This window comes from Gymnogyps californianus, chromosome 14 (genome assembly GCF_018139145.2).
Source record: "Gymnogyps californianus isolate 813 chromosome 14, ASM1813914v2, whole genome shotgun sequence".
NCBI lineage: Eukaryota > Metazoa > Chordata > Aves > Accipitriformes > Cathartidae > Gymnogyps > Gymnogyps californianus.
Genome location: NC_059484.1, coordinates 18,388,794 through 18,530,481, shown reverse-complemented (window position 1 = coordinate 18,530,481; position 141,688 = coordinate 18,388,794). Strand labels below are relative to the sequence as shown.

At 49.1% G+C, this 141,688-nt stretch overlaps 2 protein-coding genes across 7 annotated transcripts in view; both read left to right on the top strand.

Annotated features, from left to right (window-relative positions):
* UBE2B (ubiquitin conjugating enzyme E2 B) overlaps nt 1-7,879 on the top strand; it is a 12,897-nt gene extending 5,018 nt beyond the window's left edge. For 2 of the 4 annotated variants that reach the window (XM_050905205.1, XM_050905206.1), the window contains exons 2-6: nt 2,503-2,583; nt 3,326-3,351; nt 4,413-4,502; nt 5,944-6,032; nt 6,853-7,879. In XM_050905205.1, the coding sequence (XP_050761162.1) occupies nt 2,503-2,583; nt 3,326-3,351; nt 4,413-4,502; nt 5,944-6,032; nt 6,853-6,981 (415 nt within the window). In that variant the 3' untranslated portion in view covers nt 6,982-7,879. Of the gene's footprint in view, nt 1-2,071; nt 2,090-2,502; nt 2,584-3,325; nt 3,352-4,412; nt 4,503-5,943; nt 6,033-6,852 lie in introns of those variants that run through there. The other 2 variants (XM_050905207.1, XM_050905208.1) reach the window with 2 other exon arrangements.
* A 52,648-nt stretch (nt 7,880-60,527) lies between these two features.
* JADE2 (jade family PHD finger 2) lies at nt 60,528-141,382 on the top strand. 3 transcript variants are annotated; one of them, XM_050905053.1, is made up of 12 exons: nt 60,528-60,654; nt 67,408-67,465; nt 70,474-70,559; nt 83,157-83,314; nt 104,388-104,557; nt 116,002-116,213; nt 119,822-119,989; nt 120,525-120,641; nt 126,811-127,272; nt 132,632-132,749; nt 137,508-137,636; nt 140,180-141,382. In XM_050905053.1, the coding sequence occupies exons 2-12, from the start codon at nt 67,408-67,410 to the stop codon at nt 141,034-141,036; spliced, it is 2,535 nt and encodes an 844-aa protein (XP_050761010.1). In that variant the 5' UTR covers nt 60,528-60,654; the 3' UTR covers nt 141,037-141,382. The 3 variants fall into 3 exon arrangements, with proteins under 3 accessions (XP_050761010.1, XP_050761011.1, XP_050761012.1); XM_050905054.1 differs by lacking the exon at nt 137,508-137,636; XM_050905055.1 differs by lacking the exons at nt 60,528-60,654; nt 67,408-67,465; nt 70,474-70,559; nt 83,157-83,314; nt 104,388-104,557 and adding an exon at nt 104,798-105,343.
* Nucleotides 141,383-141,688: the final 306 nt, after the last annotated feature.

The following is a 141,688-nucleotide window of genomic DNA, read 5'->3' as shown; positions in this document are numbered from 1 at the left end:
CTAGAATAATTTATTTCCAGTCTGACATGTAAACACACTTAGAGAGTGTGGAAAAAGGTGGGGGGGTTCTTTTGTAAGCTTTACAATATGTCGTGTGATTTTTCTGGACTGGAGTCACTCATAAGTTGTTGGAGGTGAGTCAGCTTTGATAGTGTCTCCTTTTTTAGCGTAGCTATGTTATATCAGTACCTGAAAATACATGAGTAAACAGTTGACGCGTATTGTAGTTGCTTTACGTGACTGCATGTAAAGCTACGGTGGTAAAAGCCTGATTTGTGAATCTACAAAAAGTTGGATGTGTTTGACATGTGGAGCCAACCTCTTCTGTTGTATTTGGGTGTTGGTGTTTGCTAAGCGGGTGTTGCTTGATTCCTGTTCAAATCAAAACAGGGTATTCAGTCTTTTTTATTGTGTTCAGTTACACAGATGACATGAACCAGTGATTTTTTTTCAGGCTGAGGAACTAAGTAATTTTTCAGGATTGCAATCAGACATGGTCTTTATGATTTTATAATCTTAGAAGGACTGGCTTATAGTTTTGAAATTTAAGGTGGAGAGAAGACTTCAAAGCTTTGGAAAAGTATAACCAAATAAACACAAAGTAAATCACATTTATTTATCAAATATATGACAACTTTATTACCCCAAAACTTATGCAACTTTTTCGAGTCAGTTTTTTTTACTCTCCTCTTTCCTACCATAAGTTATATATTTGTTTAGCCTTATGTTACTTGTACCTCATACTGAAAAAGCAGACCGTGTGCTGTGAACTCTGATTCACTTTGTTAAATATAAACTCCTTTTGCATTCTGTGATTGTCAAGAGCAGTGAAGAGAGAACAGTTCAACAGATTTTGTGTCTCATCTGATTTGTTTGACTAAACCAACAGAAAAATAAGTTAAATTTTTTTTTTCTGTTAGAAAAGGGGCTACAAATACTGCATTTTTCCCTAGCTGTTAAAGATTTCCAGGCCCTGTTCAGATCAGTCTAATTTTCCCTCTGCCACAACCTTTCTGTGGTTAGACCCTTTGACAGCAGGGTGCACATGAGCTTTCAAATTGATCTAAAAACCAAAGCCACCCTTCAGATGCATTTGTCAGGCTGAATGCTTAGGCATTATTGTTGGCGTGCAGCCTGGCTGTCACACAGGAAGAAGTCCTGTTCCTGCTCTCCCTGACCAAAATAGCAGGTGGTTTATGCTGTTGATACTAAGCTGTCTGAACTGCATGTGCTCGGAGAGCAAGGATGTAAACACAGAGTTGAGAGGGGATCTGAGCTGCAAACGGAGCGAGCCCTGCTTCTGGGCTGTCTCTGTAGGGCAACGCCATTGCTCAGCATCCATATGCACATGCAGTTTTACCACAGACTTAGGCAGTGCAAGTGCAGGAGAATTTACTGCCTGTATACCAGTGTCAGCTCTGAATAAATCTGCATTTACACACCGACATTTAGTTAGAAATTGTCCCTTGGTCTGCAGGGCTTTTGGTGGCGACTTGTTCATAAGTGTACTGTGATGTGGTCAAACCTCATGTTAATGCTAAAGAATGGCTTTTGAAGCAAGGGCAGTCACTGCATTTTATTTATTCTTGTATAACTCAAGAGGGTGAATAGGCGGGGTGGGTAGGAGCTGTCGCTGAAGGGTTAGATCGGGCAAGTTGTTCATCAGGTGATTGGGGCTTGCTGGTTTACATTGTTCAGGGTCTTAGGTGATCTTTAAGCAGAAACATTGGTATACAGAAGGATGGGCAGAAGGAGAGTATCTGGATCCTATTCTTTGGTTGCGATATATGTTTCTGTCTGGTCCAAGTTTATGTGGCTTTCAGTAAGTAATGTGTTTTTCCCTAGTCCAAGGATTAAGGAACTAAAAAGAATTTAAAATGCTTCCATGATTACTTTAGTGATAAACACATTGGCTGAACTGGTAAGAGGGAGCAGTACACAGGTTTTCCGCTTGCTCCCTTTTGAGGCAATCAGCTTGCCAGTCAAAATAGGCTTATACCAAATTTAGCCACATCGTGCACATGGATCTGGGAATGCAGGAAAAGCTCCACTGACAGTCCCTTGCACTTAGTCGGAGCAAGTGTGCTGTGTAAGTGTCACTGGCTGCTTTTCAGCTCCTGTTTGTGACTGCAATTTGTTCTCTTCTTCATTGTGGCAGCCAGCAGCAATTGCTCTTTCATAGTTCACTATGTAGTACTGTAAATCCCAGCTGTACATGGTGCTTTAAATTATCCTTAGAGTTAATGCTTTGCTCCCTGCACGCTTAATCTAACCTGTTGGGCTGTTGTAGTGTGTTGGTGTAATACATGAGAAAATCTTGATGTGTGTCACCTTGCAGGTTTGTCTTTTGGAGTATTGATAATCTGCATGTAATGCTTTGTGTATTCTCTGATTTGGAATGAGAAAATATTTACAAAATCTGGATATGACTGTTAAGTTATACTTGCAGGTGGAAGTATTTCATTTATATAAGGCTTGTCATTCTATATTTGTAATTCTTAGATTGCAAGAAGACCCTCCTGTGGGTGTCAGTGGTGCACCATCTGAGAATAATATAATGCAATGGAATGCAGTTATATTTGGGTAAGAGTTTTTGATCACTGTAAAATTCTATATCAAAGGGCTAAATATAACAAAACCTGGGTTTTGTTTTTACAATGATTCTCTTCTTTTATGTACATAAAGTCAGGAAACTTAGAAAAATGACCCAGTGTGCTGTTGCGGTAAAAAATCTGTTTTCAGGGGTAATACAGAATGTGTAGGAAAGAAAAATTTAAAATTTGTTCATCTTTTTTGTTGCATAAAGCTTGCATATGGCTTAATAAATAGGTTAGACTGTGTAGGAGTTGGGTTATGAAAAAGCAGGCTTCCTCTTTAAAGTACATAAGAGCTGCATGTTCTCGGCCATTAAATCCAGATGTATTAGCAGTGATTGGATTGATTCGCAGTAGAACGAGGTACCGGTTCTGTCTAGGGAGTTACACTACATATCCTACAGAACAGGAACTGGCTTAGTATCCTTTCATTAAACTGAAGTATGCTTGCTAGTAATTTGCTCATTAATTCCAATCTAGTCACGTAATGGCATATGTATTGTTTGGGATGATGATAAAGTAGGTATCTCGACTAGCAGATTGACTGTGGGAAAGTGTCTTAGATACGACCAAGCTCTCGGAGGTTGCCTTTGGATACTTCTCTAAATACTTAAATTATTGCCTCTACCTATATCTTGGGGAGGATGAGGAAGAAGATACAAACTTATTGTGCTTGTTTAGAAGTAGGTAATGATCCTTTTTAACTGGAGTTTATTTTTAAAACCTTTCAGGCCAGAAGGGACACCTTTCGAAGATGGTAAGCCGCTAACTTTTATATCCTTTGTCATTCTTATAAATATTGCCAGTATTAACATTGTTCTGCTTTGAAAAAATAAAAGATGTTATCTGTATGTAATTTGGAACAAACTAAGCAAGCAAGTGAAGGAGTAAGGTCTTGTTGGCTATTAAAATACATACTTTGATGTAAGCAGTGTCTTGTCATAGTGGTTGATGGTTAGTTAGAAAGCTATGAAGCAATGCTTGTATCAAGACTTGTTTATACGTATACACTAGAGCTTGTAGTGGGGGAAGTTGGTCTAATGCTGCCAGATGTGTTTTCACATCTCCATAGCTAAGCTCAACAAGACAGTGTGCTTTTCTGGTTTCATCTTTGTGGCATGTTTGATTCATCTCTGTTCTCCTAATGAAGAACAGGTGAAAAACCTTGAATTGTTCTGAATATAGAACTCAATGAGGGGGAGGGAATACCGAATTTGTACATAAACATGAAAGTTGGTGTGTAATGAACCTCCCTTAGGCATATGAGGAATAATGAGTTTAATAATTATAGTATTATTGCAGTAATCGGCAGCAGATGGGTTTTCCTCTGTGTTGGGTTGGAGGAGTTACAGTAAATTATTCACTGATCCGTAAGAAAGGTTTTCAGTGCATCAGTCATGAGCTCCAAAGACTGAGATTGCTGATTACGAAATTCTAGTGTTTCTGTGCTGGCACCACAGTGCCTTCTTAATGAAATGCCTTAAAGTCACCGAAGTCCGTGGAACCGGCATGTTGGGTCACAGAAAAAGGAGAGGGCAGTGGGATAATTGATGTTGGATCTAGCTGCCTTTGCCGTGTATACAGTGAGTCTCCAGGCTTCTACCTAGCTGCTGCTCCTGGGTTTATCACCATCACTAAGTAGTAGTTCCATTATCACTTGAAATATATGAAAAGAAACCAGACTCAGTGTTGTTTGTTTATATAATGATGAGAAGAAATACTGATCATGGAGCACATAAATTAACTTATTTTGTATATGTTCCTGGAGGTGTTCTTTTGTTGTTAGTTATCTGATTGTATTTATGTTTGTTTGGACAGGTACTTTTAAACTAGTAATAGAATTTTCCGAAGAATATCCAAATAAGCCTCCAACTGTTAGGTTTTTATCAAAAATGTTCCATCCAAATGGTGAGTAAATCATTTTTATTTAGCCATAATACCCATTAAATATTATGATGTGGTCATGTATTCTGAGAAGCTCCAGAATGCTTAACAGCTCTCCATCTCTCTTCATTGCCACCTCCTAAGTAGATGTCTAGGACGGCAACTGCTTGATGAAAAATTAAGAATTATGGTGCTATTAAGAAGCAGCTATCTGTCTCTTTCTACTCAATATATAGCCTCGGTAGCAAAGCCTGTGAGCATTTTCAGCAGCAGCTGCACTTAGGTTGGCTTAAAGAGGCAATTCTGGTTGCAGATTCCTGCCCCCTTCCATTTAACAGCAATCGTGTATGTGCAGCCACATCGTGCAGTAGGGAACTGATCGAGCCAAATGTTATTTATTTCTGTCAGGCGAGATTTCGGCCAAGTCCATGCCTTCGCTGGGTTCACTGTACCAACCAGTACTAGCACAAAGAAGAAGGTGAGAATGCACAGTCGTAGGGGAGTGCAGAGGAGGAGGCTGACCCCAACTCGGTGATGAGGGCAGCCTTATGAGAAAGAGTGCCATGCTTCCTGCTCCAGCAGTTGATAGGTTTTATCCAGTTATTCTTGCATGCCCCGTGCCTTTTGCTTTTGCTTTTCCAAGCCCCTCTGTAGCAAAGGGGGTATAGATTCAATTTGAGGGTTGAAACATAAGCCTATTCCAGCATTTCTTGTAGCTTGAGCCCTCCGTGAACAGAGGCTGACCTTGGCTTCAGTTCTGTGACTTCTTAGACAGTGCCGTCTCACCATTCATCTGTCACGTAACATGCAGGCCAGTATGCCTCTGACAGGGTTTTTGTAATTTGTTGGGTTTTATTGGCATGAACAAGCTAGAAGACTAGGGTGTAGGAGTTTGAGTGGCGAATCTGCTTCATACAGGCTCTCGTATTAAGACTACTGATAGGTATCCAGACAGAAGTAGGATTTCACGCACACGTTTCAGTATTTTCTATTGTCTGCCTTAGTGTCTCTCATAGTGAGTGTAGAGTATGTGAAAACGGGGCAAGAACTCTCTCTGCCTAGTGCTTGAGTCCATTCAGACTGTGAGGTCCTCGGCTGGTGCGGTGGATTCCACTCCTGCAGTAAATGTCTCGCTGCTCTCTGGGAGGCCTCACCTGTGTGTGTCTGGGCCAGTCACACAAGAGGAGCAAGAAACCAAGTCTACTAGTTCCTGTGCTAATGCCATAATCTTCAGACCTTCCTTCTTTTCCTCTTAAGTCGTCTGTTACTTCCAGTAAAATATCTCCTTCAAAATACAAGATGTCAAACTACAGAAAATTGAGACATAGCTGCTGTCCTCTTTCCTAAAGCATTAATTGAAACACAGACTGAATTGGAACAGTAACTCTGCCTTGAACAGTATGTAATGAACAAACTATAAAATAAAACCAATGGTTTCTAAATGGTATCTATGTTGTATTTACAGTTTATGCAGATGGTAGCATATGTTTAGATATTCTTCAGAATCGCTGGAGTCCAACTTATGATGTTTCATCTATTTTAACTTCAATTCAGGTAACTTTACGTCTATTTTAGCAAATAATTATGTTGCTGTTAGTCTCTATTCCAGAATACACAGCTCAGTGACGTGGCTAACAGGTATCTATATCAAGGGGGACTTCAAATACTTGTGAGCTAAGCAGTAGCTTTTTAGATCAAATAAAGGCTAAGTGGTGACCTATGTAATTACTAATTTTGAGCTACAAAACTGCCGTTAGATGTTTTTTACAGGAAAACAGTTACTGCTTTGGATTCCTTTTTAACTGTTTTTAGTCAAGACAGGACATCAGATGTAGAAATTTGCCTAGTGTTTTAAACACTAACCTTTATCGTGAAGCCTTGCCCTATGAAGTCCTCAAGGAGACAATACTGCTGAAACCTACTTTACTCGGAATAAGTAAAAATGGCCTGGCATGGCGAAAACGTACATTTGCTTTACTCCCGTGTGATTGTTTTTATTTTTCTACAGTGAAGTTTTGTAGGAGGCATCTTAGGCCCCTCTTTAGTCCTGAATGACAATAGTAGTGTAATTACTGAATAAGCAATTAGCATCAATTAGCAATACTGCTAGCTGGCATAAATGACCATGTATCTGTTAGGTTTGTGAACCTAGAAGTGTATGCAGTGCTAATGCTTACGCAATGTATAATATGAGGTTCAGTAGTGTAATTATGGGTGCCTAACCGTGAGTTTAACTGGTTTTTTTTTTTCCAATTGGGCTCTTCTGAGTCATGTCTGCCTCCTGAAACACATTTGATTTGAAAGTTGTAAGTTGATTTTTCCCTGATTTAAAATGTGTTGGTTTGTCTCACGTTTTGTTTTCCCCTTTCTACAGTCTCTGCTTGATGAACCTAATCCAAACAGTCCAGCAAACAGTCAGGCGGCACAACTCTATCAGGAGAACAAACGTGAATATGAGAAAAGAGTTTCAGCTATTGTCGAACAAAGTTGGAATGATTCGTAACAGCTGCTTTGTTACTCTCCATCCTCACAATCATTATGTACAATTAAACACTCAATAGCAAGGCTACCAGAAATTTCAAGTGCCACAGTTCTAAGAATTTGCATAAAAACTCATTCGCAAGCAAAATTAAGCCCTCCAGTTTAGGAAACTTAAAAGCTTGTGTATCTTGATTAACGTACTTTTTATTGCATGGTATGAACTAAGTTATTGCTACATAAATTTGTAATATATCCTGTTTGTATTTTTTTTCCAAGTGTATAATGTTGGTGTGGAGTTTTCATGACAGAATATACACATTTTGTAAATCTGTACTTTTTCAAATATTGAATGCCTTATTTTTGAATTCTTTAGATTTTTAAATTGGAGAAAAAGCACTTAACAAAGTTTTTATATATAAATATTTCATGTAAAACTGTTAAATACATAACCTTAGCGCAAGACGTTCTGCTCTCACTCTGTATCTCTTTCAAAGGGCTCATCTTTAGTCCATTTTTCCTTTTGGTACATGCTGATTATACCATGCACTTTAGAAACAGAAAAGTTAATCCGTGATGTAACTGTCTTCACTGGACGTCTCTGCTTCTGCGCCAGAGCTTAACTTGATTCTGTGTGTCCTCAGTTGTATGAGGAAGAGAAGTATTGGTAGCTGCCAACTTACAAACGGGGAAACAGATGTAACTATTTTGCTAGAAGTCCCACTTTAAACCAGTGGCAGAGTTGCAAACAGGACCTGGATGACCAGGCTTGATGATAATGTATTCTAATAACTTCTATTTTTCAGGGAGATTGTATTTTACCAAGTTGTAAAATGTTGTCATCTAAATCTGTCCTATATTCACATACTGATACTGTAATACAGTTTTGAATATCTTCTAATAATTAAAGAGGTGTCCCATTAGTTTCCCTTGGGGGTAGGGAAGAAATTAATCACCAACAGAAGAAAACATGCCTGCAGATTTAATGGAGTTACTCTTTAAAACTTGGCTGTGTACCACAGGTCAGGTCTTGTGTCTGTATCACAGAGGTTCCATGTATTCTTAAGTTGCCAGTTTTAAAGAAGTTTCGTTTTGTTTTTGTAAATGTTGATGTGGCAATTTCTTACTGTATTCTGTAAACCAGGCTGGATGACTACAGTAAAGAATTAGGCTTTTTTTTTTTTTTCCTCCCAGCAGCAAAATTGTAATCCCTTTGTCATAATTCCAGCCAGCATTACGTATGTATTAAAACCCCCAGATCCCATACCAAAATATAGCTCAGTGTTGCCTGAAAAGCAGTGGAAGTTTATTTCAGCTAGGAGAGAAAATGTTGTTTATTTGCAGTAGTCATTACTAAAAGTTAGTCTCTGTTAATGCAGTGAAACAGGAATATCAATTTACACCTCACAGCTGCTCGTAAAGTTGTTCTGTAATTTATAGGAGCAGCACTATTAAGTTTAGAAACTGCAAGAAGAATACTAGTCAAACTGTTCTGTGTTAGTAGCTTGTGGAGCAAAACTATTCTACCTTAGATAAGCATTGTTAGAAAACTGTAGTTAGCGTGCAAAGGCTTAGAAACATTCATGCCAAGTCATACTAAACTACAATGTTGGTAAGTCAGTTTGCTTTCCTTGAGTCAGTGAACTTGTGTTTAAAAATTCTTCAATCTGCACCTAATTATTAACAGAAACCCCAAAGGATCCAATTTGCCTTTTGACTATGGTGGAATTACAGTAACACTAGCAAAGCGGCGTTACGTAGCGTAAAGCAGCATCAGTGCAAAGATTTTGTTCGCAAGTATGGAAAAGCTCCCTGTTTCTGAGAATTCGTCTAAACTTTCAAGATTTTTTTTTTTAATTTTGCCTTCTGTTTCAGTATTTATTTTTGTTCCTTTGACATGTGCGTGAGATGAGATTTGCCATTCATTAGAGTCCATATTGATTTGATTATTCCTGAACAGCCAGTTTAGCCTAGTTATAGATTGATGAAGCTCAGCAAATGTGTTTGTGTATCTGGGATGGAGGCAGTGTATGTCTGAGAAACACAATTGGAGCAGAAGGAGGTTTAATTAGCGATCAGCGCTGCAAACTCAGAGTGCCTGTGCCTGGACAGGGACCCACAATATATAGGCACGCGTGTGTGTTCAAAGGCATGAGTGTTCTCTGTTGTAGGCAGGATTTGGAGCCTACAGCGAGTAGTTAAAAGTCCGGGTGGAAAATGTCCTGCTGTCCCACAGACAAAGGTAATTATTGTATTCCTGGTGTATGGTGGGGAGGGACGTTCCCTTGTTTGACCGGATTTCGCGTGTTAATGCTGTGTGATGACTGCAGAATCTGGATGTGAAGGTCAGGATGGTGAGAATCCAGGGTTTTGCTGATCACCTGCGGGGAGGTGCTGGAATAGAGGAGCCAGCGTTTCTCGAGGTGGGAGCCCTGGAGCACACAGGAGAGTGCACAGCGTCCCACCCGAGAGCTGCGAGGGGGGAAAAAAGGATTGGCGCCTTCTGCGAGCCCTCCCAAAGTAGACATGAAAAATAATCAGAGAGTATAGGTTAAAATCCGTTAAAACTTGATAAGAGAAACAATTTGATTACCAGGCAAAATGAGCCCATTGGTTACGGTGCAAAGGAGCATAATTTACCGCTAAGCCTAACGCAACGTGCCATCGCTTTGCTTTTCCCGCTGATGCTCGGGAAGGCCATCTCGCCAACCGGGACTCGGATTCCTCCCGAAGCCTTTGCACGCCTGTGTGAAAGCATCACCAGCTGCTTTATTTTTACTGATTGCCCAGGCCGGTGTGATTATCCCCATGCTCCCTGCCTCTGGCTGCCCTCCTTTCCCGTCAGGTCTCCTAAGGTGGAGACGTGCCTGCAGTGGGGCCGGTCCTGCCCGTCTGGGAGCTGCCCTGGAGCTGCCCGCGCAGCTCGCTGATGTACCTATCCCCTTCTCTGTCCATAATTATTAACTCTTCCGCGGTGGATTTAGAATTCCAGCACGGAGCTGTGATTTAGTGACGGGCGCCCCGTGCCGTCTGCAGGCCGCGGGGCTCCCCGGCGACGGGCCTTTCGCCCCCGCCGCGCCGGATCCGCGTTCAGGGCGGGAAAGGGCCCCTTCCCCTCGGGCGGCCGCGCTGCCCCAGCCCCGCTCTACCCCCGCTTCTCCCGGGCTGGCGAGCACCCGGCCCGTCCGTCCCGCCGCCGGAGCCTGGCTCCAGAGAGACCGGAAGGCCTCCGCCTGCCTCGCCGCTCTGCCCCCACGCCTCGTCTGCCCTGGAGGAGCGGGGGCGTAGCCGCGCAGGCGCGCCCGGGCTGAGGGGAGCTGTGGGCCGCGCCCGAAGCCTCGGCGCTCCCCTCGGGGCCGCGGCCCCGCCGGGAGCCGGTACTGCGGGGGCGGGAAGGCCGCGGGGCTGTGCGGCCCTTCGTGCCTTACCTGCGGGGCGGCCGTGCCCCCGCCCCGGGCCTGCCCGGCGGAGCGGGCCTATCAGTCGGGCCCGGTCCGTTCCGGGAGCGGTGGGAAGGCGTCAAACGGCTGCGGGCGCAGAGCGGTGCGAGGCCGAGGTGCAGAGGCGGTGTGGGGAAGCCCCAGGAAGTCCCCGGGGAGGTGGTGTCAGACGAGCTGCGGTAACCGATCCCCGGTCCCGCCCGCGGCTGTTGGCAGCCCGGTGGCACAGCTGGGCTGCCCCGGAGAAACCGCCTGTGAAGGCGTCACTTTTAGAAATGGGTCGGGGACAGCACGGGCTGGGTTTTACCGGCGCTCCTGTTGGTTTGGCAACCGGGCGTTGCGAGTTAGGGGTGATCCAGCCGTCTTTCGGGAGAGAGGGAGAACGCCCGAAACGCACACAGTAAAAGTGGGCGTCCTAAGAACTTCGTATTGCCGAAACAACGGGTAAGGAGTGTGGATAATGGGCAGCATGGAAGCAGATACTGCCATTTCCCTCTTATGCTACGAAGAATAGGAGTCCGATGAAATTTAAAGACAGAAAAGCTCAAGTATACCGACTCACAAGAGCACAGTGTGGTCACGATAAACTTTGTGGTACAGTTAGTTTCTTAAATAATGCACTGGGATGCTTGATTTTTTTATTAATTAATTAGGAAATGTAATACACTAAGCTTGCTAGGACAGTGGGATTAATTAAGGAAGTACTGATGGGTACATAGATCTTGGTTTTACAGCTTCTCACAGGGGCTTTGGTTCATTGATATTAAACAGCTCATAATTACTTTTTCCATGGGATTCCATATAAAGATCTAAAATCACTTTGGAGACATTTTAAAATTATACATCCCAGTGCTTTTGTGCTATATGTGCACGTCGTTCACCTGATTTTACAGATGGACAGACGGAGGCATCCAGATCTGCAGTGGTTTTGTGTAGGTCAAGAGGAAGCCGGTGGCAGGGCTGGAGGCGTGAGCCATTCATGGTGATTCCCCAGTCTGAGTTTCGAGTACGAGAACACCTTCGCCTTCAGGTTTATCGTACTAACGTTATTCGTAAGAAGCATCAAACACTGCACTGCTGGTGCTACTTGCTTCAGATCTTGGTTCCCTGAAGATGTCTCATCCAAATACCATCCCAAGCCAAAACTACGAGACTCAGATCTTCACAAATGTGATTAACTTCACTAGTGTGAGCCGTCCCATTGGGATTCTTCACCGGCGTACAGATAAATGTGTGTAATTGCAGAATCGAGGCCTTGGGCTGTGAGAAGCGAAGAAATCACAGCTTGAGGTGGTATATCTGTCGCTTCTTTGTGGGAGGTTTTGTATTAATAGTCAATTAATTCAATGTGTCAAACAAATAAAGCTTTAAATATGTAGAGATTAGGAGGTCCCTAACAAAAAATTTACAGGAAAAAAGGAAGATTGCCTGATCACTACAGTGGCATTCAGTTATTCAAAATAAAATAGGTAGGATAACGTAAACAGATAAATACTTTGTGTTTAGCATGTCAAGATTCCATGAGAACAGCTGTTGATGTATATAAAAATGCAGAGGAGAGGAAGAGCCTTCTCATCTGGCCAGACTTCCCTACCTCGTGTTTTTATTTGAGCATTTTACTGTTTGTGGAAGCTGTCCCAGGCAAATACTATGCCTTATTTGTTTAGAGCTGTTTTTTGGAAGAGGAAAGATGTAATCAGCAGACAATCTGCTGTAATGTGTGAGTTGGCAAGGCAGCGTTCTCCACCTCTCCTTTTGATGGGGCTCCACAGCGCAGGAAAGAATGGGAGCCTGGTTGGACTGCAAGCGGGAAACGAGTGACCAGAGACTCCAGATGAGCGGGCAGGCATTTGTTTGTGAGCAGCCCCAGTGCCAGCGCTCTCTTTAATTTGTTATTTAAGGCACTGGATAAAACAATTATCTGGCCTTCTCTCCCTGATTTCATTAATCTTTCTAACGGAAGAGCTTCAACAGAGTACAGAATACATGTGTCCCCCCTGTAGCATTGGAGTATTCTCCTGGAAAGGAAGAGCTGTGGGTTCAAAATTCCTCAGGCAAGGAATAAACTCAGGCCCCTGACTGCTGTGTAAGTGTAGAAAAATAGGATAGTGCCTCCTCCTCCTGTGTTTTGAACACACTGGCTTTGGTCCGTATAGACCAGAGAAGTGCAGGATTTAAGGCACTCTCCTATATGGTATACGTTCCGCTGGCCAGCTCCAGGCAGCTGCCTGCTGCCCGTGCCAGCGATGGCTTACGGATCCTTCTCAGGGCACCTGACTTCTTTAGAAGGTTTAAACTCAGATGTTTCACTAGTCACTGTTATAAACCCTTGCTTGGATCCCAGCCCTTGGGCCATACGAACAGCATGTAGCCGGAGTGGTGAGTGATTTAGGTGGCATTCTTCTTTCATGAAAGCTTTTGGGATAAAAACAGTCCAAAACTAGGTGACCAAAGAAGAGTTGTGTATTATTGTACGTGCGTGGACAGTTTTGTTGAACATGAGTCTTCTTCACAGTTAATCTCTAGAAATCTCTTCATATTAAAAGAACAATGGTGTAAGAGGCAAAGAAAAAAGGAGCTAAATCTAAAAAAAATTAAATATGTAGAATCAAAGAATAGAACCCGTTAAAAACCCTATGCTGCTCTGCTTTTGCTGTGCATTCAAAGGATAGAAGTTGTCATTTTAGAAAAGAATATACCTTGGATTATGTGTGTCTATATACGGAGGAGAGGAGAGGGCTTTTTGAGTTGATTATTATAGAAACTTGAAGTAATTAGGTAGTAGTATTGAAAATAAATGGAGTTTGGAGTTTGGGGTTTTTTTTTCTTACCATTGTTACTGCACCTTGAGTTCATCTCATATCCCAGCTACCACGAGCAGAGAACAAAAAATACACAGAACTTTTTAGACTCTCTTGATAATGACTGTAATTAGCATCACAAGCTATGGAAATTGCAATATTCCCTAAAGGTTTCTTGTCATTCTCCCATGTTTCTGCACTGAAAATAAAGATTTTTAAGACAGGGTATCTTCTGTATTTGGTACTGTCCCACTAATGGTAATGTTCCAGCCTCCATGGCTGCGTGAATCCATTCTTAATGCTTGTGTCGGAGTCGTATTTCTGTGTGAAAGCTGTATCCTGCCAGAAAGTAAATGCGCTACTCTTAAACAGTGTATGTTGTTCAGCATCCAAAATGAAGCCTTCTTCTTTATGATGTGGTCAAAGCACGTAGCGTGGGATTTTCTGAGCTAGTGAAAATGTTAGTAAAAGAAAGTGCATTTTAAAATCCCAGTATGTCAATGTTTTAATCAGGAATTCAGTGATGTCATAAAATAAATTAATTTTGCCCTTAAACATGTGCCAGGGCTGGGTCAAAATACAGTATAAAGGCAGTATTATGGTATGATGGCGCTGAGTGATTTATTAGAGACCTCGCTGTAGAGGCTGTTAGCGTTGAAGGTGGGTAGACTTTGCCTACCCAAGCCTCCACCTGTAGCACGGGGTAATCAGTCCTCAACCCGTGTCACTGAAAAGATCTTGTGTTTCTTTCCTTGTTTTTCAATTTGGGTGATTAACTGCCGTGTCTGATTCATTTCTAAGCTGAATAATTTTGACAGCTGCCAATTTGGTACACATACCATAGGCTGAGCTGGGGAGCCGCGAAGCTGGAAAGGATACTGCAGCCCGAGCAGAGGCTCTACCTGGCACGGCAACGCCTCCGCACCCCTGCGGCTCCGGCACAAAGGGGAACCTAAATACATATTCATCGGGGAACTAGTTGGTCAAAGTAAGGTCATCCCCAGCATCTGAGACCCATGTTCATTTTTATCCTGGATAAACCTTTGCTTACAAATCAGTGAACACGTCCACGTTCTTTTCAAAGCTGAGTTGAACTTGGAACTGCTCGGTCTCGGTGTCAGATTATTAATAACAGTGTTCATTATCATCACCATTTATTTATTATTTATATTTCTGTTCATTTTGAAGTTTATTTGGGGGTGAAGAAAGATTATGGGTTCAGGGTTTTGTCCAGAATTCTGCCACACAAGTACAATGTCCAGTAAATGTAAATATTGTTATTTTTATTACTTCATGTTATTGCTGTCGTGGTGGGAATAGAAGGATTTAGGTCTGAAATACGGTACTTCACGCAGACTGAGAGGCAATTTGTCTTCAATGACTGACCAAAACCAGGAAGAAGGCAGACATGCCATCTCTTTTGAATTAATTACGAACCACACAGCTCTTGCTATTATCTGTTTACACATTATTGGCCTTGTGATGTGCTGGTGAGAGATTTCCTTTCACCGTCTGGTCCAAACGTACGTTAAGTCCAATTTCATTAAAAAGGCTGCTCGCTTTCCTTGTTGAAAGGGTCATTGTGCTAGTTATTACAGTGTTTTCTTTGTGCTCGCTTTCCCCAAATTCCAGTAACTATTTTGTAGAAAAGTTTGAAAGTGAACTTTTGATGCCTGTGAAAGCTGCTTCATTGACTTTATTGACTCCAGAGCCTGAAGTTCTTTATCCGCAGAGATCTTTAAAAGGACACTAAAAAGTTTCAGCCAAAGCTTATAGAATTTGGTACTTATAGTTAAGTATTATAGACCCAATGCTGTTCCCATGGAGACTTAAAGGAATTTTTCCATTGAATTAAGTGGTAGCAAAGCATACCCTTTATTAAGTGGGAAAAGGAGTAGACTGGAGAACTCAATTTGTTGTTCCCAGTTTTGTTTGTGTGCTTGCTCTTCTGTATAAGGAAATAAACCGGGAGAAATTAGATCTTGTGATTCAGCTGCTTCAAGCTTGCTGTGTTTGTAGATAAGGGGGGGGGGGGGTGGTTACAGTGTGATAACCCACGAGGCAAAGGCAGAGCTCTCCTTGTTTCACTCGTTGCTGGTGTCTTTCCCTGGAAACCAGGATGTGAGGAGAGTGTTTCAGTCTCCCACGTCTCCTGCTTGGGGGAGGTCAGTGGTGGTGCAACTGGGTACTGTTAGCAGGTAGTGTTAGTGCCTCCCTATCGCGGGTTGTGTGCCAGCTATTCTTGAGGGCACTCTTTAATGTAAATTTGTTAAAACACTAACTTGGTAGCAGTGAAATTCCAATGATTTACTGATACACAAAGAAATCCCAAGTATACTTGCATTTAGAAAGAGTTTTTCCATTCTGGAAGTTTGGGATATTGCTCAAGGGGTTGTTGGAAGCCCCTGGTGAGCCCTGCTCCAGCCACGGCTTTGAGTGGGGGCTCTGCCTGGGCTCTGCGATAGGCCTGTGGCCGGATCCTGCAGCTCTTGTATATGAAGATCCTTAGTAATTTACAGAAAAAGAGAAAATCGAGGCCTCAGATTGTACAATATGGTGCTGAAAATTGCTTTTGGTTGAAGCTGTGTCATGAAATCCTTGGCTACTGAAGTCAACAGATTTATGATTGATTTAAATGGAGTGAGGATTTTGTCTATAATGAAGTCCTTTCATTTTGGCTCACTGAGATTTCTCTTGTTCTTTCTTAGTGCCTTATGACACATTCACTCCATCCTTGCCTCAAACAAAGAGAAATTATACTATCATGGTCTCCCTTCAAATATTTTCTATTTGAGGGCCTACTGAAAAGACTCCAGAGGCAAATTCTTGGTTTAGAAGTTGCTATTTATGTCTAGACACATCTGAATGTCGTTATGCTTTGAATGTTCTGGATTGCTTGCCATTTTCTTTGTAAAGATGTATGAGTCTAGAGAGGGACTGCATTATTTTAAGTTAATTTGAACTAAGCTTTAACCAGCTCAGGGTCCTACTTGTTGCAACTGACTCCCTTGATAAAAATACATAACAAAATAAGCAACAGCACAAGTAAAATCCTTATTTTTTGGTGTTTCAAAGCAGAGTGGAAACAAGATCTCAATGTATGACATTGGATTCTGTTGGCATATTAGTATTTGAATTATTATAGTGTCTCAGACTCCTGCTCATGGCCAGGAGCCTACATGCTACGGGCTCTACACAAGCAAAACCAGTGCGTTGTCTTTATTCCAGAGGGCTTTCAGCCCAAGTGTAAGGCAGGTGATGACGGGGAACACAGTCAGGCGCGGAAGGAAAGAAAATAACAAAATGGTAATTGCTGCCAAGAAAGCTAGTGGTCTCACTATTGCTAATCAACTATCAAACATTGTAATAAATAAATAGATAAGTTTGGCAATTTATACATTTCGTAAAAAAATATAATTACAGAGTTATGCACACCTGAAGTAAGAAGCCAGATTATCCTCAGCGTGTGCATTGCAGCTCCAAAACCAGGTTATGCAATATGGTTTTCAGAGACCAAATGATCTCCACCTCTACTTTTCTGCAGTTCTGTATTTCTAAAAGGATTCTTCAAAGTATTCTGAAGTACTACAAGTTAAATTGTTGCTTGTTTTTGTTCTTTCCCGCAAACCGTATTTGCTTACCAAGCAGGTAAGAATTATGGAGGGTCAACACGAAAAGCAGCCTAGCTCTCACGCCAGCTCTCTAGCTCTGCTGACACACATCCACTTAAAGAAGGATGCACTCACAACTCTTGTAATTACACTTTCCTTGCTCTTTTGTAGGTGTTAATGTCACAGCATTCCTGTATGGGTTAAATGAACAAATAAAGAGTTTTCTAGTATTTTTATTTTATGAGAAACAGATCCTCTGGGTCAATCACGAGACTTCTTGTTTTTGAATTCGATACGGGCAGGGCAGGACTCATGGCAGCATTAGTTGGTGAAATGCTGGGCACGTACGGGTACAAATCTTCAGATCTGCCCTGGATCTCAAGGGTGGGACTGCACAGACATTGAGCGTATGGTATATGCCAACTAGCTAGGGCATCAAGACTAGCTGTGAACGCTCAGCTTGAATGGAAAGTTTGGGCAGCATCTTCGGGGACATTTCATCCCTAAACTTGGCAAAATAGAGGTCAGGTGTTTGCAGGAGAAAAGCGAGACTCTTTGGTTTTACATCACTTTAAAGAATACAACATGTCATTAAATCTCTGTATATCAGTTTATCCAACTTAATTGTCTTACTGCTGACTGCATGCTGGTTTGCATTCATTTTTAAAGGACGAAGAAAATATTTCAAACGAATGATCAAAAGAATATTTTACTCTTTTCACATTCAGAGAATGGAGTCTATGAAATATTTCTTCAGGAAATGAAATATTAGGGCCTGACAGATATCTCTAGCGTCACTGAGTAAGAAGGTTATCTGGAGATTTCTAGTGCAAACAATCCAGTCCTTTGATGAATTAATGAGTAATACCATTATAGGAGTTTGAAAGCTAGATTAGATTGGTGTTGAAGTTACAGTCATTTCAGCAATTATAATAAAGTCTGAAAATTAACAGTCTATTACAATGAGAAACCTCTTTCTTCATCAGTGTGTTTCTTAAGCAAAGAATAACAGAGCATTTTGCTTTACGGTGTAAATAATAATATTTTTGTTGAGCAGGGGGCTGGATGTAATGGAAAGAGATTGACGCCCGGTAACTTAGATTGTAGGGCATTTTGCAAGAGGATCAGTGAAATGCTGCAGTCCTACATGGTCATAGCTTTATGTTTGTCGCTGGTTTTGTGTATGACATTTGTCTGGGATTTTGACACTTTATTTTCACTCAACGTTGTCAAGACGATGCAGACCCTCTCTGTTAACTTAAGTGGTTCGGAGCTCTGAGACCTGAAATTGTAATTACGTTGCTTCAAATGTCAGGTTCTTCAACAGCATATCACTTCTGGTGATAGAAGCCTAAGCAGCTTAGGTGATAGAAACCTAAGTAGCTTAATAGCTTCACAATGCCATATAATGTATGGGGAATCTCCCTGCACGGGGAATCTGATAGGGGAGATCTGAGTCACGGTGACAGCTTCAACAAACAGGCAGGCGGTGAAGTAAGGGAGTGTGCGATGAGCTCAGAGGAGGTGGCTTGATGATTTGCTATTTATAGATGCACGAAGAGGCTCAGAGACAGGAACTCCAGGCAGGGCCACTCTTTGGTTCACTGTGAAAACGATTCCTCGTCAGAGCTGCAAGCGAAACACAGTTTGTAGCTGGCATGGTCTCAGAGTGCCGCGATTGTATGAACACGTGGATATGCCACAGAAGCGGCTTTTGATGAGAGCCTGAAATGTAGCACATTTTAGCAATACAGACACTGCTGAATTTTATCTTTCTGTTCCTTGGTGTGTTTCGTTTTTACAGAGAAAGAATGAAATGATGCTGTGTACCCTTTACACCAAGAGCAGTCTCCTCTCATTATTATAGGGTATAATTCAGGAATTAATCTGGTCCAGTTTATTTACTGGAAGATTCTCTCTCTTGTCAGCCAATTCTGGAAACTAAAGTTATAGGATTTAAATATGGCAACCTTCTCTTCATGAGAGACACTGATGATTACAAAATCCGGTTGCGTCTACCTCATCACCATCAGCTTGAATTAAAAACACAGAGATTGTGTTTGTTTCAGTTATTTGGTAAAAGGGTGTCATGTTTTAGCCATTTCCTAAAAAAAAAAGGGGGACTCCAGAGCTCAGACTGCCAGTTAGAAACCTCACAATCATTACTTGGAGACCTCCATAAAATGAGTCCACGGGCTGTAGCTGAAAGATGGCTGTACGATAAACCTGCCTACAGCAGCTGGCGCGAAACCGGCCCTCTGGATGGAAATCTTAATATAGGGCTCAGCGATGAAATTAACAGTTGAAAATGTACCAGTGCGTGCATCCGAGCAGCTCTCTGTCCCAGGCGATGTGGGGCTGCGGTGGTCGGTGGTGGGAGGATGCTGCTGGGACGGTGCTGGCTCTTTCCAGGAGACTCATCCCGTGCAGTTTGGCTGCAGCTGTACCAGAATAGGGAATAGTGCCATCGCCTCTGCTTCCCACTGTTAGCTGGTCCCTGGCATGGTTTCAGCTGGCGTCAGCACTTTCCCAGACCAGTCCTGTCCTAGACAGGGCTTAAGAGTTAGTTTGAGCCTTTTTCAATATGTGGTTTGGACATGCCACTCTGCTCCGGAGAGGGGAAGGCTTTAATAGTGATAGCCCCAGTGCCAGGGAAGGGTCCAGCCTGTTCAGTTCAGTCGCAGAGACGTACCCTTTTTTCTTGCTAAAAGAAAAATATCCAATTAAGAGAAGCTATAAAACAACAGACTTTATAATCCTACAAGTAGGCTGAAAGTTTTGTCATAACACATTTTCTCAGTAAGGTATTTTCTGCCTTTCTGCTGCAAGAAGAAACACGTATCTCTCCCTAAGTGACTGAATGTAGCTCTGCTACTGCTCCGGCTTAGACCCATGTGTCCATCAAAGTCAAGGATCAATGTCATGCTTGTTTCATAGATGCTGAATTGAGTGCTTAGGGCCCAGCTCTGAGAGTCTGCATTCTCTTAAATCCTGACGAGCTCAATGAGTGCGGAAGGAGCTCATCACCTCGGAGGATCAGGCAGATATTGAAGCCAGTGAAGCCTCGCTGAAGTCCACGTCACGTGCTTAGAAAGGTCAGTCACATATTTACAAAAGCCCATCAGAGTTGAATTGCGCCCTGATTGAGATTATACTGGAAGCAAGACATGTGATTGTGCTGATGTTTACATTATTGCCCGAGAAGGTAAAAATCAGGCATTTATTTTTGATGGTTTTGCAGAGTGCAGAGCTAGCAGCCTGATTTGTATTCAGCTGCTGCATATTGAGGCTGCTGCATATTGAGGCTGGGCATCGCTCTTGTAAATGGTAGATAGGAGGAATTGCTATAGCAGAGAAATATTTCCTCTGTTTTAGGATAGATTTTAACCGTAGCCCTCCGACTCCTGATAACCGAAGCAAGAGTTATGTGTCTGGCGTTCTCTGCCCCACACTCCCGGTTATTTATTCCGTGATGTGCAGGAAGGAAGGAGACGTGCGCAATCTCCATTCTTGTTACCAGGAATTGTGCACCTAATTCTCTGTGCATTGTACTGAAAATGAACTAGTAAGATGTGTTCTGCATCAGCAAAAAGGCTCCCTTATTCAGCTGGAATGAGAACATGCACGCTATAACTTGGGAGTAAAGAAAATCGCTGTAAACGATTTCTTTAAACAGAGTCTGTTGCGTTTTTCCTTAAATTTTTGCTGAGAGTGAAGATTCTGCAGGGTTTTTTTCTCCTTTTTCCTACCCAATTGCTAACCTTTCAGTTGCATCCATTTCTGCTGCTTCTAGCACTTTTCATTCTGATGGCAGTTTTTCATCTCTTCACTAGCTTATGGCTAAAACAGTCCTTGTAACAGGAATTGCAGTTACTCTCCAGAATAATTATTTCCATTTGTTCCCACTCCGGTCCTAGGGGAAAGGGCTTCCTCATGTCTCGCCTTGATGGATCCGTCCTCCCAATTCCTCTACTTCGTGCAAATGTCTTCTCTGCAGGTGTCAACGCCAGGTGACAGCACCTTTCTGAGATGTATTTTCAAGTCATTCTTAGCTAATACATTGCCTGAACATATTAGGACTTATTTTTAGGGCTGAAATTTTCCTGGTTGGCTACTCAATTAATAAAAATGCATCAGCGTACGCATGCATAATTATGGTAATGCTTATAATTTTGTGACTTACTCTGTCTGAAAACTTTGCAGAACGCTTCACAGAAGTGCCGTGAAGTACTGGTAATCACAGCGCAGAGACTCAAAACAAGCGCAGGGAACGGAGCGGGTTCTTCTCACGCTGTTCCTCAACAAGTCACTAAAATAACCAGGAAAACACATTCAAATTGGGATCTCCTCACCCACCGTTCTTTGTGTTAGCCACTACCTAGATCCTAGAGGTTTTTTCTGTAGCAAAAGATACAATACGAAATCACAACTCGGAGTTTTTTACTGAAGCAAAGTCATTTGTATGCTGTGTGATTTTATAAAAGCATAGACCTTCTGCTTTTTACAGTACTTTGAGCTTTAAAAATGACTTTTATCTATGAATCTGAAGGATTCTGAATCTGATAGATGTTAATGAACGAAAAAATCGCTGAAATTAGAGAAGGAGTAGCTAGTTATCTGCTCCATCCATGCGACAGCTGAACACCATCCTGTACATTCTTTTTTCCTACCAATGCTACGTCCCGTCAGAAGTCAAGGTGAGGTGTATAAGGTGAAGGTAAAACCATTGCGGTTTTTGTAAAGGTTTTGTTAGGGCACAGCATGAGCACGTTCACACTAACTGTGCAGCCGTACACCAGGGAGAGGACCAACGTTTTGAGCACAAGATGAGGTGCTGCAGGGACGGCAGAGAATTACTCTGCAGCCGGAGACGGAGCTCCCCGTGCTGGCGTCTCGCTGTGCTGTCCTCACCGACACATTGCAGAGATCATCGACAGGAGAAAGCTGCCTCGCTACAACTAATCTCTAAATTTAAATCAATACAAGTAATATAATTTTTTCCTGGTTTGGTTGGGAACGCATTTGACTAACCCATAATAAACTACTTTATATGGAAATAAGTGTCCGCATGGTCCTCGCTCCAGTCGAACTGTGTTGGTTTATGGATTCGTGTTAAGTTCTGCAGCAATACAACTTTCTTCTGAGGCAAAGCCCTCAGAGAGTCATCAGCTTCCTATGGCATCAAGGCGTGGAAATATAAAGTGAAGGTTTAGGACATTTCAACTGTATCCAAGTTATGAATTCTGCCTGAATTCATGAAGCTGTTGTATTATTTAGTGCCTCGCCGTATAAAGACTCAGAGGTTTGTTTCAAAATTTATGTTGCCTGCTTCAGGCCTGAGCTTAAAGAGTTGTGAGAGGAGCAACCCAGTGTCATTTATTGTAATAATCTGCTGGAAGGAGGCGAGGATGCTGACCTGGGCGAAAGGCAGAGGAAATCTGGTCTCTGCGAGTGACTGACGGCAGCAGAAAAACCCCAGCAGAAAGGAGTAAAGGCAAATGTGTATTTAAGTGCTGCGAAGAGGGGACGTATCTGGCGATGGGAGGAGTGGTACAAACACGTTGCGGGCGGGAATCGTAAAGCAACCTGTGACCGGGGAGCCCAGAAGGCGTACGACAAAATTAAAGCAGAAACCGAGTGATGGTATGGGTTCTGAAGGGCTTGGAATTGCCTGGAGATATTTAATACGCCACTTAGATCTGTGTGTACGCTCCGCCTGTGGGTGAGTAAACGCCTTGTGATCCTTTCAGCCATTCCTCCGAGAGCCCTGTGCATAGCGCGCTGGTTCAGGCATTATTCCTCAAGGGTTAAACTATAAACTGAAGTACCCTCAAGTGCAGAGCTGAAGTGAGGGTGGTTTTGAGTATCCAGCAGTCTTACAGCAGCTGGAATGCAGAGTCTCATTCCCGAGCCGTAATGCCAGAGCCCGTGCACAGAAGCCGTGGTTGGTGTCTGCAGAGACCCGTTCACAGCAGCACTTGGTTTTATGTAGGTCGTAAGCCCTCCAGTATTGATTGGAGGGGTTTCGAGGGTACTAACCTGCGTAAAAGGAAAAGTGGTCTTTAAATACTAAATAAAAAAGGCACTTAGAGTGTCACCACTACGAGGATTTTCTGCTTGCTGGGAGCAGCGTCTCAGCACTCATGGACTGTAGAGCTGCTTGAGGAATGAACCTCGATGTGCAGTTCTTGTGTTTCTTCCTGTGCATGAGCATACACAAATAAAATACTGACCCCAGCTCAGAGCTTCTGAATTCTACCAAAATTCCTTTGCCTGGTATTTCGCGCTGGCCAGGCATTGCTGGTAATAGGCACGGGGACCAGAGCAGATACGAGAAGTAACCTTGTGAAGCCAGGAGGAGAACGTCCCAAGAGCAGATGCCTCCTTTGCTGATTTCCAACTGAGGAACATTGTATGAGACTTAGCAACTGTCAGCGGGGAGCGGGTGCAATGCGTGCCTCCTTGCACGCTGCCTGTGTGCTCCGCGAGAGCCGACCAGGAGATGCCCCAGCGCGAGCTGAAGTCCCATCAGTGAGTTCATCAGACCACGCAGGCGTCTCGAGTGGGAGATCTTCCTGGGATGCAGGAGCCGGGACACTGACCTCTCCGCATCCTTCAGGAGCCAGGGCCATGCCACAGCCTCGGAGCTTGCCCTGTCTAACACAGACTCCTTGCATGAAGGCAGGTGACTGTGGCTCCACGATTCCCAGGCGATTTTGTGACTAACTTCTTGCCTGTGCATGATGAAGGACGAGCTGCCGCCGCCTTCTCCCTGGGGATTAGTCCCAGACAGGGCTTTTTGTGAATATTATGAAGGCACTTTATCAGCAGCATTGGGTCTCCCATGAAACAGCAAAGTGACTTTGAGTAAAACCATGGATGGGAGACAAAAAGACAGCTCTTCCATACAGCTCTGCCTGCGTCTCCTACAGGCATGAATTAAACAGCAAGTCAACCTTGTCTTCCTCGTGCAGGGGCCAGGGAAGCAAAGCGCAGCTGTGATGATGCTTTATGTCAGGCCCGTCACACATCAATAAGATACCAATACAGAGGTACCTATAAAAGCTGCCTTTCAGGTTATATTCAGTGAAAGAATGGTTTTCCTTTACCCTCCGGGGTTTACAGTGGGGATTTACACACCTAGGCTGGAGAATGGCTGGTTGTGTGATCCTGTTCACCAATGCATCCATGCACATTGACCGGTTTTCTTTATTTTTGGCTGCCTTGCGGGTTTTTTTGTCTTCGGTCTGGTGACTCTGTCCTGTAAAGGAAGTATGTTGAGGGAGGTACCTATATTGTTGCAGTCTTTTCATCATGTTTACTTTCCCTTGTACAGGATATTTAACCGCTACTGCTGGAATGATTCTACAGTTGCTGTTCATTACTAATTATAAAACATCCAATACAAATAAAGTACTCTCTTCTTTGCAACCCTGGGGATACATTTTAGACTATTAGATTTATTTTATTTTTTCAAAACCAGTGTAAAGCTAAACTTTCTGTGTTGCCCCTGGGTTTTCATGCTGCAGACTTGGTCAGTCAAGCGTGCAAAAATCTGGTGAAATAAACCCTAGAGACCAGGTTTGAAATGTGCCTTTCACTGACCAGAATTCTCTTCTGCTCAAAGTAGTTGTCCAAACTCAGCACACAAGGCTTAATAATAATTAATTATTCTAAGCCAGATAATGAAAAAAGTGGTATGGACAGACTCCATGTAAGCACACCATTTAAAAGCATTAAATTTATTTTCTTGTGGTGCAAACCATCAGTAATCGAATTTCCATTACCCAGTGATGGGTGTGAACAGACAAGAAAAATACTGAGTCAACAGAATACCAATTAGAGATCTGCAGGTATCCTGCTTTAAATATGGCAAAGTAAGGAGATATTTTCCCAAGAGGCTGATCTTCTAGTGAGTAAGCATGACTCTAAGTAAGTCCTTTACCTTTTTTTTTTCCCTCTTGAGAAACACCCTCTACTTCTGGGTGTGCCAGGAGGTACACCAAAGGAAAGGGATCTGTTCACAGCCTGTAGCAAGTATTTGGCAGGGACAAAAGCAGTGAAACAAACCTTTCTCAAGTGTCCTCTGAAGAGAGGAGGAGAAGTGGTTTGCTTTGTAAATTAGTCTAGTCAGTCTTGCTCTGGAATTGCTCTAGAAAACACGGAGAAGCTTAAAAGTAGGATGAGACTGTCTACCAGACCTGATTCTTCGTGCTGGATTTATTTCTTCTGGTTTGGAGACACTGCTCAGCTTTGGGTGGTTGTTGGTGCCGGGTGATGGATGCTATGAGAAGCTATGGAGCCGTAACCATTCCTTGGGAAAACATGCAGCAGCAGCAGCAGCCGTCCTAGCTGCTGGGGAGGAGGCAGGTTTAGGTTTGGTCCCGAAGACGAGGCAATCGGGAGGGAGGGGTACTTCTTCTGCCTTCATTACAATCTTCATGCCTTTCACAACCGTGTAACTTTTCTGGTTTTTGCCTCGAAACTGTATGTCTTAGCTACATCACACATGAGTTGTGAGATTTAATTAATATTAATAAAGCCCATTACGTAAAATTAGCCATAGACAGGAGATTCTTTAAAAGGTGAAATCATAATAGTCATGATCAGAGTGTCTGTGTTGCTTGGAAACTGAGAGCTGTCCTGGTCTGCTCCTCAATATTTGCCTTTCATTACAGTTATTTCCCCGCTACTTGTGGAAAAGGAGTTTTAAAAGAGAGAAATGAATCCATTGACAGTGATGACTACAAAGAAAAGTCTTTTTCTGAGCTTTATTTTTTTGCAGTTGGGTCTTGGGTCTGGCAGGTGAAGGCCACGCGGGGATCCGTTAGGAATGGTGCCCCGCAAGAGCCAGAAGCAACAGCCAGCAGCACAGGCGGGTGTAGAGCACGGTGCTTGTTTGTTTGCTTGATTGTTTTGGGAGCATCTTTTGGGCGATCCTCATTACTCATTTCTCCAGTCTGTCTTCAGAAATTTTGGGATTGGTTCCCAATCAGACGATGTATCTGCCAACCCGTCCATTTCCCAGCGTAGACTTTGGCCGTTAATCTGCGAACACGTGCTTCAGCCATTTCAACAGCTAAGATACGCCACTAGCTCTTAGGTATAGCCTTCAAATAAAGCAACGGCATACTCTTGAAAAACCTGCAGCAAAAGTACACAAGCTTAAAAATAACTACATGAGTGGCGTATTCTGCTAATCAGCAGTTCCGATTGTCTCGGCATTTCTGCGCACAAATCAGTTGTATTTAGGAGGCTAAAGCAGGTAGTCACCACTGGAGCCTGATTACATATTTTTAAAGTGCTGCCTGATTAGATTAAACTTGGTGCTGTTTATGGCTGATTTGGAGTAAATGGGAAAAATCAGAGATGGGATCCAGACACGTAAGCTGATCCCGATTTTGAGAATGAAAAATTCAGGGCTCAAACCCAGACCTAGATCCAAGTTTTATACCGAGGCCTCTGTCTTCAGAGTGGACTGATTCAAAATCCTGCAAGGAAAGGCTTTGGGTTGTTCCCCTGTAGGAAACTTGTATTTGCTTAGAAATAACTGACTTAATTCTTAAGGACTCTTGAAGGCTTGCATCCTCGGTACTGAGTTCACTTTAAACGAAGATAAAGTGCTAAAACACTGAGTGGTTTACTTACACATAGAAATATGCATCAGAAGATATTTCATCAGTTCCTATAGTTTGCAATCCAACATCTTTGCAGGTTAGCACATGTATTCTGTTTCAGGCTTTTGATTAATTACAGAGTACCAAAACCATACATATTTATAGCTTACAGAATTAGATAAATTCTCCAGATGTGGCTTCCTTTTAGTTAAATCAAGATGAATGGAGATCAAAGCCTTTGATCTTTAGCCTGACTGAAACCTGCTGCTGACATAAGCCTCTAGAAAATGACGCAGCGAGGGGAACTGGCCACTCTCAACTTTGATGCAGAAGCATCTCAAACAAAACCTATGGGAAGAAACTTTGTGGAGGATATATCTATACACACCATTGAGTCTCTACCTCTGAAAGTAGAAGGCAGTTTTCAATGAACCTTTTACTCTTAAACAACATATTTAAATAGATTTATTTTATGTTCCAGCTCAGAAATTATTTAAGACTTTTCAGTGCATGCATATCCTCTGCAATACACAGAACTGGCAGAAAATGTCATCGTGAGCTAGTTTATAGCCTCAATTAAGGCTATTTCCATTGCTCCAGATGTGTAAAGCAGACTTATAGCCGAGTTCCTGGTATAGTGAACTCCCTGATGCCTCCTAGGATCAGCACTGCCAGCTCAATCATATCTTCTTCAAGACCCTTGGAAAAAATGAGGAATAGCCAGGGAGCTGCAAATTCAGACTCAATGCTGGCAACATGAATGCTTTACACAAGTCTTAGCCAGTTAGGCAGATAGCACAGTCTGGAAACTCTTGTTCCACAAAACACAAAATTTTGTTCCACAAAATCTTGTACCACAGGCTTATTCTAGCAGCCACAGCTGCAAAGCAATGCAAAAAGTGCTGCGTGGCCACGTCTGCCTATCTCTGTAGCTTCGTGAGCCCCACAGCATGGCCATAAACCCGCACGGCTCTTTGGGTGATATTGCCAAGAGAGTTCCCACTCCCATGGCCAAGACTGTTTCATGAGCTGTTGTCTATAAATGAAGCTGATATACTAGGGAAAAAAAAAAAACCACCACCCCCCTACAAAACCAAACCCAAACAAACAACAACAAAAAAAAACCCAAATAATTTTAGATTCAGACTTGCCAACATCAGAAGGAAAAAAAATTAATCAAGGACACTACAGTATAGATGACCCACAGCGACCTGGAGAAGGGCTAAAAAATGAGGGAGAAAAGGGTTATTAATAATGAAGTGAAGTAACAAGGAGAATGGGCGGCTCACCCATCAAATACAGCGGACTCTGAGTCTGCTACAGAGTCAGGAAGGTCAGATGGTTGATGCCTTTTGGCAGTGACAGAGGAATCATCCAAAGACCAAAGCAACGGTCAGAGGAGGTTGAGGCTGTTGAAGGATGCCACCAACTCTTCTAAGAGCCTCCTCCAAGACTTTAGACAATTTTGGGGTATGGAAGAGGAGCAAAAGAATTAGAGGGGAGGCTCTTGGACATCTTATCCCCTCAGGAGCTGGAAATATGAAGGTAGAAGACAGCCTGGTGGCACTGCCAATGAGACAATAGCATTCATGGTCCTTGGAAAGGGAAATTGGCCTTCAAAATGCCTGATCTCAGTAAACTCAGAGAACTGACAGATTTTCATTGGAGAGAAAAGGCAGAAATGCACTACCCCAGTGCAGAGAGAGTATAGGAAATGCAATTGATTTACTAAATCATAAATTCTTTATTGACATCAGAGGAAAGAACTATAATTTGTAAGATTATTGAAGATGATCGTAAAAGAAGAGCTCAAATACGTGAGGGAAAAGTCAAAATGGAAAAGGTAGAAAACCAAATGCAGCTAGCAAGAGACATCAGGGATAACAAGAAATAATTCTTAAACCCATTAATAACGGGAGGAAGAGCAAATGAAAGATTTGTCCATTACTTTGTAGAGAGGAAAAGCTTCTGATCAATGAAAATAAGAAGAATTAATGCCTTTTTTCACCAGTTTTCAGTAAAAAGTAAACGGTGAATAAGCATTTACCACAATTAATACTAACAAAAAGAAATATTTCAGCATAGATTAGGGGAAAACCAGGTTAAAGAATACTTAGATAAGTTAGAGGTTTTTAAATTGGCTGGGGCTGACTTAATCCTGCAGTACTTGAAGAACTGGCTTTAGTAATCTCAGAACTATTAATGGTATCTCTGAATTCATGGACGGGCTGGGGTGATACCAGAAGACTGATGTATTGCTTATCTGTAAAAGGTGGGAGAGGTGAGAGGAAAAAGAGCAGGAGAATTGCACAACAGTCAGCTCACCCTCAAAATCCAGAAAAATGCTGGAGCAAGTAATCACGTACCTGGAAAATAAAAAGAAGATGAGCAACAGCCAATACAGATTTGTCAAGAACAAATCGTGTCAAAGTACTCTAATTTCATTTGAAAGAGTAACAGGCCATGTGGATAGAAGAAAAACAGTAGATGTCAAATATATTGACTTCAGTAAGGCTTTTGACACTGATGATATTTTGCTTTTTGTCCCTTGTAGAATCTCCCTTTCTGTCATAATTTCTTTTAAAAATAATCTAGAGGAAAATGAAAATCTAATATTAACCAATTTAAAAGATCCTTTTAAGCTTAATGATCCAATATAATGTATAAAACAGAGGATAAACATTAGAATTTGTGAAGGATGCCAGGGCAAGCTTCTTCATACCTCTCAAGAACTAATATGGGGGCTTACATCCCCTCTTAGATGACGGGGACTTACATCCCCTCTGAGGTGACGAGGTGTTTGTGTCTTTACCATCAGTGAACAGGAGGAAGGGTGTGAGGAATAAGATGTCTTCCCATTGCAGACTCACTAGGGAAGAGCAATGTTAAGGTCTCATTTTTCCCGTCCAACTCAGCCTTGTAGAAATACTGACCCGAACACCTACAATCAGAGCACCCTCCCCGAAGGTTTCTGCTGCTCCTTGCCTCTGCGTCGCCGTGGTCTCGTCGGCAGCTGGTTGGTGCTGAGTCAGCACATTTCCCTGCCAGGACAGCCTTGCCTCATAACCTCTTCCCTGCCTGGTCCTGCCGCCTGGATGATAAGACCTTGTTGCAGGCAGCTGCTCGTGCTCCTTCCTTTCCCCTGACGGACTCGCTGGGCTCAGTCCTGCGAGCAGGGCTGAATCAGACGCTTTGCATTTAATAAACTTTCCTGGAGAGCACAGCAGAACCGTTCCTGCGGAACAGAGGAGGCGGCCGCCCTCAGCGATCACCACCTTCGTGTTTAACCATTCATCTGTCTGGGAGAAAGGAGATAACGGAAAGAAATGAAGACATTATGTTACATATGTCATAATATTTCACCGTTGTATGGTAATTTTCATCCCAGTGTGGTCAGAAAGGACAGCATCACCGAGATGCCGTACCTTCTGCTGCGGAGGGCGGCTGGTTTGCGACGTGCTACAAAGCAGACGGAGAAATTCTTTGGCCAAAGGAAAGACATCCCAGGAGGCTTTCATTTTTAGGTGCTCTCAAAGAGTTCCCAGGTGGAGGTCATCTCACCTGAGATGGAGATGGTGATGGAGAGCCCGGTGTGGGCATGTCCAGAGGACAGTTCATGCCCTCTTAAGCTAGGTGTCTCCGATGGGTGGGCTGGGCTGGGCTCTCTTCTTCTCCAGCGGCTGTTGGCCAACAAGCGCCTGGAGAGGTGACGATGAGGAAGATGAATCCCCAAAGTGAATATCTGGGAATTCAGGTTATCTCTACTGGTGAGACGATCGCTGAGGATTTAAGGTAGCTGGCTTGGCTGAAGATAAGGCGTGTGTCAGAAGAGGCGGCTGGCCCAGTCATTCTTTCCTGGCTCAGCTTCGGTCAGGATGTTAAAAATGAGTTAATTTCTTCGCAAGGCTGGTGATGGAATGTTAATTGATGGGGATAATGCATTCAAGTTAAAAACCTGCATATGGAGCCACATTCATATCTTCGCTCTGTAAGACGCTGCGAGCAATTATCCAAATTTTGGCAATTTGGGTACTGAATTTTAAACATAGTCAGTTTGTAATATAGAGCCCTTTTTTTTAAAGGGTCGGGTTTATTTGTCTCAGTTATGAAACATTATTCTGTCACCAAAATAATGTAGACTAGAGGATGATCTATTACCAAAGTATGCCATTACCTATACTTGCACCTTCTACTTCTTCAAATATTTACAGTACAGCATTTCTTATGTCTAATTTCGTTGTTGAATGTCCTGGAGTGGTAGTTTCAGTGTGACACACGATTGAGACATTCACCGTAACTCCGTGAGGCTGGTAGAGCTGATGGGGATTAACGGGCAGATCTCCACTGCGCTCGTTGGAAAGGCAGTGAAAAGAATTAAAGCAAAATGCAAAATGCAGCAGAAGACTGCAACTTAGAGATCATTTTTGTTTGCCTCTGTTGCTCCTGAAGCAGCCAAAGGTGTAATATTTTGGACAAAATACCTTATGTAATGTATTACCTTTGTATTTGGGTATGATGTGAGTGCAGTTGTACTTATGAGAACGAAGATGTTGGACTGTTGGATTACGTCCCTTTACACTTCCCAGAAAACTGTGAAAAGTCTCACTCCTGCTTCATTACCTATGCACGTCAGCAGTGTTCTAACACTCATCATGGACATTTCTTTCCTTAACACCAAACTTGTGGTCATGCTTAATTAAAGCAATCACTTTTTATTCTGCTTTATGATGATTTGATATGAAAATTCTCTACAGTTAGTAGAGAGGTAGTTTCTGGTCAAAATATGAACATTATTTTACAGTGCAGAAAGATTCTTGGCTTTTATTCTAGATAGAATGAAAGCTACAAAATTTGCTCTCCCTCTGCCTCTTTGAGAAGTTGCTTGGTGCTGATAGTTTTATTCTAGTGAGGCATCAATGTTTGGTTTGTGATAAGCAACATCCCCCTTCAAACCTTCTTTTTCACTTTTCCTTAAGTTACATTACCACTTCATTGCCACCTTAGGTAAGGGTACACAGCCATCTTTTTTTCTTTTTTTTTCTTTTTTTTGGAAGTCTGTAGTTCTTGACTGCTCTGTTACAAACCTACCTTATCGAGACTACTGGACATACGGAATGGAACGTGAGTGGGACTGTGGAGAATGGACGATCATCTTGTTTTTGAAATAGGCTTGATGCGATAGCATAGGGGAGCAAAGATGGGCATGGTAGAAAAAATGAGAGGTAAGCAGAGAGAGATATGACCAATACACAGCTTTTAAGTCAAAATACGGCCCTCTCGAGTTGTGCAGAGTGACTAATGGGCACTTGTACCAGACACAATGCGTGCTCTGAGACCTCTAACCTGCCTGGGCTTCTCAGCTGAACGAAAGCCAAGAGCAAGATCAGTTTGTTGTCTTCTGTAGAGTTCAGGTATTAACCTCAGTCTGCCGTTCAGCCAGCAGTGTGTCTCTCAGTGGGGCGAATTTTGCCCTTCAGCCCTTATGTGATGTCCGTGAAGCTGCTGTCATGCCGGACCCAGCAACCTTTTGCAATTTTATCTCCCTATATATTCTTACGGCATCACCCTCCGTCTCACTCCACCCGTCTATCTTCAGACCTCCTGGCCTGCAGCTCTGGAGCACACAGCTCGTCATCATTAGCTTTATCTATAATGAAAAAAGTTTACAGTCTCAGAAAGCTCCAAACCCATATGGTTCAACATCTGATTTGTTTCAAGTCACTTAAGTCCCAAGCTGAAAAACCCTCCCTTCCACATATGCTTAGGAGTTGGGGTGTGGATTTCTCCAGAAAAAGAGTCTTCTGTCTGCCTTTGAAGGAAGCGGCTTTGCCTTTGATGTAGCCATAAGTGAGGAGGTGGCCTCCTCTCACGGCGTGTTTTCTTCACAGATACCTTAACTGTTGGGCATTATTTACAGTTCATATAGAAAACTAGAAGCAGAGTCTTACAATACATTGCTAATCCTGACCAGGCTGGATTTAGTATAATTTGAAGCACGGTATAGATACAGGTATAGGTACTGTGCTATAGACTTTACCATTAAGAGGAGCGAGTCTTTTCACTGCAGTAGGCTCCAGTGTCCGGCGAGGGCACTAACAGGCATTGCTGACCCCCAGCAGCCTCCCCTGGGGACTCACCCACACCCGCTGCCCAGGAGCCCATTTAAGCTCAACCCGGGACCCTCAGTCCCTCCCTGAGCTGTGTCAGAGAGGTGCTGGTCTCCAGCTCAGCCACAGCCATGCCTGTGCTGGCCACGGACCCACTCAATCAGACTCAGATCCGTGGACTTTCTGCCTTGGTAACAGCCCTGACGTTGTGATGGACCTGCCTGGGAGTTGCCGGGTGGTATCTGACCTGGCTTACCCTCACTGGATCTGACCTTGACCTGTGGGCTGATTCTGTGGCTTGTTCTCAGACCTGCCTTGTCCCCATGAACTTGCCTGATGATGTGGGCTCTTGGTTGAACCTGGCCGTGATCTGTGGGTCTGCTCTGCTCACCTTGCTCAGGTACTGAGGGCTTTGCTGGGTGTGTTACTAGGCTGGGCTCCTGCCTCCCTGTCCCTGTAAAACCAAAAATCCCTTTTAAACCTTAAATCTGTTTGTTTTAAATTAAGTTAGGTAAGATGACTCATGGCAGGGATTGAAGAATTCACTAAAATGGGACTCTTTCCCAGGACTGGGAGTTTGTGCTGGGGATATGGTGTTGTCCAGGGCTGCTTTCTATCTGATAAATGAAATACCTACTTTTGAGGGGTAGATAGATTCGGTTTACTAATGCAGTGTGGTGTGTGACATGCAGCTTTTTTGGGTGTGGGAGGGCAGTGGGCTGTTCAGGTGGGATGTGGGGTGTTCAGATGAGCCCACGGACTCCAGCTGACGCAGGGCCACCGTGTGACCCAGAACTCTGTACTCCTGAGGCAATTACGAGTTCTCTAAAAAAAAGGATTACCATCATAAGTGATATGAATGGTTAAAAACATAGGTGCTGTACGTCCAGGTTATCAATGTGGAAGATACTGTCTGACCCACTGGCACCCAAATCAAGACTGAAACCCAGGGATGTTGGTGTTACTAGGAGGTGAGATGGAGTTAGTAATGTCTGCAAAGCAGTCTTTTAATGTCTGATATTTTCTTAAAGAAGGCTATTAGTCAGTCTGTATTCAGATCTGCCACTGCAGCTCTGGAAGGCCTGTAAAGAGCACAGGAAGGGGTAGATGCCTGTACGGCACGCATCCAGCATGCCCTGCCTTGGCCCATTCCCCTGCTCTGAAAAGAAGTAATGGCGAAGCGCTTCTCAGCGCGGGCAGCGCTGTCCGTATGGAGAGCACTGAACCACCTCTCTGCATGCACGGGTGAGGAGGAGGAGACATCTTGGTGAGAAATGTGCAGAGACTTCCCGGACACGCATGTGTTCCCGGGACGGGGATGTCCTCCCGCAGCAGCAGCTGTGCCTGCGGTGGGAGTTAGCATCCGAGGGAGACAGAAATGAGGAGGACCCACAGGACATGTAAACTTGTGCTGGAAATGACATGGTTTTATTCTGGTGTGTAATTGAAGTGATGAATCCAAATAACAGAGGGTTTATCACAAATTGGAAATTTGAAGCTAAATTTCAATAGCCACTGCCATCCACTGCTTGCTGTTATATTTTCAACCATTTCTGCTGCTTTGCTCCCTTAACAAGTAGAGGAGCCCACCGCAAGCACCCGCAGCGCTGCACCGTCGTCTCGTGGTTAGACAGCCGTGCGCTGCTCCCCATCTCCCCGCATCGGGTGCAAATCCAGTATTTTACCTGGGGTTAATCACTAGCTGTAAGTAACGCTTTCTGCGTCGTAACATTGGCACTGAGCTTTGACTGTCAGAGGGGAGGAAACACCCCCCCCCTCTTTTCTGGTTATTAAATTGCCTATCTGAAGTTGAAGAGTGTGTTGCAGCTGAAATGCTGATAAAAGCACTAAATGTGGAGCTGCTAATACAAAGCTATAGCAGCAATTTAGCTTGCTATCACGCAGTAAATAAGAGTTACCTGCTATTCTTTGATCAACCTTTTTTCTGTTATGAACTGCATGTGTTGACAAATTATGTCACCCAAAAGAAATTCAAGTCTTTGATGAAATAAGAGGAAACATGCATGTGCTGGAAGTTTAAAAATGCACTTAAATAGACTGCTGTAGGATTTTTTTTTTATAGCTGGAGCCTTACTCAAGGTGCATGAGAAAGGGCTGGGTTGGCAGTGGGGCAATTTGGGGCCAGTGTCCTGCTGCTGGCCAGGAGCGGCTGCGGTGCCCTCAAAGCCCCCCTGAGCCCCATGCAGGCTTTGAGAAATGCTTTAACCAGAAAACCGGAGCTGTAGCCAGATGTGGATAATTCTGCTTTGGGTTTGTAACAATAAGCTGGCACAGTTTCTGTAAATGGGTAGAAATGGATGTTTCTTTAGAGGAGAGGCACCTTGAAGAGAGTGCAGTACCGCATCGTGATAAGTGACTGGTTAGGGGTGAGGTTTGGATCCATGGCTTCAAGATGAGAACTGGGTGAAACTTTCATAATAAAATGCTAACAGTGGTGCTTGAAGTGTTAGGTGGAGCTTAGACATGAGTCTCAGTCAAATTCCAGGTTTCTGAACTGTTTCCCAAATGTTAGACAGAACCAAACCCAATAGGTTTCTACATCTGCTTCTTGAAAAACATGACAGCAGTGCCAAGTGAAATGAGATACCACAAACAAGGGTGAAGTGTAAAGTTGGAAAACGCAAATTTGGACCTGAACTTCCCCAGAGGCTGGAGGCTTTTTGATCCAAACTCTTCATTTGCTCCATTGCAGAGTGTGAGGCTGTCCCTTGCATCCTCCCTGCTCTCAGTTCTTCCCAAGTGCAGGACGGAGTAAAGCTGGGACTCTTACTGAGGTCATTTTTTAGTTCTGATGTAACTAAATATCTCTGCAGTCAAGGTTTCTAAAAGCTGGTTCTTTCCTAACTATAGGCATGTGATTGAGATTGGCTTTTGTCAAGTATGTAAGGTCTCAAACTGTACCACGCTGTGGTCCAGCTGGCTCCCTTACCGTGTCTCCAGCAGCGGCCAGCTCCAGACACGGTGGAAGAGGATGCAAGAGATGCAGCGGCAGGCACATGCACAAAAGTCTCTTCCCATGCACAAAAATCTGTTCCCCTTGATTTCCCCGCCCCCCAAAGATGTTATTCTGATACTTAGGAACTGGCTTACATCTTGATCTTTGCCCAGGCTGTGGCTCTGGATATACTTACCCACGTAGGACTCGGGTCTCTCCTTGACTGTCACTGATTTATGAGTATTCATGACCTCTTCTAGCAAATCTAACAGCACATTTTATCAGTTTTGAGTTTGCCACTTCACCTTAACGATCACTAATTGACCATTAATTAAACAATATTACAGTTAAATTATCCTTTATATAGTAATATACTCAAATTAATAAGAATTAAGCCCAGAGGAATGACATAGAAATCTTTAACGTATCTTTCCAGTGGCTCCAGCACACAATGCCTCCGAAAAATGCAGCATAGGTGTGACGACACAACCAAAGTTACTGTGCACAAGATGGGTCTGTACTGCCTGAATGTCCCTTCTCCTGGTGTCGTGATCTGGGACAAACAGAAGGTGGAACAGGGCAGGGTATGTTCCCAGAAGGGCCGAGGCCACGGCCAAATAAGAGGGTTGGAGTATGTGCCAGAGTGGATGTTGCTGTGAATATCAGATGTAAAATATTACAGGTGGGGAACCTCAGTGTGTCACTTGACTGGAAAGGCTGAGGCACTTATAAAAATCCTACTAGGATGTCTTCAATGTCCAAGTACCTTTTTTTAAAAAAAAAAAAGCAACTTTCTAAATAGTTAATATAAATTAATTTTTTTTGAGTAAGTACAGACTATGTAGTCAACACTAGTATTTATTTCTCTTGCCTGTAAATAACTGAAATACAGAAGACCAATCAAATCATTTTAAAATTTAACTAAAGGGGGACACTCAAGGTTAAATGCCCCATTTGGTAACATGTAAAAACATGGTCACAACAAACCTGTGAGCCTCACTTACAGAGGCTGTTGCTGGAGCATGTAGCTTAATCAGATTCTAATGCATTAGAGACCAGAAATTTTCCTGGTCATGTATATGTGAATATATTACTGAGGATAACTAAATTCATCATCTTTTCACTGGAGGTTGAACGCTGACAATTGTAATTTAGAGGTGTCCCTGGGTTTTAGGTGCATTATGGTATATACTCTTTTTCTTTGAGGCACCTTCACCAGTCTAAAGCAGCTCTGCCCACTGGTCTGAGTTCTCATTCCCTTCTACTGAACATTTCCCATGTGAATGGGAGCTGGGCAGCAGCAGCTCCATCGGGATTGTGCTTCAAATTGACCTTGTCCAGCACATTTTAACCATGGCTGCTCTCTTTCAGTATATTCATTTCTCCAGCCCCACTGACAGGCACACGCAGAAGTCCGTGCTGGACCGTCAGGCAGACTCCGCAATTAACGGGTAGATACTTACAATTCATCTTAATCTCACACATATGGCTCAATAAATACACTTGATCGCAGCTTTGATAAAGCTGCTACAGCTCCAGAGGGCTCATGAAATCTGTGTGTTCAGTCAATTTTTAACCTGCAGAAGCACCCAGCGAAAGGTGTAGATCCATTTGTTGAGAAAAGAGCTGAATTGGAGAAATGAAACGTCTCACCAGGAACAAATATTGTTTGACAAGGTCGGGGGTAGCAAAGTACTTTTCATGGTATTTTTCTGCCTGAGGCACCTCCCTTTTGCTGCCAACTTAATATACAGGACAGATGATGGTAATAGCAGTGAGATGGGATTATTGACAGCTTTCCTCACTTCTTTCTTTCTTGCCTCTCATCACAGCCACCAGCACAGCATGGGGAAAAAAAAACCCTACATGAAGGTCCTTTGCTGCCCTTTTGCTAAATTAACCTACACAGGGATGGTGATTGCCCTGGAGGAGAAAGGGGATTAGCCCTTCAAAATCCTTTTGATCCTTAGAGATCTGCAGGAGTCTTGAGACTCCTCCAGAGAAATTTTTCACTTGTGGTAAGTGGAGAGGTGTCCGTGGGCTCCTTCCAGAGGTCTGGGAAGAGTAACTAAGGAAAGCAAACCTACTGCAGCCCCTTAGGGGAAATATTAGGGGTTCACAGAGCTGGAGAGGCTGAAGACCACTCCTTCAGGAGCGGAGGTACAACCAGGTGGAGCTCTGCTGCTGTCTGAATCTGCTTTTTCCTGCTTTGCTGGCTTAGGGCTGTGCTGCAGAGACTTGCCAGCTGTGGCTGCCCACAGAAACAGACTCTTTAACCTAAAGGGAGGTTCATGATTCCAGACAAGCTTTGCTGCACCACCTGTGCAGGGGCAGGTCTTTCGCCTCCCCTCTCCCTAAGATTCATGCATTTGTTTTGTCTACATCTGCAGGATCTTGCAGGAGAGTCTCTGGAAATCCAAGGAATAGGAGGTCACAGCTATGCAGGAGTTGAGCACCTTCTTGCTGTAGAAAGAGGGCTAGAGGTGGCGTGGGAAGCCTGGGACAGGTTTCTTCTAAAGCCTTTTTGTACCACTTGGGTGATGTGAAGGGGACTTGACATAGCCTGACTTCAGGAGAAAGCCAAGAGTGGTAAAATGGTCTGCGGTCTCTCCAAACCTGGCCTAATTTGAATTTGAAAGTGAGCTCAAAAGCCCTGCTGCTTACTTGTGAAACTATAACCTTCTCCCTGTGAAAGTTAAGTTCAACCCGTCACCAGCTTGAAGACTCTTAGATCCCCATCTCTGTAAAGAACAAATGCTGCCTTCCCACTGTATCAACGTGCCCTGGTCTGCAGGGGAACATCAGTGGGTATGGATGAAGGTCTGGGAGGATTTTTCTTCAGCTTCCTGTAGTTATCTCAAGCCTTCATCTCAAAAATGCAAAGGCTTTTATAGACTTTGTATTCTATTAGTGTAACACCGAATGCCCTCGTTCTTCAAGTATTTATAGCAACTTCTGCAGCTCCCATAATAACTCTTAGTGGCTCAGCACCTTGCAACATGATGTCTTGTTATCCCCATTTCACAGATGTGGAAATAGGGCACACAGAAACTAAGTGATTTCTGCAGGATTTCCTATAACCCACTGCAGTGCCTTGACTATAACGCCACCTTCATATAAGTTTATAGCTCAGGTAGTGTATTGTGGACTTCTGCTATTCTCTTTGCTTAAGATGATATATTATTAGGAGACATAAATATTGATTCAAGAATAGTGCCCTGATTTTCAGCAGTTCTGACGATCCTCAGATGTCTCTGGACTCAATGCAGACCCCCAGGACCTCTGAAAATTAGACTGGTTTTTAGGTGCTTAAATAATGGTGGTGTACTTACTGGCAGAGCAGGGGATTAACAGGAGGTGGAGGGCTTGATCAATTCTTACAGCTACACTTGGTCTCCATCAGCAGCTGAGCTGCAGAAGAGCCAGGCTCCTCTGAACCCAGGGCAGAATTGGGGTGCAGGGCTCCCCAGGGAGCTGCGTGGGCACACACGGGATCGTGCGGCGGAGCAGCGAGGCTCTTCCCGCTGGCTCGATGAGGCTGCGGGATCTGCCAGCTACCAAATGCAGTGCTCTCCTTCTGTGCCTCAGTTTCCCCATCCACAAATCATGCATGGTAATAGTTAACCACCACACCAAAGTGGCACAAAGCTGGATTATTTTCCAGTAAAATCATTGCTTGCACCCTGGACTAGATACGCACCTGAATGCTACCGTGCTGTTGCTGGATACAATCCTGATTCAAATGGGCATTACGCAAAACCTGAGGCTGTGTGATGAAAATGGTTCCTTCTGGGTGCAAATGGTCCCAGGCGCCACAGAGCTCGGTATTATCATCAGAATCACTAAGTCTTGTTTTCAAATTTAACCCTTTTTATCCTGGCTTGCTGTTAAGGTGGCCTTGTCTAAGATACGATCCTCTTGCTGACCTCCCCAGTAACACCAGTTCAAGTTTCAGGCCTTTGACTACATGACAGGAGCGTGATGTGCTATTTGCTGTAGGGGCTGGACTATTTGGATGCTTGATTACCATGATGTTGTCTTGCAAGGTAATACGGTGGTGACACGTTATGCTGCGATGTGTGGATTAAGTTCTTTATTATTATTCCCTAGTGATGGAACAGCTTTGGGATGCGTGGCGTATGCAAGCAGTAAAGGATGACAGTTGGGCAAAGGACTGGTGTTGATACGGGAATCCTTCCCTAAGCTGCCAAAGCTGATGGATATACTGCTGCTGTGGGATGTGTTTACACATCCAGAGAGATTGCCCTTCCTTCGCTTCTGCGCAGCAGGCCATTGCAAAGCTTGGGCATGGCTGAAGCGCGTCTGCTTTTTCATGCCGTCAGGAACAACTTTGTTTGGCTAATGTGAACGGCGCTGGGCTGAGCTGGATCGGCAAGCAGTGTGTTTGGCCCTGGTCCCCATCCTCCCTGAAAAACATCCAGAGCTGATCCTCCGGCTTTGTTGAGAAGGAGAGCTTGCCTTGTCCTGAACCATGCTGCGCTTGAGATTGGGTTGGAAACTCCAGGAAAATGGCTTCTCCTGATAAAACTAAAGCAATGGCAATATGGAGATGGCATTTCGTAAGGTTTTCATTAATTTTGCTCTGGGAATGTCTATTACTTCCAGCCACGGTGTCTGCTACTGCTCGGTACTGAATATACGTGTAACAAACTGTTCCTGCCCCAAAAGAGCCGGCAGCGCAAAGCTGTGCCTGCTTTGGAGACATTTGCTTCAGCACATGTACATCAAAGGTCTGCAAAGCCTTCGGTGTTGATGTGTTACACAGATGTAGTCTTGGAAAATGGGTAGGTACGAAAACAGAATGTTTTAAGAAGGATCACATTTAGTGCAGTACAATAGTCCTTTATAGCCAGGGCCTTAATGTGCTGCAGTTCATGACGGTAATTAGTTGGATTAAGTTGTACCAATATAAACAAAGTAATAATGAGACAGTTACAGTAAATGGAATAAGCAGGGCTCATCCTGTGCCAGCTGCAGAGGCACTGTCAGGCATTTCAGATGCATTGTGCAGAAGCCTTGGATGTTTATGGTACTGGGGAGGACGTCCGCACCCGTATGCTGCTGGTTCGTAGCCACCCCGGAACATCTAGCTGCTGTGGTGGCCTCGGCCGCTAAATAGAGCGGGATGGGGAGCAGGAGCACTGCTGATGTCTTGGCAGGCAAACTGGTACCAAACCCCAAATAGGCAATGGCAAATATTTTAACGTGAGAGGCAAAGGGCTCGGAGGAAAAGGTGAAGCAGCAAGGCTAGAAGTAGAAAATAGGATCAGATTACAGCTTTGCTGTGTTTTAATTGCATTGTTTAATTCCAGTTTCTAATGCTCTAAGACTAGAGATCAAATAAAGTGCTAAAATTATTTGAAACCAAGCTACAAGTCTCAACATCAGAATGCCTATTACACTTATCTGTGACCTTCTTAACATTAAAACCACCATATTATTATTATTTTACATCTTCAGATTATTATTAGGCTTCTGAACTCTGCTGCAGCTTGATTTATAGAAACTGCTTAGTCACTGGCACTAGTGCTGCGCTGGGAGTGGGAGAGATGCTCGCTGGTGTTTCAGCAGAGGCTCTTGCCAAGAAGCAGCCGCTGCCCTTGACAGATCATTGAAAGCTGGTGCGTGTTTCTCTCTCATGTCTAACTTCTGGAACTGTTGCAAACCGACCCAGCCTCCTTCCCCATGAAGAGCTAGGGGTGAAAAAATTCGAGGCTCAATTAACGCATCCCCTCCAATCGGTCGGGGCAGATTTATTTTGCGCTTTGCATGAAAAGCAATCTTCTGGTTTGCCATGCACTTTGCTGGGAGCACTGCCCTAGATTTTGGGGAGGTTGTGCTCCTGTGAAGTTGGGATTCAGGCTTCAGAAGCAGCAGTTTGAAGGGGCAGAAGTAGTCAGCAACGTGGGAAGGAGCTGCTGTGCAGCCAGGTCGGGATGGGAGGCAGGTAGGGGCCCGGCACGATCCAGGCACTGGAGCACTGAAGAGCACTTTCAAAATTAAATACAGGGGGAGGGTGCCTGCTGCTTAATCACATTAATAATCGTGATGGTTTCTGTGACTCCACTCAGAGGAGCAAATGCTCTGAGCAGAAGTTGCAGGACAGGCCCTTACAAGAAGGGTATTTTTTCCTGGGTTGTACATGCACCAGGGCATAGTAAATGCTAATAATTTACAACTGTCTGAACAAACCAATTACAAACCTGTTTCTTTTGGTTATTTGCTGAGTAATGACTATGCTAAGCTCTTTATAAAGCATATATGAAATCACAAACCTCAGCCCTGTGCCACGTATGCCCTGAGTGGGTAGGGAGTGATGCCTTGTCCACCACTTCTTCAGTCAAACTGCATTATTCCCAGTGCTGCTGCTGCAGGGCTTGTGCTCCCGGCAGCCCTGCAGGTCTGCATAGCAGCAGTCCAGAGCCCTTCGAAGCCTGCAACAGAAAAAGCTTTAAAAAGGTATTGAACGCTTCCATCCCAATTTCTTTTGTAGACAGGTTTAAGAATCGGCTAATGAAGTGTGCCTGTTTGCAACGTGCTGGTATCCTGGAGATTTAAATGGGATAGTTCAAAGAACACACATCGGTTAAGTAGCTTAGTCTTTAATTTTATTCACACTGGAGTAAGCCCTTGTCAGATATTTTCAGGGAGCTAACAGGAGAAAAACAATGGCTCTATTTGGCAGAGTCCAGAGGATGAAAAGTATCAAAGGTATAAAGTCCTAAACTGCTGAAAATAGTTGAAAATAACGGATTAGTTCTTCTCTCCTGACTCAATGCCTTTATTCTTTTTGACACTATTTTTTTATTGCCTTCGCTCCTATAACGCGTCGTGGTGACGCAGTGTGAAAGGTCTGTAATAATGTTTCATTGCTGTGAAGTCACCAGATAACCACTATTCATCCTCTGCTCTAATACTCTTATGAATGTTTAGAATATAGCCAGAAATGGGCTGGCATCGATAGAATAGGGTAAAATACGAGATGGAAAGAGTATTAAAAAGCATGTACTGAGGAATCATACACCCAGAAAACAATGTTTTATATATCTGTTGGAAAGCAGAAGTGGCATGTGATAATCTGGTGATGTACAGAGCTATTTCATGGGATAGCTGGTGCCAGAGCAGCGCACTTCTACTCTTCTCCTCTTCAAATAATTGCACTTGCTCACAGATACAATGCTTGAGTCAGTATTTTCAGGAACTTTGCAACTTACTTAGCCTTTTCGGTCTTTCAAATAGCCAGGCTCGGTCCATGTGGTCCTGTAAGAGTGCAGGGCTGTGAGCATGCTGCAGGAGCAGACCTGAGCTGGGATAAGGCTCTGGAGATGGGACCCACCACCGGGTTCAGCTTAGGTTTTGGTGTTAGAGTGGGTTGGAGGAGGGAGGTGCCACCTCCCTTAAAGCCTCTGTGCCAGTTCTGAGTTTGCCAGCTCATTCAGATGCCCGAGTGCTGCCCTCCAGAGCAGAGAGCCCATGCCCAGAGACTTGACTTGGTTTCCTCCCTTAGCAGAGACATTTGAGGACCATATTCAAGGCTTGGCCTAATAATAAACCTATTGACTTAGGGCATTTGAGGGCATAAATACAATAAATTTGCGTTTTACTGAGCATAGTGTTGGCCAAGTCCCTTTTGCTAAAAGGACATCTCTTCTGAAGCAACCAGGGCCCTAAATGCAGCAAAACAGAGAATGTATTAAAAAAAAAAAGAGTGCTGGCTTGACAATATCGCACAGTCCTGTCCCAGTCTGTATCCAGTTCTCAACTATTCTCTGCCTTCAGTCCAATAGTAAAGTCATATTTATTTACTTGGCTCTGCTGTGTTAATGAAAAAGCCACTTAACAAAACAAATAGAAGGAAGGACATTTGCAACCAATTATGGTATTGCTGATCAGTCAAATTGCGCTGGAAATTACATGTTGAAGTTCAGCCCAGGCAGCTGATCAATTACCTGGTAGCTTGGCACCGGTGCACGCTATCAACTTAATAAATCAATGTAATTTCAGTTGCTATGCCAGAATATATGTGTATTCAATATGACATCAATATTATATAATGATGGTTAAAACTAATTGGCCAAACGCCGCGCTCTCTTATCTGCTGCGCAACCCCACTGGAGCCCGATGGTGCTCCAGGAGGCAGGGTGGAATTTGGCTAGCTATTCTTTAAATATACCCCTGGGCATCATTTAAAATCATGTTTTTAAAGCCTTTCTTTTTTGCAACCACAAGGGAAGTTAGCACTCCAGCGTATAATTCAGGGTTGACCAAATTGCCAGCTAGCTATCTCCTTCTAGGGGAAGGCTTGCTGTGCACGCTGGCTCCTGGCGAGGGTTGTAGAAAATGGGCGCTTTCTCTTTGGTGGCAGATGCACATCTTGGCTGGTTTATGCACAGCTTCCTCTTCTTAATTAGCTCTGACATTTTAGCTATCATAATATGGGTTTGGTTTAGAAGTGAAGGCTGAAAGCACTGGTTTTTGCTGAAAACAAAGTTTGCTTTAAGTATAGGGAAACCGGGACAGTTCTAACTGTCTGAAAGCTTTGTGATGGGCTGGAGCACAGAAATACAGCAGCTTCTGGAAGTGTCGGTGGTCACTTGCTCCCACACCCAGTATCACCAGTTTCAGTGCTCTGTGCTCTCTTACTTTACTCTTGTCCAATTAGTCTGATCTCTCTTCGCCCTCCTGTTCTGTGCCAGTGACAATTGCAGTTCACTGGTGGTTCCCAGCTCTCCCGTACCTCTCCTCCAGGGAATGCACTGTTATCAGCACGTGTTTATATTTTGGGAGCACGTACAGGGAATTGAGCCACGGCTGTGCTAGGTGCTTTGCAAAAGCAGGGGAAAAAAAAGGTTATCCCTGCCCTGAGGGTCTTACGTTCTGCAGGCACTAATAACCAGGGGATACAGCATACAAAAATATATATATATCTATAAGGCAAGGACCCTTCTTTGGTAGTGTAATTTGGTTTGGTTAATGCTTAGCTGAGAGCAGAGGTAGGGAGCAAGGAAAGAAAATCTTAGTTCATCAGTTGCCCAGCCATAGCCAAGGTTGCGTTCGGTAGGTTTTTTGGCAGAAGTGAGTCGTAAGGATAGTTTGGAAGGAGGAGAAAGGAGTGGCTGTTCAGATTTTATCGGGAAGGTTTTCCCAGGCTTAAAAGAAAGCTGGGCAGAAAGCGAGTCTGCGCTTAGGGAAGAAGCTGACAGACGGATTATGGAGGCTGGTGAGGCAAAGGTTACGGGCTAGCCGTATGGTAGGTAGGTTATTGGTTCAGCGAGGTAAGAGGAGATGTGGAAAGGTAATAGGAATAAAGAGGAGAAGGCACGAAGCTTGTAAATTATGTAAACGAAGGACCAGTACGATTGTGGCGTGAACTGATGTGGTCTTGAAGACAGTTGCTAAAACTGAAGATTGCAATAACTGATATAAGAGGAGGGAAGCTTGGAGAGAATTTAAAAAAAAAAAAAAAGGTTTTAGAGATGGTAAAAAGAAAAAGAGCAAGCTTGAGACATGCTTCCAAAGAACTCCAGTCTGTGCATGTGGTGGACGAGACTGTGGGCCTAAGTGCGTGGGAGGATGGGGGTATCAGCTGGGTGAGAAGGAAAGGGGGAAAAGAGGGAGGGTGGCAGCAACCCACCTACACCTGGCTTAGCGGGAGGGGTGGAAAGCAGAGATCTGAGCTGTTCTGGAGAGCTGTTGCAGTCTTTCCGAGTTATTTGAGTATTTTTCCAATTTATTTTTTGATTAATGGATCTTTATTTTTCTGTCATTGCTGATTCTGGTAACATACCCAGCATCACAAAATGCAGGTGACTGCGGGTGGTATCCTGGCTATTCGGTCAGCCTGATTCTTCATCATCTGACACCAGCTTCATGCAAACAAAGTTTCTTTTGCTATTTCCAGAAGTTTATAGCACAAAAATACTCTGAGAAAATTTTGTCTTCTGGTGGTTTATCCTTTCTAACTCTGGCCATCACTCAAATAAAAAATGGCAGTGGTCTGTGGAAAAGGAAAAATAATTAAAAAATAGATGCTTACTTATATTTTTCCAAACCACCAGACCAGTTTACCCATTCCTGAGAAAAGACGCAATCAAGTAATGTTTCCCTTAATGTCAGAATGCAGAATAATGCCTAGATGAGTCTTTCAAAGAAGATACTTTTATATTTGTCCCATCAAATGCAGAAGATAATCAGCTATTTCTTTCTCCTACCCCTAATATTTACATCTAGAAATGGTAAGTAGATTTGTTTTCCTTCCTTAATTTGCTTGGTTGGAAAAACATTTCTTTTTATATTGATTTTTTTGGTTTGTTCATGATGGAGTATAAAAGCAGGATGTAGAACAGTTGGATATGGGTGAGGGATTTACATCAGTTAGACTTGGAGAGCATCGTATCCCAGTATGGCATGATGGAAAGAAGGTGTGAAATCCTGGATCCAGAGACATCAGTAGCAGTACTTCCTTTAGTTTTCATTTCCTTTATTAGATATGAATAATAGAATAATTCATACTCTTTCAAGAGCAAACACTGATTTCTCCAAAATAAGTGACTTCTTTGTGATCCTTTTCCAATTGGAAGCCATCTTACTCTAGTTCTCAACCCCACCAGCAACAATTGCATTTCTACCTGGAGAAACCACCGTCACAACTTTGGCTCTGAGTTTGCTTGGGTTTCCACGAAGAGTTCCCGAACTGCGGACGGGGTGGGATAGCGAGGAGCAGTGCTGCTAGTGTCACTCTGCTGGGGAGGATCTCGGCGAGGTGACATTCCGGATCATGTCTGGGCTCGCGTGGCCCAGCTGATGCCTGCTGGGGAGGGAGCAGGTCTGTGTGCTTGAAGCATCTCGTCCTGACAGCTCTCTCCAAGGCAGCTGTGCAGCAGGAGCTCTCCCAAGGCTTTGCAGAAGTCTCCGTGTACGTACGCCTTTGTGCTGGGACAGCCCTTATTTCCACTCAACCGATGGCTGGAGGTGGAGTGATGACGATGAAGGTGAAGTGATGCAGCCTCAGACTCTGGTACCCACCGAAACACGCAGCTCCTGATGCTATAATGTGGCAAGTCAACGCACAGATCTGCAGGAAGACTATCTGCTGAGAAATACGGCCCCGAACGAGCCCTACGGCTGGTCTTTACTTTGGACTCGGATGACACACAAGGATGGGCATCTCCAGCAGCCCTCAATTCAGACTCTTCACCCTGCTATCCCAGTGATGGTAACGCATTTGCATAAGCAGCAACTGGGTGAGTAATACCTGCCTCTGCAGACATCAAATGCTGCAAGTATTTTGTGGTAAACCTGTTGCTGCTCTGGGCAGGGAGGATGCACTTTACTCCGAAAGCAAAGGATGAAAGCCTTTGTGGCAACGGCTGTGCTTTGAAAGCGACTGAGCCCAATCGTCTGCACAAGCAACTGTTTTATTATCAGAATAACTGATCTCCCAAAGCAGTTAACGCCACTGCCTGCACGAAACAGTGCCAGCGCACACTGCAGCCTTGCAGCCTTTTCCTAGTGCTGCCGAGTATCTCAGTCTTACTCCAGCAATATATTGCTGTTAATTGCAATAAAATAGTGGATTTAAGGGATTCGCCCGTTTAGGTTGCTTGTTCATGTGGGCTCAGGGTGGTACACAGCGAAAATAACCATCATTAGATGGCTAGCCTCTATCTACGTGACCCGAAATGGCTGTATTTGCCCAATTCCTAAGCTATAGGTGTGCAGCGATGCAGACCTGTGGTTGTCATCACAGAACTGAGTCTAACAATAAACTAGATTTGCACCTTGCGTATCTGTTTGTAGATAAGATCATTACTTCAGAGCCAGGCAGTGGATATAGCTGATGGACAGACTGTGAACCTGGGTGCTGGGTTATTCATGACTTTGGCCTTGGCCGCTTACATCGCTGGAGCAAAATTTTGTGTGCTTCTGTTTTCTTACATGGAGATAAGGATACTGGTCCCTGGATTAAAAGCCTTATTAAGGAGCCACATTATGACTATAATTTTTATTTTACAGGCTGAACAGTGTGCAGAAGCTGGCAGTGCTGCTGCTGAGCTTCCTCAAGGAGCATGTGCATTTGCAAAAGGGAAGAAGAAACCATACAGGAGGATTTTCTCATATATAAGCTGAGGAAACAGATTATCTGTGAAACAGCCAACAGTTTTTATTTACTGTGAAAATCTGAATCTTGCTCTCAATTTCCCATCAAGATAAAATGCAGGCATTTGGTTAAAATGGTAACTTAATGCTCCAGAGGTTTAATTACCGCCACTCTATAATCAGAAACAACACAGAGTGCAGTCTGCAGCTCCCAACTTCAACAAGAAATGCAGCTCCCCACAAAGCAGTCAATAAAAGGAAGATATATAGCATGTGCTCAGATTTTGTGGTCCTTCCCATAGCTGAATTTGCAAATCTGCTATTGCTAATAGTTTTCTTTCAAACCTCAGGTTCTCCCTTAGCTATTACCAAACTCCATAGCTCCTTATTACTACATTTTAACGTTCTCTGTGTATAATATCGATATACATGGTACTGAATTAAGGGAGTTCACAGTGCTGGAAACTAAATTTCCAATTTTTTTCGTGTATCAACAGAAAGCGCTGGTCTGAACTAGTCTCAATAGTGGCGATTGCTGAAAGTTTGTAAGGGCCTTGGCTGGAAAAAGTGTCAAAAAGGCAGATACATTTTCTGGACTGTGGCTGATGTGATCTCTGGCATGGGCCTCCGCTCTGTGGGACAAATGATCGATGCTCCTCTGTTCCTGGTGCTTTTCTTCTTTAAAGACTTCAGGACTTGCAGATCAGACGTGGGGCCAGCCTCGGTCTTACTTGGTACTGTTTTCCCTCTGCACGTTAAGATTTATTTTCTCCAGTGCATTTTTCCAGTGCATTTTCTGAATGAGGTCGTCTGGCTGTGCCAACTGTTGTCGATCCCTGTGAAAATTGCACATGCTCTATATTTTACCCATTACTTTGCAAGTTGGGTTTTTAGTGAGCGAAGCCTCTACCCGTATTGCAGCCATGCTCCTGCCTGGTGCTAAGGCAGCTATATCCGAGCAAAGGTGGTCAGCACAGGTACTGCTAGCAATGAATGCAGCTGCAGTCCTCTGCCTTCTGCCGGGGGTTGAGCCCTGGCTTTACATCACGGGATGCTCCCGAGCCGGAGCTGTTTCTGCAGGAGCTGCAGTAGCAACTACAGAAGTCGCTCTCAACAAAAACTTTGCTACAGCTTCTGCTCTCTCTAAGCAAGGGTTAATTTTTTCTCATCATCACCAGCCCCCTATAAAAAGCGGCACATTTTGTATCCTGCCCCTACTGACTTGTGGAAATAAGAGATACCCTATTAACAGTCTTTGTACAAATAAAGCATTGGCCTGGTTAGTGCCAGCACTTTCCATCCAGCACTAGTATTTGTTTTTCCGTGCTCTTAATCTTATAAATTGAATCGAGTCTGATAAAAGTGACTTCCTGACTATTGCATAACAGTTTGTGTCTGTCAGGATGGAAGACAAACAAACCTGACCTTGAACTCGGAAAGTTTCCTCGCGGCAGGTAGGAGCTTCCAAAAGTCTGTGCTGATCCGGAAAATGCAGGAGGGGGCTCCTGGTCTCCTTGCTGCCCTGCGACAGCAGGGAGGCTTCCCTGGCAGCCACCCTCTCCCCAAAAAAAGCTTTGGAAAATGCTTTGGATCCTCCTCTGGGGACCAGAGAATCCCCTGGAAAGAGCTGCAGCAGGAAGACAGCAGCATGTTCTTGCTCCAAAAAGGAGGCAGAGGAGAAATCCTGTCCATATCTGGTATAGTTTAGCCTCCAGGGATTAATTAAAGGCTCTTTCAGTTTTTCTTTCAAACCTCACAACATTCATCTCTGCCTCACCGAATAGGGAAAAGGGAGAGGCGTTTTCTCTGGTGAATCACCAGCCTGTTTCAATTTTCAGTTTTACATTGCAGTAATATTTTTTTCCTAAGGGAATACCACAGGAAGGACAAACTTTGGCTTCTCACCATCAGAGCATTACATCATTAATACGAGCTAAAAATCTGAGTGGCGGGCGAACCAAATACTCCCTAAACTTAGCAGCCCCTCCTTTCCTTGGTGCTTCTGTCCCCTCTTCCCTGCCTATGGGTGAGGCAGCTGAAGGTGCTGGCAGAGCCAGTGCGGGACGGGGGACCAGGGGACCGGGAGCCTGTGATGCTACAGGAGCAGGGAGGTGCCCTGCATCCCCTGAGCTGCTGGCAGTGCCAGGACTGGAGCCCTGTGGAGACTAATGGAGCTCTGGGGCAGCAAAATCCTTTCTTCCATGACTCAGGCTTGTGGTGGTGGATGTAATGGCGAGGAAGGAGCCACCCGGCTCTCGGGGCTCCGTGTGAAACACGTGGGGTCTTTCACGCAGGTTTCCCAGTGCCAGAAAAGCACAGGACGTGGGAGACACTGGGTTTTGGGCAGCATCCTGAAGAAGCACCGTAGCTCCTGGCTCAGCCTGCCCCGAGTGCGTGTGTGGTGCCCTGTCCGTTGGGCCCGGCAGACCCTCCAGCTGTGCTCTGGCTGCAGCGTTTGTTTTCTGACCCCATTACCTATTCCAGTTTGGATTTCAGCTGCTTAGGCTTGATTATTTTAAACCCCCTCTATCTGATTATCAGCAGCCCAGCCAGGCCAGATATGAAGCTTCCTGGGGGATCCCCAGCAGCACTGCAGAAGGATAATTTGCCTCTCATGCTCCTGGAGGGGGCTGGTCAGCAGAGATGGCGGGGAGAGTTATGGGGACAGTACAAGACTGGGGGGAGGCAGCTCCCCCTGCACCCCCTGTGCTGCAGCCTCACAAATCTGAGAAACTTTGCTGCGGGATTGATTACCTTGCTGCCGCGGGCGTGCAGGGAGATGCGTGCTGGCAGGCACCCACCACCCCCAGGAGGTGCTGGTGACGGGCACCACGGCACACGGTAACCTGCATCGGCACGGGAGGATGCTTCTGGAAGCAGAGCAGAGCGTGGCCGCCGGTGCCGAGCAGTGCAGCGACACGCTGGTGCGGCAGGGTCCAGCAGATTGGTACCGAAGCCGGACAGCCCTGTGCAACCTTCCCAGAGCTGCCTTGCTCTTGCTTTTCGGTTTTCTATTGTTATCCTAAAGCTGTCCTCCTCCTCCTCCTCCTCCCCCCAGCAGGATGAAGAAGCCTCCAGCTGGCCTAGGAGGCTTATCAGCTCTGTCTGGCTGGGTGTTAACAGTCTATTTGCATAAGTACCTGTCCCCATCATATGCTGCTTGCCTTTGTGACTCACTGTATTTGTTTATTTTTCCTCCAGCAGCCAGGCTTGCGGCGTGCTGCTCCCCGAGGTATGCCAGGGCAGATGCCACCACCCCCGGGCACTGCGCGATGCCGTGCATGCTTGGGCCCGGGGTGCGCACCCTCCCTGGCTCACCCGCTCCTTCTGCCCTGCGGGACCGGCTTGGAAATTAAATGCCTAACTCACTGGGTCCTGTTTTGTCCTAGCTGTCAAGATAAAATTAAACTGAACCCCCCCTTTCACACCTCGGCAGCTGTCCCTGGCTGGGGAGAGCAAGGCTTCCCCTGGGACCGCAGTCCCAGCTCATATTGCAGGGAAGGGTGATGCATCTGGGTCCATGGCTGTGTGATGGGTAACTGCCTCCTCCCTGCTGTTAGGTGGGCATGAGTTGAGATCCTTAAAGCCCTTTCTGAACTCAGGTCTCAGCTCCAAAGACAGAGGCAGTGTAGCCTGCCAGACCGACTCTTCTGGATTTGCTATGCTAAAGCAAGCATCGCTACAGCTCTGCTCCAAGTGTTGGTCATGACCGTGGAGTCACCTCCTCAGGTAGGAGCCAAGCGGTCTTGTTTCTGCTCATTACCTCTGAAAGGTTTTTCCATCCATAATAAGAAAGTCATTAACGTTAAACTTCTGCTGCCAGGTACGATTGATTTGAAGATTATAACCACTATAAAGGGGGTATGCGTTGCATATACAATGTGTTAAAGTCCTGGCATGCAGGAATTGTTGCTTCGATGGTTGTCTGTCATCTGTGGAGCTCACCAGAAAACGGCTCAGATGGTTGCGGGGCTGCTCAGCAGTCTGGCAGTACTAGTTAAGAGTGGCCTGTTTGCAAAGGGCAAAGGTAAATTCAAATCAATAGCTGGTACGTCCTCTGTGGAGGGGCTGTAATCCTGTCCTAGGAGACGACAGACTCAATGATTTAACAAGCCTTCATGCTCTCGTTGCTGTGCTATTTTACAGACATGGTGCACAGCCTCGAGGTCCTCCGTGCTCGCAGGAGGACAATGCTCACTGTGGGATCCCCTCTGCAAGGAGCTACCAGTACTGAAGTATTTTCTTCTGAATGTGGCCCAGAAACCTGTCCTGCTGGTGTGTTATACTTCGCCTCCATGGCCGATGAGCCAGTGAATCAGCTGTCCATCCATCCATTCATCCATCCAGCCACTTCTTGTATGTAAAAGTTATTTTAGACACATATTTCCGGCATTCATCATATCATTCATCATATAAAGTGCTTTTGACAACGTATCAGTTGAGCCGTGCCAGGCGTGCGTTGCTCCTCTGACCGGGAGAGTGGATGGAGGATGTTGGGTGAGAAAAACGAGGGATTCAGCTCAGCTCAGCACATCCAGTCTCAGTTTTGACTGTTGCCCAGGGTGTGATGTTATGGGGCAGAATGAAGCGTGCCCTGCAATGGAGAGAGACAAGTGAGCGTGGAAAGGCGGATAACCAGCAATTTGATATGAATATGGTCACTGAAGAGGATCGGTGGACTGGGTTGTCCAAAGAAAAATGCAGTGGGTAGCAGAGGGAGAAAATAGAGGGAGGAAGAAGCAGACAATACACCACATGAGCCATCCAAGAAGTGGCTAAAAGAGGAGCAGAACCACAAAAGGATAAATTCATGAAGCTAGGAGAGGGCTGCAGGAATCCTATTCCTTCTTTTAGAAGAACAGTGCTCAAGCTTTCAGCTAAGGCAGATTCAGTGGCTGCTCTTGGAGGCATTTGAGGGTGGTAAACCCACTCTGGCTTCCACCGTTAACCAGAAAAGTGTCTGATTTGTGACCAAAATTCAGATGCCCTCATTTTGCCACCCCGGCCCTGACGACTGCGTGCCCATGGGCTGTAGGGTGGTCATTCTGGCTTTATAGACACAAAGAAATAAATGTTGTGGCTGCAGCTTTCTTGAATTTACAGGCAGACTTTGCTCCTAACTACACAGCCTAAAAATGATTTGAAAATTACAAATCCTGTAAAATGTGGATTATCTGGCTATGTCAAACCCAGAATAATTGAAATTGAATTAGCAGGACTGCTCCAGAGGTGTTTGGTGCAGTGGGTGCTCCTTGTCTGCTCCTCCGGTGTCACGATGAGCCTCGCACCTCCAGCAATCGTGCTTCAGCGGCAACGGAGAGGCAGTTCACGTGGTGGGTCCTGGTCATGTCAGAGCCGTGTTTTCCAGTCCTGGCAATGCCAGCAAATGGACCTGTGGTGCAAAAAGCACGTAAGATGGGACCCAGCTGCCTACGTGGCAAGCAGCGTGCTCAGCAAAGCACTCTGTCGATCTCCATGAATGGCAGCATGAGCCTCATTTTAGTCCCGTTCTAACAGGAGACAAAAAGACTAGATCAAGGTCTTCAAAGGAGCAGAAGGTGGAGATCTTGGATCCAAAATCTTATTTACCGTCCCTCTCCCATAGCCCTTTGTACATTATGCTAATAAATAGTGCTGCACATGCACAACTTGACCCAAACCTTGAAGAAATCAATAGGAACTGCCAGGTGCTCCATCCTCTGAAAATCAGATCTTGCATTTACGTGACTAAACGTGGCTTTCAGAGCCAGCTTTCAGGCACCCTTTTCAAAGGCTGGTATTGTGGCATATTGTAGCGGGTCCTGGCTATATTCAGACCTGATGAATTTTCTTGAAATAAATATTGTGTGAAGTTGTAAATCTCAAGAAATCCCTCACTTTCCATCTTTCTCTCTTTTCCTCAAATGCATTAGCAGCTGATATGTCCGTCTGGCTACTCTTAGGTCTTTCTGAACCGTCGTCGCCAGTCCCACGTCCCACGTGCCTCCCTCTCTGCTCGCTGCATCCAGGCTAAGTTTGCTGCTTGGGAATATTGCTCAGGCGATGGAGAATCCGTGTCAGCCCCCCTATGGTTAAAACCAAACCCGTAAGCAAACCTTCATCATTTTATTTATGACTTTTGGAAGAGATAATGGTTTTCCACTTTGAAAAGAAAGCTCTCTACTTCAACATTTATTTTCTATAAATGCCTTGGCATTTATATTGCAACAGGAGACTATTCAGTGACATTATCTGATAAATATCATGTTATACAGCTGCAATTTACAATGCATATATTTTTAACAGTGCTTCTAAGCTAAATTAAATGCTTCTAAAATATGGTACTTACGGAAAACAAATGTCTGTTCTAGCAATTTTGTTTTTCAGGGTACACTATTTTTTTTAAACCAGATACCGTCTTTATCCTGTCAGGCAGTAAAATATGCACTTGCACTTTCATAAACGCTCCCCTTGGGAACTTAGTCAATGAAATGGAAATGTCTTTTTCACACCCTCCAACTCCAGAGAAATACAGGGAAATAGCCAACTTGGTTATAAACTGAATGTCTAGAGGGAATCCATATAAAACATGGATTAATGCAGTCTTGATGCATGTATTGTTTAGCATATGTACCGTTCACTCAAATGGCGCATTGAATTGTGACTCAGATCTTTAATGTCTCTCTTTTTTCTTTCTTTTTTTTTTTTTTAATTGGGAGAGTAATTGCATGTTCTGTGGTGGGATCTGCAGGTAGGAAGACACCCGCTGGCACCTGGCTGTGAACCTTCCTCCCAAGCCAGGGCAGCTGCGGGAGGAGGAAAACTCTGTTGGCCAGCTCAGGGGAGTAAAACACAACTGCTTTTACACCTAGGTGGATCCCATCCGGGTTGCGGGATGGGAATGCACAGGATAAGGGTTTGCAATGGCATGTACTGCCTTTGGGATAGCCTTTCATGAGGGACAGAAGAGGGACTTGGGCAGTTGGACTAGATGATCCTTGTCGGTCCCTTCCAACTGAACTATTCTAAGTCTTCTAAATCTACTACTGTTTTCATTGTCCATCACCCAGAACTACAGACTTTGCCCATAGCAGTCAAATGTCTTCACGTGAAACTTCGAGCGGTCCGAGGAGCCGTGTTATCCCATCGCTGCATCTAACGTGGAAAGTTTGAAATGCCAAAAATTATGGAGCAAAGGAATGGAAGCGGGGAAGCGTGTTGCAGGGGAGTCTGCTGTGATGCCCAAGGATCCATCCAAAGCAGGAGGAGCTACAGCAGGTCTCCTGTCGCAGGAGCGGCACAGAAGCTGCTCAGCCGACCACTGATGGTCCTTATTTCCTCAAATCTACTCTCAAGGGCCCTTTGAAAGCCCCAGTTCTTCCAGTCTGGGGACTGCATGAAATGTGTCATGTATGAGATGCGCTTTGCAATAGAAGTGAACTTACAGCAAACAGAGAAACCAACAAAAAAAGGATTCTTGAAATTTGGCAGAAAAGATTCAGTGCACAAAACCCACAAGAACATGAGCATCTTTGCACAAAACCACTTACGGATGCCTTCCTTAAAGGTAAACCCTTCAGACAGAGAGAGGCTGCCATTTCTTCGAAAGTTATTAAAGCAGCTGTTGCTAGAATGTAGAGAATTTTTGAGCTATCCGTCAAGGGATGGACATTTCTAATGCTATATCTGTATTTTTTTGTTTACAGTTTATTATGATACCAAATTTCTAGCTACTGAAGGTAATTGAGACTGCAAACAAAATCACACTATCCGCTGATCTGCCAGATCAAATTTTCTTCTCCTGTAAGTATAGTATTTTTCCTTAGCTTCAGAGAGGAAAAGAATTATGCAGAATGAATGAGAAAGAAAAGAGATTAGTTTATATAATGACCATAGCAGCCATCTCTCCCTTGATCTTTCTGTAGTAGTTCATTCTCGAAGATGGGAATGATTATTATTGTAATTTAGAACAGAGCTTGTTCTTTTTCCTTCTACTGCATCTGCTTCCTACTCTCAAAATTAACACATATTTTAAGAAAAACCAAATATCCCGATTATAGCTGGGATATTGGATGACCCTACCTGGGATACGGATGCAGCAGGATTTTCATCATCTTTGTGTTCCTCTCCTGGAATAGCTGTGTACTGCTCTGCTCCTTGTTAGAAATTAAAGTAGCCATGAGGCTATTTTGATGACTTCTGGCTACCAGAGGCCTCAGAAGAGGGTATCTAAGGCAGTAAATTAGCAGCCACATGTCTCCTGCGCTGTTTTCAAGTCGTGTGGTGCTTCTGAGGGTCTCCACGAGCTCTCTGTCATCAGAACATCTCCCTGCCCTGTGGTGGTCCTCCAGTGCCCAGCATCAGGGCTGGGTGGGTATCGCAGCAGGAACAGGCTGAGGGAGCTGAGCTTTCCTCGTGGTTTCTCCCTAGCTAACGTCAGTAAATAGATTGTTTCTAAAGGTCTTCAAAATGACATTGGATTTTCATTATATTTGGGGACTACTCGCACTCCCTTGGACCTGTCCTGTCCGTGTGTCTGGTGCTAACCTACTACAGTAATCAAACTGGATGCCAACAAGGCAACTGGGTTTTCCTCTTCCTCTCCCGTGAGATCTGTCCGCACCGAGATTTTCACTGGTCTCAAGTCTTGTTGAGAAGTTTTATTAAACCAAAGCGTTGGGAGATGAACTATTTTATACGCTTGTTCTCCTGAAGCTGCTTTAACAGTTTTGTAATCATAGCTCTAGGGTGAGCCATTCACCCCTAAAATCAACATATTCACACCTAGTCATGCCAGCACCCCGCTCCCCCAGAGCGTGGTAGCAGCCCTGAGGCACGGGCAGTGGAAGCAATAGCTCTGCAGCACTTGGGGGGATTCATGTTTAGTGCCGGGATTTAACCCTGCAGAACTCATACAAAACTCATAAAGACTCCGTCCTTCACTTAAAAACATCTGTTAATTCTACTTACGTGCTTATCATCGAAAGGTTGGCTACATTTTTCTTTCAGGTTTGCAAAAATAAGCACTGGTGAATGAAGATGAAAGGAAAATGTTGCTGGTTTCTTCCCTGGAGATCGTATTTCTTACTTGTTGCATAACTGCTTATTTTAGAATCAATCAGCTGAGCCTTTGTTGTGTAGACAATTCTGTCCTTTTAGAGGATTTGTGCAGTATTATTTCTTCCAAAATGCTTTTTTTGTTTTTATGATCAGATTTATTTCTTCTCTCAGCAAATGCCAACTGACAACACCCTGTCAGAGCTCTTCATAAGTGTTACATAAATGTCATACTATGTAAACTGAGTATTGTATATATCGTATACATGACCTTTCTGCAGAACCATCCATCAGGTGTTATCTCTGTGTGGTTTATACGTATGTGTTACATATATGCAGCTGTATACAAGTTTTGTTTAAGTGTGCATATATGGTAGCCAAAAATCTGTTAAGCGTGCGATCGCTACTGCCCAGGAAAATACTCAAAATGCAGAAATGTCCAAATTCTTGTTGTCAGTGCAACTTCATCTATGCCCTTTGGTTGAAGCAGAACAAGATTTTAATGGCATGGTCAGATACAATTTTTCTCCTGCGTCGCTATGGCGGGCAGTGCATGAGATGGTCAGCGAGGGGCTCAGCAATGCTGGCTTGTTCCTATTGTTCAGCACACGATCCTAGGCCTTAGCTCAGCGCATTATTCACATGTCTGACCACTTTTGGATTTCGCAGCAACAGAAAATACAGCTCCAACATTTCTGTGTGCAGTTTGCAAAGCAGAACGAGGTGCTCATCTTCTGGACAGCAAAAATGCATTGAGGGTGCGTCGAGGGATGCTGCGGACCTGCTGTGCGCAACCCATCTGCGCTGAGGAACTGATCTGCGTACCTGGATTTTGACATGCTGTGACCTCCTTTAGAGGTGTTGGCCAGAAATCCTGGAGAAATGGCCAGAAGGGTCGTAAGGCTGTAGTGTGCTGTACAGGACCGGAGCGGGGACGTTGGCAGGTTCCTCTGAAGACAGAATTATTAATTTCCTCATGGCTTTTTCTACGGTACTTTCCACTACACTGCATCAGTGCTTCAGCACCTTCATTAATCCTCCCCAAACACCCGTTATGAAGACGGGTCAGGGTGACACATGGATGGATTAAGGTCAGTTTTGACTAATTCAGGGTACTCCATCTGAGAAGCGTAATGTCTGCTTTTTCAGAGCATTTAACATGATACAGCACTTCATACGTGCAAGCACAGCACCCACGGCTTCCAGCTGTACTAAGATGGATGTCAGCAATTCAGGCTAAAGGTTTCAAGCTACACACCCGCAATGTGGGCAATGCAACCATCAGCACCCAAAAGTTTGGTTTAATGACTTTGTTAGCGTTACAAAGCCTGTGGCAAGGGCAAGGAGAGAATCCTCTTCTTTGGGGGAGTTTTATCCTGTCCTCACTGTTGGACTGTGTCCACGTCTTGCAGCCCTTGCTTTGTTCCATGGGCAGTTTTTGGTTCGGCAGATAAGATGAGGATCTGGCCAAAATTTATTTCCTTTTTGACTTACAGAGAAGGTCCGTGGCATGCAGGTGTCATATGGAAAACAGATTGTGACAATGTAATTAAGAACTGCATTAGAATATGCGTGCACAAGAAAGTCTCCGTAAATTTGGTACAGAATGCCTCACTTTGGACGTTTCCGACGTTCTGACCAGCTAACACAGTGACCTTCAAAATATCCCTTAACGCAGCCTGTGCGCATAGGTGGGGTGGGATCCATAGGTGAAGTCCTGGCAGCGAATGCCGCTGGGTGCCGGAGCAGCGGGGCCAGCGCCCGCTGAGGTACCTGGGGCTGGCGGGGACCCACAGAAGGGGGCTGTGCTCATGCGTCCCACTGCTCTTGTACTACCAGGAAAGGCTTTTTTAACTCGGGGCTGAAGTTTCCCGTTCCCTGGGGGGCCGCTGAGCGGGCTCTGAGCACTGGGGCAGCAGGTGCCCTAAGAGCAGCATCTTGAGGGACTTCAGCAGCCAGAATCAGGTATGGTTTTGCTGTGTGTCGTGTGCTGCTCTTCTTCAAAGCCCAATAACATGACTAATTTGGGTGGGCTTATTTAAAAGACCCTAAAAGGCTGCCGCATGCCAAATTTCAAGACCCTGCTTCCAGAGTTACAGTCCTAAAAACAAACCAAAAAACCTCAACAAGCCCAACAATGACCAAAGCGATGCTCCTCTCCTCCTCTGCTTTCATCCTTGGAAGAGCCAAAGGACTTGGAGCGTTCAGAAAACATCCAGCACAGGCTGCCAAGGCAGAAAGTTGCAGCCTAATTCATTCAAGTTTGGCAAATTATAAGGAGCCAGAATAGGCATGTACAGTGGGGAGCATCTGACTACCTTAGCTGTGGTGGCTCTAGCTGTGGTCCCAATGGTTTTTAACAACCGGTAACTCACAGTTTTAGAGCTGACCAGCTTGACGAATTTAAGAGACGATGGCAGATTGTGACTGAAGGACCATCTTTAACCTGAATTTTAATCTTCTGCAGCAATGGTTTAAAACAGCGCAAGACAACTTCTGCAATTTGTTTTACTGTAGGGCCTCCGGAGTTTGGAAAGGTGTGTGTTGCATAGGCTGCTCCATCCAATTATTATTATTTTAATTTAAGAAAGCGTTTTTATCTCGACAGCCACGCTGTTGCTGTTTTTAATCCTGGGGAAACAGCTGGCCATAGGCAGCCCTGAGCCGCCCAGAGCCCAAACCATCCATCTGGGGAGCACACGGCGGGGTCACCCCGGGGGCGGGCGGGAGCCGCTCCGCTCCTCTCCGCGGAAACTCTGCGAAGTTTGGGGGGGGATAATATCTCCCCCCCCCCCCCCCCCCCCCCGGGGGCTTTGCTCCTGCAGCCGCATCTCCAGCCCAGCCCGCTACTCGCCCCTCCGCGGAGCGCTGCGCGCCTGCAGAGCGGCCGCGTGCTGCCGGCGCGGCCCGCGCAGCCCTGCCCGCGGAGCAGCGCGGAGGCACCGCGGCCCTCCCCGCCAATTCCCACGCCGGCGGCCCGCCTCGCGGCCGCGGAAGTTTGCTACGCGGGGAGGGGGGGGGGGGGGAAAGCGGCTCCGTACCGCGGCCCCCGCCCGCTCCGCGATGGGCAAGAACCGTGTTTTTGACGCAGGAGAAATGGCAAATTTTAAGTACGTCATTAATATGGCGCCAAAAGGTTGTTTTTTTTTTTTTAAAGTATAAGCTTTTTTTTTTTTTTTTTTTTTTTTTTTTAAGGTTGCAGAAGCGGCCCCGTGTACGCCTGTGCACAGCGCGGCGAGGGGGAGCGGGGCCGGGGGGTGGGGGGGGTGGGAGAGGAGGGAAAGAGTGTGAGAGTGTGTGTGTGTGTGTGAGTGTGTGTGTGAGTGTGTGTGTGTGCGTGTGCAGGGCCAGCGGGAGCCGGCGGGACGCCTGCGGGGCGAGCGGGCTCCGGGCGTGCGGCGCTGGGGCTCCGGGCAGCGCCATGGGGCCCCGGCGGCCGGCGGGGGGGTGAGGAACGGGGCGGGCGGCGGCACGGCCCGGGATGGGACCCGCGCTGCCCGTACCTGGCCCTGCCGCTGCGCCTGGGGAGGGAAGAAGGCGCAGGAGGGAAAGAAATTGAAGATTTGGGGCGGCCGTGGAGGGGGGGGGGGGGTGGTGGTGGTGGTGGTGGTGGTGGTGGTGGTGGAAGCGCCGCCACCATTATCCGTCCCCGCTCCGAAAGTCGCTTCCCCGCCTCCCTGCCGGAGCCCGAGCGGCGGCGGGGCGGGCGGCGGGGCGAGGAGAGCCTGAGGAAGTGCGGGGTAAAAAAGAAAGAGAAACAGGCGGGCAGGGCTCGCCCGGCCGCCGCGGAGCGGCCATCTCGGCTGGGAGCGGGGCCGCATCCATGGAGTTACCGGGCGGGCGCTCCTGAGGAGGGCCCGGCCGGCGCGGCCCCGGCAATGACACCGGATTGAGCCGGCGAGGGGGCTCTCCCGGCCGGGGACTGCGGGAGCATCCCCCGCCCCCCGCCTCCTCCCCGCCCGTAACCCGAGAGACAGCCTCAACTCTTGGAGGACACTCTCCTGGCAAAGGTAAAGGCTCGGCGGGGCTGGCGTCGGGAATGGGCTTATTTTGCAGCGGATGGTTATTTTGCAGCTCCCCCTGCTTTGCTTGTATTTATTTATTTTTTTTTAAATTTATTTATTTCGCCCCCCCCCCCCCTTTCCCTCCCCCCTCGGCTGCGAGGCGGGGGATGTGCAGCATTTCCAGGGGTGGATTGCGCATGTTGGTCACTCTTGTTTTAAAGTGTACGAGGGAGGCAGCGGGAATGTAAACAAGAACTTTTAAAGGCTCGGCTCGCAGCTTCGCCTTTTTATTTTCCAAATTAATGACTGCGGCAGAGGCTGCCGCGCGCCCTGCCCGCCTGGGGGAGGGGGCGCGCACCGCGGCTCCTCGGGGCGATGTGCGGCACCGGGGGGCGGGGAGGGGGGGGGGGGGACGGGACACACGGGGGGACACGGGACTCCGCGGGTTCCGGGGCTCCGCGGCCGGGCAGCGGTGCCGCGGGGCCGGCTTTTGGGGCCGGGGAGCGGAGGGCCCGCGGGCGCGGAGCCCTGCGCGGGGCCGGGATGGCGGTGCCCGGGGGCGTGGCGGCTGCCGGCTCCCGCCTGCCCTCCTTCCCTCCCTCCCTCCCTCCCCATCGCTCCCGGCCGCCGCCGCCTCGGGGCTTTCCCCGCCGCCTATCCCCCGCCGCACCACGCCGCTGGGGTCCCAGGGCTGCCGGGCCCGGGAGGCGGCCGACCCCCCCCCCCCTCCCTGCATCGCCCGGGCCCGAAAACATCCCCCGTCCCCCTGCGCTGTGGCCTTGCCGGGGGTCCCGCGGGGCTCCCACCCACCCACCCACCCAAGCCGGCCACCTGCCCCCCACCCCGGGCTCCCTCCCTCCCTCCCTCCGGGGGAAGGCAGCGGTGCCCCGCACCGCCCCCGCCGCCGCTCCTGCCCCTTCCCCACCTGCCGAGCGGGGCAGCCGCTTTGCTTGTAGGATGCGGGGCTTGCAGCGGGGCTGGGAGCGCCTTACCTGCCGCCCTGACCCTGCCGTCCCCCCCCCGGGCTGCTCCGCTCCTGGGGATGGAGGCAAGGACCTGGAAGTTGGGAAGAGGTGCGAAGGCAGGGGGGCTGCTGAACTGTCAGCCTCGGGTGCAGTCAGGGGAAAAAAAAAAATATATGTATCTCCATACCTGTACATCCTGAGCGCTTTTTGAGTGGGAAGGGATGGATGGCATTCACAGGGAAAATTCCCAGCTCCTTCTCTCAGCACCCACAGTGAAAATTGTTTACTTACGGGTTTGAGCCTAGACCCTCCTACCGCTGGGACATTTCTGAGAGGGGATTTTGCTTGGGAAAAAATGAGTGATCTCAGCCTTTCTCCCAGGGGTAAGGAGCCCGGCTCTTAGGAATGGTGTTTGACCTTTAAGCATTTATTGGCTACTGAGGTTAAAATAAGCTTGAGATAGAAGTAAAAATAGCTTGCAGAAAGGTTAAATCAAAGGTTAAATTTGTTTTTCCTAGGAAGATTGAGGTTGATGTCCAAAAATGAAGGCTTGGAGCAAAGGATGGGAGGGTACGCGTAAGGTCTGTAGGCAGGGAGATGCAATTCGTTTAAAGTATTGGTGGCTGCTGATAGTGTTTGACACCAAGTTCTGAAAGCTGGTGGATGGGTGGTCCTCAAACTAAGGTATTTTAAATAATGTCTGGTCTTTGCCTTTCTCTGGGTATTTGGTACAAAGATCAGAGTGCCCGTAGCTCCTGTTGATTTTCCTCTGAGTTGCGGATGCTCAGAGACCTGCGGGATGGGGCAGCCGACTGCGGGCGAGGAGCCATGCCCTGTGTCCCTGCCCTCGCCCTGTGTCCCTGCCTGCTCCCTCCTGCCCGAAGGCAGCGGTGGCCCCGAGTGCCCGCAGTAACCTTTCTGATTACCTGTGCTCTGTCTGGGCTTGCTGAAGAAAAAATGGATAATTAGAGGGTAACAAGTCAGAAGAGGCGAGGAAAGTTGTGAGTAGTAAAGAAAAAAAAAAAAATCCCCTTGTAGATGTGGAAAAAGGCAAAGCACAGGAAGTAAACGAGGGTTTGCTTTGTTTTAAATTTAAATGAGATTAAATTTTGCCCCAGGGAGCCAAGACAGCAAGCAGAGTTGCTGTGGAGGAGAGGAGGAATGGCTCTCTTCACCTGGGCAGTTGAGTTGTTGCTGGAGACGTTGGAGCTGACAGCAGCCTGTGGAGGAGGAGGCGAGCCCCGGCTGGCAGGGGCAGGCTCCCGCTGCCCAGAAAATGAGTGTTCCTGGGTACCAGGATCATGCCTTTCTGGATTTACACTTTGCAGGGTTACCAGGGAGGTTAAGAAAAGAGCAGCGCGGCTTCCCCGGAGATGTAAGGGCTGTGCACCAAGATTTGCTGATGGTCTGTTGGCGTTGCCGATGCGCATCCTTCGGTCAAAAAGTTTGTTCTTCTGTTATTGTGAAATTGGGGCTGTGCCTGCGGCGGGGGATGCTGCTGCTCTCTCAGAGCCTCCTATAGCAGCGCTTGGCTCCAAAATTGTTGATGAGAAAAGGCAATCTGACGAGGACAACCCTCCTACGGTATAAAGGCTGGGACCTTCCAGCCCTCCACCCTTCTTCTTATACTTTCTAACAACTGGCTGGTATTCCTAGACAGAGCAAAGAAATAGTTAAGGCAGAGGGGAAGCATGGAGAGCAGCCCCTCGACTCCATCCACGTCACCTGCCGGGGCACAGGCGATGGGACAGGGGGTCTGGGACCGGGGGTCCATGGGAGCGGGGGTCCGGGCTGGCCGGAGCGGTGTGCATGCCGCTGGGGGCACTATGTTCTGTTTGTGTTCCTATTTCTGTGCTGGAAGAACAAACAGGGAAGTGGTTTTTCTGCAGTCTCATTGCAGCTCACAAACAGAGCGCATAATTCAGCCGGTGTTGCTCAACTGTCACAGTGTCAGAGGTGACGGCGCGGGGGGACCGAGCGCAGCGCATCCCTTAATGTGCGGATGAGCGCTGGGAAGAGGTGATGACCAAATACTTCTTTTTTAATGCAACTTCTGCAGGTTTCTGTACCTGTTCCCTGTGGAAGCGGTGAGCGCAGGCATGTATGAATTTCTCTAGCTTGCTTGCCACGGTCCAGAATGGTTCATTCTCGTGAGCAGCCCCTGCACAGGGTGCTGTGATGCCACTAGGAGCTGCAAATCCCACGTGGACTTGATGTACGGAAGAGTTTGCAGGGAGCTGGGAAACATCAGCGGATTCCCCAGAGCACAGGGATCGTGGAAGGGTCCACAGAGGGCGAGGAGTTGTTTGCTGGATGAGGCGTTTCGGTTTAGCGTGCATGGGAGCGTGCGGCTGCCCCAGGCAGTGCGGGATGCCCAGGTGGGACAGGAGCGCAGGATCTGGGCACATGCATCTCAGTGGGCAAAGAGTACTGCTGCCTTCACTTCTCCTAGGTTGCATGGGCTGGGCAAAATTGCAGCTCCGAAAGCTCCTCTTCAACCCTCTCCTGCTGTGAGGCAGGACCAGGCAGCCTGAGGCCATCATCTCAATTTTACCGCCAGTCCTGCCGCTAATTTGTCCGAGGCCCTAGTGATTTACATTTCTTTAGGCTGATGGAGGGCCATCATCTTCCTTGGTTTAGCATTTATCTGCCTTTCTCAGCTTGAACAAAGGCTATGCTGAACATGTGTTAGTTTGCAAGCAATTCCGTTTTCGGGTTTCCAGGCATTAGCGCAGGGCTATGTCTGTGGATTTGAGTTGCAGACACTTCAGGGGGATGTTCATTTGTTTATAAAAGAAACCCACATCTGTTTCTGTTTGAATTTTTTAAGCAAGCATACATAGAAACCTTTCTCTTGGTTTCTGGCTCTGTAAAAGCTAGATTTTGGGCCAAGTTTGACCTAACAGTGACCTTTTCAAAGTATTACAAATTTTTTTGGTATTTGTTTATGACTTTAATAATGATGCCATGCGGGGAATGGGTCAGTTAAAGGTGAAATTAGCTTCTAATGTAAACAAAAGATTAATTTTGGAGCAGAGACCGTATTTTGTGGAGACTTTAAATTGCTTAGTACTACACCAACTGAATTGCTCCTGAGAGCTTGCTCCATGCGAGGCTTTTGGGGGCCGGAGCTCCAGCCCTGGGAGTGCGAGGGATGTGGGCAATGGGTGCCGGAGGGATGTGGGGAGCCGATGGCTCACCCAGCCACCATCAGACTTTATAACCCTGTGCTCCAGATGGGGAAATGGCCCAATTACCCTTTTTCTACAGTAAATTCCTCTGTTAAGCACCATGCGGTTTACTACTGTTTGGCTGCTCAAAAAGATGAGTCCCTCAGAAAACTGGCATCTTCTTAGCACTGCCTGGAAGTTAACCATTTTCTGAAAGGGGCTGGTTGAGCCCTGTGGTTTTGGCCCCAAATTTTGGTCCCTTCAGGCACACAGTACCTTGTGGGCCGTTGTGTGCCATCCCCTACCCAGGCGGTGGTTGCCTTTCAGTGCTGCTGTGTTCAGAGATGTCCATACTTTGCTCAAGCCAGAATTTCATTCAGAGCAATTGAAATGCAGTTTGCTTCAGAGGATGCCTTCTTGGATCCTGCCAAACAGTGGCAAAGTGATTTACTGAAGTAGAGCCACTATTTTACCTGCAATGTGAACCACTTCTGTATGTGAATATAAATTCATACTGTTACATAGTGAGCGTGTAAAAGTGTGTTGTGTAGGTAGGTGTAGGACAGGGGCAGGATGCAGGGACCAGGTTCACTTAAAGGGATGATCAGTGCATCTTCTCACATATATATCCGAGTCCAAACCAGTCCCAGCATCCTGACATCTGTGCTGTGCATTAATCATATACCTTTTTCCCTCCCTTGGACGGAGAGTGATGTCAATGACAAGGCAAAGATGGGAAACACTGGAAATCCCACTGGGCATCAGTAGCATTCCTTTGCTTCAGCTCAGGTGTTTCTTTTCCCCATTGACTTTGGCTTATCTAATCTCTGTGACTAGGAACTCCAGAATCAATAAAAGCATAGCTCCAGCTTTGTGCTCCAAAAGCCTGTTTGCCACTTCAAACCAGTAGGAACCACTTTAAAAGGTTCCGGTAGAATTTCCACTAAAAGTGAGTAAACTGCAGTTAGAGCTGTCTTCAATATCATTTTCCCCAAGCAAGATCTAATGGCTACTTGGAACAAGGCTGGTTTAATAACATGTGTTTCCCCTTGAATCACTGGGGGAAAGTATTGATATTGCCATATTCTCAGGGAATGTTTTAAATCATGTTTTGACAGGGCAATGCCTTACCACAACACTGATAGTTAAAATGTTTATGATACTTTGTAGTATTATCCCTTGTAATGGTGTGATAAAACATAGCACGTATATTGTAAAATACAGGCATTACAAGGGTTTTCTATGCTTATGTGGAACTTTTCCTGTTGTTTGGGGGGAAATGGCATGCTCTAGCCTGCTATCCAGTCTGTGCGCTGCTAGTACCTGCTGCGACCGAACCACACAAAACCAGTGTTTTGTTATCATTCCCACTTACCATTTGCGGAAGCAGTAGCGTGTATGCCATGTTAACAACCTTGCATTCTTACAAAATATCTCAGAAAGTACTAGGAAGATTTCCATGAGATTAACATTGTTTTCTGCGAGTGTATTTTAGCTCACAGCCTAGTTGTCTGGTCCATGGGTAGCCCTTTCCATTCAGAGCTCCCCAAGCCCTGTATTGGGGGCCACATTGATCAGCCACCAGCCACATTGGTAGACTGGGGTCTTCAAAAGTTAAAATCTCTTTTTTCTTTCTTTTTTCTTTTTTTTTTAAAAGCACCTACTGGTACAGGTACTTGACTTTCAGCTCCGAGTGCTCGGTTCCTGAGGGGCGAGTTCAGGAGAACCCGCTGATTTCAAGCGGTTCTGTGGCTTGTTCAAAGTCACAAAGCAAATCAGCAGCCGAGCTTGAAACGGGTCTCCTGTCCTCCTCACCGGTGCGGTGGTACCCGCTGACGTGGTTTTGTCTCTGAGAGGATGGAGAAGTCACAGCAGCTGTGCAGAAGCCACTTGCTCACCCCCCCTGGGAGCCGCGGTGCCGGTGGTGCCAGCAGTGCTGGCGGGGGGCTGCACGGCTGTGCCGGAGCGGGCAGAGCAGCTCTGGGTGATGGGAAGCGTGCTTCAGGCTTGGCTAGCGCGCGCGCTGGCTGTGTGACAGATACACCAGAAGTTTTAAAAGAAGTAGATACCGCTTGAGTGGGAAGATGAGTCAGAGGGTAAAACCCCGGTCTCATTGTACACAGGGGTCCTCTTCAGCTGCGGGATGCTCGGACTTCCCCCTGCAGACATACTGAGAGTGCGCATAGTTTCCACTCTTCGATCTGTGCACTGCTCAAATTTGCAGCCCAGACGGGTAGGTCACGGGACGTCTTTTGTCCCGTCCAGCAGTGCCGTGGTCGGTGGTGGGGCATTCTCCGGTGGTGATGCTCTTGCAGAGGGAGAGCCATTTGGTTGCGAATCCTGCATAGGCAAATTGCCATGCAAAGCTGAGCGATCAAAGTGTACTCACTGTACGTCCTAGGAGCCGGGAAGGCTGGTAGAGAGACACTGACACCCTTAAAGTTTTTAAAAAAGCCCTATGAGGATTGTTTTCTTCCTTTTTTTAAGCCCCTGGGTAGTAGTCTGTCCTGAGGGTAAGTAGTGCTTGGATAACATGGTGTGTAGATATTCAGAGATGACAGTGATTTGGTGCTGAGATGAGTTTCCTGGGCATTAAGTGTAATGTTCAATTTCTTTTGTTACAGATGGAAGAAAAACGACGCAAGTACTCGATCAGCAGTGATAACTCAGACACCACTGACAGTAAGACCTTTAATTCAAGGCTTTGAACAAGATAACTAAGCGATTCACCTCCAGCAGGGAAAACGCTTGAATAATTACTTTGCAAAGAGTGGAGGAAACTGCATTTACTGGGAAGTCTCTGCACAATGAATTGTGCGCTGGGCTGGGTTTGTCAGAAATGCAGCAACAAGCTGATATCAATTTAAATGCCCGGCTGTGGCTCCTCTTAACTGATGAGAGTGTCTCCCTCGTGTGAGGAGTCTGGGCGAGGGAGAGCTGCTGATTGCAAATCTGCTAACGAAGCAAACACCCTTTGTAGACGAGTTGTCCTTTCCTGTGAGCTGCAGCCTGAGACTAGTTAGCTCTTGATTGAGTTGTACTGGGGGAAAGGGAAGTTTTTACTGGAGTCAGGGTAAAACCGGAGCCGCCTTGTTCCCTGCTTGCGAGCTGAAGAGTGATGTGGGAAAAGGGATAAGGCTCAAGCCAGCAAAGCTTGCAAGCCCACGCTTGCTTTTCAACATCTACCTCACTTCATCCTCATTCAGGAAAGCACAGAAGCATGTGCTCAACAATAAACATGTGCAAATGTGCCGAATTTTGGCTATAAATAGAGCGCTTTCCTCTCCCACTTCTTCCAGGGTTTCACCCACTGCAGACATACCACAGTGCCTTAGTGTTCAGTACCCTCGAGGCACTAGTCTAATCCCTTGTCTGGGCTCCGGAGTTTCCTACTAGTTGCTCTTGGTTTCTTACAAATGTCACAGTAATTTCATCTGGGCCGTGCTAGGAATTTGCTCTCCACACTTTACAGGATCTGGCTGCTGGATATCCGAGAACGAAAGGGACTTTGCTAAAGACACTAAACTTCTGGGCCTTTTCCTAACAGGATGATGGGGAGATTACAGGGGGTTATGGAAAGGCTGATCTTGCTGGGTTTGGCTGCCGTTCCCACAGCTTTAGCCAAAAAAATTGTGAGCGTGAGCGGAGTTTGCACCACTGCTGCCGACGGGAACCTGCTGTTTGGCTGCTGGAGGGGACCCCTGTCCCGCTGGAGCCCTGGGCGGGGGTCTGGGGGCTGAGCCATGCCTATGGAAAGTGTTTCAGGCTCTGTCAACACGGCTCGCTTCTCATAAAATAAAACATCTCTATCTCAGAACGGGGTTTGTTTTGGAAGCCGTGCTCCAAACTTCCTGTCTCCTAATCCCCAGATGCTCAAAGGCTTACCAAGCCGAGCCACGCTAGCTGGCTTCTGCCTTTTGGGGGTAAGGCATCTTTAATCACGGTATTAAACAACATGGCCTCATCTCTATTGGGCTTGGATATTTATGCGGCAGGTGATACCTAAGCTGTTGACAAATGCTCTCCTGCAGGATAATTGTAAACAAAGTGATGACCTTCTTTTTTATGCCTCCGCCAGGAAAGGATGGTAGTGGCATGTTATCTAAGTCTACATACTTGTAGCACCACATTGTAGTTTGAGAAGAGGGGGCAAGGTGGAAATTGGTGACTCGATCTCTCAGTATAAACTATGGGTCTGCTGCTGCAATGCTTTGAGCAGCTCACCGAGTAAAGCGGCATTTCCCGGCGGCTGCAGCATAGGGACTTCTACTGTGGGCTTTGCCTACGCAATCCTGTTACGTACTGAAATGATAAAAAAAAATGCATTTATGTGGAGCCCACTTTAATGACATCTAGCTTGACACTGCAGTCAGAAAAACAGCTGTCCGTTGGGAACTACTGATGCTGTCAGATCTGGTCTTCATTTTATGAAGTACAAGAAAGTGGGTTTGTCAAGTAAAGAGTGCAAGGTGAACTAGTGCCTCTTCCCCTGCGAGCAAAAATAGGCATGTGAGATTTCTCTGGGCTCATGAGGGACTCAAATTGCCTGAGCTGGCGGAGGGAGGGACATTTCCCACTGCACTGGTACCGTACCCGGGGCAGCCCTGGTCCCTCGTGCCAGCTCAGCTCCTGGCCAGAGCCCCTCCTGAAGTCCTTGCGTGCATGGCTCCATCGTGTTTGGCAGTTGCTTGTGTGCGCGGTGTTGTTTCCTCCTATTCGGCCATCCAAGGATAAAATCAGTGTTAAATAGGCCTATCGATTGTTAATTTGTTGCACCCCCACCAAAACATTTTTATATAGTGGAATCTGGAGGGGTCCTGCTATACAGAAGACCCAACTGTCATCATTATTATAAAAAGATTCCAATAATTAGTTTATTTTTATTATTACCAAATACATACAGCTTTTTTTTTTAGTGATAGTAACACATGTGGGTTGGAAATAAATATTAATAACATAATGGTCCCAGCACATTTCAGGCTTTAGCTGCCCTTGCCTTGTGGAGGTGGTAGCAGTGGTGATGATACTGCTCCAGTCAGGATGATGAGAGTCCATCCCTAATACTCCCAAAGTAAAGTAATCCCAAATCCCAAAGCAAATGCTCTCTTACTACTGAAAAGTGTAAAGTGCATTTGCTCGATGTGTCCTGTTGCATGGTTCCCACTAGATGCTGAACTGCACACAGGCGTGGAAATTATTAGTCCTGGCACGGGCAGAGGAGTTTTACCCAATTTGGTCAATATTTTTGACCACGGGTTCTGAAGTCCTCGAGCAGTTCAGATGCTTCTCTTTAAGCATCCTTGTTAGAAAATTTTTAGTCTTACCTCCTTAATTCCTGATCCCAATAGATTCCTGATTCCAGGAATGAGCCCTGGCTCGTTCCATCTTAGAAGCCGTTCTTACTCATGACTTTGGGTTTCTCATTTCTGATGTCTGCATTTGAAAAGTGTTTTTAAATTTCAGAGGCCTCTGTTTCATCATCTATAGCAGCAGGAAAGTGATGTTAATCTGTTTTGGTGAAGTACCCTGGGATATGCACAAAAATAATGCCGTGTCAAGGTGTTACTGCCTCTTAGTGTTGACCCAAAGTGTTGGTTGAGGCCGTAGTAGTGGCAGTGGGGCTGGTGACAAAGACACAGAAAAAATGTCGTCTCTTTTCCAGGTAACCTGTCTCTGTTGCCTCCTTGCAGGTCACACCACATCCGCCTCCAGATGCTCCAAAATTCCGAATACCAAATCCACCTGGTCACGGCAGAAGGAGAAGAAGCCCTCTGAGGTACGTGGGCTTTTAGGCTTTTGCCAAAGGAGAGTTTTCCCCCAGGGCCGTGCTTGCCCAGATGTGGTGGCAAACCGGCGTGCCCACAGCTGGCTGTGGGTGGTGGGTGCCAGGACGGGGCATCCTCCAAGAAGCCAGAGCCCACGCTGCAGAGCCACAGCTCCCACCAGCGGTGCCGGCCTCAGCCTCCTGCTCGGAGGGAGCAGGCGGAGGTACCTGGCGGGCATCTCTGATGAAGGGTGGGGGGTCCTCGTGCCCGCTCCTTTGGGGTCCTTGTGTCCATCCCTGGGTCCATCAACAGGGTCCGCTCCATCCCTGTTGATGCAAGTGGGCAGGGGTTGAGTTTGGTGGGATTGGAAGGTCCTACGGTATCAGGGTGGCTGCATGCTGAGGTTCCCCGGTTTGGGTGCCTGCCTGGATGCCCTTTCTTTCAGGTCATAGCACTGATGCCAGGGGAGGGTGGCTCGGTGGCATGGAGGCTCCTCCCCGTGAATGAGTGGGAGGTACAGCGAGCCGTGAAATGAGAGACAGCACAGCTGAGTTGCAGATTATGTTGTGTTGGTTTCCTCCTGTCACGGGGCTCAAGGGCATTAAGCTGAGGCCGTTGGTGTCTGACCTTGCTGCAGGGTTTTCCCTCGCTCCTAGCTGGTACGGGCAGAGGGCATTGCCCAGGTTGCCCCTGCCAGCTCTGCGGTGCAGGGTCCAGGACCGGCTCGGGAGGAGCTGTGTTTCCCGAGGACCGTGCTGGAAGGGACGGTGCTGTGCCCTGTTTTCCCTTGCGTGCCTCGGATATATTTCCACTAGACATGGAAACTATACTAGGCATGAGCTGCTGTTGTGGCAACTGCAGTGTTTAGCGGTGGTCATCTTCGTTTCAAGAGCAGCGTGAGCGAAGCCAGAGGGATGTTGTTCTCACATTCCCTTTCCTCTGGACCGGGGTCCGGAGTCAAACAGAGCTAAGTTTAGAAGCAGGTGAAGCTGGCATGGCTAATGCCTGCTCACAGGCTGTAAGCTCCTTCCCAAGCCCCCACGTTACCCCTTTCCTGAGGCTGTGGCCCAGTAAGCACAAACCTCTCCAACATCCTCCCTTTGCATCAGGCTGAGTAGAGATTTTGAGGTTTTCCTGTGGTCACTGCCTGAATTACAGCTGCACTTAGTTCTTACCACTCTGACAGATTTACATTGATATATCTAACGTGCTGGCGGACAGAGACTTAAAAAGTCTGATTTGTTTGTGCCTTGGGTAAAGAGAGGGGCTGAAAAGCTGTTATTACCAGCTGAGGTAATTGGAAACACTCCAGAGAGCAGAGAACCAGGGGTGCAGATGTCACTGGCTGCTGACAAGGCTGTCGGAAAGTTGCGCATTAGGGCTGGTAATGTCATTTTTTGGTTATAGATGTGTCTCTCGAAATGGGTGAGGGGGTGTGTTCTGTGAGCTGAATCCCCCATTGAAGAATTGAAGCATTTAGGGCATGTCCTCCTCCTGGGACACCCTTTTTACCCCCTCTCTGAAATAACTGCCCATCCCCGCGCCCGATGTGTCCGTAAAGGCATCAGATTAGCCGTGTAGGTGCCTTCAGGAGTCCCACGGAGATGCCCAGTGTTAGACCTGGTTAGATGCACGAGGATGTGACTCATGCGTCACCGACAGTGCCATACGTGCCACCCTGCAGCTGCCCAGTAAAATCCTCCTCCAAAAGAGCCTGCGTTGGGAGACCTCTTTCTGCATCACTGGTACAGACATGCTTTTGTCTTTAATATGAGTTAGCTTTATCAGCCAGCTAGGAGTTTACCTGGCTGCTAATGAAGTTACTGGATGAGAGTCCAAGACTCCAAGTGAAAATGCTGCTGCACTTTATGAGGGATGGTCAGACCTGGATCCAAGTTTTGCCGCTGTGCAACAGCTGGAGTGAAAACTAGATCTTAGTCCACGGCACCCGGGGAGACGTCAGATGTGGGGCCTGCAGAGGCCAGGCTCATCCGTCTGCTTCATGCTCCGTTATGCCCAGAGGACGGTTCTCAGCGAAATGTAGCTCTGGAACAAATAAAGTGGAGCAAAAGCTTAACAGTGCCCAGCTTAGCAACAGTTGGGACAGAAAGTGAATCCCAGTGGTATATCTGAACTGAAACGCCGGGGGAATTTGGGGAGGCGATGTGTAATTACTCAAGTTGGAGTTTGGCCAGGATGCTCAAGCTGACAAACCATCTTTTACAAAAGCGTGGTGGGAACCTGAGCAGATGGGAGCGGTCCAGATCTCAGCTTTACTCCCCTTACCCTGCATCTCCCCTGCGGCTGCTGGCATTCGGGTCTGCTTGAATTCAGCTCCAGGTGAAACCTGGTGGTCAGGAGAGTGTGTCCTTGGGGTTGGACATAGGGTGGTCCCGTGCGGCGGGTCCGAGACCTGTAGCGGTGCATGGTAATGGTTTGGAGGTCACTCCAGTGAGCGCTGGTTTATGGATTTCCTCTGCGACAGCATCTTCCAAACTTTTCCATGAGTGACCCAACTTCTGCTCTTCCTCTGAGCACCTGTGAACCCGTCTGGTCCATGTGTGGGATCCACTGCCCGTCATCTGTGAAACACTGCAGCGTTTGGCACATCCCTGGGGATTTCTCGCAGGAGCCCTGGAGGATTTCAGGCACAGACCGGGATGAGCATTGTGTCCTGCTGGAGCAAGTACAAGTGTAAAACATAAACCACACCGTTGTCAAACTACTTCACATGAAATAGTGAAGTACTTTTCTCTTTGCTATCCCATTGAGGATGGAAACCACAGGAAGGTAACAGGGAGAGCATGATGAATGTATTGTCAGATGTTGAACCCCCCCGGGCATTCTGCCCCAGACATTTTGGGGCTAGACAAGCTTTTTCAAACAGTAACTCAAACTCCAGGTTTACACATGGCTTGTAGCTTTATCAAGAGCTGAGCTGCTGTCCAGGTGTAGAGGGTCCGGGCACGTCCCAAGGGGCAGCGATGCCGGAGGACGGGCTGGGGGAGCGGGGGGTTTGTGTGCATGGGGAAGCGCCGAGCTCTCTTGCCCCTCTCAAAGTCATGTCCCCGTTTCTCTGCGAGCTGCCGTCTGCATTCCCCCTGACAACCAGAGCAGGAGATAAAAAAATCAAAAGCATTAGTGTTACATAGTTATTAGCCAGGTCAGGGGGTGATGTTTATTATGAAAGACTCTGTGAGAAGGGATTAACTATACACATTAAAAACCACCCGATACAAGGCATCTGGAAAAACAAGCTTCTTAACATGGAAAAGTACTGAGCTGTTTGTAAACATCCGCGAAGGGGGCCATTGCCAGGGAGGGTGATTATATTTATCTGTGCCTGTCACGGGGCTCTGCCCGGGCTCTTTCCTGACGTGTCCCAGGCACCAGGCCTCCGTCTCGGCTGCCTCCCTTGCAGAGGTGACAGTCGTCCTCCCCTGCCCCATGCCTGGGCAGCAGAGACCTCGGGGCAGAGCCCCGGTGCGATGCCGACGGTGCCCCGGGCATGGGCATGGCTCTCCTGCCTGGCCTTTGCCTGTAGGCAGAGGATGGCTGTAGGCAGCTGCCAGCAGCTTTTTGCATCTGCAGTGATAGCAGTCTACCAATCTGGTCATTTTAATTCATCTCATTAGAGCTCGTTTGTCTCTGAACCTGGCCTCAAACGGAGTGTGGTGGCCGGTACCCATCCCTGGGCGCCGCCAGCCGAGGAGCCCTGCGAGGAGATGCCCCGGGAACTGGAGGGAGGAGGATGCTCGCTCAGGTCCTCCCTGTCTTGGATGCTGAATCTGCAGTGGGGAATAAGATGTGCCTGAAGTATGGATTTCTCCTTCTTTTAGTGGCACATTAGTGCAATCCTGCCCCTGGCTATAGGGCTGCTGGGGATACGAGCGCAAGCCTCGCTGGTTAGACTGCAGTCATCAAGCCCTCTCTCCTGTTTCTGACAGGGAACAGTTGTCAGTGTCTAAGGAGAGAATATAAGAACAAGGCAAGTGTGTCATGATAGTCGCTGCTTCTATCTGCCAGCTCCCAGCCATCGGCGGCCTGGGGACTCCCTTGGTTGCTGCCTCTGAGTCACTGCCGTAGCCGGTGTGTTAGTCATTGGCTCCTGAACTATTTGCGATCCAAAACACTACCCTGCAATGAGTGGCACTGCTAGAATATATTGTGGGGAAAAAAACCCACTGCTTTTTTGTGCAAACCACCTGCCTGACACCCCTCCAGCCGTCCCTTTTCTAAGCTGAAGAGCCCTGCGCAGTCTCAGCTCTCCTCTGTGGGTGCTGCTCATCTCGCCGGATGCTGATCATCCTCATCGCCCTTCTCCTTCGGTCCAAACCTTCTGGAGGTGAGGGGACCGCAGCTGCAGGCAGGGTTCAAGATGAAGGGGAAACCACAAATTTATACAATTTACATTATTTTCTGCTTGCCTTGTTTAGATATTACTTCCGTGTTTTGACAGATGTCTTTTTATACGTCTTTACAAAGATTTAACCCTTTTAGCAAACATCCTCATTGTTTCCCTTCTAAAAAGTAATTCTTAGTGCATTAGATCTTGGTCTTTTCCCTGCGATAGGTATATAATGGCTCAGTGGAATGTGAATTTAGTCCCTGCACTCTCCATGCTTGAAGAATGGCTTTTATGAGTATGGCCAAGCAAGACTGGACATGCTTTTACTGGGCTGGACGAGGAGAAAATCCGTCTCTGTTGAAAGGTTTGACTGCAGTGGCTTTGTCACTTTTCCCAAGCCGGCGTGGGGATAACAGATTAATACCATTGTCTTCTGAATGCTGAGAAGGGCCACACAAAAATGCTTCTTGTTCCTATTTTAAATTCTGTTGTTCGTTGAATCTTTAACATTCAGCATTTCGAGAGGAAACAAGACTAGATGAAGAGATAGCAGGCTGGCTCCCAAATGAACATGGGAGTAAGTATTTTTTTCCCCACAGGCAGATAATATCACTGCTTACAAACACACACCAGGCATTGCCACGTTTTGGAGCCTTGCTACTGAATATCGCCGCTTGTCTCATTTCGGAAAGGGCTGGAAAAATGTGATATAACGGCAGGGAAATAGGGCTGGGGAGGCCGGAGGGGAGCGGGGCTGGGCAGCCGAGGGCTGCACCCGCAGAGGTGCCGGCCCAAGCTGATACGAAGACAGTTTGTACAACCAAAAACTATTCCCAGGGCTCCCATTGTTCCCGTTGTTTTCTCTTTCTCTAAAAATCCTTGTGACTCATGAGCTACAACAAACAATTTTATGCTTGAGAGAGTGAAGGGCTAATAGCACTGGCTGGAAACGAGGAGGGAGCCCTGCAAACGAGGCAGCCGGAGACTCCCCTGATCCCGGTCTGGATAGAGGAAGGGGGTTATGGCTGGGGGGGGTACGCGGGACACAGCTGCCAGGACTGCAGTCGGGGGGAAAAAAGTGTGTTGAACCAACACCTAAAAGAAAACCTGTTATCTCGGTGTCAAAAAGCACTCCCACGTCCCTCGTGCGGTGACCCGCTGCTGCCCGTCCTTCAAAGCGATGCTCGGAGCACCACGCTGCCTGCGCTCGCTATGGAGAGGTCGTCCATGCGAGGTCCCGCATCGCTGCTGCAGATGCGAGGGCATCGGGGGAGGATTGCAGATTTGTTGGGTTATAGGAGGGAACAGATTCAAATGTGAGATTCAGATGCAGGCTCTGGCCGGTCCCTTCCCACCTCTCCTGTCCGCTCTCTCCCTCGCGAGCATGTTGCGCTTTCCAGCATGCACTTGATTTTGAATGACGGGCTTCATTTCTCTTACATTTTGTATGAGTGCTTTGCAGTGTGGAGTATTTGGAAAGGTTTTTTTTTGCTAAAACTTTTCAGGGATACATGTTTTTGCATGTAAACAAAACTGCATCCCATCCTGGGCCTGGGAGGAGGGACGAAGCTTGTCTCTCTGCCCCAAGAGCAAAGTCTAAAAGCTCCAAGGTCAGCTGGGTGCAGATGCAGGGGAAAATGTGTAACACAATTCCTACTGGCTCGGAAAGCCTTGTGCGCGGGGATCCGGCCTGCTGGAGCCCATCTGTGTTTGGCTGAGCCGCCTGGTCCCTTCGGAGCCGGTTTTCACCCGGGCTGGTTTGCAGCAGGCGCCTGGAGCTGGCGGCCCCGGCTGCGTACCCATGTCGGGTGATGCTGAGGCCGTGCCGCCTTGCTGAGTGCGATCGTCCACGCCAGATCCTGCACGGCAGTCCCTGGGCTGGCTGCTGTTTTAAAAGCTAATTAAAACCAGCGTTAGACGAGTTCTTTTTTTTTTTTTCATTTCGATTTAAAGCCCAAAACAGATACGGCTTTTTGGCTCTCGCCCAGGAGCTGGTTTCGTACAAGCGGGAAGTCATTACCGTGGGATCTGAATTTGGTGTTTTCGGGTCAGTATTTGGGGCTAAGGGGGTAACAGGCAGGCTCAGACCTACGGGGCAGTCACTTGAAAAGCCAAGTCCTTGGCAGAACATGTAAAGTGGGAGCTGAATGGCGGTGAGATTGCCGGACCACTTTATTAGAGGGATTTGTGAGTGAGTCAAAGAACCTGGAAATTGATACAAGGATTGCACAGAAAGGTGGTGGAGAGGCTTGGAGAAGGGCTGGTTGGCTGCGGGGGAGAGATGGAGGAGGAATGCTGCTGCAAAGCAGCGCAGCCTAGGAGTCCTTTGCTAAGGGAGGGATGGGAGCGCAGCGTTTCTGATGCCTCGCGGCGTGCCCATCGCTCTTCCCGTCACGGCGAGGCACCGTATGCTGTGGCATCTTGTCCCAGGGGTAGGTGTTCCTCTCTGAGGTTGGGCCAAGCGTTGGACAAATTGATGCTGGTCCATGTGAGAGCTCCTGGAGGTGCCCAGCAGCCATCTCAGGGATGCAGGGAACGGCTGCACGGCTGCGTCTGGCGGGTGAAGCAGCAGATCCTCTGTGAAGTGGAGAGGCCGATGTACGAGGTGCTTGTGGCTCAGGGAGGAGCTGAATCCAACCCCTGCCTTGCAGGTCCCTGCCATTACCACAGGAGCGTCCTTCCCATGCCAGGCTGGAGCGGAGTGAAGCATTAGGATGTGAAAAACGGAAGACGTGTTATATTTAATTGGCTCGGGGGATTTTTACATTTTTTTTAGAGAGAAAATCCATACAGCTTTTGCTTCACAACAGCAAATTACAGAAATAACAAAAAATATTGATGTATGATTGGGGAATGTGATGGCTTTGGTGTCCCAGTGACTTTTCACATTCCTGGACCGCCAGGACCGGCTGTCCAGGGGAAGCAGTCAGTCCAGCACTGCAAACTGGTGGGCTGAAAGGATGGGGAAATAGTAGAGGTTGGTAATACAGGCTTGTACTGCCTGTGAGGGGTGAGTGCCAAGGGTAACTTCAAGGCTTGCAGACCTTGCAAATGGAGCCGACCCAGAGCGGTTGGATCTGCAGGACCAGGCTGTGGCTGGCAGTGGTGGTGCTGGGACAGGAGGGGTGAGCTCGAGTCTGTGACTGCCCAGTAGTTCTTCAGTCCAGGAAGGAATAATTGCCTAGAAGCTGTTTTCTGCACGAAAAGATCTGGACGGGACTGTGTGTGTGATCAGACAGCTTCTCCACACGGCTGGTGGGATAGCTGGAGCAGCAGGACCTCTGTGTTGGTGGCCTGAGCTGCTGGGGGGAGGTCGGTGTCCTCCTTGCGCTGCTCCGTTAGAGCCTGGTCCATGACGTGAGGTCGGTGTGATCACACTGGGAATTAACCTGCCGCCTCGTGTACGAGTGACATGGATATGAGCAGAGAAAGCTGTCTGGGTAGCTGAGACGTGAGGCCGATGGGCTGCTGTGGGAACGGCAGTGGCAGAGGAGGTGATCGAAGCTGCTGCATCGATTGCTGCTTTCATACACTACTTGATGGTTTGCCGCTACTGCCTCGTTGGGTACACTTGTGCCGAGGAATGGTATCTTCAGTATTTTTATCAATTCTTACTCTTTATCCATCACTGTAATGTCCACAGACGTCTGCATTTTGCGTGTTATGATCTGGTGCTCTGTAGGCAGCGTGGGAAGGCGGTGGTGGGTGCAGCAGGACCTGTGGCGGGGTGCAGGAGTGGTCCTGCCGTGGGTGCCCAGGGCTGGCAATGGGGAGCAAGAGGTGTAGCCCCCGACAAGAGCTGCTGGATTTGCCTCCCTGCTGCAGCTCCCGGGGGAACGTTGGACGCCTCCTTTAGTTTTTCCTTTTCCTCGCCATGCCCTGCTGTGAAACACTCCTCGTTGCTCACCCATGCGGCTGTGGGATCAGCAGGGACCGAGAGGGAGATTTTCTCCATGCGCCTTTCTCCTGCGTGGGCTCTGAGGCTGCACGAGCATGCCGACCCTGACTCCTGGTCCCTCTCACTTGAAAGTACGAAGGCAAAAATGTCTTGGGATTTTGCAATTTCATGTTCTTTTTCCCCATCTTTAAAGCTGACGGTAGCGAAGGGTGAGGCTGGCCCCTGGGCATCGGTGCGATGCATCTCCAAGCATCGCTGAAACCTGCCTGAGGTTCCCAAGCAAGCAGAGGTAATAAACTGAACGTCTTGGTTTGGCCTTCCCCAGTGCCAGCAGATCGATAGGCAATAAACTGGATCCCGCTGCCGGGCTGAAAGGGGAGGACGGAGCCTGGCCAGGGCTGCGGCAGTGCGGGGGGGAGCGGGGAGCAAAGCAGCCTGGCCTCGGAGACAAATTGTCAGCTCCTGTGGCCGGGGAGAAACAGTAAACACTCCTATTGAGGGAAAATTGCTTGTTTTCTGGTACTCAACTTTCTCTTCACCGCCAGGTCCTCGGTTCATCAGTGCCCAATTTATCCTTTATTTGGTTTTCATAAATAATTCAGAAGAGTTTGAGTAGAATAATTGAGTCTTTTCCCAACCCTAATCCCAGACAATTCAAAACAAAAAGACATTTAGATTACAATTTGAGCGTATTAGCTGTTGGGAGATTTCCAGACAACTGATCTGCTTTCCTTTACAATTTCTGTGCCGTTCTATCATTTCTAAAGTGTTCTGCTTTGATAGTTAATAATTTGAGCATTTCCAGTTCTTCATGAAAAGACAGAGGCATCGCTGTGATAAAGTGCGGGCGTGCATGCTGCCTTTGGATGGACGAGCTTATCTGTTTTCCAAGAAGGACTAAATAAATGAAGTAGTGAGATTGCAAATCCAGCCTGCGATGTGCCTTATCATCTTCAGGGAAACAGATACAATTGTGCTTATTTGGCTTAAAATTAAAACTAAGCTTCTACACCGATGTGAGCTGAAAAGCTGGAAGGGATGAATTTGGGGAAGACGTAATGCAGGAAAACACGAGCCTGGGATCTACAGCATGCAGAGGGGAGAAATTATAGCGAGGGCTGATCCCGTTGCTGCGTTTTGCAACGCAGAGGCTGCAAGGTACACGAGGTGGTTTGCTGGAGGGTTTTGCATCTGCTGAGGATGTTGTGAAGCATTAGTGAGGCTGGTCCTGCTGGTTCAGAGCGGTGGTGAGCAGCATGGGATGCACGGCGAGCTGCCCGTGGGATGCTGCTGGGGCACCTGGACCGCCGAAGCGACGACCCCAGCAAACAGCCGAGAGCAATAAAGAAATTAGCTAAGTAATAGCTATAAGCAAAGCAAAATGTGTTTAGTTTCTGACACGAGGATCGGATGGAGCCATTTTATTTCCTGCCCGTGGACGGCAGCGCTGGGGGGGGACCAGGGCTCCCCAGCGGTGCTGCCGGCTCCTCCCCGGGCTGGCTGCACGACATGGTGCAGGCTCCTCCATCTCCCTCTTCATCGGTAGGAGGAAGGTGGTGGGCCAAGCGTTGACATAAATCCGCCGTGGCTGCCCACCCCTGGTGTTGCCTCGAAGCGATGGGGCCCGTCACCTCTCAAGCTGTCGCCTGGTGCTGACTTTGCAAGAGAGAGTAGGGATCCTTGGTTGGGGTAAGGCTCTGGAAAGGGTGCTGCTGTGGTGGATGCCAGCACCCTGGGGGGAGGCAGGCTGCTTAGGGCATGTTAACAACACAGCTGGACTTTTCTGGGGGCCAGTTGCCCTGGCGAGGGCAGTCCCACGTCCCCCATCGGTGCTCCTGCGCTGGCTGCCAGGTCGTTCCCTGTGGCAGGAGCGTGATCATGCCTGCTGCCCTGTGCTGCCTGCACTGTCCTGAGCAGGTTCCTGGAGGATTTGTTTGGATTTGCATGCCGTGAAATGGTGATGCCATGCTCCTGATTGCATGTTCAGCCACGGCGTTGAAGTGGGTGTCCTTGGGAGGCAACTGAGTTGGCGGAGAGGGAGGTGGAGGGCATTTAAATGTCAGCAGGTCCAGTCCGGGGAGTTTTGAAAACCTGTTGGGTGCCCAGCACCTTTGGAAGCTGTTCCTACCTGGCTTTGCCCACAGATCCCGAGGGCGAGTGTCTCCAAACCAGCGTTTTCTATAACAGTTTTGCAAATGGAGTGGCATGGAAGTGCTGCAACACTCCTGCCTTGGTGCTGGTGGCCGGAGCAGGGAGGTGGCACCGGCCGCCGATGCTGCCCTCAACCACACGTGGTCCAGGCACGGGGGAGCATCTCGTCCACCAAAGCAGAGCGGTCCGAGGTGGGGAGGCTCGCTCACGTTTGCGTTGTCCTCGTCGGAGGTGGGCACCGACACTGGGTAACGGAGATGCCGTTTGCCCGAGTTTTGACCGTGGCAATGCAGGGGTGTCAAGAACAGGGTGTATTTGTACACTGCATTTTAGAAAATGAGCTACAGCAGGGTTAACTTGCTTGTTCTGATATGCAGACGCACGGCACTGGAAGGACTGTGACATCTCACATATCCCTTCTCATGTTTGATTAACATTTATCTTAATTTTTTCTTTTTTTAATTTCTCACACTGGCAACAGAGTAAAAGGTTACTGTGGCATCCATAACCATGCATTTGTAGCACATGGAGACTTAAAGGAACCTGATCTTTCTCAAACTGAGCCTAATTCTGACTGTAATATGTAGGCTGTTAATTATGTTTATTGAAGGATGCGCTGAGACTGTGTCTGGCCAACTCAAATCAGGTTTATGTAGACGTAGTCAAAAACGTCTCCAAGCAGATACATCAGGAAGCAGGTACCAGTAAAATTCAAAGAGGTCCCAACATAGAAAAGGTTGTTTATGTATTGTATTTAACTCTAATTGGGTTAGCAGCTGAGACTCTGAGGATTAAACAAAGTGACCTAAATACTGGTCTCAGTGATCTTAGTTAATGTCTAGTTTCCTGCATCTCAGCCGATTTGGTTTTCCAAATACTCTCCAAAGCGTGTTATCATTGTATCGAAAGTGTAAAACCATATTGTATCGTTTATTGGGGTTCTGACAAAGCAATACTCACTTGGAGAATAGACTCTGCGAACAGATTAAACAGCATCTGAAGAAAACACCTGATCCATCCCGGCCCCGCAGAAGGTAACGCAGAAGTAGCAGGGATGGAGTGGATGGAGCGAGATGGTGTCCAGGCGTGATTGCTGGCACCGTCGGTTATCATTTCAGCTAATAGCAGATGGTAGAGAGGAGAACTCATCCATTTTCATTTACAATTTATTTTTGTGCTGCAAGAGGCAGGATTGCTCAAGTCATTGCTGTCGGGCAACCCTCTGGAAGGAAAACCTTATTTACCCTGAGGGATTTTTTTGGAATGAGTTTTTCATCGTAGTATATTGGGGGAAGACTCTGCAGGGCCAGAAATGAGATGGAGAACGAGCCCATTCGCTGTCCGAGGGGCTGGAGGATTTTCATAGAGGAGGGGACCAGTGTCGATCTCGCAGGAGGTTTATTGGATCGGGAAAAATCTCCGCGTGTTTGGCTGTGGATGTGTAAGCAGGCACCTAGATCACCTTTAAGTCGCGTATTTTCCAGCTCTAGTGTAACCCAGCCTGGCTTTATTTTGCCTTTTCCTCCTTGGTGTGCAATCACCACTGGAGCAGTCGAGCCCAGATGGGTACCTTCTGCTTTTGGTTGTCCCCACTCAAGGCAGTGAGGTGATGCGGTGGGGACACGAAGGTGCTCGGGGCAGTGAGGTGACGTGATGGGGACATGAAGGTGCTTGGGGCGATAAGGTGTCTCTGTGTTTCCCACAGCTTCACTCATGTCAAGAACATAATTACCCCCAGTAATGCTGAACGTGGAGAAGCCCAGTTGCTGTACATCGCTTGGCGTGTGGAGTAGATATTCGTGTGGCTGTGCTGAAAGCATTGGTCCCCTGTGAGAAAGCAGCCTGTTGTTTCTTGAGTTTAATACTGATTTTCAGCCTGTGTGTCGGCCGAGCTTGCACCCTGCGGCTGGATTTCACATCTGCCTGGGCTGGGGGACCTCGGAGGGGTTGCAGCCACAGGGGCTCAGGCTCTCGGCGCTGCCTGGCCAGGCAGGGGAGTCCCTGCCTGTGCACCTTGTTTTCCTACCCAAACCTCACCCTGGAGGTGACATGAAGTGACACCCCAAAGCTGTACTGTCGGGGATGCAGGCACCCGCTGCGCTGTCCCTTGGGGACCGATTCCCCAGGGCACCCTCCCCGGGTGTGCGTGCACCCAGCCTCTGCCAGACCCCTTCACCCTGCCTGTTGGATGTTTTTTTTTTTCCGGTGCAGGTTTTCCGTACGGATCTGATAACGGCCATGAAGATCCCTGACTCCTTCCAGCTGAGCCCCGACGAGTACTACGTCCTGGCCGATCCCTGGAGGCAGGAGTGGGAGAAGGGCGTCCAGGTGCCGGCGAGCGCCGAGGCCATCCCCGAGCCCGTGGTCAGGTAAGCGAGCGGGGTCCCCTCCGCCGGGTCCCCTCCGTGGCGTCCTCTCTGCAGTATCCCCTAATGTGGGTCCCCTCTGTGGGGTCCCCTCTGCCTTGGTGGGGTGCACACCATCTCGGAGAGTGCATAAAGGGGATGCGCGGGGACTTCCCACTGCACCCTGCCATGGGTGGTTGCTTTCTGAAAGTCCCTCTCGTGTGTGCCCGGCTTTTCTCGGGCAGCACCGAGGAGCTGTGCCAGGCGGGCCAGCTCCTCGTTTGCTCCTGGTTGGGGAATTTTTAAAAAGATCTGATAAAATCAAAGGGAGGGTAAAAAAATACCGACAGAAAACCACCCAGAACTTCAGCCTCTGTCTAGAAACACGTGGCTGTACCGCTGGTATTTCACGGCAGGGGTGCAGGAGTTGGCCCTTAAATTAAAAACTTCCCTCTTTACCGTGTAAGCTGTTCGTGCGTATTGGAAACGTGATGGGCATGCTGAGATTCGGGGCTTGGGAAAAGGAGCCCAGCGAATAGCCAGGCATCTCCTGGACTTTGTAGAGATGACGTCTATCAGCCTAGATCGGTGTCTCATTAGCTATTTTAAAATAGGGAACTGAGTTTTAAAATAGACACTTAAACAGCTGCTCGGGCAGAAAAGAGATGTGGGGGAGCTGCTGCCCGTTCGCTGTGTGGGGGGGATTATCCCAGGGCAATGGCCGAAGCCGTGGGGGAAAGGCTGGTGCTGCTGGTGGGGGGAACCAGGCAGGTTGGGAAGCGACCCCAAAACTCGCAGGGTGGGACCCGAAAACTCGCAGGGTCGGACCCGAAAACTCGCAGGGTTTGCAGGAGCGTTGCAGCTCTCGCGCTCCCTTCGTGGCGTGCGACCCTGGGCGCGCATCCTGCGAAAGCGCTCGCGAAAGCGTCGTGCCGGCGTGACGCTGGGGCTGCGCGTGGGAGCGGGGCGGCTGCGGGAGGACGCGTTTTGCCGAGGGATTTGGGGAAGGCGCGGAGGCCGGCGGAGGCTCCGCTTGTCCCACAGCAGCGGCAGCTGCTCCTGCAGCTGCCGACCCCGCTTCTGAAGTAAACTTTTGTGTACGCTCCCCTTCCTCCCCCGGGGAAAACAGAGAAAGAAATGAAACTTTAATGAGTCTGAACACATCAAAAGGGAAGTTGTAAAGGGGGCTGTTGAGTTTATTTAATCCTTGGGAAAAAAAAAACAAAAAAAAAAGAGAAGGGGAAAAAAACCTCTATGTGTGGAATATCTTTTTTTAGTTGTCTTTGATAGCTAACCGCAGTCTGGACTCGCAAGCGCTCTGCTCCCCAGCTGAGGGCTCGTGCTGGTGCTATTTCCAGCCGAAAAGTGATAGCTCGGTGCTGCCTGGGCTGGCGGTGCCCATGTAAAGCCAGCCTGAACAGCGGGCTGCCTGCGGGCACTGCTTCCCGGCATTCCGTCGGGTGGGGTTTTGCATCCCAGACCTCTGAGCCGGAGGCTGCTGGGGCGCGGGGCAGGCTGCAGACATGCCCTTCTGCTTTCCTCCAAGCCCTTGTTTTTGGGGCAGCTCTGTCGGTGCTGCGTGTTCCCATGCAGGGATGCTCCTAAAGCAATGCCTGGTGCAGGTCGTCCCCCCAGGTCCCCATCCCACCCTGTCCCGCTCCGGCACCAGCCCTTTCCCAATATCTTTCACATTTTTTTGGACCGCTATCGTGTCTCCTCAGTACTTTCTCCTCTAGACTGAATAGATCCATTCGTTTTAAGCTTCCATCAAAGGTTATGTTTTCTGAAGTTGTGAACATTTTTGTCACAGTCTTCCAGGCTTCCCCTGGTTTTGCCCTGTCACCACAGGGACAAGCCCGCAGGCTTCGGAGGGGACATCAGACACCCCACCACAGCCTGATGCTGCCCACTCACCTTGAGCTTGGGTTTCACTTCCACCATCAGACCCTCCTCTGAAGAATTTCCTAATTCTTGGGGTTATTTTGCTCATTTGATTATTCTCATGCTCGGCGCTATTCCATAATCCTTGATGAATTGCCTCTTCCAATAGTTCCAGCTCTTTCTTCAATTCCTCCACACCGTTTTGAGTTCAAGCCTTGCTCTCCAAAGAGTTTGTGACTTCCCCTTCGTCGGAGTTAAACTCAGCAGACTGAGCAAGCGTACCCCGTGTCTGTGTGAGGAAGCCTGGCCCCACAGAGGTCTTGGCACAGCCCACGGACACCAGCAAGCATCTCCTGATAGCTAGCGTTGAAGCCTTGCTAAGTTAAGATGGGTCCCATCTGCTCCTCTCCTATCCCGCCGCCGCCGCCGAGGTCCCAACCCATGTCGGATGGTTCTTACCCTGTGTTATTTTCTGCATGTGTTCATATAGATTGCTTATTTATGTGTTTCAGTGGTTTTCCCCGAGTTTTATTTTTAAAGGCAGATAATGCGTGTCATCTTCTGAAATCCGACCCGTTCTCTGTGACCTCTCAAAGATACTCGTTAGTGGCTCTGTCACTCTTAGCTAATCGCAGGTGGATTTCTGCAGCCCCTCTGGGTTGCGACATGCCCCGCTCATCCCAGGCTGCTCCTCCCGGGCTGCTGTGGGATCGTGCTGCTTACCCACAGCCTTAGCTTCCTCGGAGATCTTTCCTCTCTTGTTGCTCCATCTGTCTGTCCTGTACCGTTTCTCATCTGCCTGAACCATCTCTCTTTGCTGGCAAGACAGCAAGCGTGGCCTGAAGGGCTTTGTCCTCGGACTGAAGCCTGTTCAGGATATTTTGCCTTCACTGGTGCGATGTGAGTGGAATGAAGAGCTCATTTTACAGCAGCATTAATGGTTGCACCTGGTTTGTGGCCATGATGCGCGTCCCAGGGGGACAAGCGGTGACACTGCCAGATTTTTTTTAATCAGGACAGCATCTCTCCGCATGCACAGCAGAAGGCACAGCAGAGATGGATGTGCTCCTCCTGAGCAGTTCTCCCTCCGATAGCATCCCTGCCCTCAATGTTTTCCCACTTGGGTCACCGATGTGAGAGTCGGAGGTGGAGAGAGCAGCGTTTGGACTGCCAAGGACAGATGAAGACTGCAGTCCCTTTTGTAACTCCAGTGTTAGGCAGCTCCCTCTTGCAGCTTGTCTTCCTATGGAGAAATGTCAAATATTTTTTCACAAGAGATAACTGTATTTCATCTGCCTAGAGAGAGAGCAACCTTAAAAGGCCTTACAACTCCATTTACCTCCCTAGTTTAAATGCTTTAATTTGCCCCTGTCTCCATCCCGGCAGCAGCGAGCGGGTACCTCACTGGTCCCACCCGAGCTGCTGCTTTCGCTACCACCCCACGGCTGCTGCCCCATGGGCTCTGCACCACTTTCCCCCTTTGCTTCCAAATTTTCCTTTTTCCCTACTCAAACAAAACATTTCACATAAACCCGATGGATCCTCCCTGTGTCGGATATGGGCAATCTGAATTCCTTGCTCTGCTGAAAAAAAATCCCAGCACTGATTTTTTTGTAGACTGGGAAATTTGGAGCCCGGCAGCTACCGCTATTCCTTGCTGTCGGGGCAACGTTTTGCTTTTCCCCCCATCTCAAAGGTGTAACGCAAGGGTGTGACAGAGTATCCTGCCCTTAGGTTTGCGGCAGCAGGGGATGGATGCCCGTGGTAATCCAGTCCTAATGTTGTCAATCCTGACAGCCATTTCCGTGTGAAATTCCTAGAGGGAGGCAGGGGGGGAGAAGCCACTAGAGCCCCGGGAGCTGGCGAGCAGGCAAGCGCTGCCTGCAAAATAATACTCAGCCCATCATCCTGCGACCCCAGGGGTCTGGTTCCTGGGCTGAGTGATGGGCAGCGAGCAGATTTTGCTGCAGAGGGTGTGAGAGTCGCTTCCCACTCCAGAGATGGATCTCGCCCTCCGAAAGGTGCCGTGTACGCAGCCGCTGCTGCTCTTTTTCATCTCCCGCCTGGGCTGCTTGGAAACCAGCTCTTCCTACCCGCACCCTGCCTCTAGGTTTTGTGCCTCTGAAGCTGAAAATTAGATTTTTGAAACATTTTATTTTTCTGGAGCTCTAAAATGTCAAAAGCTGGGGGTGAGACAGAAGGAAAGAGCTATATTTTAAGGAATGCTTTCCCCAGAAAGCAGCCGTCTCAAAATGCCTCCACTAAGAGCCACCTTAAACTCGAGGGTCCTTTCTAGGTTAGCACAAATCGCAGTGCAGTTGTGAGGAAAGCGGTGGGGGAAGAGGTGCAGCAGCTCTTGGCTCCGTGTCCCGGGAGGCACGGATGCTGCCGATGGCCACCCGCATGCTAGGGTTATCAGGCAGCGCAGGAGTTCAGCTGTTTCCTCTCCACAATCATTTCTGGCTCATCGCTACTGAAAAGGGTTTTATTTTGTACGGTAACACGCCTGAGAATTGCCCGAAGCGTGAAGGGCTCCAGCGTGGCGAGAAAAGCCGCTCGCAGTTGGATGAGAGCAGGGGAATGAGGAGTCGAGGCGAGTTTCCCTTCCGGCAGGCAGGGAGCAGCAGGCTGGCATCCTCTGTCCGCGTGTCTCTGGGTCACCCGCCCTGGGATGTGGGTGGTGGGGACATTACATCCCAGTGATGACAGTACATCCCACCTCTGCTAGAGCCATAGCCGAAGGATCTCCACTGGTTTTCGAGAACCAGAGACAAGCCTTACAGCCCCCATGTGAGCTCTACAGTTACTTTACAGTTGGGTAAACTGAGGCATGGAGATTTCCACCATGAGTCAGTGGTAGAGCCAGGTACGAGGTCCCAGTCTGGTGTTGGGGTGCACTTGGGTGCTGGATGCAACGTTGGAGCATCTCAGCACGGCTTGAGTTCAAGGATTGTGCAAGGTAAAGTAGCAGGAAGAGTTATTGCGACAGTCTTGGAGCACTGGGCCTGCGAGTACCACTCCTGTTGTAAATGGGAAAGAGAAGCTTTAGATGAGCTTTGTCTTCCCAGAGTCACACCGTGATGATGCACCCAAGAGGAAAGTGGGCCTTGCTGGTTTGCCATGGGTGCTCGTAGGAGGTTGTGAAGCACTTTTTGCAGAGCGGGTGTGCAGAGACCTGACCCGGGCTCATCCCTACCCACTGGCGGTGATGCCGGTGCCTTGCACGGCAGCACGTTGAGCTCGCTCAGCAGAGCATCACTCCATAAAGCAGCGGCACCTACGTGGGATTTTACGCACCTGTATGGGTTTTAATTCCTCCTTTATTTAATGATTTAACATTTTTGGCATGCAGCTCCTTCCCCAGGCTGACAGGGATGCAGGCAGGATCTAGAGGTGGCTCTTGGATCTCGCGTTAAGCCACATTAGTATGTGCTGTAGATTCTGTTTCCTGTGAATTTGCACACAGCGGGAGGACGAGCAGGAAGGCTGCTTCTTGCTGGCAGGCTTCCCAGATATTCTTGGCATTGCAGATCTATACTTGCATCGTTGCTGTGGCCCTGTTTTAACGGAAAGCAGAAAGTGCTTTGGCAACAGGAAGGCACAACCTCTGCGAGTACCAGCTCGGCGATGGCGGCGGCACCAGCGCAAACGCTGTCTGCCACGTCGGCGTGGTGCTTGTGTCGCTGTCCTGTCCTCCTCCCTCGGGTCCCCTCTGGCCCTTCTCCTCCAACGGCCACACACGCAGGTAAAGCAGCTCCTTGCTGCGCTGCTAGGCATGCGTCGAGCTGGTGCAGGTGTGGGGCTGGCTGTGCCCGGATCGTGATGTGGAGCTGCCTGGCGTTCATCTCCTTCGAGCTGTGTTGCTCTTTAGTGGACTCCAGTCCCATAAGGAGTTGCCCCAACATCTCCAGGAGGTCCAGCAGTTCTTTGAGAGGGTGCAGAGTTGTTGGCAGGGATGTTCATGTCGTGGTTTTGCGATACCAGCATCATTGCAAAGGGGAGCAAGAGGAGGTATGCAGAGTGGGTCTGCTCGCGGGGAGTGGTGTCAGAGATGAATGTACTGGTGTGGGGGAAGAATTAACTGGTGCACCAGTAATGGGTGTAGGACTGGGGCATGTCCCTGCCCTTCTTACCCTCTGCTCCTGGTGAGTGGACACCTCGGCTCATCCCAGCGGGGCTGGATGCTGCATCCAGAACACCCAGCACAGGGAGGGAGTGGTTCCAGCGAAGGGAGAAAATAACGCCGGGAGGAATCTCAGCTGCGACGTGGAGCGTGGTAGCGCCGAGGAGGTGAGACCAGGCTGGCCCAGCAGTGGGGCGGCACGATGCAAACGTCCCGGCAACGCCTGGACTTCACCTCTCCCTCTTCCTCCGCGTGCAGTGGGAGCCCTGGATGGCGGCCAGGCTGTATCCTTGCAGCAGCGGGGCTCCCAGCCCGGGAGGGCTTTCCGAGGCTTCGTTCTCAGCATGTACTGTATGAACCAGCACACTTTGTTCTCGAGTGTTGAGATTGGACTTCCTTTCCTCGGTCGGCGACGCAGGCTGGCTGTTGACTCATCAACAGCTTCCCTTGGGCTTTGCTGCAGAAGGGGCAGGCAGGATTCTGCAGCAGTTTGTGTATCTTTTGGAGCAGAGCTTTTTTTTTTTTTAGCATGATCGTTCTTTTTTTTTTTTTGTCCCCCCCTTTCCTTTCTTTTTTTTCCTTCCCTCCAGCTCATCATGAAAAACGTGTGAGTTTGGGGCTTGCAGATGGCATGCTGGCGATTTTACAAAGGGCTATTTCTTGGGTCAGTTATCCCCATTCTGTGGCTGCCTGCCCTTAAATATGTGTGGATTCTGGTATGCTTCAGAAATACATGTACGCTTCCCTTTCAAGATCTGAGGCTCTGCTCTGATCAAAAGAAATAAAAATCCCGACTGCCCTAGGCCTAAATGTTTAGATCACAAGCCCTGGGACATGGGAACGCGGGGAGAGGAAAGCTTGCTGCCTGCACGCTCCGCGCGCTCCTGGGGACCCCCGTGGTGACGCCTGGCCGCGGCGAGGACGGGCTGGCCAGTGGCACTGATCCAGGGCAGCAAAAAAACCCCAGTGATGTAACATCAGTGAATTCCCTCTGCAACTCTGCCGCTGGGAAAGGGAGGTTTCCAGTCGGATCTGCCCAGGCAGTGCTTGTCCCTGCAAGCAGTGGGGAGGGACGGGTTGTTTGCAGGGTGGTCTGTCCTGCCGGTCTTTTAGATATCTGATTTAGGATGGGGTGAATCGCCTCTGCGGCAGCAGCGGTTCAGTGATTCAGAAGGTCTGGGCAGTGCAAAAGGTGGTATCAGCGCTGTAGAGGGTTGTTAGTTTGTGCCCAGTGCTTGTGGGTGCTTTGCAAATGAATAAGCCTGATTTACTCTGTCTGTTACTTGTAATCATTTCTGTTTTACAATCCGCTTGACAAGTTCTTGTGTGGGCTTTCACCAAGTCCTCACCTTTATTAGTTTGCTACGGGAAACGTGTTAATCCAGCCTGTTCTTACCTAGTACTGAGCCACTTGGACTTTTATTTTGAATGTTTGCTAATCCTCCCAGTGGATGCCTGTGGTTTATACTGGATCAAGCACACAGAAAGTCAAGTGTATTTCAGCAGTAAATGTATAGAACGAGCGGGCTTGATTTCCCGCTGCTCTGTAATGAGGTTTACAGCTCTCAGGATGGACTCTGGTTCGGTACAGCCTCAGGAGCCTCCACATCTCGCTCCATCACCTCCATTCTTCATCCAGAACCATGAATTTAGCGTATAGCCAGGCACACCCTAGCACATCTGATTGCTGCCGCTTGCAACCACAGCAGTAATTAAATCACTTCTTAATGATTTAGTGCACCTTGTGTCCCCATTGAACAGTACAAGAAACTATTACTCTTAAGTGCTCTTCAGAGCGATGGGAGGAGCAGGACAGCCCAGCAGCGGGAGTAGCTGCCCAGTTCTTGGTGCTGCTGTGGATAATCCTGTTGAATTTAGGTGAAGCCTGCATTGCTGGAAAGTGAGCTTTACCATGTTCCCAGGACCTTGGTGAGGTAGAGAAGAGCTGGTAGGTGGGTTTTTTCAGTGCACTTGAAAGTCTGGAAAATGCACCAAGACAAGTGTAGCTGCATAGCAGTACGTGGATGGTGCAAGAGGCAGACGGATCCCTCCTGGTTTTGTGGGTTGGGCTGTGTGCTGCTTCAAGTGACTCAGCGTCAAAACTGTTCTCATGTGTTTCAGGGTTCAGCATTAGTGCAGTGATTCAAAACACATTAAAAAAGGCTGCCTTTTCAAATTCCTCAAAGCACTGCTTTCATTGGGTCGGTTTTCTGTAAGGAGACCCGTGCGATGGCACCGTGCTAATCACAGGAATAGTCATCTTTGTGCCCTCGTCTGTATTTGGAGCTTGTCGATGCTCAGCTCTGTTAGCAGCAGGGTTGGGGGGATTTGGGCAATTCCGGATCTGCTGCGACTCGTGCCCGCAGCCCCTGCTCGGAGCATGGCAGGCGCGGAGCTGCTGCCGTCGCTCGCAGCCTCTGTCTCTGGTCCCTGTTAGTAGGTGGACGCAAATACGAGTGGAGCTGTTTCCGTTACTGAAATAATAGTGGAAACATTATCTGACTGAAATAATTAATTCCAGATGCTTTAACATTAGTAGCTTGGCTTAAGTTACATGAAGAAGCAACAGTTTTTGTCTTTCTATATCCAGAAAACATGCGCTCAAGAGTCCCTGGCTTCCCTAGTAGCAATTCCAAGATATATATTGCTTAAATTGAAATGAGCAGAATACTAGCAGCCTGCTGGCTGGGTTTGGAGAAGGTTGGCATGTGACATGGGTCCCTGAAGGACCCACCAGGTGGGTCAGTGGTGCTCTGGGAGAAGGAGGAGAGCAGCACCCATGGGTGCTGGTGCTGGTGCTGGCTCTGCCCTGCTCGCCCGCGGGGAGCAGGTGCTGCGTGAGCATCTTCTGCAGCTGCCCTGGGATCGGGGACTGCGGTGTTTTGCTGGATTTCGGAGCCAGAAGAGCAGCACAGACTGTGCCTCCTCCCGACAGCGGGTCAGAACCTCCTCCTGCTGCCTTCGATGCCGCTATTAAGGCTGAATGGCACAGGGAGGAAAAGGGGGAAAGGAATGCGAAGAAGATCATTGCACAGCATCAAAAATTGTGTGTGTATTTTGCTCTCAGCCCAGACACTGCTTTTGCCTAGTCAACCAGAAAAACATCTGCGTTTTGTTGTTCCAACCAGCCCACCAGCAAACCACTGCCTGGCCATCGCAGTCTGTCCGTGCAGCTGTGGTTTTCTTCTGCACAGAAGTTGTGCAGATGAACCCCGCTGTGAAATGGTGCCCGTCCTCTCCTCCACCTCGGGAAGGCGGACGCTGCTCTGCAACTTCCCAGCGCTGCACCTGAGCGCTTCTTTACCAGGTCCCTTCTCTGGTCTACATCGAAATGATTTTCTGGGCACTGAATCGGAGTTGAGACTTCAGTAATTCATTTGATGAGCTAAATCTCAGTGAGATTTAGGCTGGAATATAAACATGAGAAAGACAGGGACATCAACACTCTGGTCTTTATCTAGTCTGCTGAGTATCAGTTTTTTATATGATGATAAACAGCTCAGAAACAAAATTGGAAAAGCTGTCTGGGTTTAACAAGATGGCTGTTCAGTGCCTCCTGTTCACTTGCTTTCCTCTTTTTATCACATCAAAGAAGAGTGAATCACTTTCTCCTTAGAGGATTACATTATTCCAGAGGCCTGGAAGGACCCACTCTGGTTACAGACTGTTATGGACGAGGTTTTAGGTGGAGAGGGGAAAACGAAGCATTTTTCTTATTGCACCTGTTAATTGCGATTTGGAGCTTCAGCTGCAGTTCTGTAAAACTTGCAGAACCTGCCTATATAAATCTTAAACTGCCAGCAGCACATGAGGGGCCACCCTACCCCGTCCTTAACATTTTGCACAGAAATGGGATTGTCACAGGGGGATTTCCAAACCCAAACAGCGAGACCCTGGCTGGTCCGGGAGCCAAAAGGAGTTTCCCAGCCGAGACATGCGCACGGTGCTGGCGACCGCAGGCGGCGAGGCTGTGCCGGGGCTGCGCCCTGCGGAGCTGCGCGGCACCGGTCGCGGTCTGCTCCCGATCGCTGGGGATGTTTTAAAAGCTGATAATGATCATTTCTCATATTCACTGGGTAGCGCTGAGTGTCCGGGGTTCAGCTGGGAAAAACAACAGCTAAAGGGATGGTGGGTGTAGCTGAGCCGCGCTGTCCTGGGCTGGTCTCTGCCTGGCAGAGGACACCGAGATCCCTGACACATCCCAAGGTCCCTGACACATCCCGAGGTCCCTGACACATCCCGGGGTCCCTGATGCATCCCAGGGTCCCTGACACATCTCCAGCACAGGAGAGATGGGGTGTGCAGCCTGCCTGCGCAGCCACCCAGGCATTACGTCACCCGGAGCCACACTCACTGGCTGCTGGTACCCGGAGGGCAGGACACTGCTGCAAGCAGCGTTAACCCCTTCCTGAGCATCCCCAGTGCTACTTGGGTAACACAAAGGGACCTTCACGGGTTTGAGCATTGGCCACCAATGTCTGCACAGTCAGGGGGTGCCTTTTGGCTGTGGGTGCTGCTGTTACAGGAGCTTGGTGGATCCTTCCAGGGCCAAATCCAGCTGCTTTGTTCTCCCGAAACAGCAGCAAGAAGCCAAACGAGAGCTGCAGAGCTGAACCAAGTGTTTACCGCCTGCGTAGATTTTTGGGACAAGCAGTACTGAAGTTTAGGTTATACGAGAGGGTAGTGTCAGCCCAGCCATCCATCGCGCCCATCAGCAGCGGTGGTGACGAGCCATGCGGTTGCACCGGGCTGCTTGCTCGAGCGTGGATGTACACAGGAAGGGTTGATGTTATGTTACTTTCATCAATTTTTTTTGCTAGAAATGTGCTTGTTACAGCCCCTGACATGAGGATAGCCTATGAACAGGACGAAGCGGGGTGGCAGAGTGGGCCAGCAGACTGGACAACCACCATAGGTTCCCCTTCCCGGACCCACCTTTGACCCCCGTGCTGAGCCCTGCGCCCGCGGCCGCTCTGTTATGTACGTATGAATTTTTGTGGATTTGCAGAGGCTGTTAGCAAATCTTGAGGGGTTTTGACTCCAACACCCAATAAGGAAATACTGCAAATTCTTACTTTTCTGCACAAAGCGATCCCAGCAGTGCCAGCTAAAAATGGGGCTTTAATTCTGTTGAGGTTCTTGTTTGTTTTAAAATAAAAGGGTTTGGTGACAGTGGCCTGTCGAGACACACTGTGTCACCGCTCTCCTCCCTGGGACCAGCTGCCTCCGGCTCTTTCTCTGCTCCATCACACAGGAGGACGTGTTAGCAGATGCCGGGTATCAGTGGTCCCTCCCGCGGGTCTGGGGTCTCTGGTTTCAGTTCTCCTGCCAGTGGCTTGTGTCAGGGGTGACAGCAGGGTGTCCGCAGGGCTCTGAGCTCTCGAGCACCCTGCGCTGGTGACTGGGGTACTCCCGATGTTACCTGGAGCATCTTCAGTCGAGGAGGGGAGCGGTGAAGTGCACAGGCACCCGTTAGCACCAAGACCAGGATCCTAAAAATGCTTTTAGGCTCATCCAGCCGGTCCAGCCAGCTTGCATGCAGGTCTAAACATCAGGCCAGTTAATTTAAAACCTAACCCATTTAATATCTTCTTGGCGTTCCCTTTCTTCTTTGAAGCCAGCTTTGGGAGTTTAGTTTTTGGCTCATGGTTTTACAGACTTCAATAGAAGCCATAAAAGTGGACTTCGTAGGCGTAACGTGGTAAATCTGGACCTGGGTATGTTGAGGGTCACAAAATCTTGTTTGTGGGTTGCAGCTCATTACCGTGACCATCCACCACCATCTGCAACCCCGTCCTTCGCCCTTATGCCACCAGGCTCTTTTTCTAACATCTTAAATTCTGCTCCGCTATCGAGGAGCAATAGCGCTTATAAAATCTATTAGCTTAAGTTCATAAGAACATTGGGCATCTGGTCCGAATGGCCTGCTAGATACTGTTTTAATAAACAGAAAATGAAAATCATCCCTTTAAATTGCCTTTTTAAAGTTGTTGTGTGCCGCAGGAGAATTCCCCGTGAGCGGAGCTGGTGGTGAGAACAGTGTTGGCATCCGCTGAAGGTTGCTGGCAGAGTTCTCTTTCCACTGACTTTCCTAAGCTGATTTATTTATGGACACTGGACAAGACTAACTTAGACTGGAACGTAGGTAAAGAAAAGATGACAGACTAAAGCCTTCATTGCAATAAAATTAAGTATTTTCAGAAGAGAAACACTACGCAGGATTAATTATTTTTATCTAGTATATTAAAAGGGAGCATATAGAAAAAAATGCCTTCTCCCTTCAGCCAAGTGGAGCATTCAGTTTACAGAGATGATTAACCATGGGAATTTGCTGAGTATATTTTATTACTGTGTAATCTTCTTCAGGGATAGATGTGATCCTCAAGAGTGTTGGGGTCCACTTACTCCTTCTCCTCAAGTGCCCTTGAGACCCACTTTCAGACTAATGGCCTCAGGTTTGTTGTGCTTTTCAGGCCGATCCCAATTTTCAGCCCTTCGTTTAAATGAGCCCTTGATTGATACAGATATGTTTTTTTAAATGCCACATCTCTGGCTGGCTGGATAAATAAAGGGGTAATCGCTCCTTCAGCGTAATCGAGCTTCTGCAAATGGTTCGGCACTCAGCGGAGGCTTTGCCGTGATGGCGAGGGAGAGCAGCAGCATCTTGGTGACAAACGCCGGTACCGGTAGCTGCGATGGGAACACGTGTGGTCCCACCATCAGAGCCCTGCTTGGAAAATGAGTCATCTCAGTAGTGCATCGCACAGTGAGGGCACACATTGCCCTTGTCCCGGGTCGTTGGGGCGGCAGCGAGGTGCTAATGGGAAGCCGCCTTGCTGGAGTGCTCTGGCTTAAGGAGGGCAACCGAACTCACCAGCCGCTCGGTCTGGATCAGCGAGAAGTGACTTACCTCACGGTTGCGGGTCTGCAGTGTTTGGGTGCTCCGTGATGGTGCTCAGATGCAGGTAAAGCTGCTGTGCCACTGCGGAGCTGGGCAGGTCCATCCCTTCCCAGCACCGCATCATCCGCCGTAGGGGCTGGAGGGATGAGTAGGGCTTTGGGGGTCACTTCTGGGGGGAATGGGGATGGTGTTGAAGAGCACTCGCAAGGCAGAGGGCCTGGGTACCTCGCGACTCTCTGAGCTGTTTGGTGGCACCCCCGAGAAGTTGTTGCCCAGGACTGCACTTTTTCCCCAAGAACAGCATCATTTGGGGAGCGTGGTGCTCGCTCTGCTCTTCAGCAGCGCACCGTTTCTTTTTTACTTTCAGTAGAAGTGGGCTTTTTACCTGAGTAAGACTTCAAGGTCCAGCGAAGAGGTTTCTGCTTGTATTTTTTTTAAGGTATTTTTGAGATGAAGAAAACCCTTGTGTTGCTGTAATAGGGTAGTGAGTCTCTGTAACGCGCCTATGTTGTACTAATGAACTTTCAGGCCATGCTGTTTGTTTCTGTAATGTTTTCATTTCCCGCTTTGGCGTTATTTCTCCTCTGCCACCTCCCCATTCTGGTGCATTTGAGACATTCCCCCGTTGGGGTGTGGGTCACCGTGGCCTCATGACACTTTCCATCCCCAACCCAGGGTCATGCACGATACTTTCTCTTCTCTCAACACCCCCTGCACATCACAGAGCCTTGGAAGCTCAGGATCTTGCCTTCTCCACGTGCTTCGTAACACATTGCTTGTTACCTAGGACTCTTTTGCTCTAGTTTAGGTTGAGAGAGGTGGTTTGGGGCTTTTTGGAGCATGTTGTTGCTTTTCCGGCAGACCCAGTTGGTTGGGTTGGTTGGTCCTGCCCTGCACAGGGTCTCTGGCTGCAGGGATGCTCGTGTGTCACCGTCACCATTTATTTGGAACATGCCAGGGCCGATAACAGCCTGGGGCTGAGCATGTCTCGCCCTCTTTGAACCGAGTCTAGGGATGAATAACTAAAGCATCAAAACTCTAGGGGAACGGGAAAAACCCTCGAAGACGCATGAGATTCTTCTTGTGCTGTGGAGATCCGCTTATGCAGGAGTTGGCCCCGATGGAGACGGCAGGGCAGTGCAAACGAGCTGGGCTGATGAGATCTCAACCTCACGAATGCCCCGGTAATGAATTTCCTAGCACTGCTTTTGCTGTGTAGCTGACTACTTCTGCTTGCTTAAAAGGAGGAAATTTTCTAAACAAGCCAACAGAAGCCCTTCGATACAGATAAAGGGATATGGGAAAACTGGTAATTGAGGTAATTAAGAGCTTGACTCCTGCTTTCTCTGCGAGAAAGAAAAAATCAATGGAGCGCCTGGGCGGCCGCATTGGTGCCATCAGCAGGAGGGGGTGCGGGTGCTCTCCCAGGCCGAGGCAGATGCTAGGGCACAGCACAGCCGCGCCGCTGGCTCTTGCCGAGGGTGGGGAACAGGTATTTTCACCAATCTTTAGAAAACCGTCTCCTTGAGCATGTACCTGTGTATTGCCAGACTTCTCCGGGCACCTACTGCCCGCCACAGCCCCGGCAACGATGGTGGGCATCCCTGATCACCCACATCCCGCACCATGGGCTGTGTCTTGCCATCCTGAAGCACCTGAAGCAGGTAGGAAGTCCTGCATCTTCCCCACCATGCCTGAGGCTGGAATAGGAGAGGAAAACTAGAAAACAAGACTAGAAATAAGAAGGAAGGGTTGGTTCCTATGGGACCACCGGTGCCTGAACCTGGGATGTGAAGAATATTAGTACATAATGCAAAATTCACTGCAAATTTGTGTGAGTTGGTAGCACGTGTGCAGACATCCTCCTCACCCAGCCTGGGTTTTTCTTTTTCCGCTGAGCAGCTATCTGGAAATGTGGATGTTTCCAAAGGGATTAAGCCCCGTTCCTGCGAAGCCCTGATGACATCCCTGCCAGCCCCAGCTCTCAGAGCCCAGCGGGAGATGGGCAGGAGATGCTGGCGAGGGCAGCCTCCATGGTTTGTTCCCTTTTATTAGCTGCGTCTCCACTGCAGCGTGTCTGGGCAGCACAAAGCTTACAGCTTTTCGGGCTCCAGTTTTCTTGATGTTATGGTAGGTGAGGAGGGGTGCACAGCATGGTCTGTTTTCTATATTGCTGTAAATCAGGGCATGGTTTTTTCCAAAGGATTGCTCTCTTGTATTAAATTGTAGGATCTCTTCCTTCCAGTTTCTCCTAGCCCAAGGCAACTGTCTCTGCAGTCATTGATCTTTATATCTGAACACCGAGAACCTCTTTGCAGGTGTGTTAGCATGTGTCAGGGAGGAATGCGTTGCTTTTTAGGAACATGATTTTACCCACTAAAGCAAATCCAGGAATTGATGGGAGGCTGCGCACCTCCGGGCATCGCATCCTGCTTGGTCCTCCCAGAGGCTTGGGGTGTCCCATGTGAGCCCCAGCATCTGGCAGCCTCCTGCACCCCTCAGGGCGGGAGGGACGGTCCTACGAGCAGGTATAGCCTCTCGTATGGTTTGCTGAATTGTTTGCGAGCCAAAAAAACCTCATGTTTAACTAAGTGCTGCGGATGAGTCAGGGGTTTGAGCTGGACCAGGCTTCCGGCAGGTCTTTTTAGGGTTATACAAGCTGCTCTCTGTGTAAAAAAATAATTTTACAGTTATTTCCGAGGTGCCGTTGGGCAGCACATATCAGCACCGCTCGAGTCACAGCTCGAAGCCACCCAACAGGGCAAAGTGTCCCGACGAAAGGCACTGCTTTCCCTTCGGAGATGCAGACCTGGATCTGGGGTCTCATCTCCCACCGGTGCAAATCAGGCTTAGCTACGCTAAAGTCATAAAATTCATGTTAGTAGCAAACCTAGCGTAAGAGGAGCTGGATCCAAACCTGCAGTTTTTGTTTTCCGATTAGGTATCCTACATGAGGTTTCAGCCTCACTGAGTCTGGCCATCGCTGGGTGTGCGTAACCTGTGAGTAAGGTCTCGATGGCAGCGTTTGTCTTCCTGGGACTGAGGGACACGGTGTCCCCCCTAGATGGGCATCGCCTGGGAAGCTCTGGCTGATGCGCTTCCCTCCTCCATGGCTGCGTTGGCCTCAAAGGTTTCATGCCAAGGGGCTCGATGGACTGCGGACCATTTGGGATGTCTTTCCTTTTTCATCTTTTCCCTCGGTTACGGACAACAGGCTTGGGGTTAGAAGTTCTCTGCCAGGTGCCTTCTTTGTGCAGTTTCTTCATTTCTGACCTCCTCCGTTTGCTGATATTTGAAATGGCGAGAATATGCCATGAATGTGTCCCAGCATCCCCAAGTCTGAATCAGCTCCAGGGGATGCCAGCCCGTGGTGCCGGATCAGCGCAGGGGCACGGGGTTCTGCCCATGAAGAGGAAACTCCAAAAGTAAAGTTTAGTGGTTCTCTTAAAAAGATACGTTTCATATTAATACTTACTCCTTGTAGGACTAATAATTAGTAACAGAAGCAGACTGCAGTGAGATAGGAGCTGTGCAGGCAGCGCGGTGCTGTGGTAGCCGAGTGCTGCAGCACTTGATGAACCCTCCCCGATACGTGCATTTCCAGACGGGGGGAGGCACCTGCCATCGCTGCGTTGGCACGTCTCAAACCTTTTAACTGAGCGCCAACGAGCATGTGGAGCACGCCGTTAGATCTTTGTATCTTAATTAACTTGATCTTCATCATTGGTGATGTGGTGGGAAGCAAAGAGTCGCTCTGTAAATTCCAGTTCCCGTTAAACCAAAGCAAACTCCGTTTAACGGCGCAGTGTTGGGAAGGGCTGAATATTGAGCTTTTGTGCCAGCAGTGCTGTTATCATCAGTGACCCCGTGAAGCTCCCTGCGATCTCTGCATCACCACAGTCTGTGCAAAGCCAGGACCTGAGAGTCTAAACACACATCCAGGTTTTGGGGGATTCGGTAAGCATTCGGCAGGCGGCTGCATGACCAGGGAGAGTCACTCGGTTCCCATCTCCGAGAATCAGGTTCAGCAAAAATCCTTTTCCACGAAATAACCTGCAATAAGAAGGCAGAGGCTGCATGCACGCACCGGGGCTGACTTGCCCGGGTTTGGGCGGGCGCTGTGTTCTGTATGCCGGCAGCACCGGGAACGCAGCGGCTCGGCTCTCGGCGGGCGGTATCCTAGGTACGGCGTTACAGATAACCCAAAAGAGATTTCTCCGGTCACCGTCAGCATCCTTATCAAAGTGCGTTTCAGTGGCTGTCAGTACAGTAAATGACCTGTTCAGGCTGCTCCTTTGATAGGTACACAGAGCATTAATCTTTGCACTTTGATATGTACGCAGAGCATTAATCTTTGCACTTTTATGCCAGGCTAAAAATAGCGGCTCCTTTCTCCCGCCGCCCCGAGCATCCCCGCCTGGCCCTGTGTCAGACTGTCACCTGTTGCAGCCGGCTGTTCGGCGAGCAGCTTGTGTAACTCGGCTTAATGAAGGCTTACGGCACCGGCTCCGTGCCTGCTCAGGCAGCTCTTTCCAACAGGAACGTTCATCGCAGTTGGAGGATTTTTTTGTTGTTTTTTTTTTTTTTTCTCAACAGCTCTGAGCTTTCTGCTGTAAGACCGCTGTGCCCAGCCTGCCTGCTGATCCACCAAGGGCCGGGCGCTTTGCAAAGCTGAGCTGGACCTGGGCTCGTGGGAAGGAGAGGTTCAATCCTTCTTGTGCCGACGCACATTGCGCCAGCAACTCCTGTATTTTTTAGGGGGTTGGGAGCTCCTTAGCTGACGGTCCTGAAGCCTGATCGGAGCATACCTAGTTTCAGTGTTATTACTGCTGTCTGCATTAAATACAGACGATACTGAATCCCCAAGCCCTGTCCTAGATTACAGTGAGCTCGTTTTAAAATCTAGGGACTGAGAGCTGTCTTTTCATGGGGTTATTTTCGGATCCTGAACTGAAATTTGGAGATGTCCTCAGGGCATTGGGGCACATCTTTATTTTCAATTTACTGGTGGGGAGAGTAAGGCAAAAGAGGCAAAAAGAACCCCTTTCTTGATGTTTCCCTCTCCAAGCAATCAAATTATTGCTTCTCCTGCTGGTGGCTCTGGAAGTGCCTCCGATGGTCGTGACTGCCAAGGGCAGCAATTAAACTAAGTGTCTGGGTCTGGAGAAACTCCAGGTTCATTTTCCTGCCCTGCCACAGATTTCCTTCCCGACCTTGGGCAAGGCAGGTAGGGCCCCGTTCCCAAGGGCAGCTGTGGACAAATTTCTTCCCTTGGCGCTTACAGACCTTGGAGCATCTGGTACCAAGATTCTGCTGGTTATGTGATGGACACGATGGCTTTGCCCCAGACACGTCACAGAGCACGAGGCACTCGATGCTCTGACATTAACTGACATATCAGGACAGAAGGCAGATAAAAGTCTTGCAGGGGCCAACGGGCTTCCCAAGCTGGCGCTGGTGCAAGAGCAGAGTTGGATCCTCGGGCTTTGCACGGCAGAGAAGCTGCTTGGAAGGGGATGACATGCTGCAGCGGGTTGCTGTTTGCTTGTTTGTTTCTTTGCAGCGTCTTTCTGTGTTGACATTTGTGCCGGGAGGTGGTATTTCAGGGAGGAAACGTGAGCTGTGCAAATACTGCAGCGAGCTCCAGCTTCCAACTTCGCAGAGATCTGTCAGCTGGCACCACAGGCTGCTTTTCATTTCCAGCTCGTCCTCTGCTTGCATGTCATTACGCGCGACACTGTTGACGTGTGCATGGCAAGTGTCATGCATGTTGCCGCAGAGTTGCCAAGAAGAGGCAGAAGAGCTGACAGCGAGCGCCTGTTCGCTTTCTGTGCCGGGAGTTTGCAGCAGATGAGGCAGCTCCTCTCCCCGTCCCTGTGGTTGTGATTAGAGAGCGCTCAGAACAAATCTCGCAGACCACCGTGGGATGTTCTCCGTTGCTGAGCCTGCCAAAGTGCTGCCCAGCACGGTGTGAATGTGGCACTGAAGTGTATGGCACGCTGAAAGCATCCTGCGGCGGCAGGCAGCAGGCAGCCTGCCTGCAATGTGGGGCTCGGTCGCAGGGGCTTGGCTGGAGGATGTTTTAAATCAGGGGTTGCTCCGCCTGCAAATGATACCCTGCGGAGTGGATACCTGCACAGAGTGGGTCAGGCATCTCATCTGAGCAGCCCAGGACCAGGATCCAATCTCTGTTGTGCCCCAGTGCATCAGCGGTAATTGCTTCTGAGGAGTTAATGGCTGGAGGAGTCAACTTGCTATCAGTATTTGAACCATCGTATCTATTGGATCTCATTTTTCTCATGTAAAGAGTTAATTTCCATAGATGAATGGGAAAATTATTGCTGTAGGTAAAGGAAAGTTGCCACAGACCCGTGCTGGGACTGGCTCTCAATGTGCGCCCATCAGTCGACTGGTGCAATAGGGCTGGAAGCAGAGAGCCCGGCCAAGGCTGCCTGCATCATCGAGGAGAGGGCAGCAAGCAAAACTGGGTGACTTCTGGTCGCCAAACTATAACTCATCTTTCCCGCAGTCAGATCCCGGCTGGGCGAAAGAGAAAGCACTGGCAGAGCTGGGGCTTCCTCCAGTCCTCAGAGACCTCCGCAGAGACTCGACAGACGCCTCTGCTCCCGCTGAGCACTTCGGGCAGGGCACAGCGGGGAGAAGGCGCTGGCTGAGCTCATGTTTCCGAATGTAACTAGGACAGAGCATTGCACTTAAATTCATCCGCTGGGCAAAGAGTCTCATAATCACAGGGCGCAGAGCGCACGGCGGTGCCAAACCCAGCGCCTGCGTGCCGCCCTCCTGCCCGCAGGGTGGAAGGAGCTGGGTCGGCAGCGTGACTGCAGCGTGGTGAGCAGAAGCCCTTGCCTTAGCCCTGTCCTCATCTTTATCCCACGGCTCGGGGGCATCTTGCCTTTCTGAGGGTGTGGGATGCCCCTTCGTGGCCATGGAGCAGGGATGGGTTGGTGTCACGGTCTCCCCTCGCTGGCAGGACCACTGGCTCCGGGCAAGAGCATCGCTATTCCTAACAGCCCTGGTCCTGTGCTTGTGTGTGCTTTCCACATCACATTTGCTGGTTTTACAGGCAGGACAGTGTATTTCTCCCAGACGGGCTATTTTTGCCCTGATGTGGTATTCCTGTGTGAGCCTCTCTGCAAGCCCCCACGGGGAGAAACAGCCCTCTGACATCAGGGGGAGCAACATCAGGTTGATGCCAGCGGCTGTAGCTGTAGGTTGAATTATTTGACTCGGGAATCCAAACGTGTAGGAGGCTGCTGCCACCGGGTTGGTGGTAATGCAAGGCGGGGAGGAAGAAAGGAGCCACCCAAAGTGGAAAAATAGCTTAATTTCTCATGGTGTGAGGGGGAATTGGAGAACTGTTGAAGAGCAGGCGTGTTCCCACGGAGAGCCCGGCGCAGAGCCTTCCGCTTGGTGCTTTCCCGGGGCTGCTCTGCAGCGTGGAGGTGTGCGGGGCGCGAGCTGGTTCGTACTGAAAAGCATCAGTGGGCATTTAGGAAGAATGAGATGCAGCGGTAAAGCCTGCGTGCGGCACTGATACTGGTTTTATTTCTGAAGGGATTGGGGTTACATGACCAATCTGCAGGGACGAATACACCGAGGCAGATAGAGGCACAGGCCAAAAACCAAGTTCCTGATTCCCAGACCACTCATTCCCCTCCTGATGGCAGCCCGAGGTGGGTGGCCATGGCACCACGTAGGAAGCCAGCCCAGTGGGAGCTGGAGCCACGCCGCGGCGGGATGCGGGCTGGCCCTAAGCGGCGGGCACGATGCCGGAGCCATGCTGCCGCGCTGCCGCCTCCCCGTGCTGGTTTTCTCTGGGACACTGGGAAAAGCACAGACTCCGGGTTTGAGGTCCTGGGAAGGGGAGCTGGCAGCCAGGCTGTGGTCAGTGATTTCTGAAAATCAACTTGCTTTGGCGCATCCCAACTCAAACCATCACATAAGGTGCCCAGACCAACAGTCTCTGGGAAAGTGCTTGTGTCCAAGTTGGGGTCCTCAGAGCATGCAAGGCACCGGAGACAACACCGAGCGCACGAAACCCCTTTGATTTTGCTGGGCTTGCTTTCATTCTTAGAGTCAGGTTTGTACACAGGGTGGTTGCACCCTCCATGGCAAGAAACGGGATACTTTTGTGAGTTGTAGCTCTTTCTCAACCTCTCCTTTTCTTCCAGGATCATACCCCAGCTGGAGAACTCACCTTCACAGGTTTCACCGAGTAACCTGCCTGGCTCCGAGATTTCGGAAGCTACGAGGACTTACTTGCAAGGAGTGAGCCGCTATGACCTGGATGAGCTCGATGCTTGCTGGTTGGAGCTTGTTAATATGGAGCTCAAGGAGATGGGTGAGTATTGCTGTTGTTTTTCTCCTTGCCTGGGCAACCCAGAGTGGGCATTCAGGCTTTTTAAGTAATCATGTGGAACAAAAGGCCTTGAAGAAGAAATCTTCCTTAAGGCTCTCCAAAAGAGATCATGTGGATTGCCGCAGCGCAGGATCTTGAGTGTATCTCAATGCTTCTCACTCACATAGGGATTTTGCGACATGGTGCAAGAAGAACGGAGCAAACCAGATGATGGTAGGAACAGTGCAGCGTGCCCCGTGGAGCAGGGGTCTGATTTGCAGAAGAACCGATCGATCCAGATCACTCATGACCGTACTCTGATTCCATGACCATCATCATCTCCCGTACTGATCCCTGCAGCATCTGTACTGCAGGAGGAGGTGTTGGTCAGGATGGGTGTGTTGAGCCTGACTCCTCTTCCTTTGACTGGCCAGATCTGAAAGCATTTCTCCAACATTTCTCCAACCGTAGCCAACTGGGCAGATGGAGTCAGAGGAAAGAAGATTTCCTAGTCAAAATGTGTAATTCTCAGAAATGCTGGTCCTGGGTTGTCTCTCCTTTCCCAGATGTCTCTAAATATCACAGGATAACGTTGCCTGCATCACTGCTGTTATATCACTGCACATTCTTAAAATCCATTAGTGCATTTCGGTTGAGTGCAAGTACCTGGACTTGGAATTTGACCATTGGCACTAGTGCTTAGCATGGTCTGCTGGGCAGATTTGTTGGCACAGACACGTGGGTGTGTAGTCCTGCCAGACTGTGGAGGGATTTTCCAGTCCTTGTTAGGTAAGGGTTGCTGTGGTGTGGCTGCTGCTACGCAGGTAAGAATAACAACACAATAAAACATTCACCTTGGGAGGTCAGTGAAAGCTGAAGCGTGCCTACATGAAGCATTACTCCCCGTTGCAAAGGTCTTTCAAGGGTGGGACAAAGTATGTTATCAAGTGCTTGAGCAGTGCACTGCTGAACAGGAAGGTTGTGCTGAGTCTCGCAGCCTGCTGGCTAAGAGCCGCAGTGAGATTCAGTAAGATTGCAGTAAGGTTTCGTTCAGTAAGCTTGCATGGGGCATAAATGACCTCAGAAGTTGGCCACCACATTGGCTGATCCGGGTTGCAGAAGATCTCTGTTCTTCTGATGCACTCATGATTTACAACCAAATTTTGTTACCATGATCTCCAGGACCTTGAGAAGGTTGTAGAGGCTGCTTTTAGAGTTTGGCTAATTATCTATTACACGTATCCTGCATATTGGATTTCCCCTAATCTCGGTGTTGTGGAGCCCGTAGTATCACTAGCAAATCGCAGTCAGCTTTGCCCTCATTAACCGGTCCTGTATTAGCAGCCTCAGCTCTGTCATTAGCACACCCAGGTTTTGAGATACTGGCAGCTACAGTCAATCCTTGGGCAGAGCAGAGGGTGTTCCTGGGCAAAGCCGAGTGGCTCGGTCCTGCTCAGGTACTTTGCAGAGGATCCACCCTTCCTAACACTGCACGGCTGCCGTTACTGCATCAAGAAACCAGCTTGTACCACACTGGGCATCCTTGTGACTCCACCGTGCTTTCACTGTATCTCCTGCTGCATTTCCCTCGCCGTCTCCACAGCTGGGCGGCCGTCAGAGGTGTCTCTGGGCTCCAGAGACGGGTTGTCTCTATTTCCACTTCCCCGTTGTACGGATTTCATAAGTCTCTAGAAAGACAGCGAGCAGAGATTTGGCTTCTCCAGCTCAGTTGGGTTAAATTTGGCTCGCTTTATTATTTCTTCAAAGTATTAGGTTACAAATGCAATGTCTTAAATGGCTTTCAGATGTGGAGCTCCCACGCTGATGGATAACTGGAAGGTTGAGATGAGACGGGTGCTGTCGGGGCAGGGAGCTGGCTGTCCCCTGCGGCTGTGAGCGGCACGTCACCTTCGGGCTGGCGTGTGCCAAACCTGAGCGTGTCGGGGGAGAGAGGCGGCTCCGCCAGCGGCGCTGCCTTCGGAGCGTGTTGGATTTAGGAGGGGAGCTTGAGCATCGTCACAGCCATATATATACTCCTGGTAGCCCCACTCCTTGCAGGCGCGTTGGGTGGGCTGACATCGCAGCATCCCGATGAGCACACCCTGAACCCGATGTCGGGACACAGGCGATGCTTTGCCGCTGACCCTCTGTGCAATTTTGAGCAAGCTGCATTTTTCTTCCTCCGGCTCCTTGTCATTTATCAGCCAGTCAGCTTTTTCAAGGACAAGTCCTTAGGCGGTGTTTGTACAGCACCAGGCTGGATGGGACCACAGTCTCTGATGAAGCCCCTGAGCCCTCCTGCCATAACCAACTATAGATGGTAATAATGAACCCAGGGGATTTCAGCAGTGGTAATTCAAAAAGCCTCACTGTCCATCAGCTGATTCTCCAGCCCATTTCTGTTGCTGAAAGAGTGCTGTAATTACTGGCTGAGCCTTAAATATGCTGGGGAGAGAGTAGCTTTGAAAACCAGCGTTTGGCGTGTGAAATCCGCTGCGGATATGGCTTCAGCCCGAAGGATTCTAGTGTCTCTCCCCATCCCCCAGCCCTCCCGACTTCTCTAGCAGTGCGAGGGCTAGTGCATTTTTTCCAGTGACTTGAAAGGGAAAACATGTGGCATTGATTAATAACCCATCCCCGGTGCCGCAGGGAGCTGGGGGTCTGGCAGGTAGGGAGCGGGACGGGTGCTGGCTCTCCTGGCTGTGGGACCACGGTTGCATCACCCACGCCGGCCGTGCCCGGTGCTGCCCGGGCGACTGGACCGCAGAGGCTGCGGGGCATCAGGGCTGCTCGGGCAGCGGGCTTCTTTGGGGGGGATGCATTTTCCTGCCCGTGGAAGTGATGGGTTTTGGGTGTTCATAGAGGAAAGCTGTTGCAGCAAATCTGTCACTGCTCACCTCCTGGGCTGTGCCGGAGCGGAGGCTCTGCTCCCTCTGCTTCCCATATGGGAGAAGCCGTGCAGCCAGGCGCAGCAGGGGTGGGATTTGGGTGCCCTTCACCACCCAACGCAGAAGATTGCCGCCTGCCTAGGTTGGTCTGAAGGCAGCCCATAAATAGCGCTTTCTCCCGGAAGCCCTCGACATTAATGACATACTGAGATTTCCAAACCAGCTTTGCTAATCTCTGAGATCATTAACATGACTTAACTGGAGAATTGCAGCCTCTCCTCCTATTCAGAGGTGTCTGGAGTTATCTCCCAGCGTCAAGAGATAGGCAGAAGTTTAAATTCCTCCTGGGTGTTCAGCTGAGCTGTTGTCACTGGGCAGTTCAGGGGCACAATGTGTCATTCCCAAAATATTTAATGACAAAGAAGGAGCCTGATCTCTGACTGGCTCTTGAGTAGCCGTGGGGAGGAGAGCTGGAAAACACCTATGAGATCATCCATCTCACTTTGCCGTTAGCACGCATTGATCCACGTAGCACATAGCGCATGCCTTTTCCAGTCCTTTTTAGGTCACCCCAGGGATGGAATTTTATCGCCGAGATCAGATAAACCTCCAGATAGCTCCAGCTCTCTGCACTCTGCCGGCTCCTCTCCCAATTAGGTGGAATTGCTCCAAAAAGCAAAAGTTCTACACATAAAAAAACAGCTTTAAATAGTTTTAAACCCCCCGGTAAGATGCCTTAGTAGCTGTTACTGTACTCGATAGAAATGTAGTGTTTAAAGAACTTCTGTGCGCTAGAGATGAAATCAATATTTAAGCATGCCTGAATGTTTTATTTGTTGCTGCTGCAATATGAGATAGTAAAAAAAGTGGGTCTGAAGGAGTCTGAATGAAACCCTGAACCAGATTTATGTATATGCCACTCCAGGCAGCCCAGGCCTCTCCTTTTAGAGAGGAGCCATGCCGTAAGTCTTCGTTTTTATATTAACATTTTATGCTGTATTTTGTGATCTCCACTAAATCCAAAGCTATTGTAAGAGCGAGGCTAGAGAGACTTCAAAGACCAAGACTGAAAGATCCCTTTGTGGTGATCAGCACTTCATAAACACACGGAAAATCCTCAAGAAATTGCTAAAAACGTTGCCGGAATCAATTTTGCTGAAGGCAGAGTTGAAGTTTCTAAGTATTCCCTTGACTTAATCCATATGGTGTATGCTGCTCACATATGCCCACCACAGCTTCTATCTTGGGAGCTGGAGGTGTTCCTGGTATTTTATGGCAGGAACATGCAAAGGTCACATGTATTGCTTTTGAAGCTCCGGGGGGAATTCATCACTGCATACTTGAGATATGTCTGTGTACTAATGAGATGATACCTCCCTCGGTGGAGGTGAGATTGGTCAAGCAGACGTGGAATAAGCCGAAGTCAGTGGAGTAACCCCGGGGAAGATGTGCTCAATGGAGCAGAGGCTGCCATTAAATGTACGCCTCGGAGAGCGGCTCCTTGCCTGCCTGGCAGCGCCGTGAGTCCCTGTCTGAGGCTACCCCCATCCCACCGTGTCCTTTTGGGATTCGGGGAGCCCCTTTTTCCCCCCCGAGGCAGCACGCTGGCACTCCCCAGGCAGAGCCTGTCCCCACGCAGCTGCCACCCACCCACGGGTGCCCACCACCATAGCCAGGCTCCATCCGCTGTGCGGGGCCACCCCAATATCTGTCATTTGAAGCTCTTCCATTATTTTAATGACTCGGGCGCGATTCCCCACCATGCTGTGGTTGCAGCAGAGGTGCAGCCCCATTCCCTGCCAGTGCAGCTGGCCGGAGGGAGCTCTGTGATGGGGACCACTGCCCCCCGATGTGGGGGATCCAGGGGCTGCCATCCCAGGATGCTCCCTAGCCCCGGCTGGTGGGAGGATGTACAGAGTCTGTCCTTTTTGTAGTGGGATCCGTTTCCTTTAATCACCAGCCCGGCTTCCCCCTTTCAAGTGTCTTCCCCCCAGCCCGCAACCATAAGGGACCGCTCACAGCGATGCCTTTCCACCACCTTCCCCACCATGCCCCCGCACCCGGGCTTGCCCTGCTTGCTGCTCATCGCTTGAGAAAGCTTAGTCCATTAATAATTCAGGGTCTGTTTGTTTGGGTATTTTTTTTTTTTTGCTTGTTTTGAAGAAATCCTGCCAGTTTGGAGCTGTTTTATAACATGTCTGTGCTGCAGCCCACAACAAACATCCGCACGTAGCCTGAAATCTTTGTTCTCTGCCGAGATCGTAAGCTCATTGCACAAGTAATCATTTCATCAGCAGACCGGTTTGGTGCGCGGATAGATGAACCAGCAAATCGTCCACTACTTGGTGGTATATTCCAAGCAAGAGATGTATTTAACAGAGGTACCGATGTACGGCGTAGAAGTATCTTAGGAACAGATTTAGGGCTGGAAGCTCTTCTCAATTACATCGCCGTTGATCTGGATTAACGCCCTTGGTATCAATGGGAGGAGGACTCACCTGAGGTGCCAGTAAGTAGGTGCCACGCTCACGCTTGCTGGTGGGCTGTTGCTCTTAATATAGGGGTCCATACCCCAATTTAATGCGACGGCAGAACTCACCTTGTAAACAGGCAAGTCAGCGAGGCCGGGGGGTAAAGAGGCACAGAAATGATGGCAATCAGAAATGATGCAGGTGAGAACCTGCTGTGGCTGGCCCACGGAGAGCTGCTGAGCAGCACGGCGGGGGTCTTGAGAGCCGGAGGTGGGTGCACAGGGCTTCTGCTCTTCTCCTGGCTAAACAGCATCGGCCCCCGCAACCACCTCCACCGACGCCGGCCGGGGTGGTCCTGAAGCAGTGGGAGCTGCGGTGCCCCTGCCCGGGTGAGAATGGGTGAGAGGGGGCAGTTTGCCGGGGTGCCGCAGCACGGGGCGGCTGAAGAAGGGAAGGGGGGCGGGGGAAGAAGAAGAAGAAGAAGAAGAAGAATTCAGGCGCAAATAATCCAGGCTAATTTTGTGTGAAAATAGCCTCAGCCTTTAAGCTTATCTTTAAGCAAGGAAATCCAGAAATATTTTCAGGTGGCAGTTCCTTAAGTTGTTGGCAGAGTGAAAACACCGTGAGCCTCTGGAAGGGAAAGCTAAGCTTTTTTAACTCCTTATAGAAACAGATGTTGCAGGAAAGCTGTGTTAATGTATAGATTAGCAGAGTTGGAAATCAGCGGGAGATGCTTTAGACATTTTACCTCCGTGTTTTTCAGCACAATCAGTTTTTATGTCAGGTCGCTGTTTTGCTATTTCCATAAATTCCTCGCAGTAATTGCAGTAGTTTCAGGCAATATTCAGAGTTTTGCTGCTGGATGGAGCGAGGAGGCTTTCATCAGAAGTGCTCCAGGACAGCTCTGTCAGTGCCGAGCATCGCTGGAGAGAGACAGCGGCTTATAAAGTGGCTTCTAAAACATTTTGTCATCATCTTAAATTTGAGCAATAATTGATGTCGGTGGGTGGCAGAAAGAGTGATAATTGGTTCCTGTAAATCTTTTAAGTGCATTAGCAGGCTGTGCTTGTAACAAAATATCTAGAAGTTTCACTGCGGATGCTCAGCTCATGCAGGTTGCGTGTCGCTGTTTGTTTTGTTGGTCACGCTTTACGTTAAGGGTCTGTTTATAAATAACATTGATGGAAGATTAATGTACAATTGGTGCATCTCCCAAGCATTGTGTGCCTGCAGGTGATGGGTTAGAGGTGGCTGGGGGAGTCCCAGATGGTCTGGTATGGTGTTCGGGTGGTTGTCCGTCATCCCCTGACCTTTGCGAAGGATGCTTGGCACAGGACCCAGGATGTCCAGGGGAGCACCCAGCCTGGGGCAGGGGTGGCTGGTGTCCCCACAGGTGCCTGGAGCGCGTGGGTGCTCAGCTCCTGGCCTTATTCAGAGGCAAAGTGTGCTTCTCCCAAAGTGTCCTTCTGCACAGCGGTGCCTAAACTCAGTTTTAGCATCTAGCCAGTGCTTTTTATCTTCGAATTGCTTTCATTCTCCCGGCCTCCGAGGGGGGAAGGATCCTCAGCACAGCTTTGCAGAGGCAGAAGCCGAAGCAGGCAGGTTTGAAGTGAGTCGCCCAGGGCGAGCTGGAGGGACAGTGAGCTGGAAGGAGGTCTCAGGAGCCCGTGGTCCCCGTGCCGTGTGTGAACACCCCTATCCCATCAGGGACCTGGCGTCCTTTCAGTTTTTCAGAGATACTAAGAGACAAGCCTACATCATCTCACAAGTGCTTTCCTTCTTTTTTTTTTATTTAAAAAAACAGTAATTTTGCTTGTTTATGTATATTTTTACTGAAAAGTAGACTCCAAGGTTTATAGCTTGTGAATCAGCTAATGGCACAGCCTGCAGTCCTGATGACACTTTGTTCCTGAGCTGTTTTATCTCCAGGTATCCTCCACAGGGTAAAAGGATTTATTGTTTCAGTAAATTGATTTTAGTGGAGCACAGTTTAGTCAGAAATAGGTCTCTGTTTTGTGAAAGGTGGCTCTCCAGCTATTTTTTTCTCCCTGCACAGTGAGTCGGCTCATACCACGACAAGGAGTAGCTGAGAATTCATTTAGCAGAAGAATATTGCTCCTTCATGCCACATAAATTACGATATTACAGAAATAATTATAACGGAGAGCGGCGTTGTGTAAAGGAATGTGCCTAGTGGTTCTCCCAGACCCGGCGCTGTGGCTTCGGAGCCAGCCCAGCGATCCCAGCTCCTTTGGGATAAAATATTTAAATTTCAGGTGCTATATGGGCAGCTGCTGCGAGGTTGGGGGGAGCTGAGGTGTGTGGGGTCAGGGCCGGGCCCCTCGGGAGCCCCCCCTGGGGATAACAGGGATGCTGGGCGGCTGAGGAGCTGTAGGGATCGTGGCAGACCCTGACAGCAGAGATACAGGGAAGAGTTTTCTGCTGGGAGCAAAGCTCAAATGAAAGGCCGAGTTCCTACACATTTTCCCTTCCTGAATCAGATCTGGAGACCTCCTGTAGCGCATCATCGTCTGGCACTTCTCCTCCTCCTCCATTTCCGAAGCAAAGTCCCCCTTCTCCTCTGGGGAATGCTTCCTTTGGCTCATACCTGCTGCCCGCAGCATCCTGCCCTGGGCCGAGAGAGGATAGCTTTTCTCCGGCTGGGATGCGGTGGGATGCAGCGCTCCCTGGGTGACAGTCCTTCCCACCACGGGGCGATGTCGGGGGTGTCCCATCAAAACCCATCATCGTTAACCTGCTCAATGTTAATGGGGAGAGGGTGTGGGTGGCCTTCTGGAAGGGGTGGTGGGACATGGAACCTTTCACTCCTGCGTTAGTGTTTTGAATATGGCTCCAAATCGCTGGTGATTATATTGGTGCAAGATTAAATTCTCACTTCTGCCTATGTCCCTCCGGACAGAAACTACGGAGGAGTTTGCAGCTACGCTGCCCTTCTCTGCAGAGGCTCAGAAAAGCTTCGTTTTCTCCCCATCTTTCATACAAGACCCTGGCATACCTTAACCAGGTAAAAATACCTTTCTCTTGGTCAGCAGGTAGAGCCCATGGTCCTCATGATGGTTTTAAACATGACTTACTCCCTGAATGTCGCTGGATTTATTCATTGTAGCCAAGTGTCTGGGTCTTTGCTTTTCCTTCCCCGAGGACAATAATGGTGTCACTTGTACATGTACACGGGGAGTGTTTTGGTGGAGTATTTTGTTGTTTTTGCTATTTAGCTGGCCATGATCAATACAGATAGCATTTTCGCAGCCAAAAAGATGACAATTTTATGAATGGAGTTTAATAGCACAAACTTTATAGGATGCAGAAGGAGATAAATGGAGCACAAATGGAAAAAGCACTTCACCCCCAGGCCCCATTGTTTAGTGTTTCATAAACGATTAATCGCTTCATCCCCATCAAGTGCAATTGTCAATTCAATAAGCTCCGAGGTATTCTGAATGGCGCTTGGCAAACGAATTCCTAATGTAATTACATCTAAATGGAGTGTGAGAGCGTGCGTGTGTGTGTGTGCGGGAGGGAGAGATCTATATTTTTCAATGTAATGGTATAACAACTACATTGCATGTAGGCTGATAAGGAAATCCCGCTGCGGCATCGGTCTTGCTGCGGCACAAGAGTTTTGGGATCGGCGGGGACTTTCTCCTCCGGGTTAAGCTGGTGATGCCGGGGCATCGCTGTGGATGGAAAGTGCAGGAGATGGGATGGGAGCCGCTTCTTTCCACTCAAGGCGAAACGGGAACGGTGATGATGCCAGCACGATCCCGGTGATGCCAGCACGATCCCGACCCTGCGGGCAGGTCAGGGTCATGATTCCTGTGGGAACCCCCTCACTTTCCTTCCTTGCACTGCCTGCAGCTGCCAGCTCTCTGCCTGCCCTCTCCCCTGAGCACAGGACGGCTCTAGAACGTGCGTGGGGAAAAGCACCAGCAACACTTTAATGATCATTTTGCTTTCCAGAAGAGCAGAGAGAGCAGATCATGAAATGTTGGGAGAAAGGGAGTAACTCCAGGCTGATGCTCCGGTGCCCAGGATCATAGTCACAGATGCGGACTTGAAACACTGACCAAGAGGAGTATATTCTTGCTGGGCTTGTTTAATGCTCGCATAAAGTCATGGTTTGCGGGGCTCCATAGAGCAAGTGCAACTCGGGTGGTGTGTTTATAAAGGGACACCATTAAGGCAAAAATAATGCTCTGGCTTTGTCTGTAACCCGCTCTCTGCCCTGTTGTATCTGACCTGCACGATGCCAAGAGCAAGCCGGCGGCTCCGTCCCGGCTCTGGAGCGTAGGGCTCGCTGTGCTGCCGTGCCAGCGCAGGATGCTTCACATCGCTGAGCTCCAGCGGCCCCCGGGCAGCCTGTGCCAGCCTGGGGCTCTGCAGAGATCCCGCGCCCATCGCAGGGGCTGCTCGGTAATAAAACAGGTATTGTCAGGTTCCTCGGCGTGTTGGGGCACAGCAGCCCGAGTGCTTGAAAGGGCTGTGATAGGGAACAGTGTTGTCTGTCTTAGATGGTATCTCAGACTCGACATAGACATGTAAAATGCCAGGCTAGATGTTTGCAGAGACTTGTCAAGCCAAGGGAAACCGTGCCAATGCGAAACATTGGGGAAGAGCTTAAAAAGGCTGACAATGGTGTGTTTGCTTGCCGAGCTCGCCTACGGGTTGCTTTCCCCCTCGACAGAATTTTTTCAGCCGGTCCGTGGCCGTCAGGGGAAGGTGCAGCCTCTGCCAGCCCCATCCAGCCAGAGGTGCTGGGAGCGCTGCCCGGGACCCCCGTGGCCCTGTCCCTCCCCAGCCCCAGGGGCCTCTTGGGGCCCCAGAGCTCAGCCTGGGACAGGGACATCACACTGTGGCTCGAGAGGTTCCCAGGATGGCAGATTTCTCACTGAACATTTAATTAATAACTGCTTCATATTAGTACTTCCTCAAGCTTTTTGTTCCCCTTCTCTGCTCATCAATGAGATATTTTCTCCCGTTGCCTTGCAACAAGAACGGTGGACAGCAGCGTGGGTCAGGCTCCTCCGCTGTCTGGTGCGTTCTGGAGCATCCTGGCCATCATCACGGATAATACACGCAAATGAAATGCAAAGTTTAAACGTTTTGTATTGCATCCTGCTGGTTTCTCCGTCCTCATCTCCATGCCTGCTCCGGTGATGAAATAGTGTTCACGGGGAGATGGGGTGTGGTGGAGGCTTAACTCTGCCTCTTACCCCTCGCGGAGAACCTCACTCCTGCTGCTGACAGATTTTTTCCTTCTTTTTTCCCTTACCTGGAGTGACCTCACGTTGCGTTTGTGGCACCGGCATCTTTGTGTGTGGGTGAGAGGCAGCACTTTTGGGAGCAGCGTTCAACGTGGCACCGTTTCGGTGCTGCCGAGCTCCTGGCAGCAGCATCCCCCCCTGTAACGGTGGCCAGGTATCCCACTGCTGGAGGTTGCTGCTCTGAAAAAGCCTCTCCTGGTTATTGGCCTCATATTCCTGGTTGTCACTCTGGATAAACCTCTGGTAAAGCACCTCTGCCACGTCTTTCCACTAAAGATCCTGGTACGGGGGGAGGATAAAACACAACACGGCAGTGTCTAGCCTTCTGATTCCACTAAACCCAACCAGGAAAAAAAACCCTCATTTGTCCTCAATTTCAGCCTTTGGCTTCAGTTTTACAGTTCCATTTAATTGGCCTTAAAAGGGTCAATTTTCAGTCTTAACAATTAAAGCATTGACATTGTATTGCCAAAGTTTGTCTGAGCCCTTGCTGCAGAAAGCATCTTTGCAAAACTTGTCTCCTTGAACATTTAAACTGTCAGACCTAATTATCCGCATTGCTTCAGCTGAATGGGTTTCTTTCCTCTCAGCCAGCAGCAATATTTTGTTACTGTCTATGAAACATAAACTGCATCCCGAGTTAGAAGCAGCCGTTTTCTGAATCACCGCTCTTACCATCGCCGTGGATTTGCCTCTTGAGTTGCAATCTAGAATGCTCAGCCCTTTGCAAAACGCTCCCCGAAGGCGGGTGGGCTCCTGCGCCGGAGCTGCATCAGTGTCCTCCTCTGCCTTCTGCCTTGCAGAAAAGCCCGAGCTGGACGAGATCACCCTGGAGCGAGTGCTGGAGGAGCTGGAGACCATGTGCTACGAGAACATGAACATCGCCATCGAAACGGAGGAGGGCTTGGGCATCGAGTATGACGAGGACGTGGTGTGCGACGTCTGCCGCTCGCCGGAGGGGGAGGACGGCAACGAGATGGTGTTCTGCGACAAGTGCAACGTCTGCGTGCACCAGGTAAGCCCCCGCCGCGGGGGGAGAGCGGCAGGTTTTGGCTGTCTGCACATCACGCTCCTATACCCTCCTTTGGGTTCCTCCCATCCCCACCGTCCCCTTTTCCTGAGCTGCTGTAGACCCCTGTGAAGCTTTTCTGATGGATTCCCAGCGCCTCTCCAGTGGAGCGAGGATAGCAGATGGGGTCTTGGATAGCTGGCAGACAGCAAACTTGCTTTTCTTACTTTCTTAGCCCCAACCCTTCGTAACTGCTTGGAGAAATATGCAACCACAGGTTGAAAACTGCTTCCTGCGAGCTTGCTTTGCCCCCTCCTCCTTATTCTCTGGTCTCTCTGATATTTTATTTTATGCCTCCTCTTCCATTAATGTGCTTATTCTTGTTTCTCTACCCCATCTTTCTTTCTTAAACTACAGTGGGATCTTTAGCACCCAGGGGTGACCAGCACCGTGTGCGGGACTGCTGGTGGGCTGGGAGGGTTGTGGGTCTGCAGCCCTGCACTCACACTGCGCTCACTGCAGCGGTGGGCTTGCACCGACCTCCAGCCTCCTCCTCAGCGTCATACTGGGAGTAGTAGGACCTTCCAGCTCCACTAGTGCTGTCTCACATCGCAGGATTTCTGTCCCAGCTTCCCTGCTGTATGAGTGTAGGATTTCATTTTATTTTGCTGCCTGGAGGAAAATATTATTTTTAGAACTGAATGCAAATGCTTCAAGCCCTTGCTGGGGGGGTCTGTGGGCTCCTGCGCTTGGGGAAACCTTGACAAGGAGAAAGCAGCCGTGCGAGGGTCTCCTGGGTCCCACATGGGTCCAGGGAGGTTTTGCTGGTTGTGCTTTGAGGGGAAGTGCCGTGCCGTGCTGGGACGGCAGCGGCAGCGCCTGGGCTTCACCCTCTGTGTGAAAGGTTTTTGTTTTTTTTCCTCTGAAGAGAGCCATTTGCTCATCTTTTGGGCAGCTTTTCCATCAGTGCTTCCTGGAGGTGGGAGAGCGTTGGAGATATCTATAGTTGCGGGAGGTGGGTGGTTTGAATGGTTTCCATCAGTGAATCAGATTCCACAAAATACCAGGACGATTCAGCGTTGGGGATGGGTGGGGTGGTTTTTTTTTTTGTGTTGGGTGTTTTTTTTTTTAACAAGCCCAAGTGGCAATGTCAGGCTGTGAGCTGACATGTGCCGGCGGGCAGGGGCTCGGGGGGGAGGCGGTCAGCGTGCACAGGGCTGCTGTGGGGACGTACGGACCCCGGCTGTGCCCACCACGGGCCGTGGCAGCCCCGTGGGCTCTGCTTTCGGCAGCGGCCCCGGCGCTGGGAGCAGAGCGGTGCTGCAGAAGGGGACGTGGCGGGCTGGATTTCAAGGCTGTTGAAAGACAGGGGAGATTTTCTGTTTTCAGGGAGCAGAGTCCAGCCCTAAGCCCGATGCCAGCCCGTAAGCTGCCTGTGATTTAATCTCTGCCCTGATTTACACCCTAAGCCACAAAGTCCAGAGCCACAGCACGGGGTGTTACGTGGCATCATGTTTCTTACCTAACCTGCCCCGTGCCTTTGCCAGCTCCACATCCAAAACCTGCTGGGGACGATGCTTTCCTGCAGGCATCCGGGTACTGATGCCCCGGGCTTCGTGTATTCGGGCAGTGGCGGAGGGGAGCTGGGGTCCCGTGGGACGTGGCCAGAGCCCTGCCTCATCCTCCTGCATCCCAGCGGGAAGGGGCAGAGGCAGGGTTGTGTTCAGACACGTTGGTGGGTTATGGTGCCGGAAGGGATGGTTGTAATCATCTCATCTGCAATAACAACAAGCTCCTACTCAGCATTGCTCTGACTCCGTGTTCCCAGAGCACCTTCTGGCTGGTGCCAGACTGGGAGAGCGTGTTTAGCTGATAAACCACCTCGTTTCTAGAGCTGCTCGTTGTTCAGGACAGAGGCCCTGTAGCATTTGCTCCTAGGAGCAGAATTGCACTTTCAGCTGCTCTAAAACCTCTAGGAACAAATGACTGAGAACCAAGACTTGCTAGAGATGCACACCTGGTCATAGTTCCTGTTTTCCGCGGGATTTTGAGATCAGTCTGCCAGTTTATTCTCCTGGTAGTACATACCAGGCTGATTTTTGTCTGGTACTAAATCACATGTTTTATAAAACGCTGTTACAGAAATGATTTATCTGTCAGATTTGGAGGTGCTATGAAACACAGTTAAGTCTCTCTGAACCGTGTAGACTCGCAGCAATAATATTACCTCCCTTAATTCCTTATTATCCCAATAATCTGTTCATGAAGTGGCTTTTTCCCCTTGGAAATCACTATCAGAGTCAATTCGTGCTTTGGGGCAACCTGAAGTTGTTATAAAGTCTCTTCTTGGCCAGTAAAGGCTGAGGATACGCTTTTCCCACGCTCACGCATCTCCGCGTGCCCCATCTGCCCCTGTCCCCAGCTGCAGCACTGTCACTCGCGGTGACAGTGACCTGCAGCAGTGGGATGAAAAGCTGTTCTTTTTTGGGGTAGACTTCAGGAAGTGGAATGGAGAAATGCCTGGGCTCGCTTTACAGCCAACAGCGCTGGGAGTCTTTATCGGCACTGCCCGCTTGCCTTCTGGAGGGATGTCAGAGCAGCCAGATCTAGAATTAATTACATCGCCTCACTTAAAATAGTGACACAGCCCCGCGTTAGCGCCCAAGGCGGTTGTCTGCCACTCTCTGAAAACCCTTTAAGTGCGAGTTATCAGGACCTGCCAGTTAAAAACTGTGTAGTTTTAGCAGTAGCTGTTTAATACAGTTACAATTTATGGCCGAAGTGGAAAGTATTTTATCATCATCATTATGTGATACGGCTTATCATTTGGCTCTTCCCCAAGTACAGAAGAGAAGTATTTATGAAACACTTTGGCTTCTCTGCATCCTGCGCTATTGCAGCAGGTCGGGGAGCTCCATGGGTGGCCCAGGTCCTTTAGATCTCACTCTCTTGGCCATAGACTTGTCCTTGCCTCCTTTAGATTTATCAAGCTTTATGGTTCCTCCCTTCTGATTTATATTCATGACTATCGGTTTCCCCTTTTTACCTTTCCATAGTTATTTTCACTTCCCCTTTAGGCTGTGTTGGGTGTGTAACCAGTGTGGCCATCTTTCTCAATCATGGGGTTGTGGCTTTTCAGCCCTCAGCTACCTCAGAGGTTTTCTCCACATGGCATTTCTTACTTCTCCGAGTTGTCGTGGGTCTGGTAGCTGTTCAGAAACAGGCAGGAGGTGAGCGGGCAGATGTCCACACCGCAGAGCTGCCGGCAGTGGGGGCTCTGATGGAGCAGCCTGGTTGCCCACTCCTGTCCTGGAGCCGGGCAGATGCTTGGCATGGTACGCAGCACGTTTTTATACTTAGCTTTTAATTAAAACCTAGGACATATTGATCCAGCATGAGTATCCATGTGAAAATAGGGAAGGTAGCAAGGAAGGAAGAACTTAACCTTGCTGTCTGTGACTGCGGAGCTGCTTTACGTCTGCTGTTTATTAGGATGCCCGGATGCGGTGGTGATAAGCCAGCGGTGGTGAAGAAGGTGGGAGTGAAGGAGGAGGTCTGGGAGGATGCTCTTCCTGGGCTGTTAGGGCTAACCCACCTCCCTCATGTCTGCGCAGGCGTGCTACGGCATCCTGAAGGTCCCCATCGGGAGCTGGCTGTGCCGGACCTGCGCCCTCGGGGTTCAGCCAAAGTGTCTACTGTGCCCAAAGAGAGGGGGAGCGCTGAAGCCCACCCGGAGCGGGACGAAATGGGTCCACGTTAGCTGTGCCTTATGGATACCTGAAGTAAGATGTTTTCCAACCTCCTCTTGACACACGGGTGGGCACAGACCTCATTTCCAGGTCTCAGCCCAGGATGTTCGTTAATGGTCTAAATAGCAAGCCCAGTTTGGCTTGTCAAGCTGTGCTGAGGTCAGAGCCGCGATGCTGGTCGGTCATCGGGCTGTGTGTTTAATTAGCAGCCAAGGGGCACCCTGTTAAGGGAGGACACAGAAGTGGGGTGCAAGGGCACAGAGGTGGGGGGCATTCACAGGACCTGCCTCGGCAGGGTAAAGCTGATTTCATGTGCCCACCTGAGATACACAGCAACATCCAAATGAGGAATTAGTTCACAGGAAACACCGACTTAAGTTTTTCCTTCCATTTCATCCAAATTTCTTTCTGGTTTCTGGGGTTTGGGGTTTTTTCTCCCAATTACAAGTGACCCTGAAAAAGAACAAATAAAAAATCGGTCCCTCATTCAGACTGCCACAGGCATCTCCCTGTAGGAGATTCGGGATGGTAACGAGTATTTACAACTTGTCTTCTATTTTGTGACCAGGTTAGCATTGGATGTCCTGAAAAAATGGAACCCATTACAAAGATCTCACATATCCCAGCAAGCAGATGGGCTTTGTCCTGCAGCCTCTGCAAGGAGTGCACTGGGACGTGTATTCAGGTACGTAACTCAGCACTGAAGAAGCTCAGACCTCCAGGGTTGTGCCTGTAATAGCCACCGGAGATTCTTGAGATGTTGGTGGATGGGATATGGCCGAGGCTTATTCCTGCTCTGAGTAAACCTAACAACAGGGAGCACGAGCGCCCATCAGACATCATCAGATGTTGTTTGCAATCATTTAATGTATTGAGTGCTAGGAATCTAGATTAACTTTCTTTGCATAACACAGTGATGTTGCTGTAGTGACACTAATTACCAGGACTGCAAATGACCTTGGTTTTAAATCGGGAACCTCCAGCAGAAAGGCTTGGCGTAGCTGCCAGAAAAGTGAGATACTCATGAGATACATAGCCCAAGTATTTCACAAACCAGTGGGGGTTGGCTGGGAAGCCTTTCAGTTGTGGGGATCTGAGGAAACCCCGGGATTAGGTAGTCCTCACTAGCCTGCTGGCTTGGAAAATAGAGTATTTACCATGTATTACATTCCCACATTTTCTCCACACCTAAGGAAACCACTGCAGACATCTGATTGCCCGCTCTCCCTGCAGCAGCAGCATGCTAAAGAGGGGGCGAGACGTTCTCATTTCAGACCAAAAGCAGGACGCCCTGGGCTTTCCTATTGCAAAAGTGGGACAGAGCTTCCCGGGCCATAATCTCTCTTCCCGGAAAGCAAAGAGCAGAAGCTCCCGTTCAAAATGCAGCCTGCTTGGTGCGAGAGCATTTGGGGAGCCTCGCTGCATCCAGTGGTTCCCCCTGCTTCCCCCTGCTCGGCCAGCGTAATGTCCCGGCGGTCCCTGGGGACGGGCTGGGGGATCTGCGGCTCTGCGGTGCCGGTGCCTGTTGCTTTCATTGGCAGACCCGGCATCGAAGCAGTCTTGGCGTGCAGGGCGGGGATGGAATAGCCATTAAGCTTTGAAAAACTGGGAGAAAGTTTGGGATGTGTACCAATCCCGACTGATCAGCTCCTGTACAGCAGCAGGAGCTGCACCTTGGAGGTCGGCGTATGCAGCAGTGACTATTGGGCACCAGACTAGCTGGCTGGTTGTAGATGGGTGATAGGAATAGGAGGTTTGCAAGTTCCACTGCATTTGTGCAACTCCCTTAGGTTTAATGCTTTAAAGGGAGCTGTTTAAAAGCAATCCCCTTAGCTTGAAATGAAATCTCACAATACTACTTTAAATCTCTAGCGTTGACTCACTTCTTTTTTGATGGCTCTGGGTGGATCTGCTTATTCACCCTGCCAGATGGAGATACTGTGTCATAACAGCAACTGCTTTCAAAGAACGGAAGGGCAGGGAAGGAGGCAAACAGGCTTGGCAGCATCAAAAAGAATTCAGCTTCTCTGAGGCTTCATCCTCTTAGCGCCGGCATGGCACGGGAGCTGTGAGATCCCGGAGACTGAATGGATTTGCATTAAAGGTCACCTGAGATGGAACAGGAGCTTTATTGTCTCATGTGCCGGCAGCTCACGGTTTATAAGTCTTCACGAGATTGTCACTGGAGCGTTTGCTGAGGCCACCCTAGCACGCTCGGGATGGTTTTGCTTCAAGGAAGAGGGGGAGAAGGGAAAAAAAAGCAGGCAGTGCCTTTATTTAAGGATTTATGGGGTAAATCAGCAAGTTCACCCATGGATAAATAAACACGCTCCATACTCATCAGCGGTACAGAGCTCTGTTTTGAAAGCTTATGTTTATGGAGCGTATTTTTGATTAGTGCCTGTTTATACAGGTGTAATCTAACTACCTTTGTCAGCATTTCAGGTTTATGACCCAGCTCTAAAAGGAGAAGATTGTTTTCTGTTAAAGCACTGAGCTTTTACTCTTGGCAGCGGGAATCAGGTGCTCCAGGTGGGGCAGGTCTGGGGAAGGAGGAGTGTTGCTTCCAGGAGGGAGTTTTCCAAGTGGCCGGTTGGAACTGGGCTTTGCCGAAAAGGGACTCGAAATCCGGACAGTGAGCTGGAGGAGTGGAAGACTGTCATCCCAGAGGGGGACGGGGATGCTCAGAGGCAGCACCGCAGCTTAAGGAAACACCCACCTCGACCACATATACGGAGACCGATGTGAGATATTTTTGCATAGGCACCTCTGTGCGTTGAGGTATTTTTCCTCATCCAAATTTGACCACCAAAAGGGAAACAAACCCAGGGAAGCCTGAGGAAGGGTTTCCCAGTGCTCTCCATGCCTCTGACCTTGCTGCTTGCACGTAATTACTTCCCTTGCTTTCTGATACAGAGCTGTGAACCCACTGTAACTCGGCGTGGCCATAGTCAAGCCAGAACTCCCGGACACTGGGCAGGGATGCAGCCCTGGAGGCACCCTTTCCCTGGCTCCTGTTAAGGGGAAATCATGACTTCATAGTGGTTCTTGTGGTCAGACATCAGGAGATGCCAAAGAGAGCTCAGTATCCAGCAGGAATTTTCTCGTTTGCATTGCTGAGATGGAAAAGAGAGTCCCGACCGTGCTTGCTTGGGACCCAGCTCTTTCCTCACCAACTCCCTCCTCGCTTGTCAGAGCAACTGGAAGAGCTCACCAAGGCCTTTCAATGCAGCACAAAATGCCAGGTCTCTGTTAGTTGCTGGCAGGCTTCTCCAAAGGGCACAATCTTTTGCTGTCATCATCTTCCAGCTTTCTTTTTGTTGTTGTTTTTTGGAGAAAAAGCCCTCAGAAGTGTCCTCCACCACTCACGTGTTCATTATCGCTCCTCTGCCCGCTGCTGCCCGCTCCCCTTGAGCTGCTTGTGCCACTGGTCCCCATCCACTGGGATAACTGGTGTGGTGGTTCCCGGAGCTGTCGTCCGATTGTGCCCGTAGCCCTGAAAACATACAGCTTGACATCAGGGGAAGAGCAGCGTGTGTGCACTGTGCAGCCCCCGCGCCATCCTCTGCCTCAGCCCCGCATCCTCCGAGGATGTCTGCGATGCTGAAATTGCCTATTTCGGCTGAGAAGCGCTACCAGGATCCAGACCATCTGCGGTCACTAAAAATCACATGGTAGTTTCTGTAAGGATGCAGAATTGTCGCGGCTGATGGCTTGGCCGGAGTTCAGCACCGGTAATTAATTTTTCCTTCCTGAGTTCCCCTCGCAGGTCTGTTGGAGGAGCTGCTTCCTTCCCCTCCGGCCCCAAACTGCAGCGGAGCACCACTGTAAGCTGGTAAACTTCGGTTTGAATTTCCTTGGCAAATAAAATCATCCCTCTATTTCTTCCCAGTAAGAGTGGTTTGAGGACTAATTCACAGCCCGTGTTAATCTCTGGTGCAGTTTTCACCCTCTCTCTCGGAATTCTGTTTGGGGATGGATTTGCCTGGATAAGCAAAGTATGCTGAAATCGTTGAATGAAAAATGCTGTAAGATAATGAAGCATGATCAATAATGAAGCAGACTTAGAGACTGCGCCAGTCTTTTGAGCCTGGTTTATTCTGTGTGGCAGATCCCTCCCTCCCGCGAAGAGCAGCTTTGTTCCAGCGCCATTCTGGGATGGATCAATATGTTTTTATTGTCAGTTTATGCAAGGTCCTTGGGTAGCCGTGGCCGACCAGGTACTTTTCTTTGTTGCCCTGTCAGCTGAGCTGCCTAATTATTTTCTATTTGCATTTTGGGCACGGTTTCTGACAAGTGCTGCTTGCCATCTGTCGGAGGAGAGATCCAGGATGGGTGTAATTCGATTTGCATTATTCCTAAGGTGGAGTGATGGTCGTTCCTGTTAGCAGGACGTTGTCCTGGCAGAAGCCACAGCCGTATTGCTAATGTTGTTATTAGCACTGGTGGCAGAAACAGGAGGGAGGGGACATCACCGCGTGGCTTTCCTTAGCTCACATAGTTCACTGATGGCGGCGAGTTCTCGGTGTCCACTTTCTCTACCGTAGATATTTATGTGCATAACAGCACGAAAGGATGCTGTAGTTTGAAGCACCCCCAGCTGTTATGCCGCAACAGCCAGGATGGAGTACATCAGGAGTATGTCAGGAGTACATCAGGAGTATGTTAGTACGTCAGGAGTACGTCAGGAGTACGTCAGGAGCTCTGTAGCTCCATGCAGTACCATTACCATCTTGGCTACCAGAGGAGAAAGCTCAATCACGGGAACTTCCAGCTGGCAAAGGCCTCCAACCTGAAAGTGCCATGGAAGTGAGGAAGGGTGACGCGGTCAAGCGGCATCGCATCTCCTTCTTGTATCAGTGCTCACTCCATGGCTGCAGGAGCGAGCGCCAGCGCTTTAAAAGCCAGCGTGTGATGTAGTGAATGCACCGAATAAATCTGGAAGCTGCAAGTCAGGCTCTGTCCCTCCTTCATTACCAAAACTAAATACTCGAGAATGGAGCCGGTGCTTCAGCCACGTGGGAGGTTGCGACAGGGCTTGTCCCACGGGACGGGCAGGGCAGGCACCCGCTGCCCACCGCTGCGGTGGGTGCACCGGGCTGGCGTGGGGACCACCGACGGCTCCCACACGATGCCAGGCTCCATGCAAGCGCCGGCAGCGTAGCAGAGGGAGCTGATTTTTGCACGCTATCAGCTATTTTCACAAGCAATTTCAGGCTGAAATTAGGACCAAATGGCCATATTTAAACAAGGTAAGCAGGGGGTAGGAGTTCATAATCCGCTTGCATTTGGTGCCTGCAGGAGTTAGTGCCCAGCATCACTGCCCGGAGCCGTGCTGGTACAGATCGGGGCTTGGCCATGGCAAGGCTGCATCCAGCTCTTCCCACTGGTTTCGGAGGCTTTGGAGCGGGGCCTGGAGAGCCCTGGAAGTGGAGGACTTGGACACTGCTTGCCTACGCTTTTCCTGGCCCTGGCAGCCGCGCGAGTCTCTCGCTTTCATAAGCACCAGCAGATTCATAAACAAAGTCAAGGGAAAATATCTAAAAGCAGCAATGTCAAAAGTTCACACACGGGGTGACTGAGCAGGAATTCAGGGCTGATGGGATGAAGATAAAAAGCCATAAAATTTCTGTTCCTCAACTACTACCAGAATTTTTTTTTTTTTTTCCTTGTCAAGAATTAAAGTGCAGCAAAGCCCCAGTAAAACTCTACAGCATCCCGAATGGTTTGTCATCAACGTCCAGGAAATTTCATGTGCCTCCTCCTGGTCCATCAGGCCACAACTGCATCATCCCCCGCAAGAACAATTCTTCTATAAATGCTGAAATACGGTGCCTACAGTAACAGGCCACTTAAAATGTCTCATTATTGCAGTTTAACTGGTCATTAGCAGCTGGAATAGACTGATTTCTTATGGGTTATGGTTGAAATAATTACCTGATACTCTGAGCCATTAAAAAGCAGTTAATGAGTAGAGAGGGAGAAAGTGCTGATGTGGACACGGGCACAGCGCTGGCTGGAGGGGTTCCTCTGTAGGAAACCAGGCTGAGATTTGTTGCCTGTGGAGTTGAAAGCAATTTAAGCATGAGGTAAGTTAGAGAAATTGTTAAAAAATTAATCTGATACAAGTTTGACAACAGTCTAGCCACGGTACTAGTTCTAAAAAGTTCATTTCGTGATGTTTTGCTCTGTATATGCTGAGTTACCTTTTTTTTTCTTTTATAATGGAGCTAATTAGAGGCTATGTAGTTTCCAGAGGAGAAAGGCACCGTGCTCCCAGAGTGTTGGCTGCTTCTGAGATACCACGTTCACTCATAAACCTTGACATGTTCTGTATGCTTTCAATAAAAACTGAATATTAGTTTTTGATGTGGTAACAGGGTGGAGTAGTTTAAGGGTGAAATGCAGGTGAAAATTTCTCCGTCAGGAGAATCCATTGACAGTCTTTGAGCATCCCGTTGGCCCGTGCTGTTGTCTGTGGCTGTTGACATGTCTTGTTGGAAGAACCATTGAAAGCCCCTGTTTATGGAAGGTGAAAGGTGAGCAGGGCCCGTCACAGAGAAGGATTAAAGCAGATAAGGTGGGAAGGTGCTCGCTGATATCTAGCAAACCCTGGGTTTCTTCTGCTTGGGTTTATGGTGTCCGGCTCATGGGTGTGTAAGACTTGGGCAATACAGGTGTTCCTCCATAAGGAGTACCTGTAGTGGAGCATCCATCACTTCATGGTAGTTGTTGTCACTCAGATGGGTGTCACTGGATTTGTAGTGAGCACCTGAGGTCCCGTTGTGTCGGTAAGCGTCCCCCCCACTGATGGTGCGTTGCCCTGGCCATAAGCCCTGTCCTTCTCCCCGCAGTGCTCCATGCCCGCCTGCGTCACCGCGTTCCACGTCACCTGCGCCTTCGACCACAACCTCGACATGCGGACTATTCTAGCAGACAACGACGAAGTGAAGTTCAAGTCCTTCTGCCTTGAGCACAGCACCGGTGCCACCAAGCTGCCCGAGGAGGCACGGACAGAGCCCGACCAAGCCCAGCTGGACTTGGAGAAAGTCACGCTGCGGAAGCAAAAGCTCCAGCAGCTGGAGGAGGACTTCTATGAACTCGTGAAGCCTTCGGAGGTGGCGGAGAACCTTGACTTAAGTGAATCACTGGTGGATTTTGTCTACCAGTACTGGAAGCTGAAGAGGAAAGCAAATTCCAACAAACCACTGCTGACACCAAAAACGGATGAAGTGGACAACTTGGCCCAGCAAGAACAGGACGTTCTCTACCGACGCTTAAAGCTCTTCATGCACCTCAGGCAAGACCTGGAGAGGGTGAGTACAGCTTTTCCTTCAATGGTGTACCCCATATGCTCCATCAGGGCTGCTTTAATGTGTGCTGGCGCCTATAGACAGCACAAGCCCTGTTCCCGCTTGACTCAGTTCGACTCCCCGAACAGTTGTGTCCCTTCATCTAGAGTGTTATTCAGAAGAGTAACGGTGCTCAGCATGCGTGTGTCATCACTGCCAAAACACTGACACTGATGAAATAAGTTAGTGGTGGTCTCAGCCAGGGGTTCAAAAGAACAAATGTCTGCGGGGAGAGGTGCCTCGGCGGGGCCGGGTGGATGGGAAGCAGATGATGCTGCAGCTTACATCCACTATATCTTAATAGCCTCAAACCACAAAATCATCCTGTGGTGCCCCTCAGATGCTTTCCAGCAGCAAGGAACACGTCATTATTTACTTACATTAAACATCAAAGACGGGTGAATGGCAGGAGTGAGCAGCAGGGCCAGTGGGACTGGGCATTCCCTGCCCTGCGGCAGCCGAAAGTAGGTCGACTCCTTGGGGAGCTGCCGGCGGAGGCAGAGCCATGCCGGAGGATGCAGCCGGAGGATGCAGGCGCCCGCAGCTCCCCGCGGTGCGGGGCATCCTTGCACAAGGGAGGGAGCAGCCGCCTCCACAGCAGCTTTTTGGGGGAGAGCAAGCGTCGGTGAAGCAGCAGTAGCAAAGCAGTGCCGGAGCCCCCCGGGCTGTGCTCGCTGCCGCACTGTGCTGCCTGCCTGTGGATTTGGCTGTCATGGCTGCACAGAGGGAAGGAGCAGGCAGAAGCAGGGATGGGGCAGAGGCAGGCTCCAGAGGAGGAGGGGCGACAAAGATGAGAAGCAGCGAGGGGAGGAAGCACAGGAGAAGCAGCACAGTGCCCAGAGTGAGATGCTAGAGCGCAGCCAGGGAGGGGATGGGTGCGGTGGTGCCGTTGCTGGGGAGGGAGAGGGGCACAGCACAAGGCAGCAGTGGGATGGGGACAGGCAGGGCAGGGCTGCTGAGCCTGGTGTGCAGGAGCCAAGCTCCCTCTCCTCCTCTGCTTAAAACCCGAGCCCTGCCTGGTCCCCGCTCTCCTGCTCCTGCCAGAGGGGCGAGTCCATGGCCCTTGCCCAGGCCGCTGCCTCACTGCCCACCCGGGGTGCAAAAGCCATGGAAGGGCTGAGGGCGTCGCTGGGAGCAGGCGAGGAAGGAGGAAAGCAGGAAAATCGCGTTGCTTTGACCCAGCGGAGGTGGTGCCCTGAGCGGGGGGGTGGAGGGTGCTGCAGGGTACATGCTGCTCCTTGGGAGGCGAAGGTGGCGGTGATGCTGCCCCTGCAGTGATGCTGCCCCTGCAGTGATGCTGCCCCTGTGTATCCCTGAACCCTCTCTCCAAGCTGCTGTGGGTCTGCAGCATAATTCAACCCGTGGGGAGAAAGGCGGGGTGGGTGAGCACTGTGTTCATGTCCAGGTGGGGTTTCAGCTCTGGACCAGCCCGCCCTGGTCCCTTGCTGCACCCACCTCCCCGGGTGGGTCTCAGAGCCTGAGAGCCTTCTCCTGTGTAAAAGCAATTGGATTTCAAGCTATGGGTCTCTTTTCTGTGGCCTTATCGGCCTTCACCCCTGCATATGTCATTGCCATCACTCTGCCAGTCTGTCCCTCCTTTGCTCCTGCCTTTACCGCATCATGTTTCCATCTCTGTGTTGGGCTGGGCTGGTGCCACCATTAATGGGTCTCCAGCACCAAGCTGTAGGCAACAGGCTGCAGCTGGCGGATCCGAGGGCGACGAGTTCAACTCACTTTTTTCCCCTCTTCTGCTTCTCTATATTGTAAATCTAAACCAGGCTGCTCCACCTCCCTCTTCTTCCACTTGCTCCCAGCTTGACTTCCCCAGCTGCAATGAATCACTGTGCATCTCTGGGTACAGCACTTTGCTCCAGGAGCTGCCTAATTCAAAGATGCAGCACGGCAGCTTCGCTTTGATTTCTTTGTGTCAAAACTATGCATTTTACCAGATTTCTCATTTTCCAGAGTTGCCTCCAGGCTTCGTGGGGTCATTCCCCATTGGCTTTCAGGCTCTGCTTAGCAACTCCCTGCCAGGTTTCACTGCCTGGCCCTGGAAGAGCTGTTTGTTTGCTCTGCTTCCAAGAGGGGGAACAATAAACACTGGCCAGATCAAAGTCCGGTGCTCAGATGGGTTATACGGGTTTAAATCCGATTGCTGCCAGCGCATCCCAGGTATCTGATCCTGTCTGTCAGTGCCGCTCACAGCCACCCCGTTTCACTTGCAAATAGTGAGGCATCACATCAAACAGGGGTTGGAGAAGAGCAGCCTGGAGGGGTGGCTTTCAGAGGGTGTCCACAGGGCATCACGTTCGATTTTAGTGTTTTCAGCAATTAATCTGGCAGAAATGGTTGTGATTTGGGGGCTGATAATGGTATCTGGATCCAAGAGCTGGGGAGGCAGAAGCAGCAGGGCAGATGATGCGGGGGCAGCCAGGGAGACAGCGTTTTCTTCTACCATTTCCTAACCACTGTCATTTCTGCACTTCACAGTGTCAGCAAATTAAAGCTGTTGCCTGGGAATCCTAATACAGTCCCCCCATTTTCTTTTTGGCCTTTTTTAACCCTCTTTGCCTTTTTTTTTTAAAGCTTTTTCCAAAGACTGGTTGTTTAAATTAGCTTTAACAAAAAACTATAGTTTCTAGGCTTTCATACCAGCATCTAAGCTTGGCTTGGGGAAGCAGTGCTGGGTAGTGTTTAGCTGTATAAGTGTGTGTAAATACCAGCAGTCTCTAAGCAGAGCACAAGTAATGCTTTCTTCCAGGAATATCAAATCATAGAGAAGAGATACCGCCAAACACTTTGAGACGCAGGTTGCCAGAGGCAGTTGTTTTCCTCATAAAGAAATTTTAGCTTGATGTTTTCTCCAATCCAGAACAAAAAAAAGAGAACATAGTAAAATATACAGCATAGAGCTCGCTGCTTTGTATTTACAGCTAGGGGATTCAACAAAAAAAAGAGCAGCTTTTTCTCCTGTATTCCGAAGTGTTTCCAAATTGTCCTTAAGTAAGACTGATGCCATTAGGGGATGGCCACGGTTGTCCTGCTGCCTTCACAGCCTTTGGTGGCAGATGTTAGGTAAGCGTGGGACAACATCCCGGCTTGCTCTGAGAGGCACAAAGGCTCCTGACCCCATAGGGACAGTCCCCCAAGCCTGGAAATACCCCAGCCTTCCTCTGCAGAGAGGGGTTTGAGGATGAGGAGGGGGGGAATCGAAGACACGGAGGTCACACGTGAGTGTGGACATACCCACGCACGTTACTGCCCATGCCTCCATTCAGGCCACCTCCTCCTTACCTTGTTACAGGCAGTTTTGCTCTTTCAGAGCATCAGGAAGCTGAGTAAATGCTGTCAAATCCTGTTAGCTGCCATTAGCATTTTCTGTTTCGCAGCCAAAACCCTCCGTTTCCTCTGAAAGCCTCGATGCCCGCTGCCGCCATGGTGACAGAGCCCGGCTCTCCAGCCACCCTTACGTGGGGCTGGCAAAAAGCATGGCACTGAAGTTCATCACAAAGCAGATGCCAGCGGGTATCACACGGGAGCTCTGTGGTCTCGGGCTACCGGGGGTGTTTGTCAGCAACCCCGTGTGATGAGCAGGGGTTAACTGCTGCTGCGCTAGCTCACGCGAGCATTTATGTCTTGTGCTTTGCTGTTTGCGTTTCGGGCTTCCTGCTTTGTTAATAAAATTTCTTCAACTGGGACAAAATGCACCAGTGATTTGCAGGTAGATGTGGAGCAAGTGTGAGTAACTATATAGAGGGGCGAGATTTGGGGTAAGGGAGCTGCACCGGCTGCTGACCTGGGCCAGCATCACCTGGATATTTTGCTGTATTTCCTATGCTCTGTCCCGGCATCTGCTTTAGGGCAACAGGCAGTTTTGTAAGACTCTGACGTTCAGCAGATCGGTAGCCTCATACCTGCAGCTCCATCCCGGCTGTGCTCCTTCCCTGCACTGGCTGCGGGAAGAGGGTCTCTCCCTCCCTGCAAAAGGAGCAATTTGTGGATGAGAACTGGCGTATTGACCCTGGGGCACCAAGGTACTTCTTAGCATTTGGCATTTTTTTGTGCAGGCTTCTATGTCGGGTGTGAACAGGGCACGTGTGTGATGCAGCTGCTGGGCCGAGGGCTCAGGGCGATGCTCGAATGCTCAGGGCTCTGTGCATCTGCTGAGCCTTTCCATAACTATATTATAATGCTCCTTCTAGAGCATCTTCCCTTCCGGGACTTTCCAAATCCTTTAGAGACATTAACTTCTTCATTAGGTCTGTGAACAATTAACAGGAGATTAAAACAGCCTGTGTGTCCGCACCATTGTCGTACCTGGGTAAGATCACAAAATAATTTACCTGTTTCTCCTGGCTCTGTTCCCATTTTGTGGGTCTTGGTCACTTAGTGTGCTGATGTGTATCAACAACAGAGTTAAAGGGTGTGCTGCAACAAGTACTGAAAGTTAATCCTGACTAATCGGAGCAGATTAGCACGCTCAGCCCCATTTGACTCCTTGCGTGCTGTGTTTTTCGGGCTGAATTTGTGCCCTCAAAAGCACTGATGCCGAAGGGCAAACCCTGCTTGTGCGTTCAGGCCTTCGATGGGAGAAGCTAAAGATTAACTTGCTTATTGTTTATGTTCAGAAGAAGACGGGAGAGAGAGAGACTCTCCCACATGCAGCATCCTACGTGGACCCCTGCGTGGGGAGGGCTTCGGACCTGCAGCTGCCCCAGCCTCCTGGGGCAGGACGGTCCCAGCTCGCTGCTGCCCGAAGCGCTGGGAGCGGTGGTGGCCGAGCTGTCCCTCGTGCCGGGGCAGAGGCTGATGGAGCCGTGGTTGGGGTTTCCAAGGTGGCTGCTCTGGTTTGGGGTGGGTGCCCCAGGCACGTTGGCAGGTACATGCAGGGCTTTGCAGGGGGACTTGGTGCTACAAGGGAGACGTGCTGTTGGGGTAAGCAAAGCTGTATCTGTGGAGATACTGTGTTTCCGTACGGCTTTTGTATGCCCAGTGCATGTGGTGGAGAAGCCGGACAGCCTTCCTTGCGCGCCACGGGGTCCTGGCTGTCGGAGCCAGAACAGAGACATTTAGGCTTTAAGTCATTCACTGCATGGTTTTTCCCATATATATTACACAGTTTGGATCAAGAGCCCTCACCTCTAGTCTTGGCGCATCCAAAGAGCCCTGGTAGGAGTTTCAGTGCAGCGCGGATGATGGTGAGATGAAGAGGACCGAATCCCGGGAAGCAGGGATTTCCCTGGGCGGCAGAAGCAGCGACACAGCTTGAGGGGACCCACTTCGACCCTGCCTAAAACGGACACTGTTTCTTGTGTTTCTGTAGGTTAGAAATCTCTGTTACATGGTGACGAGACGGGAGAAAATGAAACACACCATTTGTAAACTCCAGGAGCAGATCTTCCATCTCCAGATGAAGCTTATTGAGAAAGATCTTTACCCAGGTCAGTACTGCTTACCAGAGCTTGTTCTCGCAGACGCTGTCCCTGCCGTCCTCTGAAGCCAAAGACTGGTGCCCAAGCCTCAGCCCCCCACCCCAATGAAACCAGAGCTGCCCCCTCCCCTGCGGTGTTATTTAGGCACGGTTCGTATGTTGACTCCTAACCACTGTCATTTCTGCACTTCACAGTGTCTGCAAATTAAAGCTATTGCCTGGGAATCCTAATACAGTCCCCCCATTTTCTTTTTGGCCTTTTTTAACCCTCTTTGCCTTGCCCATCTCCAGTTTTGTTCAGAAGCACACAATAAAGCCATACCCTGGGTGACCAGAGTGTCGGAGCTCCTTGTTTTCACAGATCCCTCTCGATCCTCCTCTCCCCAGGAATCGGTCACAAAGACCAAGCGTTTGGTTAGGTGGTGATGCTAAGGCAGTGTTTTGGCGACTTTCGTGGAGATGGAGCTGTTCGGGAGGAGATGGCAAATCCTGGGCACAGGGCTGCTGACGCTGGGGCTGATCCACGGCAGCTGGCTCCCTGGCGCGGGTCAGCAGGACTCGCTTTGGACTCTTTGCAGATGCCTTTGGCTCTGTCAAGAATCAAAGGTTAAGCTGCTGATGGGATGTCTGTTGCTGCTAGAGACCAGCTCCTTTAGCTCTGGTCAGCTGCAGTTCTCTGCTCCACATACGTATTAGTGGAGAACATCACGCTACTGCATGCAAAGCCTCTGGCAACTTTTATTAAGGAACTGAAATAAAGTTGGTTTCCTTCTGTCCTTTTTTTTTTTTTCCTTTTGCACAAGCAGTGCCGGAGCCCACAGCTCCTGCTCCCTCCTCCTTTCCCTTCGGTGGCAGGGCAGACCAAACCCCGTGGCTCCAGAACAGTTTTTCCAGCAGCAGCATCTGGCGCTTTGGCAGGCTCTTCCGACGGCTGTTGTGTTTGTGGCTTTGGAGTTGCATTTGAAGCCATCACATGGTTGGGGTTTCTTCAGGAACCGTCTGGGCTGAGCTTTCCTTGACAAAAGTTTCCTTTGACTGAAGTTTCGGAGACTGAGAAACGTGTATGTTGAGATGTTTGTGACTCGGAGCCTGTGCAAATTCCTCTCCATGGCCAGAGCCAGGCAGCAATGCGGGGCAGGGGTGGCCGGGACCCCAGGGTGTGCTCTGGGGAGATGCGGGTCCTATAAATCTTGGTCCCCATGACAGATCAGTGACATGGTGTGTTGCTCCATATGTCCTCGCTGAACCAGCAATACGGGTCACCAGCCTGGGCACGCACAAAATGGTGTTCCCGGCTGTTCCCACCAACCGGAGACCCCACGTTGCACATCCCAAGAGCCATTCCCTGGCACCTGGCAAATTTGTGCTGGGTGGTGCTCCCAGCAGTGATGCTGCTGGCTGGGGCGGCGAGGCGGGAGGTCCAGCTCGGGAATAACGGGTGGATAAAAGACAAGAGCAACAAACTGAGATCCTGAAGGCAGGTGCCATGCGCTGTTGCTGCTGGGCTCTGTGGGTTTTGGGGCGATCGCAGGGGACCTTGTGATGCTCCTCAGTTCAGCTGGGCGAACCCGGTTTAGCATTTGCAACTCTCAGGAGGAGACAGGCGCAGGGCAGTTCGCCAGGAAGGCTTTTTGAGGTCACCTCCCTCACAAACAGGGTGTTAGACAGCTGGAAATGCCCTTGGGGACCTGCGGTCCCTGAAGTGCCTTGGGGACTCCGACCTCCGATGCATGCCCGACCCTCTCTCTAATGCAGCGATGGGGTGGGAGTCGGCAGCTCCTCCTGGGGAGGGCTGGGGGGGTGAGCCGGGACCCTCCCCGGCGGGGTGCGGATGCCGACGAGCGAAGGGGAGCCGTGTCAGTGCTCTGGTGCTCGCGTTTCGGGGCTGTCTGCACCGCCGAGTGCCAGCGCTGTGCAATTGTCCTTCCTGAAAGTGTTGCTCAGGGAAAAGCACGACTGCCGTTACCGTGATGTTTGTTCTGCCCAAAGGTGAGTGATAAAGAGACAAACCCGTGGTGAGAGGGTGACTCAGGTGGCGATTGGCGTGCAGGCTGTGGGATTGCTTCATATGTTTGGATGCGAATGTTCTTCTCTCCTGCCCCAAATAGTTGGCGTTTGCCAATTTGTTTTCCGCTCTGAACTGACTAAGCTGAGCTGCTCGTCTCTCCTGCGATGGGCTTTTTGGTTGAGCCTGAGCAAGGGCTGCTGCCTCTGGGACCCGGCTCCCGCAAGTCGCTGCTGCTGGGAAAAGGGCCCAGGTACAGGAATTTGGTCCTGGGATCTCCAGGTGGTTTGGGCATCTGGGTCCTTCCCATGCCAGGGGGACATTAGGGACCCAAGTGCCTTTTGGCATTGATGCGTAGGTTCTCCTGAGCTTGGGAGGTTTTCCCTTGCCAGGACATAGCATCAGGCCATAAGTTGCCATCCCAGATGTGGGAAGAGAGGATGGCCTGCTTAGCCATGACAGTCATAGTGCAAGGAAGAGCACAGCATTGGGACGTACCTCCTCGCAAGTGCAGCACGTGGTCCTCACACTGATCTCCGGGTCCTGCCCAACGGCAGGAGCAAGCACTGGGGCTGGCGGCAGCACGGCACGGAGAGGCGGTCGGTGTAAAGGAGATCAGAGAAGGGCTCAACCTCCGGTTGCCCTTCCCGCAGCAGCTACACAGCCGTGCCCATGCCACCCATGCGTGGCATCGCATAGCAGAGCCGCAGAAAGCGGTTTGGTGCTTATTTTCTGCTTCAGCTCCTAGCTGTCCCATCCCGGTCCCATCCCGAACACGCATCATGTAGACGCTGGTCCGACCAAGTGCTCCCAACACCCACGCGTTTGCTAAGCCTCCTCCATGCCAGTTGACGATACTTAGAGCTAAAGATACTCGGCACCCAGTGGGACCAAAGCTGTGGGTAACTGACTGAGGCATTTTCCATCATTACGAAGCGCTGACTGGTTTGAAAGTGAGGGGACAGTTCCTGTAGCATCCCCTCCGCACAGCTCCCAACCGGGCTGCTGTGCGTACCTGGGATTTCTTGGAGAAAGGAAGAAGTCTCCATCATTTTGCCTGGATGAGGCCAGTTTTTAACTGCTGTTACGGTAGTCATTGACCAAAATCTGTTGGGGTTATTCCAAAGATGGTTTTGGCACAAAGGTTTTTTTTGGAATGGCTCCCACATAAAACTCAAAACTGGAGGGGTTTATTTTTCCCGCTGACAAATGATCATTTAAGCAGGAGATTTTTAATAAAATTAGTGAGAACTGCCCATGTAAAATGAACCCACCTCTCCCTCCTTTATTTTTCTTGCATGGAGTTGGAAGTAAACACTGTCTGGCTTTGAAACACAGCTACTATTTTGACAGGTTCCTCTTCAAAAAGTACTGTTCGGGTTTCTCTTTAGCCCCATTGTGCTGTCTAAACAAAGTTAGGTTTTTATTTTGTAAACGAAGTGAAAAATGTGTCTGCCTTTCTCCAGTGATTTGGCAGGAACGTAGCAAATACCAATTTTGCTTTTGCTTTTCTTTCTTTCAGTGAGTCCTTTGGTCAGGAGGGGTTCCTGGCTTGGCAACCCCAGGACTGTAAATCCTCTGTTAATCCAGACTCAGGCAGGTGCGATGCGAATTCCCTCCCCTGCTCACCCAGTACATTTCCACTGCTGCAGCAAGGGAAGAGCAGAGGTTATTCCCTCCGACCCATCCAGTCCACGGCCTCTCTGCTGAGGCTGTTTGCAGGTCTGCTGCTGGCCGACACAATAAACTGATTCGTTTCTTAAAATCATTGCTCTGATAGCTGCACAGCTTGTGCAGGCTCAGCCTATGGGCCAGACTCTGAAAAACTGCATGTCTCGCCTCCACTTCCATCAGCCACCCACATTTTGGTTTAAGGGCAATATCCTTCCCCCTCTGACAATTAATAGAAGTTTTAGCATGGACTTCTGTGGGAGAATGACGTAACAGAGTAAGTAAAAACTGTTCAAGTATTTTGCTTGGCAATACAAGTCATATTTTTATAGGGTATTTGTCCTGTTTACCCAAGAGGAATAAATCCAGTAGAAGTTCGAAGCCATTTAGGAAATATTGATTTTTAGCTGAATGTCTACATAGCTAAGAGTTATATCCCTGGCTTTCCATAGGCGATGCTGGTCATCTTTCCTACTCCATTTACTTATGCTCAATACACTGGGGTTTTTTCACCCCCACACAGTATGAGTGCAAGCAGTTACTATCACCAAAAGGTCAAATCAAATCAAGGTCTCTGCTTTAAAACGCTGCCGGTACCATTGCTGTCGAACTGGCTTTGCAGCTGAATCCCTCCAGGAGATGCTCTTGTCGGTGATGGGGGACACACTGCTGGGTTTGGAGGTCCCCGTGTCTCCTGGAAGGTGTCTGAGCAGAGTTCGGGGTTACTCCGTTCTGCTGCTCCCGCAGGTCCTCGCCCCAAAGCCCTGGTCCAGGAGGGCACATCGGTGGCTGCAGAGTCTCCAGCGAGTCCCCTGCCTTCAGTGGGACTGCTCCTGCAGCCACGCTAAGTTCATGTCCAAGGCCCAAACCTCTTTTGTATATAACCTATGGGATTCCGATTTTCTTAATGTGTAGAGACCTTAGCCTACAGTTGGCCAAGAAGTGGCCGCTGTTCTCCCTTTGGCTTGGAGTTGTTTGCAGGTCTGGTCCGGGTCTCCACTACAAGGGTGTGCCCCAGGGGAACTTGCTCACCGCAGCATCCCTGATGCCTCGTCTCACACGGAGTTTTCCTTTTTTTCTAAAAAATGCCAGAACAAACTGGGAAGAAGACAAAGGGTAAGAAAAGTGACCCGAGAAGGAAAGGAAGAGATGGTAGAAAAAATAGTCCTGAGAAGAAAGAGAAAAGGAAATCAGTCAACGAAACTGTATTGGGACAACTGGGTAAGTCTGATTTTATGGGCGCAGAGTTGACCCGTGCCGCTGGAGGCTCCCTGTTTCAGGGAGCAGGGTTAAGAGTCCCAGCCCCTGATCCCTCCTGCACGTACGCGGTGGAGTTACACCCATCTCTCCCTTGTGGGCATCAACCTGAATTACTGAGGTCCTACAGGAGAGACCACATCGGAGACATGGTCCCCGGCGGGGCAGGGAGTGTAAAATCCACCCCCCCCCCGCAGCCCCAGGGCTTGCACCCGGATTGGGAGAATGTGTTACAAAACCTGTGATATGCTGCTGAAGCGAGATTTTGCTTTCTGGTGATAAAATCAGACTTACCCATCCCGCAGCAGGGCTCATCCCCCGTATCTTCTGTCTTGTGCACCGATGGTGAATACAGCATGTGGGCTGTGTATTTTCATGGCATAGACTGCCCAGGACCGTGCGGTCACGCTGGTTGTGCCGGTGGTCCGGGAACATCTAGGAGGCAGGCACAAAGCACGGCCGGTCTCTTGAATTTGCTTGGGGGGCAAGGAGATGCAGGCTGGCTCTGCAGATGCTTCACCCACCTCCGGCTCTTCCCCATCAGCTACAACCTACTGCCGCTCGGCAGCAGACGGGGCTGGGGGGGGGAGTAAAAAAACAGGACAAAAAGGTCTTTTTTGACACAATCCTTGACAACTGCATATGGTTTTTACACGGAATTGGGTTTTTGTTCGACTTCCTCCGGCGCTGTCACCTCCGCCAGCATGCAGGGCAGGAGGTGATGAGTTCACACGTGCTCAGCTGCCCCATGGGTGCACAGGGGTGCACTGGTCCCGTGGGGCTCTCGGACAATCTGGAGGTGCTGTAAAACCCTCCTGGGAGTACAGAGAGTTTCTGTGGGAGGTCTGGGGGTCTGGGCCACCCTGCCTTGCTCTGCTTTGCCCATTGCTCGCCCCGACTCTGCTGCTTTCTGTTCATCTCAAAGGTGTTGAGTTTTAGGCAGGAGCCCCTTTGGAAACAGGGCTTTTGCGCTGATCCTGTCTCCGCGCTATTCTCTGCTAAAGAAACTTTGGATTTTCTGGGGCAAATTCCGTCAAATGATGGAGGGCTGGGGCATCTCCGAGAAAAGCTGCACTGCTGCGAGCCTGGGAAACCGGGCAGCCGACCCAAAGCTTCACCAGGGTCTTGTAACCTCCTGGATTTTGTTAAGGGCTTGAAGCATCACTTGGGGCTGCAGTCATCAGCGAAGAAGGGCTGGGGGAAGGTGAGCTTGGCAGCGCCCTTGCCGGCAAGATCTTGGGCTGTTCGGCGCCTGGGTACCACACGATGCCCTGAGCTCATCCCTGCTCCTCCTTCCCCTCCCCTGCATTGAGCTGGTGCCAGGGCTGGGGGCTGTCTTCCCCAAAAGGACCTTGGTGACCTGCCAGGAGGTGTAGGACCGTCACCTTGACAGTGTCACCTCCGAGGGGGGATCCGACCTGACCGACCTCTCCGGTGCCGCCCTTGAGCAGCCCTGGCATTGCGCAGGGTGTTTTGTTTGTCCCCCGCTGCGGCGGTCGCGCATCCCCGCAGCGTGGAGGTGCGGGGTCACATCCCATATCGCTGCTCACAGGGGAGGGTGATGCAAAGCTGTCATCGAGACCAGCAAACCTGGCGGACGTGAGGCACCCTGCCCGTGCCACTGCTCTGTCCCTCTTCTGTCGCTAGACTGACTGCTTTAAAAGGAAGGCTCTTGCCTGAAATCAAAAGTCAAACCTAATTTTTCCTCCATCCATAAAAGCAGCTCTGATGTTGAACCCATGGGTTTCTGTTATGGGAATTAAAACTGTGTGTGCTTGTGCAGGTATGCGCCTTTCCAGTTGCTAATTAGACCCAGCCCAGCCCACAGCGCTCACTCTTGCTCTCAGAGATAATTGTTAGGAAGTTTTTCAGCTTTTTCCATTCCAGCCTGTCATCTCTGCTTCTCTTCTTCGGTTTTCACACCTCTCGAGTGTTCGGAGATGTTCTCAGACCTGCCTCCAGCCCTCCCTGTCTTTGCACGGAGATTTAGCACTGGTCCCATCACCCCACTGACCGCCTGGCTCGGGTCGTGTCCGGGCTTTTAGCAGCGCATGGTGGCCCGACAGCAGCTGCTCCCTGGGGAACCCATCATCCCTTGCCTGGGCACCAGTCCCGCTCTGGTAGCAGTCACCAAATTTTTAGGTTTACACCTGGATTGTTTGTTTGCCGCCTTTGCACGGGAATGTATTTTCCACCCACGCTGGGGTGGGTTGGGGCTTGGCATCTTCGCTCCCGAAAGATGCTCAGTTCAGATTCGAGGAGGTTGGCGGAGTGCTGGATGTGGGGGACCACTTGGGTTGTTGTGCGGTGACCTCAGTGAGCCCCAAATTCGGCATTAGTGCTGGAGTAAACCCTCTTGTGTGTCCTGCTGCGGTGTGTTACGGTTGACCTTTTGAGTGTTTCTCCGGTGCCGGGGAGTTTTGGTGAAGTTGGTGGCGGTGTCAAAGGAAGGGCAGCGTGGCTGTTCCTGGCTTCTGAGGCAATCTTCCACTTCTGTTTTTTTCCAGGCTTGTCAACCTCCTTCCCCATCGACGGGACCTTCTTCAACAGCTGGTTGGCGCAGTCGGTCCAGATCACCGCCGAGAACATGGCGATGAGCGAGTGGTCCCTCAACAACGCCCACCACGAGGACAGCACCCCCGGCCTCTCCGAGGAGCTCCTCCAGGACGAGGAGACCTTGCTGAGCTTCATGATGGACCATTCCCTCAGGTCCCCGTTCAAGCAGAGCGAGGCCACAAAGAAAGTGAAAAGCAAAACGAGAACGAACACTAAGAAAAAGCTGCCCAGGAGCAGCCCCCCCGCCGTGGGTGGGAGTCACCCGGAGAGCTCGGAGCCCTGGACTAACAACGCCAGCGACTTGTCGGATGATGCCGCCAAGCCCTTCGCTCCAGATTCCAGACCGAGCAAGTCGGAGAAAGGGGCGGCGAAGCTTCCCGCCGACCGCAAAGGGACGGGCGAGGCGAAAAAGGCGGCCAGGAAGGGCTCTCTCCCGAAAGCCGGCGAGCCTCACCCCCCGGCCGGGGCGAGGGGCTGCGTCAGCAAGGAGGAGGAGGAGGAGACGCCGCGCTGCGCTCAGCCAGAGCCCAGCCCCGCGGCCAAAGTGCCTGACTCCGTAGGTAGCCCCAAAACCGTCGTGCGGTTCAAATTACCAAAGGAGAGCCGAGGGACTCGGAGGTCGCAGCCCCCCAAGCCCGACGGCGCCGGCGGAGCTCCCTTGCGTCGTTTCGACGCCGAGACGGACGGCTACTTCTCCGATGCAGAGATGAGCGACTCGGACGGGGAGTCCCGTGGCGGCAGGGCGCAGCGGGGCCAGCTGGATGCGGCCAGCGAGGACATCGTCAGGATGAGCATCCTGGCATCCTAACTCCTCCCGACCACGCCGGCTCGACGAGGCCTCAACCCAGTTACAACTGCCATGTCCAATTTCTGCCTGGTATCATAGCAAGGGGGATTTTTAATATGTGTATATAGTTGGAAATTCGGCACTGTTGTCTTTCTCTTCTCTATACGCCTGAGATACAGCTTCAGCTTCACCGACATCGATGACCGTGACAGTCGTGGTCCCTCCCCGGCTCCCTGCCAGACCCCACTTCCCGGGAACGCGAGCCGGCGCCCGGCGGGACCGATGCCGAGGGTGCCGAGAGGGCGGAGGGTGCCGGTACCCGTGCATTCTGCAGGGATGACAGTTTAATTAATGGGCATTATTTAATGAGGGGCAGATTTCTGCCCGCGACGGTTGCCCCCGGAGCAGGGAACGAGCGGAGGGTACGGTAGCAGCCAGCTGCGGGAGGGGAAATACCCACCTGTGTGCGCGTATACGAGGAGGCAAAATAAGTGATACTGAAATAAATAATGACTAAAGCACAAAAAGCTTGTTGGAGGAAAGCGCTTGGGGTGGAAGAGAGCAACGTTACGTTTCTATTTTTAGAAAAAAAAAACTCGGTCATTATTTTTTCCCCTCACCTTTCCATCTGGTCGGGATCCGTCCAGGGGCCAGGATGCAAAATTTCTCCCCG

Excerpts from the sequence above, each read along its gene's own strand:
- JADE2 (XM_050905053.1), top strand. The coding sequence starts at position 67,408 with ATGGAAGAAAAACGACGCAAGTACTCGATCAGCAGTGATAACTCAGAC. Across the intron at positions 67,466-70,473 it reads TAACTCAGACACCACTGACA|GTCACACCACATCCGCCTCC; the intron begins GTAAGACCTTTA and ends GCCTCCTTGCAG. Across the intron at positions 120,642-126,810 it reads GCACTGGGACGTGTATTCAG|TGCTCCATGCCCGCCTGCGT; the intron begins GTACGTAACTCA and ends TTCTCCCCGCAG.